At 42.4% G+C, this 140,922-nt stretch overlaps 10 protein-coding genes, 1 long non-coding RNA gene and 1 other non-coding gene across 25 annotated transcripts in view; 4 read left to right on the top strand and 8 right to left on the bottom strand.

Annotated features, from left to right (window-relative positions):
• LOC121175683 overlaps positions 1 to 2,602 on the bottom strand; it is a 19,208-nt gene extending 16,606 nt beyond the window's left edge. The window contains exon 1 of the long non-coding RNA XR_005892762.1: positions 2,559 to 2,602. This is a non-coding gene — a long non-coding RNA (uncharacterized LOC121175683). The remainder of the gene's footprint in view (positions 1 to 2,558) is intronic.
• Positions 2,603 to 6,926: 4,324 nt separating this feature from the next.
• naglu (N-acetylglucosaminidase, alpha) lies at positions 6,927 to 13,134 on the bottom strand. Its single transcript, XM_041067259.1, has 6 exons — positions 12,640 to 13,134; positions 10,499 to 10,646; positions 10,161 to 10,307; positions 9,255 to 9,340; positions 8,623 to 8,879; positions 6,927 to 8,371 (listed from the first exon to the last, which is right to left on the bottom strand). Exons 1-6 carry the CDS (start codon positions 13,050 to 13,052, stop codon positions 7,167 to 7,169), a joined length of 2,256 nt encoding a protein of 751 aa, XP_040923193.1. The 5' UTR covers positions 13,053 to 13,134; the 3' UTR covers positions 6,927 to 7,166.
• Positions 13,135 to 19,602: 6,468 nt separating this feature from the next.
• Positions 19,603 to 34,203, bottom strand: LOC121201113 (signal transducer and activator of transcription 5B-like). Its single transcript, XM_041066760.1, has 19 exons — positions 34,066 to 34,203; positions 32,691 to 32,825; positions 32,250 to 32,406; positions 30,530 to 30,619; positions 30,171 to 30,348; positions 29,922 to 30,052; positions 28,018 to 28,169; positions 27,628 to 27,783; positions 26,968 to 27,147; positions 26,698 to 26,785; positions 25,213 to 25,335; positions 24,861 to 24,953; positions 23,980 to 24,186; positions 23,678 to 23,772; positions 23,315 to 23,457; positions 23,004 to 23,159; positions 22,712 to 22,763; positions 22,391 to 22,498; positions 19,603 to 21,514 (listed from the first exon to the last, which is right to left on the bottom strand). Exons 2-19 carry the CDS (start codon positions 32,816 to 32,818, stop codon positions 21,391 to 21,393), a joined length of 2,361 nt encoding a protein of 786 aa, XP_040922694.1. The 5' UTR covers positions 32,819 to 32,825; positions 34,066 to 34,203; the 3' UTR covers positions 19,603 to 21,390.
• Positions 34,204 to 35,081: 878 nt separating this feature from the next.
• On the bottom strand, positions 35,082 to 56,168 carry cavin1b (caveolae associated protein 1b). The gene is made up of 2 exons (XM_041067220.1): positions 55,316 to 56,168; positions 35,082 to 38,233 (listed from the first exon to the last, which is right to left on the bottom strand). The coding sequence occupies exons 1-2, from the start codon at positions 55,844 to 55,846 to the stop codon at positions 37,355 to 37,357; spliced, it is 1,410 nt and encodes a 469-aa protein (XP_040923154.1). The 5' UTR covers positions 55,847 to 56,168; the 3' UTR covers positions 35,082 to 37,354.
• Positions 56,169 to 60,697: 4,529 nt separating this feature from the next.
• On the bottom strand, positions 60,698 to 60,769 carry trnad-guc. The gene has a single exon. It is a non-coding gene; the product is annotated as a tRNA-Asp (tRNA).
• A 2,827-nt stretch (positions 60,770 to 63,596) lies between these two features.
• atp6v0a1b (ATPase H+ transporting V0 subunit a1b) lies at positions 63,597 to 80,542 on the top strand. Of its 13 annotated transcripts, none has more exons than XM_041067310.1 (21): positions 63,597 to 63,726; positions 64,052 to 64,130; positions 64,211 to 64,308; positions 64,485 to 64,613; positions 64,818 to 64,900; positions 65,114 to 65,240; positions 65,424 to 65,506; positions 65,684 to 65,777; positions 66,769 to 66,981; positions 67,348 to 67,498; positions 67,674 to 67,813; positions 67,914 to 68,077; positions 68,270 to 68,360; positions 68,765 to 68,883; positions 69,029 to 69,245; positions 70,040 to 70,147; positions 71,097 to 71,297; positions 72,175 to 72,192; positions 74,184 to 74,301; positions 74,413 to 74,584; positions 79,523 to 80,542. In XM_041067310.1, exons 1-21 carry the CDS (start codon positions 63,610 to 63,612, stop codon positions 79,614 to 79,616), a joined length of 2,616 nt encoding a protein of 871 aa, XP_040923244.1. In that variant the 5' UTR covers positions 63,597 to 63,609; the 3' UTR covers positions 79,617 to 80,542. The 13 variants fall into 13 exon arrangements, with proteins under 13 accessions (XP_040923244.1, XP_040923245.1, XP_040923247.1 ...); XM_041067311.1 differs by having other exon boundaries at positions 71,190 to 71,297; XM_041067313.1 differs by lacking the exon at positions 64,485 to 64,613 and having other exon boundaries at positions 64,211 to 64,326; positions 71,190 to 71,297.
• Positions 80,543 to 81,479: 937 nt separating this feature from the next.
• On the bottom strand, positions 81,480 to 87,932 carry rfng (RFNG O-fucosylpeptide 3-beta-N-acetylglucosaminyltransferase). Its single transcript, XM_041067324.1, has 9 exons — positions 87,538 to 87,932; positions 85,803 to 86,375; positions 84,096 to 84,144; positions 83,830 to 83,932; positions 83,576 to 83,729; positions 83,329 to 83,414; positions 82,986 to 83,151; positions 82,805 to 82,890; positions 81,480 to 82,602 (listed from the first exon to the last, which is right to left on the bottom strand). Exons 2-9 carry the CDS (start codon positions 86,307 to 86,309, stop codon positions 82,527 to 82,529), a joined length of 1,227 nt encoding a protein of 408 aa, XP_040923258.1. The 5' UTR covers positions 86,310 to 86,375; positions 87,538 to 87,932; the 3' UTR covers positions 81,480 to 82,526.
• Positions 87,933 to 89,112: 1,180 nt separating this feature from the next.
• On the top strand, positions 89,113 to 93,610 carry dcxr (dicarbonyl/L-xylulose reductase). Its single transcript, XM_041067325.1, has 9 exons — positions 89,113 to 89,220; positions 89,436 to 89,555; positions 90,551 to 90,648; positions 91,023 to 91,177; positions 91,321 to 91,363; positions 91,721 to 91,820; positions 91,942 to 92,006; positions 92,382 to 92,499; positions 93,341 to 93,610. Exons 2-9 carry the CDS (start codon positions 89,504 to 89,506, stop codon positions 93,442 to 93,444), a joined length of 735 nt encoding a protein of 244 aa, XP_040923259.1. The 5' UTR covers positions 89,113 to 89,220; positions 89,436 to 89,503; the 3' UTR covers positions 93,445 to 93,610.
• Positions 93,611 to 94,186: 576 nt separating this feature from the next.
• Positions 94,187 to 100,394, bottom strand: rac3b (Rac family small GTPase 3b). Of its 2 annotated transcripts, none has more exons than XM_041067326.1 (6): positions 100,265 to 100,394; positions 99,305 to 99,376; positions 98,421 to 98,538; positions 97,664 to 97,726; positions 96,845 to 97,004; positions 94,187 to 96,467 (listed from the first exon to the last, which is right to left on the bottom strand). In XM_041067326.1, the coding sequence occupies exons 1-6, from the start codon at positions 100,297 to 100,299 to the stop codon at positions 96,337 to 96,339; spliced, it is 579 nt and encodes a 192-aa protein (XP_040923260.1). In that variant the 5' UTR covers positions 100,300 to 100,394; the 3' UTR covers positions 94,187 to 96,336. The 2 variants fall into 2 exon arrangements, with proteins under 2 accessions (XP_040923260.1, XP_040923261.1); XM_041067327.1 differs by having other exon boundaries at positions 99,301 to 99,376.
• A 1,200-nt stretch (positions 100,395 to 101,594) lies between these two features.
• lrrc45 (leucine rich repeat containing 45) lies at positions 101,595 to 113,139 on the bottom strand. Its single transcript, XM_041067323.1, has 18 exons — positions 113,038 to 113,139; positions 111,948 to 112,255; positions 111,674 to 111,735; positions 111,501 to 111,571; positions 110,746 to 110,924; positions 110,056 to 110,184; positions 109,698 to 109,810; positions 109,305 to 109,363; positions 108,966 to 109,043; positions 108,416 to 108,551; positions 107,730 to 107,807; positions 107,077 to 107,188; positions 106,903 to 106,973; positions 106,120 to 106,212; positions 104,754 to 104,846; positions 103,981 to 104,154; positions 103,562 to 103,709; positions 101,595 to 103,209 (listed from the first exon to the last, which is right to left on the bottom strand). The coding sequence occupies exons 2-18, from the start codon at positions 112,174 to 112,176 to the stop codon at positions 103,010 to 103,012; spliced, it is 2,025 nt and encodes a 674-aa protein (XP_040923257.1). The 5' UTR covers positions 112,177 to 112,255; positions 113,038 to 113,139; the 3' UTR covers positions 101,595 to 103,009.
• Positions 113,140 to 113,445: 306 nt separating this feature from the next.
• Positions 113,446 to 118,575, top strand: trub1 (TruB pseudouridine (psi) synthase family member 1). Its single transcript, XM_041066479.1, has 8 exons — positions 113,446 to 113,611; positions 113,697 to 113,795; positions 115,128 to 115,183; positions 116,329 to 116,410; positions 116,558 to 116,630; positions 117,139 to 117,278; positions 117,409 to 117,465; positions 117,583 to 118,575. The coding sequence occupies exons 1-8, from the start codon at positions 113,464 to 113,466 to the stop codon at positions 117,762 to 117,764; spliced, it is 837 nt and encodes a 278-aa protein (XP_040922413.1). The 5' UTR covers positions 113,446 to 113,463; the 3' UTR covers positions 117,765 to 118,575.
• A 3,316-nt stretch (positions 118,576 to 121,891) lies between these two features.
• hhex (hematopoietically expressed homeobox) lies at positions 121,892 to 127,886 on the top strand. The gene is made up of 4 exons (XM_041029590.1): positions 121,892 to 122,559; positions 126,256 to 126,434; positions 127,023 to 127,073; positions 127,195 to 127,886. The coding sequence occupies exons 1-4, from the start codon at positions 122,160 to 122,162 to the stop codon at positions 127,444 to 127,446; spliced, it is 882 nt and encodes a 293-aa protein (XP_040885524.1). The 5' UTR covers positions 121,892 to 122,159; the 3' UTR covers positions 127,447 to 127,886.
• The last annotated feature ends 13,036 nt before the right edge of the window (positions 127,887 to 140,922 follow it).

The raw sequence follows: 140,922 nt of genomic DNA on the forward strand, positions 1-140,922 counted from the left end.
CACCAAACTTTGGCGGGCCACAGAGGCCACGCCCTTTAACTTAGAGAAAACTCTGTGATAACTTTTGATCATCATGGTCTTGAGGTGAGGTCCACCAAATATGAAGTGGATCGGGTGAAATCCCTAGCACGAGTTCGTCCGCATACCAATGGTGTAATTCGCCAAAATGGCCAACTTCCGACCACAATGGCGGACTTCCTGTTGGGTTGAGGTCATGGTGTCAAGAGACTTTTTGGTGTGTCTCGGTATGATCAACATGTGTACCAATCTTCATGCACCTATGACAAACTAAGCCCAATGGGAGGGGGGTTTTGAAAATTTCAAGGGGGCGCTGCGGAGCCGTTTTGCCCCCCCCATTTACAACGACCACAAAATATCAAATTTTTCACCAGACCTGATGACTGTGCAAAATTTCAGGCGTTTTAGAGCATGGGAAGGGGTTGAAAAATGCAGTTGTTTGGGAGGAATAATAATAATAATAATAATAATAATAAACATTAGAATTACAATAGGGCCTTCGCACCACTCGGTGCTCGGGCCCTAATAATAAACATTACAAAAACAATAGGGCCTTCGCACCACTCGGTGCTCGGGCCCTAATTAAAGCTGCAAGCAGCGATGACGGGCCCTCGCACCCCTTGCGACCCGCGGGAGTCGCAGCCGGCACAGCCATGAGTACCAGTGTCCTCCTATGTCCTCTACTCTTCTCCCCAGTACACTTCATAGTACAAACAGGTTATTTCCTGTTACCAGCAGGGGGCGCCACGAGTAAGGCGGGAGTTTGACATATGGAGCTGTTCAGGGCAGAGCCCTCATCATGCTCATAAAGTTTGAAGATGTTTGGATAAAGTATGTGGACGTGAGAGCCATTCAAAATGTCATGGCAAATTCACCAAACGCCACCGAACTTTGGCGAGCCACAGAGGCCACGCCCTTTAACTTAGAGAAAAGTCTGTTATAACTTTTGATCATCATGGTCTTGAGGTGAGGTCCACCAGATATGAAGTTGATCGGGTGAAATCCCTAGCACGAGTTCATCCGCATACCAATGGTGGAAAGCACTCAAATTTGGCCGCCAAAAACAAAATGGCCGACTTCCTGCTGGGTTGAGGTCATGGTGTCAAGAGACTTTTTTGTGCGTCCCGAAGTGTTCTTTATGTGTACTGATTTTCATCTTCGTATTCCAAAAAAACCCATATGGAGAGGGGTATTTTAAATCTTCAAGGGGGCGCCGTTGAGCCATTTTGCCCCGCCCAAATACAAAAACCCGATCAGAGTCTAGGACCAGCCCCCAAGAACGTGTGTATGAATTTTTAGGATCATAGGAGGTGGTTAAGGTCATTACAAATCCAAACGTAATTTCACGGCGAGGGATCGTCAGTTGCCGCGCCGCCACACAGATGCCATTGCACCCAGCTTCACGGCCTTTATAATGTAGCTTCACCAAGTAGTTGGGAAGGTTGTAGAGCAGAAACGAAGCCGATGGTGTCAACTATTAAGGAGCAGTACACTTCAGAGTAAAAATAGGTCATTTCCTGTTACCAGCAGGGGACGCCACGAGTAAGGCGGGAGTTTGACATATGGAGGCGTTCAGGGCAGAGCCTTCATCATGCTCATAAAGTTTGAAGATGTTTGGATAAAGTATGTGGACGTGAGAGCCATTCAAAATGTCATGGCAAATTCACCAAACGCCACCAAACTTTGGCGGGCCGCAGAGGCCACGCCCTTTAACTTAGAGAAAAGTCTGTTATAACTTTTGATCATCATGGTCTTGAGGTGAGGTCCACCAAATATGAAGTGGATCAGGTGAAATCCCTAGCACGAGTTCGTCCGCATACCAATGGTGTAATTCGCCAAAATCGCCAACTTCCGACCACAATGGCGGACTTCCTGTTGGGTTGAGGTCATGGTGTCAAGAGACTTTTTGGTGTGTCTCGGTATGATCAACATGTGTACCAATTTTCATGCACCTATGACAAACTAAGCCCAATGGGAGGGGGGTTTTGAAAATTTCAAGGGGGCGCTGCGGAGCCATTTTGCCCCCCCCATTTACAACGACCACAAAATATCAAATTTTTCACCAGACCTGATGAGTGTGCAAAATTTCAGGCGTTTTAGAGCATGGGAAGGGGTTGAAAAATGCAGTTGTTTGGGAGGACAAATAATAATAATAATAATAATAATAATAATAATAATAATAATAAACATTAGAATTACAATAGGGCCTTCGCACCACTCGGTGCTCGGGCCCTAATAATAATAATAATAATAATAATAATAATAATAATAATAAACACTACAAAAACAATAGGGCCTTCGCACCACTCGGTGCTCGGGCCCTAATAATAATAAACATTAGAATTACAATAGGGCCTTCGCACCACTCGGTGCTCGGGCCCTAATAATAAACATTAGAATTACAATAGGGCCTTCGCACCACTCGGTGCTCGGGCCCTAATAACCCGCTAAACATGAACACACAGACTTCCTCTGTCTACAGGTAACGAGTTCAGTTCGCTCCATTAACCAGAAAAAAGTTGGACAAAGCAGAACGTTACCGAGGCATCCCGTATTCCACGGGAGACTCGAGCCAGCGTCTCCCCGCACCTGCAAATGAAATTCTGCCCTGCTATTGGCTGAGCCCTCTCTTCCTCGGTCACATGGGTTTGACTAGCGCATGGGCAACAGGTGCGACTGATTTTTGGCGCGGCTCAAACTGGACTCTGATTGGACGGGACTAATGGGTGAAGTGGTAGGAGGGACCTGCGGTGACTGCCCTCATAAAGCAGCAGTAACGTCTGAATGGGGGTTCAACACAGAACTAGTGTTTGAAATGAGCACAAATTGCCAGGGGTTCACTTTCATTCTGACTCCATGGCTTTATGCATTAAAGACTTCAATCAGAATCAGTTTTATTGGCCAGATTTATGCATACACACAAGGAATCTGACTTTGGTTTTCCTTTGCTCTCAGGCACTACAGAACAACAACACAACCAACAGAACAACTGCTTTTTTCCCCCACAAATACCAATAGTGCAATGGTGTAATGGGTCAGTCTAAGTCAGTCATAAGGTGTGTTCAAAAGCAAACATAGTCAACCAGTGAATCTGCTGTCAATTATCTTCCAATATGAAGACAATATTAAGACTACAGTATGAAGTTTACCAAAAGTTCCCTACTTCAAACGGGCCACAGTGAATTTCTTTCAAAGGTGTGTGTCACCTGTGGCCTTCCCAGTTAAGAGATATCAAAAGAGGCAATACAGCAGAGTTTATTTGGACTTTTACACACATAGTAAAGAGTTCAAAACAAATCAAAGCTCATTAAAAAACATCAAACATAGGTGACAACAAGCCACCCATAGCAAAGCTAAATTGAGGATGAGATCTCCTTTATGTTACATTTACATCTCCTAGACTTCAATGAGCACTAATCAAGAACAAAGTGGTTTTCTCATTCTTCTCAAATGTTTCTCCTGAGAAATAAGTCTCACAGTGAGCACTGTGCGAGTTCTCTAAATTCTCTCACAAAATGAGACATATTGTGCTGCTCTCAAGTTTGTCTCAATTTAATATCCTTACTTGGAACCCCTATCTCAGTTATGTCTCGGTGAGAAATATACATGGTTCTGTCTCTCACTGCTCACTATTTGAGTTCTCAGATTAGTCTCCTTTCTAGCGTCTCAACAAAAAGAAAAATGAGAGTAGTGCAAGCTCTCAAATGAGTCTCAATATGAAACACGAGATCATACCTCAATCTGATCTCAGTTTATCTCTTGAGAAAATAAGTAATCAATTGAGGCAAATATTCTATAAAATTGAGCTTCTGAAAACCTGGCTTAAGAAACAATGACCTTATTTGAGCCTCAATTGGAACCTCTATGAAGAATGAGGATCTTTCTTCGGACACACTGGTCCCACAAGACAGACATTCTAATTGTTCACCTAATGACACAAAACAATTACTGCAACATTTATGCAATGCAATAGGGGATGATGCAGAGTGGGAGAAAAAAAAAAAAGTCTTTGAACGTCTGTATACTGTTGAAGCAGTCTGTATTCAGACTATCTGGACAAAGCAACTTGAACATTTTAAGCAAATCACTAAGGACCTTAACACTTTATGACAGTTTATGTAAGCCATGAGGCACTCTGCCACAGTTATTGTTGCAATGTCATATAATGGTTTGTCTGTTGTGTCCTTGAAATTTGACTCTTCTGCACACTCCTCACTCAAACACTCTTCAAATCCCTCACTGAATATATGTCCATTATCGTACGCCCAATCGCTTCCTCAAATGATTGAGATGGATCATACTCAGCATTGCCATGTAGTTCATTTGTTAGGCCGTCAGGAGGATCTCTGGAGGATGATGTGGAAGATGGTTCTTCACTGTCTTCGACAGAGTCAACAGTTGAAATACTCCCTTGTGCCACGCTTCCTTGTGCTGGTAATAAAATACAATAAAAATCATTACAGGAAAAAAAAAAAACATCTTGTCACAACGCAAAACTTATATAGTCTCAGCCTGTATATCACATTCTTACACTCAAATGATTTTGTCATATTTTAGCAGGATCTGCTCAGAGACAAAATATAATGAGTCAAATGCCACAGCAGCAAACCAAACATGAGGCTGCAGCCACACGGTGACCTATATGAAAGGATGATGGCCTTATGTTAACAGCCTTAATATTACCGATCAGTCTCCACATTGGTGGCTGCAGGGAGGGATGACTGCAGGGAGGAAAATAAGGTATTAAATATTATATCTGCTGCAAGTTTGCTGCAACACGGCTATGCCAGGCTGCTCACCAATTGTGCAGTCTTTCTTGGTCGTTCCAGGTTTTCGTCTGGTCATTTTGACACTCCAATACTATATAAATACAGACACAAGTTGCTGGAATATACAGTGGAACTTTTTGTAAAAGTAAAACTCTATGTTATGATGAAGCATCAAGTGTTTGTTCATTATAGGGGTTTCCATCTAATCAGCTCTTTAGTAAAAAGAAATACATTTTATAGCAAGCGTCTTATCACTTCCAATTTCACTTGTTTATTCTTTATCCTGCATTAATTTTCTCTCGTACTTGGATAAATTTAACAAATTACTTACTTTTAGTCCTTATTCTTTAGACGCCATGCTGTTTCTTCCAAATCAAGTCAGTTCTGCCCCCCATGACCATGCGCGCAATGCAAACTCATTAGACAAATCTATGGAGAGCTGTTCCAAAATCTCGCGAGAGTGTGTTGTTGCGACAGTGACAGGTCAAAGTTCATTTTCTCCTGGTGTGTCCATCTGAAAATTGCCATTTTCGTGTCAAAATGTTCAGAAGAGGTATGTCTTGTGAAAAATGAGTCCAATATTTACTTAAGTTACTATGGGGCGAAAGAAACGACCAGAATCTGTGTTCACGTTTCTAAACCGTCTGTAGTTTTGCTTTGGCTACGCCGAGACTTAAGAGAGGTAAGAATCATAATCTATATCAGTCAACTTCGTAGCGTTGTGAAGAGGGGAAATATTTAACTTGTGACGACGGAGTGGTCCGTTGGAAGGTGGAGGTGATGTTAATGGCGTCTGTCCATCAAGTAACGTTAGCATAAGTCTTCGAAATGAGCCTCCACAATGCATATTCATTTGGGGGCCTTGACTTTAAAATGTTTGAGAATACTGCTGTAGGTATAGTAACATTCAACAAAGAAACAGTTTGTGAACTGTTCTTACAACAGTGATCTTATGCAGATAATGCTCAGCCCATCTTGGTTCCACGGGTGTTGGGGGGGATTTCTCTCCTGTGGGAGTGTCTCTCAGTTTAAAATCATTAAAGTCTTCTGCTGGAAACCTGACATCTCATCATATAGGTTTCAGGCTGTTGGAAAGGTGATTGATAATGAGTGTTCATTCATTAGATTTGTAAAAAATCTTGCACGTAGATTTAACTGTTTTTGTTCGTCATGATGCACTTGTTCTCGAACCCTTTCAAATGGAGGCTACAAATGTGTATGATCACAGGGGACTATCCTACTCATCCTCACACTGCGAAGATGGAGTACTTCATCATGGATGTCATCACATGTTCCTCCTCACACGTTATCTATATGATCAAATGTCCATGTGGGTTTTTCTATGCTGGCAGAACATCACATCTATTAGAACAAAGAAGAAGTGAACACAAGAGATGCATTAATGATACAGAGAACATTTTAATCATTTCAAACATGACATCTCATCACTAAGGTTCCAAGGCACTGAAGAGGTGATTCTGCCAGAGAGAGGCGGCAACGCTGATGAGATCCTTCACAGAAGAGACATACGTTGTGCTTTTTTTTTTTTTTTTTTTTTTCCCTTTTCCAGTATATGTGCTGTGGAATATGGCAGATCGTACACGTCACAGCTGAGCATTATCGGATAAAAAATAAATCACTGTTGTCAGAACAACAGACAGGCACGATGTGTGTGAGCTACTTCCTGAAGTCTTGAAGCCGGGTTGCTGTAGCCAAAGATGCTGCACGCAAGTACCTGTGCAGATGGATCAACTACGATTCATTAGACACTGTTAAGGCAGCTAACTCCGCCCTTAAAACCACAAACTGTTTCTTCTCTCTGTTTGTAAACAGGTGAAACGCACAGTATTCACTCTGTAAACGACTCAGCTTTAGTCTTGTTATCACTTTGGACTGAACCAGGCTAGCTGCCTCCCTCTGCTTCCAGTCTGTATGCTCAGCTAAGCTAAGCTAAGCTAGCCACATCCTGATTAACACACAGACATGAGACTGTTGTGACAAGAAATCTTACCAAAAATATTTAAAACTAGTTGAATCAAAAAACAGGATCAACAGACATACATGCACGCACGCACGCACACACACACGCACACACTAAATCAACGCCTTCACCTTTACAGTCAGTACCACATCTTAATGTTCTCCTCTTTTATAAGGCATGATTGGATATTTGATTAGTGTGGATATTAGCAGAATGTTTTTTTTTTCCCTCATGTTACTACATGTGCAGAACAGATTGCTGCTGTAAGTTCAGGTGCTCAGATCAACATGTTTTGGGACAGCCATGCAGAACTGGAGGTGGAGGAAGACATTCTTCTCGCTGTAACTTGAGACAAGTTTTTTTTTTTTTTTTTTTCCCCACAGTGTAGTCTCTGCTCACTATAGTCTCTTTAAGGCCTGTGGGTAGTACTTGAGGAAGATCCTGCGGGCAATCTGGTACGTGTCTCCCTGAGGCGTGGTTGGGTACTTCCTACCATTGTAAATGAATCCCCTCTCTACTTGAAACACTGCCTGGTTGAAGGCGTCCTGCTTGAACGGTTGTCCACTGTCCAGACACTCCACTAGCGTGTGGACAAACAGTCCCCAGCGCTGGGCGTAGTAGTCCTCCATGAGGCCTCCCCACTCTTTACTGGCGTAATCCAGGATCTCACCGCTGGGACCCCACAGTGTGAGCTGGTTTCTGGCGTTAATGTCATACAGCTGTGCCTCCTTCTCGTCAAGGCCTAAGGATCTCGCCCGCTCCAGCCACGTCCCCAACAGGAAATTGCGGTTGCTATTCAGCAAACGATTGAGCTCAGGCAAGAGGTCGTAGACCAGCACGCCGCCTACGGTCAGCAGCTCTGGCAGCTTTTGGCGCTGAAAGGCATCTGCGATGTCCTGGTAAAAGGACGTCGTCAGGACTTGTAGGACCTGCCGAGTCATGTCCACGAGGTCGTACTGGAACGTCTCCTTGGACATGAGAGAAGGAGCCGCCTCCATAAACAGCCTCCAGGCTTTGTACAAGTCAGCTGGGTCATACCAAATCCCAGAATTCATGTGAAAGGAGGGCCTGCGCACTAGCGGGCTGTGGTTGTGGTTTCGGTAATGCGGCACGGTGCAGTTGTAGACGCTGGTGAACAGGAGCTGCCATGCGGCGGTCAGGTTCTCTTGTGTGCTGCCATAACGGCGGATCGCATACAGCGACGCCCACTTGGACAGGTTGACTGGCTCCTTGCGCCAAGCCAGCTCGCTCATCAGCTCGTACATCACTGGATTCTGCTCAATGCCCTCAGGTGTCATGCCTATGCCCACCATGGTGGAGTTTGGGAACTGCAAGGCTTTAAAGGGCCCTGAGTTGATGCTCTCCACTGTGCCATAGAAACCACTGTTACCACCGAAGTTGTGTAACATGCACCAGATAAACGGCTGTCCGTAGAAGGACTCGGTGTACGAAAAAATCGGCTCGGTCTCCGCAAACAGGTCCAGTACGATCATTCGTCCAAGGGGCACCCCGTGTAGTAGGGCCTGAATCTGGGGTGGCTTCCAGAACGCTGCAGCACTGAAGAACAGCCAGCCTTGCATCAGCCAAATGGCCTGAGGATCAACTGGGGTGAAAAAATGAGATTTGGATGAGGAACAAGAAGGGGGACAGTTCTCAAACATGGCTGAAACTCAGTGGGTAGCTTGAGGGAGACTATTTGAGTAAGAGAGCGGGACAACAGGTCGTCCACGGGTCACCAAACTAGGGCAATTATTGTAATTGTATCCCAAAATATCAGCATTCAGAGAGCTTACAACGCACTGTCAGGTTTCAAACTTACCATGTGAACAGGATGTTATTCATCCAGACACTCACCTGCTGTCATTGAGGCAAAGACAGAGCGACTGACTGAGGACAGGTAGGCGGGGTCAGAGGAAGGAGGGATCATCTCATTGAAGGTGTCGGTGTTGTAGACGTGATCCGTCCCAAACTGCTTCACCACCTGGGACAGGTAGAGGGTACCGATCTGGAGGAAAAGCGGGTCCCGAGGGTCTAAGATATAGGAGCACGAAAAGCTGCAGTTGAACTGAGCCCAAGGCCCCAGTCTGGTGACATTTGCTGCCGGATACAACCTGAAATACAAGAAACACCTGACTGATTCAAAGGTTCTGAATCTGAACAGACTGGTTATGTGAAATTCAGCAAGGAGCTGAGACACAGAGGTGCAGGAAACAGAATGTACAGAGGCTGGAGAGAAATGACGGTCTGCTGGAGCTCTAACTCTGTCTTCTTAGAAATTCCCTTAATGCCACAGTGTACTTGGACGAACACAGATGTGGTTTTGAATACTTCGGCAGGTGTCTGTCTGTCTGTCAGGCATCTGTCTGTCTGTCTCACCTTGACAGCATCATAACAAGATGAAAGATCACGAAACTTTACAACTTTACAGACAACTTTACACAGAGTTAGACATACTGAAAATATCTTTAGTACAAATTGTGAGTCACCTGAGGATTCCCCTGGGAACGTTCCCGGAGAAGGCTGGCAGCACGGGGATCATCCCAAACGATCTCATTCGCTCCAAGATTTTAAACTGCAAAAAGAGAGGAAATGTTATGTGAGGGGACTCAACCCAAAACAGCCCCTGAGCTGAAATCCATCAGTCGACATTTTAAATAAACACAAATTCAACTACAAAAACTGTGATTTCAAAAAAACAACAACAACCACCAAAAAACAGGAACTTTAAATGATAATTCTGCTGTTGTTGCAGCTTTGGCCACCATTCCTGATCAGGAACAGCTGGAAACACCAGAAGTCAGATGATCTGACCTGCTCATAGCAAATCACCACATCAGCCAAATTTAAGTGGAAGAGAAAACAAAGAGTGGTGTCTGCTGTTTACAAAGCCACTTCCTGCTTCAGTTCTGACCCACTGTGCTTGAGGGACAAACATTTCAGGTGTATTCACTTTAAATTTTACCTTCACATACAGTGTCGTAGGTAATATGGCTGCCCTGGAGACAGAGGTGGAGGAAGTACTGAGATGATTTACTATGAAAAATGCTCCACTCCAAGTTAAAGTCCCATATTCATAACTTTATGAAAGCAGAAGTCCAAAAGCATTAACAGCAAATAAACTGACTAGATAGAAACTACACTTCACCACTGCCTGGAGGTTTCAGTTTTTATGTTGGTGAGAACAATGTTATCAAATGTTATCATCTGACAAAGCACAGATTAGTTTCACTTTTAAATTTCAGATGGTCTGTTCAAATACTTGTAGTTCAACATGAATCCACTGTATACAGGATCCTGATGTGATTATAGGCTCTTTAAATGATTCTGATGGCAGATGTTCCTGTTTATTGAGAAATAATCAAATAGTAGCTTTAAACTGGAGGTTTCAGTACTTGGAGGAGGAGCTGGTTCACGTGCCAGGACTGTGGCAGGGGTCCACCAAACTTGAACATGTTTCCCATACGGTTCCAGGCCAGGAACGCCGGGCCAGAGAAGAACTCTTCAATCTCCGACTCGTTCAACCCAAGGGATCTGTACACCTGAAGACACCAAACATGTTAATAAGCTGACGTTCACGCGCTGCTGCACATAACAAGGTATGTATCATGTACCTACTTATCTAAATCCAACTATAAACAAGCCAGTAATGGAGGAACCATAGATACTAAGAGCTGTTCTTCATTGTGTTCCTGTGGTTTAATCAGTTTCAGGTTAACAGTTCTGCTCTAACCTCTTGCCACAGGGCTTCTTGGCCAGTGAAAGCCAGTGGCAGGTTGATTCCATTGAGTGCCATCCAGTCGATCTCTCTCTCCCATCGCGGCCAGTCCCACCAAACAGAGGAGTAGCTAAAAGTGCAGACGTTCTGGTAATAACGGAATCTAGATTTAAAAAAAAAAAAAAAAAAAATGGTGGCAGCACCATTACACCAATCAGAGGTCACAAAAATTACATGTTGAGCCTCATGTCATCACTGAACCGCTGGCTGTCGCGGTGGTGTCCAGCAAACAACATGGGCTTTGTAGATAACTGGCGGACTTTCTGGGGAGGACCTGGTTTGATTAGTGGAGAAGCCATCCACCCCATTTTGGACGGAGCTGCTCTCAAATCTAGAAGTTTGGCCGAGTTTATTAGCAGTCCAAAACCATGACAACACAGAGTTGAGACCAAGAGGCAGAGTTGCAGTCTTACATGCTTTTCTGCGCTTCCATTACAGAAGTCAACCTCCCAAAAACCCCACAGAGATTGTGTCTGCCCCCCCAATAAATCAAAAGCATACAGAACAGAAGAGGAGTTAGTCATAAAAATTAACAACAAAATAGGAGAATTAAATGTGGACTCTTAAACGTTAGATCTCTGTCATCTAAAGCTGTATTAGTAAATGATTTAATTTCAGATTATCATATTCATTTATTTGGTCTTGATGAAATCTGGCTGTGTCATGATGACGTTAGTTTAAATGAATCCGCTCCTCCCAGTCACCTTAATGTGAAAATGCCTCGGGGCTCCGGCCAAGGAGATGGAGCTGCAGCCATATATTATATTATAACTCTTTTAAAAGCCTGCCTTGTTCTTAGTTTTTCACACCCAACTTACAAAACACTACACCCAGTTCTATTTGTTGTAGTGCACCATCCACATTATTTTCATTCTGAATCCAATGTGCAGGAGCGTGGAGACAACAGAAAACACGTCACTGTACAGATATTTATGGCATGCGCTGTATATTAAAACTAGCAGGGTAGATCCAGTTTGACATAGGTAATTTCCCATAGATTAAAAGTCCCAAACACTTCTAAGTTTACTTGATACACCTATGTGTTATTCAGTGTATTTACAACATGAATATTGCTGAGTAACATGCACGTTAAATGGCACATACTATTGCTGTAGGTACCTGCAGTTCATTAAAGCCTCCAAAGACCTAAGAGTTGCCCTCCACCACTATGTTACAGTGATGGGAAAACCAAACTGTGCCATGTGTGCCATAGCTTTTTCAATCTAACTACTGTGCACATGACATAACTGGGGTGAGCTGATGCGGGTCTAATGCATAACAGATAATTGAAAGGAAGGGTGCTTTAAAGGGCCGAGCCATGGTACACGTCCATAGTGCTCACAGTAAACAATGAAAAATAATGTGCCACAGTGCAGCATTTGTCATGCACCCATGAGTTTTGTTGTGCTGTGTTGAAGAGGAGTGAAGAGGAGGGGCTGGTGGGGGGGGTTATGTGCCCTCCAAATACTGCCATCAGTCTTGTTCATAAAGTTTGTGTCAAGAAAAAAACTTTTTGTCTGAGCACAGAAACTCAGATTTATAGATGTTCTTAGCTGCTGATGAAATACATGAACTATGTCAGCACCTCTATGACTCTCAAGACATCTGATCATTCTATAACTGTGATTTAAGCTGTACTAAGCAATGTTACAATTGTCTAACAGCTAAATCTAATGAACTCGTAGAATAACACTGAAGACATACAAATAATTGATTTGGAAAGCGACAACGTTTTAGCTAGTAGTCGTTTAGCTAGTTGTTTTTAAGCTTCTAGTCATTTAACTTGTAGTCAGTCTTCTAGTTAGCAGTCTTTTAGCTAGTGGTCATTTAGCTAATAGTCATTTAACAAGTAGTCATTAAACAAGCAGACTTTTAGCTAACAGTCATTTAACTGGTATTCACTTAGCTAGTAGTCTTTTAACTGGTAGTCATTTAGCTAGCAGTAATTTAGCTAGTAGTCATTTACGAACTCACAACGCGTCCTGGCGGAATAAACTCTCAGTGAACTGGATACGTGTCGAGTCAACGAGCTGGTGGTAACAGCTCTTTGAACAGTGAATGTCTTTGTCAGTATGCAAACACTGTGTGCCACTGACCTATGCGGGGTGTTGATGCGCAGGATGCCGGTGAGCTTTGGTAGAGGACGCGGCAGATCCAGCTGATCACCAGACCACGAAACATGGCAGTTGCAGAAATATTTCAAATAGTTGTAAATGCCAGAAGCTACGGCCACTCCGGTGCTGCCCGTGGCCACTATCTTGTTGTTTTTAGTGGACCTGAGCTCGCACACATCCAGGCTATCGTTGGAAAGACTTCTGTTGACTGACACTATGAACTCCGTAGATCTGTTCCCGAGCAGGCGTCTCAGCAGTCCGACCACTGCTCTCCCCTGTGCCTTGTCGCTGGCTTTCGTTTTGATGTGGTCAAGAGTAGGAAAGTTACAATGTGCAGTTAAAAAAAGAGAGAAGACGACGACCAGGGCCAGGCTGCTGCCGATTTTGGGAGACATTCTGATCCCTCGTCAACAATGCCAGACTTTCCCACCGTTGAACAGGTTTAAAAACAAGTCTATATCCCCAATTGCAGCTAACCAGGAAGCACTGGTTTACTGAAAGGCTGCGGGCCAATCAGAGAGAGAGGTGCTGCCTCGATTATAACTTGTAGCCAATCAGAGAGAGAGGTGCTACCTCGCTTATAACTTACAGCCAATCAGGGGATCCAGTTTCTGCAGAAATACATTTCTGTGAGAGGGCACTGTTTGTCGTGTGATCAAGCTGTCATGTGATGGTAATAGTGGCGTCCTGATTCCAGGTACATGTCATATGATCATGTGATGAAAAAGCACGAGGTGAAAACCTTTCAACAGGTGAATCTTTCAATGCTCAAGGCGGAAACAAAGCTCAAAGACCGTCAGCATAATTGTGTGCTTATTACCCAGGGCCCCCTTTTCAAATGTGGTCAGAGGTTCCATAAAAGCTGGTGTTTGAGATGTCTTAATAAGCTGTGGAGTGTATAATCACTGTGGCGTACTGGTCAGAGTACACAAGAAGATGCTTCAGAGCTTTCTTGTACTTTACTAAAATGTAGACCTGTACAGGTCTACACTTGGTGTGTATGTTGTTTCTAGTAAGACAGAGAACATCATACATTTACAGTATAACTAACTACAATATAACAACACAAATTCAGTTAGTTACACTGAAAGTCCCGTAAAACTTAATGTATAAAGATACTCTATACTATGAATCTATGAATCAGGAGATGTCTCTTGCATAACAACTGATGACACAGCACACAGGCTGTAATGGCAACTGACCAACCAACCAATAAAAAAAGGAAATAAATAAATAAATATAAATATAAATATAAAATATAAAATATAAAATATTATATATATATATATAAGGTCACAGACTAACACTGCATCTATGTAATGGAGTATGTTTTACACTGTGTTGTTGCTCCTTTATTTAAATAAAGAGGACTTTAATGTAGCGATCTAAATGTGAAGTCAGAGCAGGGACTGCCTTGCAGTGCACTGACCTTGGCTACAACTTTTGGACCCACAGGCGTGTTTACAACACAACCTTTATACTCAAGCCTACTTTAAAAGAACTTCTATCATTTCATCATGTTTAACAGAATAAACCTGAGATTGTGTTGACGCCATGAAAGAGGAAATAACAGTGAAACCATCGTTCTGTCAGAGGTGGGAGGAGAATTCGGAACCTCTGCTGCAGTGTGAGTAGCGATACCACAGAAAAATACTCTATCATCATTTTAAATGTGAAGTATCAGAACATGGAAATACTCAAGTACAGGTACAAGTAACTTACACTTAGTTACATTCCACCACTGACTTGTGTTTAAGATCACTGCCACACTGTGTGCTGACAGTCTGACAACCTACAGCAACACCATCCTCTCCGTGCGCTCAATTATTCATTTATTCTTTCATTCATTCTCTGCCTGCCTTCGCCAAGTATCACTCAACTCTTTCCTCATTTCAGACCAGGCCACACCCTCCCTGCCCTGCAGTCACCCTGGCCTATTCTTCCCGCCCTCCAGTCACCTGACTCCAACCTGCCCACCTACTCACCTGTTCCTCATTCCCCCATTCATTTCCCAGCAGATGCACCGGTCGGTTTCCACCTACACTCTTGACGGATTGTCTGTTACGTCGTCCCAGCTGCAGCTTTCCAGCCCCACCCTCCCTGTTTCTGTCTGCCTGTCTTTGCTTCCTCTTTATCTTTGCCTGCTTTTACCTGCTGAGCATAAACAAAGGTGAAATGACTCATACTTTTAACAAAAAGAAGAAATAAGATTTTATCCTTGGGTTTGGCAAAACAGCTGTCCTGCAATTATCTAAGCAGACTTTTGATACTCTGACTTTCCTCCATTATAATGGCAGACATTGTGATGTAATGCTATATAAATTGCTGCAACAATGAACCAACCCCACTTAAAATACATACACCATCCTGCTGACTAGAGATACTAGAGCAATGGAAAATATTCCATTAGTCAGAGGAGGGAAGTCAGACATGTTGAACACATTGTCGGTTGCCTCCTTATGTTAGGCTCATTCCCCGTGTCCAGCAGCCCATCACAGCTTTGTGCCCCCATGAGATTTTTACCCTTCACAGACCCCGAGCTCCCAGAGCTTCCTGCTCTACAAGCCCTCTGCTGGTGTCAATGGGCTTGCCTGACAACACACGAGTGGACTCTGTGTGCTGGACGTGAGGCTCTACCAACGGCTTGGCGGCATCGGGAAAAGCGCAGTGCTCAAGAGGAGGCTTTGACCACGACCGGTCCCTCTTCGGGGACATGACAGTCTTTGTGTGAAATGAGGATCCACATAGGTGGTAGGTAACACCTTCACTCCTGGAAACCTTTTCAACTGGAAAAACCTCCAGTGCTCCACTGCTGGATCTGTGTTTGTGGAGAAGACTGACTTTGAGAAATGGTCATGTCATGGGAAAAAGCAGACCCCTAAGCTGGTCTAGAGGGAAAGACAACACAAGATGAAAAAAAAAAAAAAACAGTAGTTTTCTGTCATTTATTCTACAAATTGCTGAGGATGGATGTTTTAGTATTTTACAGAAAATCCATGCCAAAATTTTTTTTAATATAGGCAGGTTTCTATAACATGAAATTAAAGACAAAAGTAAAACTAAACCTGTTTAACGACTGAAAAATCAGGGAAACCACTTTGCAGTTCTCCCCTATGATGCTCCCATGCAGGAAGTTAAGATAGCAAAACATTTGGATTCCTGAAGATGAGCAACATCTTCACGAACATCTCACCCATGATCCATCCACCTATGAGCTAAACCCATTTATCCTTCAGAGGGTCATGAAGAGGCTGGAGCCAATCCCAACTAACACACACACACACACACACTTGAAAGTGAGAACTCATGAATTATTTACTAACAATGATAATGATAAATGATGTATACATCATTAGTAAGTAATGTATTACTATTAATAGATGGTTAATAAAGCCATTTTTTACCCCTTTTATAAAGGACGACCTTTTAGAAAGTGGTGTTGGCAATAAACTACAACCTGACCCCAGATAGTGGCAGATGGTCACTAGTTACTACTATCACCAGCCTCATCCTTTAATCAGAAGCAGAGTGGTGTAAAAATGGTTTGCTACTTTGTTTTGTTCATCTCTGTGTCATGTTGTGTGTCAACCCTCCCAACACCACCCCCAGAAAGCAAATATAAAGCCATTATCATCATTATATTTGAACTATACATGGTTAATTCACTCAGCTAACTCTTCTGATTTACTTCAGAGCCTTCAGAAACACTGAATCATGGGTTGGCCTGAAAGTAAATATCCTGTAAAACATCATCATCAGTTTAAACAGTTGCTGTAATGCCATAGTAGCTATGTACACTATGATGATGAAATATCATAAGAGGAAGAGGAGAAAAATACAAATCAGTGACAGTAAAATACAATATAATTCAATTAATTAAAAAAAAAGAAAAAAAAAAGACTTTTATTTCCAATCCAGTCGCCAATCCAAACATAAAACTTTCAGCAAAGCACAAAATAATGCAGAAGGAAATAAGAAATCCCCAAACAGGCCACAGACAGTACAGAAGCCGGCAAACACAGTGCAGCGGCAAGAAAACTGAATTACCCTGAAGACGTACATACGTTGATTTGATTTAAGGACAAACAGCAGAAGTACTGCATGAGTAAAAAAAACAAAAAAAAAAAAAAAAAAAAAAAAAAACATCAAATAAGCTGGTGTTTGTGTGAGCAACAAAGTGCTTGTTCGCTTTTCTTGATGTAGTACACAATCAGAGTTTGCATTTCAGCTTTTATATAACAATCTAACAGTAAGCAGAAAGAGGCAAGAGAGTAACACGTGAGTTAGAAAAGTATCCTGCCTACGCCTACTACATCAGGTACGATTTGGTTGATTTGGACTCGTCCACCTTTATTTCACAGTGACTTTTCCTGAGGTTTCCTATGTCGACTTTCATTCTGGGTGAGTTCTGTTTAAGGGATTTAACATTCCTTGGTTGAGGCTGGTAGTAGTGCAGTGTTAACGACGATGGCTTAAAAACGTCCTGTATGGACAGTGCTGTCCCTTAACTATCCACAAGGCACAGACGGACCTACAGAGCCTCTGTACCTCCACACAAAATCTTCACAGACAAGAAGACTGAGAATATAGAAAAAAAGAGAAGTAAGGCTGCAAAATATGATCAGCGCTGATTTACGAACTGCGGAGCTGTAAGGATTATTTTCATACATAATCAAGAAGAAGATCGACAATAAATCCGTAACTATTCTGATAATTGATGAACTGTTTAAGTCCAATTTCTAGCAAATATAAAAACAAATGTGTGAAACAACGCAAACATGTTAAGGGGGATTCATGTCATAGTAAACTGAAAAAAATGGTGATTTTTTTGTCCCCCGCTATTTTATAATATTTTGTAGACCAAACAATTCAATAAAAACATTTTGAAATGAAAAGAATTGGCAGATTAATTTAGCTGCTGCCTGATTATCCTGCTCGAGGGGAAAAAAAAAAAAAAAACCTTCTGACTGAAAGAAGTATCACAGAGTATGAGGTATGAGCATTTCCCAATGGACACCACTGACAGGTAACTAAGCTTAGCTTGTGAGACTGCGGCGCTTAGCTTGTGAGACTGCGGCATTCAGCTCAGGCTCCATTTAAACAATTAAAAAAAAATTCATAACACAGAACATCTTTAAGATTCCTCGATCTTATAGATGAGAATCTCCCACAAAGCAACACTACATGTTGGAGGTGACTCTTAAAAATATCAGCATGCTTGAGTTTGTCATTTGTGTTTCAGGGTTGTGTTTCAAATATTTTAACCTAAATTCACTGCTGAACATGATGAACAAGTTTTAGCGTTAAGGCTCACAAACTAACCACAAAGTAACCAGGCACCTATTACAGTACATTAGAATGGTGAAACAAAAACGTTGGCTACTTGAAGTTATGCTATGTTGCAGCACAGCCTCGGTGTGTGGAGATGATGCATGCTCACAGATTGTTACAGCGAGCGAACAGATGAATAAACTCTGCATTTAGATTGTTGAATATGTTCATCGGTAAACTCTGAGGGTACATTCTGAACTTCTGTGAGTATGCCACTGTACATTCAGAATAAAAGAGGGGAATTAATAATTCTCCATGTAAACTTTTTCAGGCCATGAAACGTAGTATTTAGTTGTTACATGAGTTAAATGAAGGACTGACTGAAAACTGGCATCAGAAAAAAAAAACTATAAAATCAGCATCTTAGCCATTGTCCCATTCTTCTTCTTGCTAAATCTAAATACATCAGCTGACCTGCTCTTTCTCACATACATACAAATGATGTATTAAATATAGCTGCACAGTTTCTACTCAAGCTGTGACTGGTACTCTATTTTTCTGATAGCCTAATGATTATTCATCTGTGCCACTGTAAAAACTGGGTGTAAATATTAAATTACAAATAACAGACATTTCAGTTCCTCGTATGTCCATCATACATGTGTGGGAATGACAGTAAACCTCAGTTTACTAATCTGTTCTCTTGGTTTAACAATCTGTGCACATGCATTTCCTTTCTTTGACCCCATGGATCACTAATTAATAACAGCCTGTCTTAGTGCAGTCCATTTACTGACTATAAATTAGTTTATAAATTACTAATAAAAAGTATAAATACATGGGTGTACCAGGGAGGGAGAAAATTATGGGAAAAAATAGGATACAGGATTTTTGGAGCATCTTTTTTTTTTTTTTTTTTTTTTTTTTTTTGAGTCTTCCAACTTCCTGAAAATTTTTTAGGGTTAAAAAAAAATCCAATCAATGTACAGAGAGTCAGGGATGGGATTCATTTCCATGTTTCCAGAATCCAGACTTAAAATCTAAATGACCAAACGTCTAAAATGTTGGACGAACATTTACCAAGGTACTGAGCATTTACCAACTACAGACTACAACATCTGTTCTTAGTAAACTAAGGCACAGAAACATGTTCTGACAGATCCCATTTGTACCAACATCTGTATTTAAAACTCTGACAACAGGACTTGTCTAAATGTTCAAATCAATAAGCAGTTATTGACTCTGTGAGACCAAATTTTAGCACCTAAGACCATTTGAACATTTTGCTGCACGACGGTGTCAAAGAACATCAGAGAACGGCTGTAATTAATTAAACATTATAGAAAAAGCACCAAATTATAGCAGTTAGAGATTTTAAATTCCATTTTCAGTACTTAAAGTCGGACTTTGTAACCTTTGAAAGAGGAAATGAACACAAAACATTGTCTCACAAAACATCAAATTCATAAGCAATAAACTCTTGTTTAGGTCAGTACAATCTGGGATTTTGCTGCTACAGTCTTACTTGGTGACTGGGCGGGAGTCGCCCCCGCGACCTGGGCCTGGACCCAGATAAGCGGCAGATGATGGCATGAGTCTTACTTGGTCTGGTCTGACCACTAGCTTATAGTGGCTAATGTTAGCAAACTTCAGATAAATATTCCTGTGCACCTGACATTACAGAGTCCGTTTGCTGAGTTAATGCTGACTTTTTTTTTTTTATGACTTGTGCTACTGTTAAACTTTGTTTCAGCATGTTACAGAAAACAGTAAAACTCAAAGCAAACACACCGAGGCTGTTGCTGCGTCACTTAGCCTCGGACTGCCTTAGCTGAGGTCTGGAACGGGTTCAGCTAAACCAGAACTTGTGGGAGTTTAAAAACCACAGCAGCGTGTTGAGTTGATCCTGATCGCTGTGTCAAACTAATGATGATTAAGAGAAAAGCAGCCTAATACTGCTGATTGCTCATTAGTTTCAGAAAATGCTAATTATTAGGAGTCGGTTTCTATGTCTGCTCACTTCTCCTAACTGCTGAGGAAAGAATTCAGAAATATCACAACGGTTACATCTGTTCTGCTCATCACAAAATAACGTAACACAATATACTTTTAATATAAATGTACATCATATAGATAAACATCTGGCCTGTACAATATTACTTTCCTTAAAATCTCCTGCTCTATCAATAATCAGTAAAATACATTTCTATATTAATATTGAGGAGGGGATTCTTCTTGTAAGACATCTATGATTTTATTGTATTGCCTCAGGTGACTGAACAAATCACCTGGCTTACATGGCACCTTCTGGTGGTGCATTAACTAACACATCATTTCTGTTCAATGTGTCAGATTAACCCACTTTCTACAGAAACTTAAGTTTCACCTGGTTTAAAACCTAGGTTAAACCAGATGTGCTGCAGGTTTGTGGAAAACCTCCCATTCACTCACCGCCAGCGTTGTGTTATTTAGGTGGTTTGCACAGGACACGGCAGCTGGGTTCAGACTAAACCAGGGGTGATGCTGAAACCGCAGCTTCTGAGGGCACGCTGTGGTGGGGGGTTTTAGGAAAGCGCTTCGTTTTGTTTTCGGACAGCTCGTATTTAAAGCTGTCCTAAAGCTTAAGCCTCCGCTCAGCTAATGACAAAGCAGCAGCTCTAGATGCATCTTTTGTTGATTTCTACTTGTTTTCCCACCTAACGAGGACATGTTGACTCCAGAAGAACTTTGAAAAACAAAGGGAAATTCAATTTGCCATCATCCTGTGAATACTTCTAGTCTTCTCAGGGGCTGACGTTCAGCAAAAGTTACATAGTCTTACTTTAAGACCTGCCTTTTTTTTCTGGATTTTCTGGACAAAAAAAAAAAAAAAATCTCCTGTAACAGAGAAGAGATTCAATTTATCAGCATTTAGTCACATTAACCGACAATGACTGTGTATAGAAAGAAAGAAAACCTTTAAAGAGAAGAAAGGGCAGTTTGTCTACTGTGAAATTTTAAGCAGAGGTCTCTCTTGTTGCTAAAAGCTCATCAGGCACATATGAATGCAAAGCTTACATAAAAAAAACTAACTATACGTATCAGTTTTGTATAAAAATCCCATTGAATCAAACCAGCTCCACATCACCGCCCTGAGAAACTATGATAAGTGAGAGAGGACATCAACACCAGCCTTGGTCAAATGCCAGTAACATTGACTCTTGAAAGCAAGTTTGCTACCTGTACAGAGACACTTAGACCACATGACGGGACCTGTTCTCTTCCCAAAACTCCTGTGGGCAGCTAAAACAGAAGATTGATGGTGAGTTGTGACGTCGCTCTGCCAGAACGACCGATGCAAATCAGGACGTTTCTTGTCCTGGTTGCAGTCCAGAGAGAATTACAGGTGTGTGTGTGTGTGTGTGTTTCTGTTGGATAAGATGGTGATGACCTGAAGGTGTGCTGCAGTCTCAGGTTTCGGGTTCAGGACTGCTGGCTGCTCCACTGGTTGGCCATGGGCCTGCGTAGCAGCTCCTCCACGTGACGGGCTACGTCCATCGTGTCTTCCAGGTCAAAGTCTCCATCTGCATCCAACATGGTGTCACTCCTGAGAAGACACGAGCACAGACAGACTTTCACAAAGGAGGTTGCCTGGAAAATTACACTTCTGACAGACCCAATTACCAGACGCAACTACCTTAAGCAACTCAGATATGGTCTCCAGAAACAGAGGGGACTGACCATGAAACATTAAGCCAGGTGATTGTGTCCACCTGATGGATTTAAGTCAGCAGTCACTCTCCTTATGCTCTCTTTGAGGTCTCTAACTCATGAGGGAAATATCTAGCTCTTTAGCAGCTAAACATTCCACCACCACCACAACAACACTATGAAAGCAGTGAGAGTGAAGCGAAAGATCAACACAAAGAAGTGAAACTCAGTTTAGGTTAGGGCAGTGCTTCTCAATTATTTTCTGTTACACCCTCCCTGGGAAGGCGTACATACACTTTGTGATATTTCCTCATCTTAGCTTTCGGGTGACTTTCGTTTGTTTCATTATCTCCGTCTCAGCGCGCCCCACTATTTGAGGAGCACTGGGTTAGGGGAAGCCACAGATTCAGGTGGTAATTTTCTGTAGGTTCATCACTGTGACTCCTTTCATCTTCTCGTACTGTTTCCACTCTGACATTCGATCCATTGCTGATTATAGCCACTTCACACCTGCTTTTGTTTTTGTCTTGACATCTTATGTTGTCCCTGTGTCTGCCTTGCTTAAATGTTAAACCAATGTTCACCACTGGCTGAAATTCCATCCTCACGGTTTACATGTATCTGAGTGGATTGAAAAGGTTCTCTCAGGTCTTCAGTCTTAAAGTGGAAGCATCAGTACCATAACTAATATAATAACTCATGGTGTCTTCCAGTGTAGTGTTCACAGGATGGTATCTTCAATAAATAAGTGAAGTAAAAGGAGAGAGCTTACATATGAGGGTAAACACTGAAGTTGTTGGGGTGGCTCACGGAGGGAGAAGCTGTCTGGTCCATGAATGTAGGAGTAGCTCCACTGGGTTCAGGGTTTGGGGTGGTAAATCTGCCAAAGACATATGCCACACGTTACATCAGCAATTTCAATAAACATAAATAAAGCCATCACAGCCACACCATCTGATCTGATGGGTCTCTATTTGATTCTACTGCAGGACAATGAGTCCAAACACAGTTAGAGTCATGAGGAGCAACCTTCAGTGACAAGAACAAGAAGGAGCCAACAAAAGAGAGAAAAAAAAAAAGAACAACAACTTACTCTGGCACAACTTGTTTGATCTGTGGTTTTACGTATCCATCCACCGCTTTGGCTGCAAGAGAGACATTTCATAGTAAGTTCAGCTTCATAGTGCCATACACATCTTGGGTTGTTCCACTAGTTTTGGCTTTTAAAGCCTGCTACGACGACTCTGAGTTATGTAACGATAAGCTCATGTCTAGGAAGAATTCTTTATTTCATTCATAAAAAGCATCTCCTTTGTAGATGTATGTATTTAGCTCATAGCAGTGATGCACTGACATGAACAGAAGAAAGTATTGTTGATACGTACAGAGTGGAGGGGTGTAGTACTTGGCAAAAACCTCATCTTTGGGCCGGTCGGGGTAGAGAAACAGAAGGTGGTTCAGATCACTGATGCGATCGGCCAGGGAGCGAATGGAGAAGTCCTTGGTGGTATAAGGCAGCAGATTCCAGACCAGCCTCTCACCTAGTCAAAGACAGGAACAACCACAGATTACAATCACTGTCTTTAGCCAGGTTAAATATATTGTTGCAGAGATATAGATCACTGCTGTACTAACTTAACAAGTGTAAAACACTTAAAAAGTGCAAAAAGGCTTTAAAAGCGCTGAACTTTAGTACCTGATTTGTTGGGATTCTCAGCCACCCAGGCAATGGTGATGCCTCCAATCTCAGAGTCACTGAATCGCAGCAGGAAGGTGCCGTTGGGTTTGGACAGGAGCATGTCCTGTGCCTGCTGCTTGTTTACAAAGCCCAGGATGGCCCTGCGAACGGTATACAGACACACATGTTTACACATAAACTCTTTCATGTACAGGTTCAGCATACGGGCTGTCACTCCATCTTCACTGTCAGAGCAGTGTACATTTTTCTAAAATTAGCAGTATGTTAAGTTTAAATACCTTCATCATAAATCCATGTCTTTATAGTGAACATAAAACTGGTTTCTTGCAAAAAAAAAAAAAAGACAGCATTAGTCATTACCCATCATTCCAGTGAGGTTTGAGATGTTTCTTCATGAGCTCCACAACTCCATCAAACCACTGCCAGAAGGTGAAGTTGCGTCCAGGTAAGCTCTCCTGTACAAAGTAAGCATGTTCCATCAGTATGTTTACATGCAAGCAGGAAATCAGGTGAGAAATCATGCTGACCTAGTTACTGTAAAACCACATTAACAGGAAGTAGTATTCTTTAGATGCTGCTGCTGACACCGTAGTGACAGCACAGCTTTCTTCTTACAGTGCAGATATGTCACTGTAGAAGCTGTGGAAACCAGCTGGACTCACCCGGTTGAACTGGGCCCAGGATATGGTCATGTTGTGGTAGTCCTCGGGGTTGTTGCTGCTGCTTGTAAAAGCCTTCTGTGCCAGGAAGACCAGGTTGTCCTCTGACAGGCCACGCGAGCTGTGCATCTCCGCCTTGTACTTCATATCGAGGGCCTCGCACAGCTGGGGCCACATGACTTTGTCTGGCACGATGAACGGCACCCTGCCCTGAGGAGACGAACAAGGGTGCCGTGGGGGAAAAGAAACAGGGGCGTTCAGATTCTGACTCTGTCCTTCATTTGTAAAACTCCTTACCACAAGCACAGTACTCATCACTGTTCTACTGACAAAACATGGGAAAATTAAACCTTTCTGGTATTTTCTAAGATATAAAAATTTCACTGAGGGACCACTGAGGGACATGAGGCATGTGCTTTAACCATCTGCCACTGGACATCCCATTTTAGTCATGCCAAACATTGAGTTATAAAACTAATTTACTAATGTCAAGACTTGATTTTATTCTTACATGCTGGTAAACTAGATATTTTTGTAGTTTTGGACAAACGGTTGGACAAAACAAGACATCTGACCTTAAGCTGGCAGAAATTATGTGCTTTTTAGAACATGGGGACTATTTTCAGAGGCAGGACAGTGTGTATTGGACTGAGTCAAAATAAACTACACTGTGTTTTGTTAGTAGGATGTATTCAGTGTTGTTTTGGATGTACATATGGGGTTTAAAAAAAAAAAAGAATATTACAAAACCTATCGTTTTACAGCTCATGATGCGATGGTGTACCTGTCTAGCTGACACTGTGCGTCGTTATAGGGAAATATATACGGAGAAGGATAAAAAAAGGCTGTTGTGGCAACCGACGGTTAAAGAGCAGCCAACTTACAGGCTCAGCAAAGGCGTTGTCCCAGAGGACTGTTGCTGTGGCATTGTTGTCCTGACTGCCGTGGACGATCACTACCACAGGCAGCGATAAGGTCTGCAAGTTACAAACACAAGAGGCAGTGTAATAGGTTAGAGAGAACAGAAATTCTCCTGGACTCTTTCGAAGTAATGCTAGAAAACAGCAGGTTTAGAGAAAGCTTAGACTTTTAGTGCCATAAACTTGCTGAATACTTGTTGGTGTTTAAAGTCTTCCAAAGGAGACAAACAAGCAGGTGGCAATTATCATTCAAGATAGCCTAACTCATTTAGCTGCTATTCACTGGTTTAAAAGATCAAACGTCTCATCTGATTACTTTGACGTGGAAGACCAGCTCGTTGCCTCCGACACTAAACTGTGATTCGAACAGGACTGTGAACTTCTCCTCCGTCACCGACTCTGCACCTCGACGGTCAGAGCGCTTGATCCGTTTCAGGGACTGGAAACACAAACACAGCAAAGACATGAGGAGACATTAGAGACATATTCCTTCATTACAACTAACACAGCCAGTGTGGAGCACTGTGACAAAATTCTGCAACTGTGCTTTCACAACACACAACACACACACACACACAAAATACTTGTTGATAGGATCAATTCCTTGTTGACTGTCCTGCAATTTGTTGATAAGAACATACAATAACAGGGCTGGATGGGGAAAAAAAAAAATAACAGCACAGTTTTCAGTTTAAGCTCAATTTTGATTTCAATGATCCAATATCGATTCTTAAAATCCCAACATCGATCTTTGAATTAGTGCCGTTTCTCAGTCATTTTCTCAGCAAGCATGTACATCTGCTCTAAATGTGATGAGTCAGGGCTGCAGGATGTGTAAAAATGCCAACTTGGAAATTGGGAAACGGGAGTTATTACAACATGCACAAAAACGTTATTTTGAATTAAAAAGATGACAGCTGCTATAGGAACTGCTTTTAGTCACAACAGTTCCATAAATCGTGACATGGATAATTACAAAGTCTGTGCTGACTGGCTGCAGTTTACAGGGCAGTTTACAGTCTCTGCCCTGTGAATGCTCACAAACTAAATCTCAAACTAGGGCACTGTCAACATTAGTATATACTATAAAGTCCATAGTATCATTCAGCTGTGACACAGCATGTGTTATCATTAAAATTTGCATTAGTGTTGGAGTATGCTGCAAAAAGGGAAGGTGTGTATCAAACATTGTAATGTTATCTATGCTGTGTCACTGTGGTCTGGCACAATAACTTTGTATTTGGTTACTTTAAAATTGAATGTTGTATCAACTGGTAACTGTGTAGTTTGGTTTTTAAAGGGGGATTTAAGGGTTTCCACTTTTTTCATCTACAGAGAACATAATGTTCAGTCTTCCACAATCAATAATAATAATCATAATAATATAAACTTTCCAAAACAAAAGCAACATGTGCTTTACCATATAAAGGTAAAAAAAAAACATTCTGCATTATTGCATGAACACTGAGTAAAATATAGAATAAAAACAGGATAAAGCGCTGACTGAACTAAGTGGATATTAATAAATCATTCCAGAGTTTCAGATTCAGATTTTTCCCATCAAAAACAGCAGGCTGTATGGAAAGGTATAAACTGTGTGTTGTCTGTATGAAGATGAAATAAGATGCCCTGGGGTACACTAAACCTAACCCTGGCTTTGTTATTGTACCAGTAACCACATTTTGGTCAGTTAGCTTTACATCACAAACCTGGTTTCTAAGCATAGATTCATGTAAAAACAATGTTATTTAGGAAAGTCCTATTTTGTATTACTCCTTAAAAGATAACCAATAGAGCTTACCATGTTCCTGAAGTGTGCACTGAGGGTGCCGGTGGCCTGGTGGTACTCCATCACACAGTTGTTGTTGAGGATTTCTCCACTGCTTTCACTACACAGGCAAAAGAAAAGCTGTTTTATCACATTCTCAGTGACTATAGCTGTAGATTACCATCTGCAGTCACACACTGTTTCAGCCTTGTATCAGCCATGAGTCCACAATGTGTTTTACCAATATATTTCACACTGCTTAGGATTTATGGACAAGTATGTATGCGGGCAGGTGCTTCTCACCTGTGTGTGCTCTCATTCTTCAGCAGAGCTTTGGCCTGCTGCTCGCTGACGATGACAGCCTTCACCTGAGGCGGGTTCATGTGGACGTTGAGTTTTCCACCCACTAGAAGGCGCACAGTGGCTGCGAATTTGGTCTGGGTCTTTAACACCTGGGGCGGCTGCTTTTCAATGATGAAGGTGCTGAAGAGAAAAGGAGACAATGACAATGTGACGCCTGTGATTTTCTTGCATGGACATCAGTGCAGAGTGTGGATACAACAGATTAGGATAAAAGATTCAGTCTGTGAAAGCCAGCAGCTGAATCAGTGAGCTGACGAAAGGCTGATGAAATCCTACAGCCACAGAGACTGTGCTTCCTGCCATTAAAAGAGACACGCCTCTAACTCTGGTTACACATCGACAAAACTGGATTGAAATACCGCCCCTGAACACGACACTCCAGCAATTCCCACCAAGGATAAGCCAGCTCCAAGCCCACAAAGCATAAGTGGACGAGATGCACAAACATCCATAATCTCGCCTTGCAATAGTAAGGGCAGACAGTGAAGCATACGGAGAAGAGTGAAATTGAAACCTAACTTTATTTGGTAATAGTGCAATGTAATTCTGGTGTAATTCTATGGTTAAGACAGCAGTGAAGACGTTATGTCTAGTTCTCACCTGGTGACCAGAGCAGAGATGATATCAGTAATGTCGCTGTTGAGTTTGCTCAGCAGCTCTTCCATCGGGCCCGGCAGAGGAAGCTGCTGGGTTAGATGTTCACAGCGCCGGATCTGCTGCCGGTTCTGCCAGATCAAATCAGCCAGCTTCTCACACCTTGTGGACAAGGAGAAGCAGTGGAGATACCACCATAGTGTGGAAGCGAAGGACAGGGGGAGCTGTTAATTGTATATTTTTTGTAATCAATGTTAACATCTCAACTGAAAGAAAACATTTCAACAAACATTCCTTGATGCACATGCTTGAGGTAGGCAAAACTGTTTAATTAAATCTCCACTCTACAATATAATATGCAAGTCAGACTGATTAACAAGCATTTCCAGTATGTACCAGGACTGGAGGACATCCAGGCCCCCCTCATGGGGGCCCCCATTGCCAGCCAGCTGCTGCCTCCTCTTCCACTGGATGAGCTCCTCATCCAGGATTAGAGTCTGCTGCTTCCTCAGCAGGCCCAGGGTCTTCTGGTGTTGTTCTGACAGGTCCTGCAAGTACATCACCAGCCACATACTGAGAAAACTGTGGAAAACTGCGGAACTGTGGACTGTGCATTCATCCTGAAAGAAGAAGGCTGTATCTGAAGAAATGCGAGGGGTGACCGATAAGTTAGTGGCCTAAGGACTTATCATCCAAGAAAGTTCTTGGCCTGATCCGGCCCCTCTAACTACAACCTCTTCCCCAAGATGGAGAAGGAGCTCGGCGGTCACCATTTTAAGAAGGATGGTGACGTCATCTCTGCTCTGGATCACTTTCTGGTGGTCCACAACGGCAGCTTCTACAGAGAAGGGATCTGTTTGCTTTATGACCGCTGGACTAAGTGTGTAAATGTAGGAGGAGACAATGATGAATAATAAATGTGACAGGTTTCCTAAAATCGACTCCTATCTTTGACCTGCCAAATAGCCCTATGGCATCAGTTTAAAAAAAAAAAAAAGTAATAAAAATCAATGTTGGTAAAAACACCTTTGACTAGATTATTAACAGATAAACAAAATACATAACAGGCCTACTAAATACATATTACTGGTCGAATCCATCTTACCACAGTGGATTGCTGCGAGCCATGCTGCGAAAGAAACAGAGTGTAAACTCAGTAATAGGCTGTTGTTACTGTTCTTTCATTTTGTGTTGCTGTGGTGCTGAACAAAGAGATACTGTCAACTAACTTTATAGCGCATCTCTTTATTTGCTGCAGTAATCTTTATTGGAGTCACTTGAGTGTCTGTGAACTGTGTATCCCTGTCTGTGTCTGGTTGAATAAACAGAGGGACTTTCACACTCTAAAAGATGCCTTAAATTTCTCTGTTATTTTTATTTATTAACTGACATGGCTGTGCACAGAGAAGGACGTTTCAGCATTTTCTTCAATGTGGACAAACCATATTACACGGCAGGTATTTCTACCTACTCAATGCGAGGGGACAATGACGTAGGACAGGTAGGTAGGTTTCCCTTGCAAAGGACACCTGACTATGACCTGGAGCACAGTTGTTTTGAATATTAGCTGTATTTCAAAATTGGACCGCTGTCCAGTAAAGATGGCCTCATTCCAACAATGACGTTTACAGAGGTGAAAGCCCAAATTGTTTCTTTACCATGGCTGGATCAGAAAAGATTCTATATCCAAGTGATGGATATTTTCCTCTTTAGATGATATGACTAGAAGATCTGTACATCTCAGGAAAAAAAAAGTAATCCATCTTGAAGAGAAGACGAAGCTTTCTGTCAAAGGTGGTGTGAAATTTTGAATTGTTATATATAGACTTGTCATATCCTATTACAGCTGAAATTTCCCCCATTGAAGGCTACAACTGAAAAACCAGAACACCTTTAAGACAACAACTGAACAAGAAGCTCCTATGAGAGAGGTGTGTGTGTGTGTGTATGTGTGTCATATATATATACACACACACGCACATGTGTATATATATATATATATATATGGGTCAAATCAAGTCAAGGACGTCCTTGGGTGAGTCCTTGAAAAGTCCTTAAGCCTAAAGTAGTGGAAGACGTGGATGACTGCACAAAGGCTGATGTTATCCATTTTCTCAGACAGAGCTGACTCGCAATTTTCAATTACCCAAAACAGACACACCACAAAAGATATTAACTTCAAGCTTTCTGCATAACCACACACTTATCAATCACCCCTCAAATCGTATGTGTCTATGTTGTATGTCAGAACAGCATTTGGTTTGTGTGTTTGTGTGTGTGTGAGTGCAGTGTCTTCATACAAGCCTGTATTTCTGTAGTGTGCTGGCCTCTCTAGTGAGCCAGGCCTCCACAGTGGCCCTCTTGCTTTGTAGGGTGGTCTCCCGCTGGGTGCGCTCGGCCGCAGGCAGTGAAGACAGGCTGCTCAGCTGGGCTAATGAAGCAGGAAACAGACTGAACATTACTAACACCACCACCACTGTTCACTTTTGGATGAAGAAGGTAACTTTTAACCAGCCCTAGCTGCATGCGTGCGTGTGTCTTGTCATCACCCTGGATGCGCAGGTTCTCCTGGTACTGGATGATGAAGTACTCCTGGCTGTGTTGGAGCTTTCTCAGTTCGTTCTCGGTCTCCTGTGTGGCCAAGCGGAGCTCCTCAAAGGCCTGGTTGATCTGCTGGTGGCGCTGTGACAAGGTGTCCATAGCCTGGCCCCCAGCCCCACTGCTGGCCTACACATAAAACTTTTTGTCAGTTCGGTCCTCCCACTATTATGATGCCAACATGTGTAATTTACTGTTCATGAGTAATGGCCTTCAGCATTATTTCATCCTCTCTCTAAATATATGTACACTGGATTCGCAGGATTCCTCCAAATGATGTGACATCAGAAATCCCTGACAACCAACTTACATTTGTAGCTTCCTGAACCAGCCTCTGTTCTGAGTGCAGGATGTGTTTAATGCAGCGCACCAGCTCCAAAGGACAGCGGTCATAAGTGCTCTGCAGAGATACACACACACACATTTAATTTTCTTAACCTGAAAATAATTATTATTGTGGCAATTCCTTTGTTCCCTTACATTACTTATAACAGAGGCTCCAAAACCTGGGACGTGAACCAGTAACAGTCACAGAAAGAAGGAAAAGTATATCTCTTTTCAAATAATAATAAAATAACAAAAAATCCATCAGAAATAATGTAAATGACAACAAACGATTTATGGAATCATTAATTGTAAATCAGCAATGAATTTTCATGGAATGTCTTTGTGGCGTATAAAAGCCCATTTTGAACAAGCAATTAGAACAATTAGAAAGAGAGGTGGTGAACAACTGATCAAGAGGACATCAGAGTCTGTAGTCTGAGAAACCCAGTCTGACAGGTCCTCAACTGGCAGCTTCACTAAAAGCAAAACACCAGACTGAGCTTCGAAAGTGAAGTTACAACTCCAGAATCCTGGCCTTCTAGGCAGAGTTGCAAAGAAAAAGCATTACGGACAGACCAATTTTAGTTTGAAGAGTCTGGACCAAAGAGATCATTTGTGCTTGATGTGCTTGATGCCATCTGGAGGTGCTTCAGTGGTGGTAAAGTGGGAGATCTGCACGCCATGCCATACCCTGTGGATGCCGTTTGACTGGAACTTCCTCCTACAGCAGAACAATGACCCAAAGCACAGCTCCAAACTATTCAAGAACTATTTAGAGGAGAAGCACTGAGCTGGTATTCTGTCTATAATGGAGTGGCCAGCACAGTCACCGGATCTCATCCTGATTGAGTTGTTGTGGGAACTGCAAGTGCAACGTTTGGCACGTGCTTCAGGAAGCATGGCCTGAAATTCTTCCAGACCACCTCAACACACTGACAGCTACAATGCCAAAGGGCTGTGATTGCTGCCAATGGACTAATCTATTATTTCAAGTAAAAAATAGCCACACGTGATTATGTGGAAAGTGCGGCAGCCAGCTAATCAAGGTGGTTTACGGTTTCCAAAACGTATTGCTATGCATTTACCCTGAGGCATCAGGCACACTGGACATTGCCCCTGAGAGAGCTCCCCCATGGCACACTATAGAGCAGTCTGCATCGGCTCCTTTCCCTCTGTTACAGGAAGGAAAGGGCAGCTGAGAAGTAGCGGTGGGTTTCCCGGCGCTCTTGCCAGGTGAACGCCTTGAACAGGGATGAGGATAGAACAACAAGCTGAAATCCCCAGCAGGTGGACAGAACAGGGCTCTGGAGGTGTCTGGAGGTGATAGAGACAGAGCTTTCTTTTTTTCCTATTTCTTTTGCAAAATTGGGTCCAGAGACCTGCAGACAAGGGAGTTTAACAGGGCAGTGTGTCATGCTCTGCTCTGTGCTCTAACTGAGGAGCAGCTCACTGAGACCGCTGGAGGATTTGAGAGCATGGGCTACAGCTATGGAGGGAAGCCATGGAACTGCTGTTTTCAGAGACACCGGATCAGAGGAACCACGATACAGGACTTGTTTGACCATATGTCTGTAACGCGATCTCCGTGGACACAATCCACTTGGCCTGTGCAACAGTGTGGTAAGTTGTTTTTGTAGATGTGACTGGCTCTTGTACTTGTGGACAGGCTGGTTTTCCTTTGTCTTACAGTAACTGACTGGTACCTTGAGCTGGCTGGCATAGTGGCCCAGCTTGATCTTGAGGAGAAAGCCATCCTCTCCTCCCTGAAGCTGGGCTTTCTTCTGCAGCTCAGCCACCAAGTTGTCCAGCAGACGCTTGGCTTTGGCTTCCTCTGCTGGGTTGTCCAACTCTACTGAATCCCTGTGAAACACAATTACAATTTAAGATTCTTAACTAACTAGCTGTACAGGACTAAATAGTGTGCATAAATCTCTCATCAACTCCGACTATTTAACATCTGGTAAGTAAATTCAACTCCTCATGCATAAGAAGGTGATAATTATAAACCTCGCTTATTGTCATGTAAGAGAGCAACTTATAACAACAAACAAATACAACACAAAAGAAGAACACATTAGAACACCATCAAGTAGGACAGGGGAATTACCCGAATAAAAAAATAAAGATACAGATCTATTGCATACCAGAGCTGGCTCTCTATCCACTGTGCCAGGTAGTGTCGCACCTCAATGGGGAAATGCTGGCCGTACAGCGCCTGCATCTGGTGCAAAGCCTCACCCTGCAGCTGCTGGGCCTGGATCCACATTGCCATGGTGCTCCTGTGGAGGCAGGAGGATGGCAACAAAAGAAGCCAGGGACAAGATGAGGGAGAGTGGAAAGGAACAGTGAACAAGAGTAGTAATGAGTAACATTTACCAGAGGGAGGGTTTTTTTTAAAGAAGAGTAAAAGAGAGTACAGTTGAAGAGAAGGTGATGGGGAAGGAGATAAAGAGAGTAGAGTGGCAGGAAAGAGTTATCAAAATGTTTTAATGAAAACAGGAATGGTTGTTAAAAAACAAATACAAACTAGTACCTGCCAAACAGGTGAGTGCTTTCAAAGGGATGCAAGTGTTCTTACTGACCTCTTTATATCACTTTAGACAAAGCCCTACAGCTACAATCCTGACAAAATCCTTACAGGCTTCCAAAACTGTTACTGATTCACCATGGCTGTGCACTTCCCACAAGTCAGCTTCGGATCATTTGTTACAAACTTCCTCTACCATTTGACACACTATGACAATAAGCAGAGGTATTTGTATCAATTTATTTTGTCAACGTTTATAATCAATCCGCCATTTTCTACACTAATCTTTCCCTTTATTGGAAGGCAAAACAAACTTCAGCAGACGCTTAGGGATATCATTCATCAGCATTGTAACATGTATAGATTGGTACTTCCGTTATCTGACTGTGTACTCACCTGCACTAACACCCGCACTACCTTCCTCCTCCAATCCTCACGTTTACTAACACCGAACTGGCTACATGCTAAATTTGGTCAAACTATAGGCTGAATAATATGGTGGCGTGTTTTCTGATAAAAACATGTAGCTTAGCCGTCAAAGGTCATATTAAATGGTGACCTGTAGTAGCACATTTAATCATCTGTATGACTTTTGGTAATGTATTACCTTCTCAGGTTACACAAGAGAGCGAAACGCATCGGTCTGTAGCGAGGAAGCTTGCGCTCCCTCAACTTTGGGAGATAGCTTTGCTTGCTAACATTACTGTACAGGGAGATTGGCTTGTTGGCAAACAAAAATGAACATAAAGAAACTTACAAATAGCGACCTGAGGTTTGGTGAACAAACGGATAAATGCTGAGTGGGAAAGTGGTGAATGTATATTTGTGTTTATTACTTTGGTAGGAGTAGACAGCGTAACGCTAGCTAGCTAGCTAAGGAGAGCCATTCCACTAGCTAGCATAGTAGGAAAGCTCAGTAGCCGAGTACAGCGCTCGACTAAAACTTCACTTTCGTACTCCACAAATAGTAACCAGCTACGTCTTTGACTCACCTTTTAAGAGACTGCAGCACACCTTACAGCAACACCATGGGCAGGCAGTGGACAGCGCGCACACACACACAACTTTTAAACCTCATACAGATTAGTTGACGTACTTGTCACATCGCCAACTTCTTTAACGCCTTCGGGTTTCTGGTAAAGCAGCTGTTGTTGACCAGCATCAAATCAAGAACGAATTTTATAGGCGCTTTCCGGTTTCAAATTTCAAAGTAAAACTCTTGTCAGACTACAGTGATGTCTAATATTAGTTTAATGACAAGTATTTTTTGTTGTAGTTTCTCTGTATATAATAGGCTAAAAAATAGAATGTGTGAACTTTGATGTTGTACTGGCACTGTGATTGTAAAAATAGTTTCACACTTTTAATTGAGGTGCATAAGCCATCCACATCCGGTCGTATTCATGCTAACTTCAGGTAACTTGGGGCAGTCCAGCCAGTTCTCGTATTTCCGCTAAGAGCCCCACCTCCAGCCCGCGCCCAGCTGTGTGTCAAAAACACAGAAATCAGAGTGTGCAATTATAGTAATGTATATAAATACAGCTAATTAGTTTTGGGGAATCTGTGATAATGAATCAGAAGTTAAGAACGCAACAGGTCAGATGAAAAAAATACGGATAAGACAGATGTTAGTATTGTTGATATTATTGTTCATATATTATATATTTTGCACTTTAAAATCTTTTTAACAAAATCTTTTCAGTTGTTGTAACCTGTGTTGTCTTGGGTTGCCTTGGATTATGGCCAGTGGCCCGTAAGACTGGACACCTGTTGCTTATTGGTATCATTGTGAGACATGTAGATAATATGGTGGTTTTTAAAAGATCTATAATTGACCATTTCACAGTGAAACTGAACAAAAATGATTGATGGACTGATTGATTGACTGAAAAACTGATCAGTATTTCAAGTTGTAACTTAGCAGCATTGTAGCAGTGTTTCTATGTGCAAGCATTTTGTGTTCAGTTCTTCACTTTGTCTGCTGGTATTAAATAAAAAACACAGTAACTGTGAACCAAATAGTTTTTTATTAATTAAATCATTAGTGGTTAAGAAATGAACATTAAACAAAATACAGGAATCAGTTAATGACAAAACAAAAGCAAGGGAATAGTTAAGTGTACATTTTAACTACATTTTGTGTTCCATTGACAAAGACCTCAGCATAGCTGCATGTTGTTACTGCTTTGACGGACGTGGCACTCACTGTTAATCTTTGAAAGACTGAGCCTTAAATCACCCAACGTCTCTACCACAACTGTGCATCAAAAAAGCTAGAGTGTTTCATCCTTGCTTGTAAGAGTGCCAGTGTCCTTTGTTGCACTGTGGAATCTGTGCAAACATCAAAAGTATTTGGCCCAAAAAAGCTGTTTATATGCTGAAGAAGTGCAGGCAACAGAAGGCGAGAGGCTCTCTGGTAAAATAAAATCAAAATGCATCATGATCTGCACTGGCAGTGATTCACATTATATACAAAAGAAAGAAAGAAAACTGATTTGTCTGAGCTAGAAATGAAACTTTGACAGTACAGATACTATGGCAACATGGTAAACTTTAGCAACAGTTTTGTAAAACTATATTCTCTTACTTTGGATTCATAAATTTGTCTTGTGTCTGTCTCTGCGTTTGCCCAGGGTATACGCCCCCTGAAGTTTATCTTGATAATGCTAGAAGAAATGCAGTCAGAGCCAAACATTCAAGAATGAAAAACAGTAATTCTTGAAGTCACTCTAGAAAGGCACTGATGAAGATATAAAACACTATTTTTCTTTTTTTTTTTTTTTTTTTTACATCTTGTTAGAAACAAGTAGATGTGGACAGTATGTGGAAACATTTAAATGAAATGCTCATTTGAAAGAGAACTGTATGACGCTCTACTGAAATGCACCTTTAATCTGGAACAGAAAACTGTAGTGAGATGGCTGAACACTAGGGGTCAGTGTCAGACTGCAGCACTTGTTTTGACAAGTAGACAAGTAGTCAAAACAAGCATGTGAATGGACAGGTCCTAAAAAGTATGCAGAGTCTAAACCAGTTCTACCAGAGGTTTGTAAGATTTGTGTGAAGTATTGGTCCTTATGTCAGTTTATTCATCAAACACATTTTTAAAATTATACATAATGGGGCCTATGAATGAGCTGTCTCTATATGTTTTGCAGACCTTCATTTGCATGGGTGCAGGTGGAAGTAAAATGTTATATAAGAGTATTGCATGAAACAAGGTGCGTTGAAAAGACGGTGATGAGGCTACATTCTGTCAGTTATGAGAAGGAGATGACATCAGCCTCATGTTACGTGTGATTACATACAAAATCATACACAAATACTTAACTGTGAGCTCATGAAGACCTAGAAATTCACTTTGCTTCTAAATAATGGGTACGTTAAACAGAGTAAGATAACACCTCTATGTTTAAACAACTGAACAACAAGGGGATGGGGGTGAAAAACTAGTTCTGCATGTGTGACATGAAGTTTTTCTGTATGTAATTGGCCGTTGGAAATCTGTATCTTCACAATCCATGAGAGCTGAACTGAAATTCAATGGACAGGTGATGAGACGTTTCCATATTCTCATTCCACCAACTGTGAGTGGTGTCTTGAAAAATGAAATGGTGACAAATTACACTTTCTCCGAAATGAGTGATGGTCTCCTCTCCTAATGATCAGTTCTACCATTTCCTCTTCTCATTTGCTTCTTCATCTTCTTCTTTCAATTTTAGTCATCATCTACACCATCCAAACACAAATGGACTCTAAACAACCCCTGGAGTGTTTTTGCAAATTATGAGATTTTCATGAAGCTCTTTGAATTATGATTTTTCAGCAAACAGCCTGTAGTCAAATAAAGTAAAACCTACATTGTTAAATGAAATTGTGTTTTTTTTCCCAACTTGAGTCTTATTTTCATAGTATTGGCCATCATTCCTATTGGTAATATTGTTGTGGCCTAGTCCATTGCTCATACCTGGGAATGTGGGTGCAGTTTGCCTCCCTGTAAAGTGGCTTGGATGATCTGAATTAAACCTTGGCTCATTAACCACCTGTCTGATTGTCTGACCAATCCGTTGCACTTCTGGCAATGTCACTATGGAGCAACTGAGTGAGTACAAAGCTATTATAACTCACAGGGATAATGGCCAAAATAATAAAAATAAGACCCAGCTTGTAATCCTTTTTTAGCAATCTCCTCAATCCCCACAATTTATTCAGTTTTTACAGAGCACTCAGGGTCGGTGCAAAGGATTTTGTTAGGATCTTGGCAAATTCCTCATTCTTTATCTAATCGCTGTCTCTATCTCTGTCTTCGTTCTCCTGCAGGGCCTCGTGGCTGTCCTCCTCTTCCTCCTCCTCAGCCTCCTCTTCATCCCCTCCTCCATTCATCATCTCCATCTCAACTTCCACTGCACCCTCCTCTACAGGCCCATCCACATCACCAAAAGGCTCGGCATCCTGGGACACCTCCACCATCTCAGTGCCTTGGACCACCTCAACTGCGCCCTCACGGATTTTCTTGACATGGAAGGTGAAAGGGGGCACCTTGTACACGGCAGTCTTGGACCGGGCATAAACAACATGGTCTGGTGTGAAGGCCTTCTTCACCTTGTCACGGGATGTCTGAATCTTTTGTTTGCGCTCAGGGTTGACGCTCATGCGTGTTCCGAGCTTTCCCATCTTCTTCTCAATGTTATGACGTGTCTTCTCCAGGTTCTCCTTAGTCTTCTGCTTGGTCTTCTCTAAATTCTCCTTGGTTTTCTGCCTGGTCTTTTCAAGGTTCTCTTTTGTCTTCTGCTTTGTCTTCTCCAGATTCTCCTTGGTTTTTTGTCTGGTCTTCTCCAGGTTCTCTTTGGTCTTTGCCCTGGTCTTATCCATCTTTTCCTTTGAGAAGACCGTCTTCAGGGTTTGTACGCGCTGCAGGCTGCTGCGCTTGATGCGTTCAGCACGGGACTCCTCCGCAGTCTCCTCAATCTCCACCCCTTCCTCATCTGATGAGAGGTCTACATGGGGTTTGTCTGCCTTCTCTCCTTCTCCTCCCTCCTCTCCAGGCTCTTCCACAGCTTCCTTAAGCTCTAGCAAGCTGCCTCCTCTACTTCCTGACACAGACTCAGAAACCTTCATGGACTTAGAGATGCTGAGTTTTGAGGGAACCTTCACTTCATCCTGTGGAGAAAAGAACACAAGGATTGTTAATGCATGTTTAATGTGATCGACAGAAGTTTCTTAAATTTGAGAAACCCCTTTTTATTTTGAAAAATTTGCCATGGCCCAGTTGAGTTCATGATTAGAGCAGAGATAATTTTTTGGACACTAAGGAGGTGCAGAACAAGCTGTTAAGTTATACAGTTGATATGGCCAACATTTGTGCATTTACACATCCTTGGTGGGCACAAACCCAGGTTTGTGTCCACCTAGCAAACATAAGCCCAATATTCACACAACTTTCTTTTTTCTCCACCACATCCCAAGAAAAACACAACTTAAACTTCGTCTGTCTGCAGTAGTTTACAGTGGGTTCATCAGAGAGTTTTCAGTGAAAGCAGCTGCTGCTGGAAACAGAGTCTGTGAGAATGGTTGTGAGCTGCCATAAAACCAGCAACAACTGGAAAGATGCTGAAATGCTCTGTAGAGTTGAGGGAAGCTGCAGTCAGGTGGTTCTGTCTGGGCTTGTCACTGTCAATAAAAAACTTTCATGTTATACATGGTGATTTTATCCATAGTTAATCTGAAGTAATCAGTTGGAGCAGTTAGATTTAGGTTTATTTAAAGGTATATATAGTAATTTATGCTAAGCTGAGTTTAAGCAGGAGGGTCAGAATTAGGGTTTGGCTAGTTGAAGGTTAGGAGCTGACATGAACCGTCTTTTTGGGATGGAGGCACTGATTTTCCAATCCATGTGCACACGTACACACAGGCTGACTGAGGCAAAGAGTGTGACTCACCTCTCAGGGTTTACTACACAATAGAAGCATTAGAGGAAACATAGATGGTGGCTGATTACATTTGATGAAAGAAAAAGAAAGACCGAATGGAATCTGTAACAAGACTCTAGGGTTCACTCATTTATGTCACACCGGAGGGAAGGTATGACAGAGAAAAATGTAACTCTCACAGACAAAGTAATGGAAACATGGAATGAAAACAAGTTTTGGTGGTGTGTGTGCGTTGGGGGGTGGTTTGTTATAGCTGTGAGCAAAGTGTTGAAGTGTTGTGTAACACAATCACAGTTAGGGTGCAAAGCTGCACATACCCTGCTGCTCACGTTAATAAGATATGCACATTACAAACACCTAACAGACTGTATACACACACAGACAGAAACACAGGCTGGCTGCAGGAAACTCTTGTCAGGATCGGGATGAGTTGAATTGAGTTTGGTCTAATCATGTTTTTCTCTGCAGGCTGACACATGCTCTGGTTCGCTCTCACCTTAAATTCATCCAGAAACACTGCACCACCTGCTGACCGACATGAGCTACCAAAGCGGGAGAGAGATGGTCTGACAGTCAAACTGTGTGCTCCTGTAGTTCATGGTAGATAACCCAATAACCCAAATACCCTAAGTATGTTGAGGGTGTGTGTATACATACACTTGCCTATGGCTATGCATATTTTTGTACTGATGGAAACCATGGGGGAACAGTTGCTGTTTTGCAAGGTGCAGGTAAGTCTCAGGTAAGTCGCAGGTAAGTCTCTTAAATTCATTTTGTGCCCCTCACTAAGTTCCATGCCAGTTATATAGATTTTAAAAATTGTATTAATGTTTTTGTGACTAATTACTGATTCCTTATGGTCTGTCATCAAACATTTCCACTTGTAAATTTGATCAAGTAAACAGGTTCTCTCACTTCAAGATGGACTCAATCCATTTTGGACTCTCCTTTAGCTTACCTCTAGCAGAACCCACAGGACAGAATATCAGATTTCCACACAAGTTTTCTAAGCAATTTGCTTACGAGATGAACCATTTTGATTCTGGAGGCCACATAACTAGCACCCCCTAAGGGCAAAGTAGCCACATTACAGGCAAGGAACTAAGAGCAGCAGTTCAGTCAATCTGGGTGTAATGAACCTTGCAACTTCCAGGACAGTTCGGTTTGGCTTTTGGTGTTTAATCTTGTTACATAAATGTCTTGCTCAGCACAGTTTTTACACAGTACAGAGCACTGTACACAAGACTCAAGTAAGTATGACCTGACTGTACTTGACCCACCCTGATACAGCATTCCTGCACATCCCCACTTAATACTCCTCCATCATCTGTTCTTCCATTTCCTTGGCCTTTTCATCTCCCACCCACCTCTTTCTCGCCTTTAACCCCTTTGCATTCCAGAAGAGGGAGCCTTTCTTTCCCTTTCTCTCTTGTGTCCCCTTCACCTCGTAAATACAATACTCTGACTTCTTAATGAAGGAATGGGAAGGAGGGGTGAGGGGAGATGGGGTGGGGGGGCTTCCGGTTTCCATCACGGCAAATTGGGCTCCTGAATGTCTGTATTAGGGCCAATACTTGTATGTATTGTCTTTTCCTCTCCCTCTACATGCCTTTATGGTCAAAACAGGAACACAGCCCAGCCAGAACAAAGGACCTCGGGGTGGGAGAATGGAGGGGGGGGGGGGGGGGGGGGGCAGGGGTTGTAAGGTGTGGAAAGGGGAGATACTTTTCTGCTGTCGTATGAACCGAGTAATAGCACAAGTGGGATGATGCTTGAGAGTCTTGGAAAACCATCTGCTCAGCAGGAAGATGATAGCATCAAAGTGTTGGCTGGAAGGTGGAGGTATGAGAGCTGAGGTTGGGTGAGTGCAGGCCTATTGTGTTCTGCTGCTGTTCAGCATGATGGCAGTTTTATGAAGGCATTGTGCTGCAGTATCTCGGGTAAACTTGACCTTGGATGAGGGATCTTGGCTGGAGCAGCTGTGTTGACAGGCAGGGGAGGTGGAAAATACCTGTCTTGCTCAAATTCATTACATCTTGTTTGGACTGTCAAGGACAATGCAGTGCATATTGGAAACTGCTTAAGCAAAGTGTGGTCCAAGTCACAGGCAAGGCCTCACAGTTTCTCACAAGAGCTCTTGTTCAAGTTGGAAAAATCTGGTTTGAATGTTTGCGTGCTTCTTTTTCTTGGGGGACTGTATCAGGAGAATGGGGTTTTTGTATCTTTTAAAGGAATAGTTCAATCAAAAAGTGCTTAGCCAAAATGAAAAGGGTTCGTTCCCTGAAGATTATTAAGGTGTTTAGGAAGCGTCACAAGAAACTTTTGCTTCAATCCTCTGGGGACCATGAAGTTGGACTGTTCCCTTATTTTTGAGGATCCTGCACATACACACAGCGTGTGCCTGGGAAAGCCCAGTCTGTGGGCTCAGGGTGTAGGGGGTCACAGGTTGATGTGTTAGCAGAAGATGGATTTAACAGAAGCTGCAATGCAGGAGGGAATTCTGTGCTGTGTGCATGTGCGTGTGTCCAAAGAACACGGGAAGAGTGTACGGGGAAGTTCAGACATTCACCTTGGTGTGTTGACTTCCTGACCCTCCTAATTTAATAGGACATTGTTCTCCATGAGGCTGCTGTGCCAAAGACCGGAAGGTACACTCAGAGCCATGGAAAATAGACGAATGAGGTATGTAATGGTTCTGTGAGTGAGAGAGAGAGAGAGTGTGTGTGTCTGTGTGTGTGTGTGTTTGTGTGTGTGTTTGGTTTTCTAGCCATGGCAGCGAGAGCACATTTTGCCCTTAGCTCTTGCAAAACACGCACAAGGAGATAATTTCCATATCTGGTTTGCACTTAAATTACAAAATGGCAGTCAGGAGGGAAGTTAGTTGCAAAACAAAGCGAACCACAATGTGCATGAGCGTGTGCATGTGTGTGTGTGTGTGTGTGTGTGTGCGCATGGGAAAGAGAGAGAGAGAGGGCAAGAGACAAAGAGTCATTGTGTCCTGAAGCAATGGGAGTAGTCGTCTCATGATTTGTTTCATCACAATATGAGGCTTCACACTTTGCTCTTTATCTCTTGTTATGTCTTTATAGGTGTGTGTGTGTTGTGTGTGTGTGTGAGTGTGTTTTCACAGTGCAATGAATTTCTGAATTTCACTGAATTTCACACACACACACACACACACGCACACACACACACACATGCTGCATCCCCACGTTATTGACAGCAGTTTTCCTATGCTTTCGTCTTCTTTGTTTCTCTGTTTGTCTTATTTTTCCGTCTGTCGGTGGTGCACAGATCTCTGCAGTGACTCATGGCTGGTGGAAAAGTCATTCATCTGAGAGGCATTTACGGAGCTTTTACTCTGGCTTTCTCCCACCGCTCACTCATGTGTGCGTGCACCAAGGCATGCACGCTCTCACTTTTTTTTTAGCTCTCTGGCATAACACTTTATAAGTTCACTTTTTCACAACACCGCCAACATGTAGCAGACATTATCCTCTGGGACTTGTCCTAACCCGAGGACGCTGTATGCCCAGCATGATCCTTTTACATTGTAACTTGTAACTGAGATCTAGGAACGAAACATTTTCCAGCCGTCATGTAGCTCAGCTAAATACATTACAGAGTGTGGTGACATCATGTTAGTGCGTATGATTTGTACATGATAGTCTCTATTTGTGTCCTGACTGACTTATCTGAACACTTTCTGGCTGCCTGGTATGTGCTGCATGTCATTTACTGACATTTCACTGATATCATTTGTTTTATGTTACAGATTGAAGCTGGACACACACACTGTGCATTTTTTCTTAATCTTGTTCCTTGTTTTAACTCACACTGTGCGTGAGAACCTGAGACTTTTATATTCCAACAATATGGATCTATTGACTGACCACTATGGCGATTGCTAACAACAGAGTCTGTTTTTGCTGCCAATTCAATTTCAGATCACAGCACAGTTTTTTTTTTTTACTACAGGAAATCAGCTCAGACTGCAGACGGACAACAGGAGTGTTCAGGAACTGATCGGTCATTGTGACCTCAAACCCCTCTGGTGGAAATTTGGTCCAATTTTTAAAGTAGTTGGAGGCAACCAAGTCCTCAGAAACCTGGATAAGATCCTATAGGTCACAGTATCACTTTCTAAAAACTAGGACAAGGCCTTATGCGGGTCTCTGGAACTTTATGATGTGGTGCTTATGTGTACAACACATAACCAGGATACTCCAAAAACCTGAGGTCAAGCTGCTATTACTGGTTAAGCTTTTATTTGTTAGTCCATCTAACGGGAACCAGATAGAGATAAACAGTGTTAAATAAGGAAAAGCTGTGCAACAAATATGATGCACGGTGTCTAGCTGAAGCTAATTTGCTGCCTTCATCCCTCATTCATCCTCACATTTGTTTATTTGTTATAAACCTTAAAGAACCACAGATTTTGCAGCAGAGCAACTTTAAACCAGTAAAGAAATAAGAGAAGAGATAACTATAGTCCTTACAAAAGCCTGCTACAGTGTATGTTTGTGTGTGTGTGTGTGTGTGTGTGTGTGTGTGCATGTGTGTGTGTGTGTGTGCGTCAGTTGCTGAGATCAGCTGGCTGTTGCTCTGTGTTGTCAGCACAACGCAGTGTTTCTCTCTCATGATGAGTATGCATGGTGACTTCTGTCCCATCCATCCACTCTGCTGTGGACAGCACAAGCTTTTAGGCCCTGAGCCTTTACGTTTTTTTCATGCTTCAACATTTGGTTTTAACTGATTGTATTTTGGTGTTTCCGAGTACACACATGCTTCCGAAAAAATCCATCCAACAGTTGCTGAAAAATAGTGTCAGGAGCTCACTAAAATCATTATGTGTCACCTGGTTTCCTGCTTGTACCTGTGTGTTCCCTGAAAGTCTCCTACCAAAAATACTGGGGATATTTTGTGTGGACATATTTAGGTTTTCTGGGGCGTAGGAGAGGGGAAACCATGGCAGCAACAACAATGCCAGAGCAGTTGTCTCAGCCAAGTGTGTGTGTGTGTGTGTGTACACTTCCTGCCTCAGACTAAAAACTGTTTAATCATCATCACACCGAGGTGATCAGTAAGACCACTGATCCTGATCTGAAACAACAAATCACTGTTAAATTTGCTTGTTTTGTTGCTGCTGCTACGTCATAACGCTTACAAAAATGTGCGCCTATGTCATAACTGATCTCAAAACAGTTGTCAAGGGCAGCTTGACAAGCACACCTGTCTGTAGCTAGCTTTGGCGAGTACTCATCAAAGATCCCAGATTTTCAAATTTCCAAAAACTGCTTCTCCCACCTCTGCTTGACAAACCTCAGCCTTCGTCGACGGGACACGGCCACGCCCACTAAAATGACAGAAAGAATAGATACAACGACTGGTAGTGCCACCTAGCTTCCCGTGACAACAGCCTACTGCAGCCACAAGAGGGCAGTAAATTGAAAGATGAGTGCAGACAGGTGATATCTGATCCTTTACGGGACAGAACACTGTTCTGAGATGTAAGGAGAGACATCATCAGCATAAGTGACGTCTGTTTTTAGTTTGGACCGGTCAGGCACTGTTTGCCTTGCTCGTCGTGACGGCACGCCACCGATCGCTGATGACTGTTCCATATATCTACAAATAAAAATGATGCCAGAACTAACCCTTTGCAATTTTACTGCCTCCGTTTGCCAGTAAACAACAGTTAGTTGTACTTGTATCTCCATGGTAACAGTGGTGAGCCTGACTGGAGCTATAATGCCTCCAGATGAAAGGAAAAAAGATTTCTCACAAGAAAACAGTTGAGTCAGAGCACAAGCCTACTGCTGCTGGATGTGTGTGTGTGTGTGTGTGCGTGTGTGTGTGTGTGTGTGTGCGTGTGTGTGTGTGCATGATTGTCTGTGTCTGAGGAAGAACGCAGATGTGTTTCTGTGCTTATACAAATGTGTGAATGTGTGACTTTTTGACTTTATGAGTGGGTGTCCGTGTCTGTGTGTATGCATATGTGTGTGTGTCTGTGGGATATGAAGCACACCATGGAAGCTTTCCACTCTCAGCCCACACTGCAACCACTCATCAGCCCAAGGTAACACACCCCTCTCTGTTTCTGTTTTCCTGTTTAAACTCAAACCACCAAGAACTCCCCTACTGCTGTGGAAAAGTCAGATGCATGTGTGTGTGTGTGTGTACTGTACCTGTGTGAGTAATACGCGTACTGTACTGTGTGAGCTGTATAAGCGTGCAATCCATTACACACACAGACACACACACACAATAAGGGGATGTTCCAGTAAATCGAGGAAAATGGCAAACGAGCGTGATACGACAGCTGATCTGATCAGGAACTGAGAGCCGTCTGAGAAGCAAATGAGGACAGTTTTTCTTTTTCGTGCTTTGAAAAGCTTTGAAATTGCAAAACCATCTAAGATAAATAGAGAAAAGAATTTAGTGGCTGTTCTGCAGCTTTTCATCGTATTAGTCGTCATGGAAATGGAGATGCTGCTTTATTTTGTAACGACTTCAAAAACTGATGAAGACTACGTTGTGCGACCGACCTTGTGGTATTTTCTCAACTGCCTTTTTCAAGGTCAAGATTGAACTTTGAATCTCAGGCAACTTAAGTCCTGCACTTTATAGCTCATGTTTGGTTTCCACACAGTTCACACACACACGCACACATTAAAGGAAAAAGGGTAATTAAAGCTCTTCCACAGGCTCTGGTACACTTCTTAAAAACAACTGGATACACACAATACAAGCTGAGCCAGGACCAGGTGAGTAAACTGGACCAGGGAAAAAGGAAGAGGGGGATTTATATAGTGGCATGCAATGGTAATCATTTTTAAGGGAGAGTTGTAATATATTCGTTATATATTATTAAATTGTCCAACCAAACTTTCAAGTTTATTTTTGATCAATCAACCACAAATTAAAGGTCTAAACAATTAATTTCTTGCTTAAAAAATCTCCATGTTATTGGCTAAATATGGGCGATAGTAATATGTTGAATTTGGACACGACTTAGGTCACGACTGACGATCTTTCACAAGCCCAAAACACAAATACAGGCAAAATAAAAATAAAAAAAATGCAGACTGAGAAAGGCCTAATATCAATCAAAAGTTATGGATCAGTCTAATCGTAAAGCCCACCCTGTCACACTGGGTCCTTTGGGTGATGGAGGTGAAGGAATACATTGATCTAACTGGTCAAAAGACTCTGTGTGTGTTTGAGTTAGTGAGTACATTTCCATGGGAAAGAGTGTAATGGTCACACACAGCATTAAAACTCTGGGGAGAGAACTCCCTACTCTCCTCCTGTTTTCCACTCGTCCCCTTTAATCAGAGACATGGGACCGGAGAGAGAGAGAGAGAGGGAGGGAGAAAGAGAAGGAGACAGAGAGAGAGAGAGAGAGAGAGAGAGAGAGAGAGAGAGAGATATTGCTATATAAAGTGATGGCATGCTGTAGGTCCCTGAGGGGGGAGAGAGGGATGAGTCACCAGGCCTGTTGTTGCACTGAAGCAGCCTACTTTTTCTCCTTTCCTTTCTCTTCTTCTTTCTTTCTTACTTTTTGTCTGTCTTTCGCTCCTTTCACCCCTTTCTTTGTTTCTTTCTACCTTTCTCGGTTTCTACCTTCCACCGAGCCCTTACAGCCAGTGGTAGGAGAATAAACTGGGATCGGATTCTCGGATCACTGAGGAACGAAAGAGATCAGCGTTCACGGCTCCATGGCAACAGAATAAATATTCCTGTGCCAGATGTGTGCCAGACAATCTCACTTGTTTTTGATTCAGTTCCTCTTGATTCATGGTCCTTACCCATTGGCATGAGACAAGACAAGTTAGGCAGACTACCCCAGCAGTGTTTCTTTAACTTAACTTCTTGAAGGAAACTGATTTGCATAGAAACAAGTGAAACCATCGTACTCCACAGACTGCTATCTGCTGTCCCAATTGTGCATCATATTTTTGCTTGGAACTTCATTTTCCTTCATTTCCTTCCTGCTGGCATTTTCTGCAAGTTCGATACAAATCAAGTTTATCCTGGTTTGTACTTCCTCAAGGAAACAGCTACATACTCACTCTCTGACATGACATAAGCACTTGCCTTCTCCCACCTACTTGGTGTGGTACCAAACTAAATGCCAGCCAACAACATGTAAATGATGGCAGGAAGCATCTCTAGGATACCACATACACAGGAGTTGGAAAAGTTTATTCACCATGTGCTGACCATGCATGCAGCTGCTTGCAGTTGCCCCTGCTTTTTTTCTTATTTTTCCAACTTTTACCTTTCCTCTTTTGTCATACTTGTCTAAATTTTTACCAGTAGCTTATTTAAGTTGCGCCTTCTCTAAACATGTAAGGAAAGAGAGTTCTGATCAGGAGGAGGACGCACAGAGGAGGAACGAAGAGACAAGGGACGAGAGCTGAGTCCAGACCACAGAGACTGAGAGGCTGGACAGTGAGATAGATGAGCTAGCACCATTTCCATGAGTGTAGTGTTATGTGTTTCACAGAGACGTGGAGACAGGAAGATGCTCTGGATCCCATCACCACCAGAGACATAGAGATAGACCACAGACATGAGATTAACATCAAACTGAACATCTGACTCTCAGACATAAAGCAAATAAGTATATTTCCTGAAAAGCTCATTCACATCCATTGTTAATATATTTTCATACTCTACATCCTATCCTCTCCTCTTCTGGCCAGATGTGTCTTCTTGTTGTGTTGTTTTGTCGCCAACATGTGATGACAATATTCCCTACAGTACTTGAAGGCAGTACAATACATTTCTTTGTGTATTCAGGAGGTGGACCTTCAGACCACAAAGAGTTGACATAAACCATCCACTTACACATAGGAGTTTTGTAAGGAAGCATACATGAATGAGGTACAAATAAGGATTTCTTGAAGGGTTTCCAAGGCTGCAGACACGTGTGTGTCAGGCAGCTCTGCACTGCTTTCATCCTCACTCCTTTCAGCTCTTACTGCAAGACACAGCTTGCCATTGTCAAACTATCGTTGGAGGCTGTTTTTGCGACACACTTCGCTTCGTGGGCATTCTGATCATGTACTTTCATGTAGCATCCCAAAGAAACACATATACACGCACACTCATGCAAATGTAGTCCCCATAGACACACACAATCCCTTGTAATCACAGCCTTTAGACTGAATAAAGAGATCTAATTATTATTATGATGGGGACAAGCAGCTGAAGCTTGGCAGCCCTGACCCCCCTCCTGCCCTCCACCCACCCCCCCGGCCCCTCTATGTCTATGAAAACTTCCCCATGCTAAGAGGGACTCGGACAGCTAGGGATGACAGCGGTCGTTCCCATGGCCACCCGGTGTTACTCTTTCCAATAACAATGGAGGAGGTTGGTGTTTATGGAGGGATTTATGGAGCTGCAGAAGAAGTGGCTTCTTCCTCTTCTGTTTGCTCCTCCTGTCCTGGTCGACAGGAATGTCAGGCGCAGTCATTTACACTGTGTGAAGGCCACACATTTTTAAAAGAGTGGGGGGGGTGATACAATGAACTCTCCCTGGCTCTTTGAGGAAAATGCAACACCTCCAGAAACTAGACAAATTGAATGTATTGCACGTGAAACCAGTTAAAAACCTGAAAGTCCTGCAAGGCAAAAACCCTGCAGTCGCACGTGACTGTACACACAATAATATTCCTCAGTGTCCACTGCATCAGTAAGAAGAGGATACATCCCAGGTGATATGGTCACTTATCACAAATGTTCCTCTGTTCAGGGCCAATAAATGTAACAAGCCATGAAGGGATTCAAAGCTGGAATCATATGACGGAGCGGATCATATGAGGAAACAAACCAATTTCAGTTTTCAGTGACCACAGCATTTGACTGTGAGTCATCGATGCCTGACTCATGTGGAAAAGCTTCTACTCAGACATTAAAAAAATGATTTGGATGTGAAAGATCATTTCTGAATTGATGTCAAGTGAGCAGCATTAGAGCAGATTCCTCATGCATTTCGCCACAGCTGAAAAATTACAATGGTATTTTTAAACAGCCAGGTTTTAAACATTATACTGAATATGTAACTATGAGATATATTTGCTTCTCATTTTTTTCCCCTTTTTTTTCAGGATTTGAATATTGAATGGCGAAGATGAGCTTTACTCAACTGTACATGGCCCTGAAGCGCCTGAAGAGGGGTGGGTGTGACATGGTCTGAGTTCTGACAGCTCAGTAGCACTCCTTCCTCTAGTTCGGGGCATAAACCTTTTGTGCACCTAGAATCTTTGGTGGGCCGTCATCAGTCAGGAGGGGTCAGCTTTGAAGCAGTAGATTCTCCATACACAGCACACAGGCCCATAAATGTAGTAATGTGGAAGGTATCAACTAACTGGAACAAACATGCCCTAAACTCAATTTTCTCTGAGCTGGAGTCTAATGGCCAATAAAGGACCTGCAGGTTAGAACACATGCACTTTGGCGTTCAGCCACGGTGATTGCAGCTTGATGGAGAGGCATGAACAAAGTCGGTCTTGCTCATCACCTGGGTGAGTTTGCCTGGAGTGAGAAAATAATCCAAAGCAAATCCCGGAAAGGACCTCGAAGCGCAAGGGTTTGTGGGTATAAGGGAGGACAAATACTGACAAACAGGAACACAATCTCCAAAAGACCCTTTCCCTTCTCACAATCAAACGCGTATGCGATAATTTCTATTTTTAGACGGCTCTCCCCCTCTCGTTCTGCCTCCATAAGCCCTCTGTTACCTCCCTCTGTTTCCTTTATTGTCTCTCCCCCCGCCTCTCTCTTTCCCTTCCTCCCCAGTTTGTCAGCAGTCTCTCATCAGTGTCTTGACCATGTTGCCAGACATGCACACCACCCATACTACATTCTGTGTCCAAGAAGAAAAAAAAAAAAACACTCCACCAAAGAGCATTGCTCCCAGCTGAAACAATGTTAGACACAAGCATGGCCCGTAAACTGAGCTGGGAACATTTCTGGCTCACATGTCCTTATATGGACCTGGATCGACCTGTGTGAGAAGAAGGGGTTCAGTCTTGACGAATTCACAACCAAAACTTTATTGGGAGACTGATCGCTCCCAGGCTGTCTTTTGAAATGTGCACTTTACAGTGCTGCAGATCTGGTTTAATTTTTTTTAGGGCAAGACATCCAGAATAGCTCATTTGTAAAAATAATACATTTTTTTTTTCTGGATGAAAGGGCAATCACAGTAATATCAGATGGCAGTTTGACAATGTGGTGTTGATTGAAATGTAGGGAGTGTGGAGGCAACAGGTATTTCGGGTGGAGGTGGTGGAAAGTACAAGATAGAAGAAAAGGATGAGCAAAATCTGTTCTGACAGATTGTTTGGGAGATTTTCTTTGCACTGTCCAAGATCCTGATTCATTTGAAGGTCAGGAGAAGTAGAAGAAAGCAGCTGTGAAAGAAAAAGAAAGAAAAGAAATACAGATTTACATTTGAACTTTTGCTTTACGCCTCAGCCATTCCAGAAAGAGGCACTGTGAGCTTTAGCAACTTGGTAAAAAGGTCGGTGACAGATGATGAAAATATCAAGGCAATGTTAAAGACTCTCTGAGTCTTCCTTCCTTCAGAGGTCAGCACTACTAAGACCAAGTTTGCATTCAGTCAGTGGCGCAAATGTTCAGGTCAAAGGTTAAACAAAGTTTTACTCCGCACAGAAAACTCAGTGCGGCTTTACTTGACCTCTGTCAGTGGACCTGCAGTGACTGAACTTAAGTGAACTGACTTTGCTCTAAAATGTTGTTGTGTTAAAGACTGGCTGCACAACAAGAAGCAACAGTAGAGCAAGAACTATTCGCCTAGATCAACAAGAGATGAGAGAGATGCCAGTCTCCTGGTGACCTGGTTCATCAAGAGGAATGATATAACCAACTCCGAAACAACCAAACAAACTAAATAAATAAATAAAAATGAAATGAGAGGAGAGAGAGAGGAAAATGATGGAGTGGTAAGGGAGTTGGGAGTTGGGTGGTGCGTAGCTGGTAAAAGGGAGGAACAGGGCTGTGACTGGTTCCACATGAGGAGGCGGAGGCAAGAGGAGGTTAGCGCGGAGAGCAGGGGGATGCCTGCGCTATGAATCAGCTGTCTAAATATGGTCCCTGCTCTTCATCGCAACACACCCATCCACTCCCTGTACAAAGTGGATGGACATCTCCTCTCCCTCCAGTTTATCTTTCGCTCTTACTCTCCCACACATATTATTCTACCCTCCGCACGATGATGGAGGTATCACCTTGGGTCACGCTGTCAGCTTATCAGAGTGTGTACATCCCTGGGTCTTCACAGTCATTCACAGTACAGCAAAAAGCACATGCTATCGCCTTTTAAAGCAGTCATGGTGAGCAGTAATATTTGTGTCCACCAGATGAATCTAAGTCCAACCTAAGTCCCTCACACACACTGTAGCATAGAATTGATCCTCAGTAAGAGTAGTAAGCTCTGGTCTCTGACACCATATGGACTCAGCTGTCAAAGAACTGAACACAGATGTACAGGAGGCCTCAAGGAGCCAAAGACACATACACACACCCCGACAAGACAAAAACACCCCCTCATGCACACACACACACACACACACATACACACACTTGCTCCCAGAGGAGAACAGCTGTTCATGCTAACAGGAGGATGGTGTTGCAGCTGAAGTGCTGACAGAGCTGCCACTGATTAGTTTCCACTTAACCATCTCACAGTAGCCACAGGTCATTTCGGTTTGGGTTTGACTGATATTAGTCTTTGACCGACAGTGATGTTTTGTGCCAGAATGAAATATAATGTAGTCTTACTTATGCCAAAAAAAATCCAGGATCAGATCTGAGATCAGTGACATTGCTCTTTCATGAGGAACCAAGATGAACAAAGTCATGAATCCCATCAATCTGAGTCTAGTTAGGACCACCTCTGTGAAGGGGGCCCAGGAAGGAGTAGAGCAAAGACTGGTGGCTCACTAATACAGCAGGGATTAAACACCCTACGCTCCACTACAAAGCCCTCGTGCTGTGGCCCCCCTTTGGTGTGTGAACTGACCTTATGTTACAGTAAATACACTCAGTAACAGTGTGTTTTGATTATCAGCTGAGCCCCGGGGCAGGGCTTTTCCTCAGGGCATAAACAGCGTAGGTAGAAAACAGGGGTGTCTACATCTAAACCCCCACCTCACACAGACTGAAATGCTAGGAGCAATTTGGCAAAATGTCTGGAATAGATCAGGAAACTGTGTCTGTTGCTAGGTTACATGTTTCACAAACCAACAAATAGACACGCATTGTGTCACAACCCCCTCAGCGGAAAAGATTATTACCTAGAAACTTCTATGATGAGGGAGCGTTCATTTGGTGACGAGTGACACTGTTTTGAGTAGCTGTTCTTATACATTCTACAAGATACCACATGAATTAAGACCCTGTCAACTTAGAGCTGAGAACTAATATTGTGGCAAATGAAGAAAATGACCTTGATCTCATCAAAACTAATGTTAAGGTGTGTGTTTAAATTTGCTGATGAAATGTGAGAAAGCTACAGATGCTCTAACCATATTGTTTTGAAAGGAAAACTCAGCATGAATGAACCTTGTAAACCTTAGTATCATCCACATAATAATACCCTCAGCAAAGATGGATGACACAACTCAAAGTGATGCTGGCGCTGCAGGTCCCATTTGTTAGCATGATGATGCTGGTGGAACCCAAAGAAAAGTATTTTCGACAAACATGTTGTCATGTTGAATTATGCTGATTAAGTTTCAGTGTGTTGTTGAGGGGCACTTCAGCACTTTAAACAGATTCACAGCAGTATGGAAACTGCAGCCTGGTTTGTTTTGTTTGTCTTTCTATGATGGTCTGTAGAGACGACTGCTTCTACCACTGCTACTGCTACAACTCTGCACACCCCCACAGTGTTTAAATTGCTGTCCTGAGTGGATGTGTGATTGAGCGTGGAGGAATAAGTCATCAGTACTAAAGAGGCCAAGTATTTATGTGCTGATGCACTGTCCTTAGTAGCCAAATAAACAGAGTGACAGTTCATGGGGGTGGGGAGGGGTGGGGGGGTGCTGCTGGAGTCTCTCTATGTCTGTTTTGAAAGAATCTGCCCTTGAAGGGCAACAGAGTAGCACAGAAAATTGAAAGCAGAACACATTGTGGTTTGCTTTTTTTTTTTTTTTTTTTAATGAAGATGAATCTGAGGTTATGTCATAGTTGGCAACTGTAAACAAAGCCAGTGTTCTGAGTTAGCGAGAGAGCCAGAGATAGGCATTTTTCAGGGGGAGCTTCTCTTGCCAAAGGGCCCAAGCGGCTGGCTAATGCTAGCAAAATCCCAGCCCTTCTGTTTTTCACTGTGTGCTATTTCAGGTAGATTGTATGAGAAAACCTCAGCTTCATGACTTTATTATATTCTGATTAAAACGCTGATTTATAATCCATTCAGATTGAGAAACAGTTCAGTCATTGCATTCTCTGACAGTTCTGTCCCGCTCATCTGCGGATCATTATATATAAAATCTTGCACTGGTATGCCAAGACAAGGAAGCCAAATATATTGTGTAAGTATGTTAGAATAGCACAAATCCACTGCCATTCACAGTCAGACAGTCTGGGTTGCCTAAGATGGAGCTCTTATATGACTTTTGCCCAGCCCCTGGATCAAGACTGAGAGAGAGAGTGAGAGAGGGAGGTCAGTCCGAGCCACGATGTCTGAGTCAAGGGTGGAAATTCTGAATGTTCTCACACCACTGTGCAAAAAGCTGCAAGCTATTATACATCACACTGCAGCCTCAAAGGCTAAAAAAAGAAACAGGGCTCCCCTCAAAAAAAAAAAAAAAAGCTAAAAAACTTTCTCTCTGTCTTCAAATGAAACACGTCTCGGCCTCTGCCTTGAGCTCACTTGTGGTATTTTCCATCTTTTTTTCAAAACAAAAAAAGGGGGAACGAAGTGAAATGACTTTCCGTGTGACTTGGGCAGCGAGAAAGTTCATCTCACATGTGAAGGCTTGTGCTCTTTAGTCCTATACATCTGCTGTGAAAAGGGAAAATATCTGGGAGCCACATGTAGTGGATAGTAATCATTGATTCAATGCACAGTCGATCTGGGGTGGGGCAGGGGTGGAGTAGAACCACATCTGGGAGCACAACAATCACAGACACACACTGCACCCATGATCACAGCTTCTGTACATTGTCTAAGAACAATATAAATTGTGCTTCTCCAGCAGCAACAGTAGAATGAAGAAGATTTTAAAAATTGCTGAAACAAATGTTTGCACTTTGATCATAGACTCACTAGCAGACTATGTTGCTCATAGATTGATATTATTTGCATTTAGGTACAATTTTATGACAGCTTGGTTTTGAATACTTGGAAAAAGTGGCACATACCAAGCTGAAAAAAATGACTGGAAGCTGTGTCTTTTGGCAAATACGTTTGAGTAATGAATCCGGTTATTGTTTCCACAGGTGTGGATGTGGTTAAGTGTTTTTTGACAAGTTACAGTGAATTATATTTTTGGTTATTAAGCATGAAAAACCTAATGTAACATCTCAGTACATTTCTTATTGCTTTTTATTCTCTTGGTGCATTCATTCATCTGATCATATATCTACATGCATTTGCTAATTTTTGCACTTTATAGTCAGAGGCTAAACTGTTCTGCATTATGGTAATACTTAACCTGTCTCGTAGAAATTATACTTGTGTACCACTAATTAGTTTAGCTAAAAACTAATGGACTGTGATCACAGGTAAGGTTTTCTTCCAGCTGACAAACTGAGGAAAGGTTCTTCTGTCGTAGAGGAGTTGTAGGGAGGTGGTCGGGGTGGATGCCTGGCAAGAGTTTGATACTGGAAACTGGGAGTCATGTCCCCAACCTGTTTGTGGTCAGGTTTGTACTATGAAACACTTCAGTTGAGCCTTAAGGTTGGGTTAAATGCAGGGTTAGCACTGGGGGGGAAAGCATTATGTTCTGAGTGGAGATAGTGCAGCATTTCACTTCTGCACTGGCAAGCAATACTTCAAGGTAACCTTTAACCTATCCCTGAGAAACAACTCACACATTCCTGTTCACTTGCATTAAACCACCACTGAATCATTTTCAGCAGCATTTCTCGGAAAGTGATGTGACAGTGAGATGATTTTCACTCCCATTCAAAAACTTAATGCTTCACCCATGGGCCACACCCATCCCCAAACCAATAAGGTGTCACGTATTTTACCAAAACAATCATAACCTCAAACACACAAACCACAGCCACACACTAATACATGCATTTAAACAGACACTCTACCCACCTGGTAGATCATGACTTTAAAGTTGCGTCTCTTAAGCAGCTCGGCCTCGTTGGTCTCCAGCTTCTTGATCTGGCCTCCTTGCTTCTCCAGGGTGGCCCGCACCGTCTTGACATTGACGCTCACCTTGCGCACCTTCTCCATCATCTTGTTAACACTGTTGGATGTGGTACTGTGGCTCTTGGATAGTTTGGTCAGCTCGCCCTGGATGCTGGTCACCGAACGCTCCATCTCTTGCTGCCTGGCCTCCAGCCCGCTCTGGGTCTGCTGGATCTGGTCCACTGCCCCGATGATCTTGTCAAGCAACGACAGCACCATGACCCCATTGGCCTGCAAGTCCGACTTCGCCGCCTCGTCCTTGTCTTCAGCAGCGTCCCCCTCTGTGCCCATGGTGGACAGCTCTTTCTTGGCTGCAGCAAGGGCATCGTCTTCATCATCTGAGGGTGGGAGGTTGACCTCGTCGTCTGAGATCTCAGTGAGGGTTTGCGGCTCTGGCTGGACATGTAGGGATTCCAGTGCTTCCATGGCTGCCATATTGATGGATCTGTAGTGTCAGCTAATCAACCTTTCTTCACCACTGGTTGTTCTGGATCCCTTTTTCAACTGCTGTCTGTCTCACCTGCTTTTTCTTTTCTTCCCTTTCTCCAGACCTCTGCTCTTTTTCCCTCCTATTTCTAAACTCACTTATCTCTCACCAGCATACATGCACTCTGTCTCTCTTTCTCTCTGTCTGTCCTGTCTGCTTCAAATCCCTGGACTCAGGCCAGTGTGCAGGGGAAGCCAAGCAATGCTGGATGTTGCCACATGAGCGTTAGAAAGCGAATGCCACACCAGGGAGAGAAAACCCTCCAGTCAAGCTAAAGCCGGCAGGGTTGTTTCTCTCCCCACCTTTTTTCCACTGGAGTCCCACCCGCCCCCCCTCTTCAAACCCCTCCCTTATCTCCTCCCTAAATGCACACACACACATCAGCACAACTCCACTGCAAAGTCCGGCCCCTTGATGATTCAGTGACACACCCCCTTGGTCTAGCCTTGTCCCATCAGCATGGTTGGAAAAGTTAAAGCATAGCTGTTCTGATCTGCTTGCATACAAGCTCGGGCACAGCAGAAGGAGGAATGTCAGGCAGGATCTGTTCCTGTTTCCACTCATTTCCTACCCTCTGTGTAGACCATGTTCATTACATGGAAAAATGGATGACACCAGGAGGGGAAACAAGCCCTCCTTGGTGTAAAAGGACACAAACAAACTAGGATTGGGAACAAAGTGAGCTTTTGAAGAATTCTAGCCACAATGTAGCTGTAAAAGTTAATGTTTTTTGCTAATACAGTGATGTATTTGGGTATTTTGCTGAAAGGAAATTGTTACCTTTTGTTCATCACAAAGTAATAACTGAAGATCTATCATCATCTGGGAACCGCAAATGAGAAAAATCTGGACAGTGATGACCTTGTGTGCAGGAATGGCAATATATTTATGATTGTTATAAACTGTTGTAAACAGTGATCCTGGTAAAACATTTTCTTTTTCACATGGCAAAACTTTTCTTCCCCACCTGTTCCATAAATAATTTTATAATAATAATTTAGGTGAGAAAATAATTTAGATCAGCCTAAGAAAATGTGTCACCAGACTTTTTTTTTTTCTCACTTGCCTCTCAAGTTTCCCCACAACACAGGCTAATATCTGTTCTATCTGCAGGATGTTGCTTGTTTATTTTTACAATTTCTGTGTCATGTAATCCACAGGAATCTATCTGGTAAAGTAGTAAAAACATAACTGTGACCTAATCATCCAGACGAGTCTTATGAATGAAGCCAAGATCCTCTTGGAGTTGACAAGACCTTGTTTAGGCTCAAGCTCAAGTCCGGACAGTTTCAAAAGGGGCTGAGACAAAGGCAAGACTGAGGTTTAATGGAGTATTCCAGACATTTAGTGAGGCAAGTTCTAGGTTAAAACATCCACACAAAGAACCATATCTACTCTAATGGAAACACCCTCACCAGATCCAGATTTTATTCTTAGTGTGGCGAGGGGGGCACTAAGAGGAGGATTGCAATCCTGCCAACAACACCAGAATGTGGCGAGGGGGGGCACTAAGGGGAGGATTGCAATCACCGACAACGCCACCTGGGGACTTACACCCCAGGAAATTCCTAGCATAAACTTCTTAGTAAATGTACAAGACACACAGGTACATTACTGAGGCAGAGACGTGAGTTAAAAGATTTATAAATGTATTTAATAATCACAAAAAAAACAAACAAAGACTGGAACGGATGAAAAGTACCGGCAACTGAATGAAATAGTTAAAATGTATTTTTATTATATTCTAGATACTAAAAACAGAAGGAAAGCCTCAACAATGAGTTAAAAGAACAATATATTTAAGATTTTAAAATTCAAGTTAAAACACTAGGCAGAGGCCACATGCAGAGAGGCAGACTACACAGAGGAGTGCCAGGAGTGCTACCACTACTCACCCTTGGTGCAGCAAATCAAGCAAATCACACTCACGGCAACCTCACGGCAAATGGTGCAGTCTACAGTGTCCCTGTGTATTAACGCACATGCAATAAAGTGAAGGGCCCTCACCACCGGTGCCTAGCCTCTCCTCAGTAGCATCCCGCCTAGAAAGAAAAGGATCTCAAAACAGAATTAAGCCACAAGCAAATGAACAATGATTGTAAAGCAAATATAACTCGATCAACAATAACCAGCTAATCAAAATACAAAATAACCCAGTTGGCCAGGAGCAAATTCAAACAAAAGAAATCAATAAGAAAATAACTAAAGGAACTGAAGCCTAAACTCGAGGCAAAAGTCAAAAACAAAAGGTCAAACTAAATGTACCAGCCAAAACTAAATGTAAAAGATAAATCTAAACAAGTAGACAAAGGCTAAGATCCAACAAAGGCAAACTAAGGGCAAAACAAAGGACGAAACAAAGGGGCAAAACATCATTAACCAAGTTCACACTGCTTATTTAAAGTAGAGTATTTAAAAAAGAACAGTCACAGGCCAACTCACCACAGGATGTTAAAAACTATTATCAAACCCCTGACAAGCAATGCAGCACTTGGACAGCCACAGCAGGAACAGAGCAGGAGGCAAAGAGAGGGACAAAAGGTCACAGGTGTCTTATATAACTTGTTCCTGATTAGGAGGAATTAGGAGGGACTGGCTCAAGGCTTGCACTCAGCAGCTCCACCTAGAGTAGGGGAGGGTTCCCCACCACATTAGAACAGTTAGAAAACCACCACTTGATGACCTGAGAGGCCTAACCAGACTGTTGTCCAGCAACACTGGACAAATCTGCCCTAGATCATTTTCAAGGACATTTCCCTCCCAAATCCTTACTTTATGTCTCACCACATAAAGGACCCACTACTTCCTCTATAGACATTGTATTGTGGTACAGGGTGGAAATAGCGAGGTGCAGAATCATCCAATCCAATAGGGATTTCTACAGGTACTGGGCTGAGTCAATGAGCAGAAATGTGCCCAAACCATGAGGTGCTTTAAAGTCTATCTAGAATCTTGAAGTGGATTGTGTTACACTGGGCCAGTGAAGAGATTTGAATTTTGGAGTAAGATGTTTGGCTTTGCTTGCAAGTGTAATGATTCTGGCTGCATGATTTTGAATTAGACAGAGCCCTTTGTCTAATGTGGTTGAGATCAAATGAATAGGAACAGCCAGTAGATACATATGAGGGCCCTGTTTTTATGGTCCTCTGCATCTACATGTTTAGATCCATCTGGAGAATCACTGCGCTGTCAAATTAAAGGTTTAGGAAACATATTGTGGCTGCAGGAATGGAGTACACAAACTTGAGATAATGTACAATACGCCAACAACATAGGAACTACAGCCCTGACTAGAAACATGCTTCATCACTGAGGTCTGGAAGAGGAAGAAAGGCTTGTTTTACTGGGTGTTAGACTGACTTCTCCATAACTACCTGATTATGTCTTTAAACTATAACGAGGTACTTTTAAGCTAACACTTAAACAAGCCTATAGTTGGACACCTCATCCATTTAGCCGCCGAGCCATGGCACTGATTCAGAAAGTACAGTCAGCAGATGCAGGTACATAGTGAAAATTGTTTTCTTAAACGATTGCCCAGGATCAAGGTCATCAACAGCTGCAACATGATCTCAAAGAGCCATTTTCCAGTGAAAACCATTTTCCAAAGTGCACCTTCCAGTCATCACGTTCACATTTTATTCCATATGCATCTCAGAGGTACTCCCTGCTCCATGGGCTTCTGCACATGCAGTGAGCAAACACTTGGAAAAAACATACTAATGCATACGAGTTATGAAAACCACATGGTACCCTGGAATGAGGCAGAAAACTATAAGCTGTTTCTCGTAGAAGTCTGCCGCAGTAATTTATGTACATTACGGGAGTTCCATGTTTCCAAAAACGCTCACTGGCAGTTAGCCAGTGTCCTGGTTTAAACCCTGAATCATGTGGAACTGGGGGGGGGGGGGGGGGGGGCGGGTGAAACTCTGCTGTGGCTGTTTGCAAGAGGAAAATTTCTACAGGATCTCATTAGGACTGACTCAACACTTGGCCAGTTGTGGAGTGTTCCACCACATCTGGTAGACCTTATTCTCAGGACGTTTAGAGAAGGGCTTTTGGTAGCACTTTACTTTAGTGGCACTCACAAGGAATTAGGTTTCAAAAGCATCTAATCGGCACATTAATTCATGATAACTGATACAGTACAGAAAAAGGGCATAAATTACATGACTGAATATTGGCAGAATATTAAAGCTGCTGTTATCAGTTTTTTGGGAGCAAATCAAATGATGACATGTAGTGTGAAAGGTGTTGTTTGCAGTAATGAATACTAACAATCACTGCTTTGGTTTTCTGGCAGCATAATAAGGTACTACGAGCTCCCTGAGATATAATGATTGACCATCGAGGGCTTTGTAAGTGAGAAGCAGGATTTTAAATTCGGTTCTGGATTTTACAGGGAGCCAATGCAGAGAAGCTAATACAGGATCTCGTTTCCTGGTTCCTGTTAGTATTCGTGCAGTCTCTAGGGACTTGCTGGGGCCACCTGATAATGAGGAAATGCAATAGCCCAGCCTAGAAGTAATGGTAGTATGGGCTAGTTTTTCTGCATCATTACGAGACAGGATGTAATATTATGAGGGTGAAAAAAAGGCAATTCTTGAAGTTTCAGATGGGGCACTCCATTGATGGTCTTTAGCTGATGTGAGGCATCCATATTTCTTTAGTTTTCAGAATCAGAATCAGATTTATTGGCCAAGTTTGTACATACAAACAAGGAATTTGACTCCGGTTTTTCTTCCTCTCCTGCGGTACAACAACAACACACAACACTAATGGCGCAAAACATAGAAACACTCCCCGTCGGGGAATCGAACCCCGGTCTTCCGCGTGACAGGCGGAGATACTGTCCACTATACTAACGAGGACTGCTGCAAAATGTATGTGTCAGAAGTGGGATTTCAGGCCCTTTTGTATCAAGTGCCAAATTAGATGTACATTTCCCAGTTTCCCGGTTGTAATTATAATTTGGATGTCATTACTGTAACTCTGCTTTGATATGAGCACAGTACTGATCTCCTAGGCTACCACACCTATGTCATTCTTATGGAGTCCATTGACCTCCCTCACATATAGCCCCTCCCACTCTGAACGTGAGTAGAAGTCTAGCCAGACAGAAGGACTAAAAACCCCTTTCTGGGTGTGTGAAGAGTTTTAAACGTATTTCCTTAAGTTAAAGACCCCACAGAGGTGTTTTTACTCATTATGTGTGATTACTCCTGTGCTCAGACTGAAGCTGGGAATAAAGGTAGAGTCACACAAAGCCTCCAAAAAAGAATGTGAGGTCCTGACCCTAATGTGGACGATAAACAAATATTAAACAGAGCATTAACAAACTGGAACTGTATATTGTGAAAGTGATGGGACAGACTGTAGTCTGGTAGTGTGAGGGCATTCTAAATATAGTGATGAACCACACTAGAATAAGGATGTACAAAGGCCTGCTACAGTGAAAATGTCATCACGCTAAAGTTGAGGTGGTCTGTTTCCCATTGACACTGATGATTGAGTAAATAAAAGCCTGAATTTGCACTGTATTGCTTGTGCCTCATTTTCTGGGTCCATCACAACCACACAGTCCTTTGACAGTGTTTTGTGCCTGTGGTTTTTATGACATATATTTTATAATAAATAAATAAATTACTTATTTTTTCACCTTTTAAACAAAAAGAGACAGGATTGCTCTCTGTTCTCATTACTCATAGTTCTTATTATATAATAGCCTCTCATACTATTTGTGAGTGTCTGTGTGTAGCTGGTGATCTTAAACATCATCCTGATTGAACCGTGTGAAGTTAACGGAATGTTTAAAATGTACATCCGGTTGGCATTTTCAAAATAAATCCACCATGACAACTCCATGAGCACGTCCTTGTGCAGCGGGAAGCAAAAAGGTGGGCGCTTTACTATATGACATCTCTGAAATACATTGGTATCCTTATCAATTTTAGCGGTCCGTTATAAAAAAACACATAATGTCCGCCATGGAATGACACCATGCTTTAATTTTGAAATTATTTATTTTTGGTTCATATTTTCGGCCGACTGTTTCTAACTTGATGCATCACTCTGGACCACAGCACCCAGCATCCAGGAGGATTTGACAGGCCAGAGAGAAGTGACCGGCCGCAGGATACACGATGTAAGTAAAATGATATCTTTAAAAAATGTTTCATTCATATGAATATGAAATGAGATAAATTTAAGTGTTTTAGGCTCAGTGTTAATGACGGTATCATGAACCATAGTTCTACGAATCATGGTTTTTTTAACGTGTGGGCTGTGAGGACGGTGATAATTTCTTTCGAGGGCGCCTCACGGTCGCAAATGATTTTTTTTTTTTTTAATATTGTAGTGTAGGTTAATGTAGGTTTGTCACATTTACCGAGTTGTTCCTAAAATTTCTAAAATACCACTACAGCGTCATAACGTTATAGACTAGTACTCCCATACTAAACCAGTCAACCTGAACCATTCTCTGGTCTTGGGCCTGAAATGTGCGCGCTACGACTGTGTATAACGAGAGAAAAAAAAAAGCATTAAGATAACAGCATTTATCGTTAAATGTCGTGACTGGTGTGTCATGTATGAAGGTGGACACATTCAGCGTGTGAGAGGAGGTGACAGATGCTCACACTGAGCTGTAGGCCGGACTCCAGCAGCATCATGGCGTCCTTGAGCGGTGAAGGACAGAGATGCAGCAGGAGGGATGCTGCGACATCAGGGACGCTCTGCTCCTCATGCTAGCTTAGAGCTTTGAAGACGCGCTTTGTTTAATATCGTTCTTTTAAAAAATAATAATAATAATGATAATAATTTTAGTCGTCATGACTGGCAATTTAGCAGTCTAATATTAAGGCTACGTCACTGCGTTTATAATAGAGGCTAGCATCCTTGATTGATAAGCGCCATTCCCTTCCGTATTTAGCGTTAGCATCTTCTTGTATTTACCTCTAGCAGCCTACGTGGATGGAAATTAAACCTAAACTTATCTTTGTTACTGTGCGACTGTACTGTAGGACGATATTTCTGTTGTACAGCGATGCTGTCAGAGCTGGAATAACCCGGTAGTAGACTCATCCTAGGACTGTTAATGAGTAGTAATTTGATTAAATTAGGGTTACAACTAACGATTATTTTCATTGTGGATTGATCAGGTCAGTTTACATTGTGTTTTAGTGCACATTTTCATTACAAAATTGCAATTAATCAAATACGGGGCTTTGAGGCCTGTGCAGGTCTGGAGCACTGGAGATATCTAGAAATGAAAGGACCCATTTGTCAATCAGAACAAAATAAATAAACCATTTGGATAAACAATAAATCCTTTAAGTCTGTATAGGTTTATTGTACAGCAGAAGGGCTTTGTATAGTATGGTACTGTAGTATTAAAGAGCAGTATGAGTAGTAAATATATACTATATACTATATATACTATATATATACTATATACTATATACACAGGTATAGTTTAGAGTGTGAAACAGTATAGAATATTGTGTTGTTGATCTACAAAACATTATAATACAGCACAGAATATTGTTCTAATTCATATTAAAGATTTACATCAGTATATATCTTTTGACTTGTTCTCTGTGTAAAAAAATGAAACATATTTCAAACATCTTGAAATCTAATAGTTTGTGTATCTTCCTGTCCTGTGCGCAGCTTTTCTTCATTCTAGCGGAGGTGGAGTTTGGTGGTCAAAATGGGAGAGCTGTTCAGAAGTGAGGAGATGACCCTGGCCCAGCTCTTTCTCCAGTCAGAGGCAGCCTACTGCTGTGTCAGCGAGCTGGGAGAACTGGGCATGGTCCAGTTTAGAGATGTAAGTACAAATGTTCTCAAGTTCTCAAGTACAAATGTCTTGGTTGTAGAACGTCTTTGAAAGCAGAAATAATTTCATGCATGAAATTGAAAGCCAGTGAAAAAAAGTCAGAGGTCATGTGGGGCTGTCTTGCTCTGACATTTGACATCACACATGTACTGTATAGGTAATAACTGAAATCATATATGGAAGTTTTCAGTTAGTTTCTTAGGTAGTGACTGCTACCTAAGGAATTAACTGAAAACTTCCACTTTTGTTTTAGCCAAATACTATAATAATTAATGTGTCAAAAAAAAGAATTCCCCTCGTTTTCTTCCACTCGCAGCTGAACCCAGACGTAAACGTGTTCCAGCGCAAGTTTGTGAATGAAGTGAGGAGATGTGAGGAGATGGACAGGAAACTGAGTAAGTAATGAGACAAGTTAACACTCAGGCCCAGACAAGCCTGATGATTGGTTGAAACATGGATGTTCTGCACTGAACAGGGTTTGTGGAGAAGGAGATCAAGAAAGCCAACATCCCAACTGTGGACACTGGAGAGAATCCAGAGGTGCCTTTTCCCAGAGACATGATCGATTTAGAGGTAATCAATCATCTGCCAGTTCAGTTCAGACTATTGTTGTCCCACAAAATCATGAGTGCAACAAACATAAATATAAAATTTGTCTTGTTGATATGCAGTTTTGATGCCTATCAGTGATGATATATGATCATTTTCACAGTCCATTCCTGTGAGCATCTGTTGTTTGTGATTTGCAGGCCACCTTTGAGAAGCTGGAGAATGAACTGAAGGAGATCAACACCAACCAGGAGGCCCTGAAGAAGAACTTCCTGGAACTGACGGAGCTCAAACACATCCTACGTCGAACCCAGCAGTTCTTTGATGAGGTTTGCTGATTTCACCCTCTCAGACTCACACACCAATTTTCTGCCTCTATACCATCAGTGAACCTGGTTTATTGAACGTTATATATCAGGGTTTTTTTTCTAGATGCTAATGCTGCAAGCTTTGAGTCAAAAGAACATAATCAGTGTACAGTATATGCTTTAAGAAAGTAATTTAAAGAGGTTTTTCATTTCTTTCTTTGGCAGATGGAGGATCCCAACCTGCTGGAGGAGTCATCAGCCCTGATGGAGGGCAGTGAAGGGGGCCGCGGGGCCCCACTCAGACTGGGGTAAAGCACGAGAGCTGCGTCATATTCTCTAATAAACACAGCTCAGTTGTTTCAGCAGATGAAACATGTCCTTTACTAAAGAAACAGTCACTGCTATTTTCACATATATACATTTTATCAAATTTATTTTTGCCATTCAAAAGGCATGCTCAGTAGGTGCTGTATTTATTATGTACTCTCTGCTCTGAGCTATTGCATGTTCCTTCTGCACAGGTTTGTGGCTGGAGTGATCAGCAGGGAGAGGATTCCCACCTTTGAGAGGATGCTGTGGAGGGTGTGTCGTGGTAACGTCTTCTTAAGGAAGGCAGAGATCGAGGATCCCCTGGAGGACCCCACCACGGTCAGTGCACACATAACATGGATGGAGTCATGGAGAGCAGGAAAGAGAAAAGAATTGCCAACACCTTACAGTCATGTTAAAGTACAAAGCAGCATTTGGCTGATTTGAATAGTTAGATATTGGAACGTATAACACTCATCTGTATATTGGTATATAAGTCTTTTCACCTTGTCTTTCAAACAGGGAGACCAAGTCCATAAATCAGTGTTCATCATCTTCTTCCAAGGTGACCAGCTGAAGAACAGGGTGAAGAAGATCTGTGAGGGGTGGGTGTCATATACAGTACAGAGCACTCCACAGACATTTTGAGTTGACCAGTGGAATCTCTGTTATGCAGCTCCCCTGCCTGTGTCAGTTTAAGTGCTGTCTTACATCTGTTTGAATAGACGTTTGAATGCGTGAGATGCTGTGAGTTGACTCTGTTGGTGGGTGTATTTTTCCAGGTTCCGTGCTTCTCTCTACCCGTGTCCAGAGACCCCACAGGAGAGGAAGGAGATGCTGGCAGGAGTCAACAGCCGCATCGACGACCTCCAGATGGTACGTTCGTCACTGTGATGGATGTTTACCTCCCATTATTGGCACCACTGTTTCAAACAAATCAAAACAAATAAGTGTTACATTAGATGGGTTAGAGTCACATAAATAAACTGAAAAATAAACAGAAATGACCTCAGGGCACTTTTCATGTACATGTGGTCCAGACTATACTCTCATAATGTTACTTACAGAGAACATTTCTCCAAGGTTTTTGAAAATGTAAATAAAGTAGTTTCAGAGTAGTTGACCTTGGAGTAAAGCCTGCTTATTGTTTCAGTCACATAACCACGGGCCGTGCAGTTCATTTTCTAATTCGATCATTCTTTCAAAGCGTCTTTGTAGTCTTTGTTACAGTGCAACCTACTCAACAACAAGAAATTAATTTAACTTTGCACAGCAGGATGTCTGTGTTCAGGGTCCTGCTCCTTGATAAAAATTTATTTCCAATCAAATGACAAAAGCCCCGATAGTGTAGGCGGGTCTTTCCATGTGCATGAGTTCTTATCTGTGAAAGACCTTCGTCCTGTCTCATAGTGTTGTGGATCCTCAAAGTTTGCCCTTATTAAGCCTGGAAAAAAAAAAAAAAAAGCTTTGGTTCTGCCTGAGAGGTCTGCTCTAGACTGAGGCTGCCAACTACATACCATATATTACACTCTACTACAATAGAGCATTTTACTCAGGTTTGCATAGAAAATTGAATTCTGTGCATGGCCTAAGTCTGGGAGCCAGCGCAGTGAGATCATTCCAGTTGGATCGTTTTCTGATTCGTTGTACATTGTAAACAGGTCAAAGGTTAGTGCCAAAGAATGATGAGAAAAGATGCAGTTGGTATTTCTTTGTCCTGAAATAACCATGTGAAGTCTACAGAAGTCCAGAGGGACCATAGGTGTACTTACGACCCATACCGTGAAGACTGTCAGGCCTAACACCGTCCAAACATCCAGTGCTGGCTGGACTGGATCTACAATCTAAAACAAATCTGCCACTGTAGGTGCTGAACCAAACAGAGGACCACCGTCAGCGGGTGCTGCAGGCCGCCTCCAAGACCATGCGGGTGTGGTTCATCAAGGTGAGGAAGATGAAGGCCATCTACCACACTCTCAACCTCTGCAACATCGATGTCACCCAGAAGTGTCTGATTGCGGAGGTGTGGTGTCCCGTCTCGGACCTGGATTCCATCCAGTTCGCTCTGCGCAGGGGGACGGTGAGTTTATTTTAGCTCTCCGTGGCTCTTCCTCCTGTTGTTGTGAGCTGTCGCACACACACATTTTATGCTACTTAGTGTTCTGTTCTGACTTTGGCTTCTGTCATTCTGTGATGAAACAAAGAAAAAAAGTTATTGATTGTACAGTGTACAGTGCAGTGTACACAGTACTGTGTAACTCTGTTACTATAGCTGTGCTGTTGAAAAGAGGATAAAACTGAATTGCACATATTTATAGGAGGCTGCTGTGTGCTGATAACCTCCATCGTCGGAGTTGCCGCTGTATTCTCCAGTATAAGCTTGTTAGCCTGTCTCGCTGATCTTAGCACCAGATGTCATGGTGATGTGTGAGGTTTCGTTTGCCAGGAGAGGAGTGGCTCGACGGTGCCATCCATCCTCAACAGGATGCAGACCAAGCAGACTCCACCCACCTTCAACAAGACCAACAAGTTCACGTCAGGCTTCCAGAACATCGTTGACGCCTATGGCATCGGGAACTACCGAGAGATCAATCCAGGTTACACACAGCAGTTCATTTGTCTATATTTGAATGGTTCATATTTGAATTACCTATGTTAAAACCTGTAATAGTGAAATTCGACCATTCAAATTCAACAAAGATTCAGCACATGAAAAGATGTTTCCTGAGCCCTGATGTGTGACCGCCCCTTCCCGTGTGTCGCCTATTGCAGCTCCCTACACCATCATTACTTTCCCCTTTCTGTTTGCGGTGATGTTTGGTGACATGGGTCACGGCGTGCTGATGACCTGTGCTGCCCTCTACCTGGTCATCCGAGAGAGTCGCCTCCTTGCCCAGAAGAGCGACAATGAGGTACGGTAAGACATGAATGAGTAAAGAGCCTCAGTTCTCCATCTCCCAGTGTACACAGTGAGCTCTAAAACATATGAAATGTTGCTTTGTGCCTCCCCAGATGTTTAACATGGTGTTTGCTGGACGCTACATCATCCTCCTGATGGGGATCTTCTCCGTCTATACCGGCATCATTTACAACGACTGCTTCTCCAAATCCCTGAACATGTTCGGCTCTGGATGGAGCGTCAGGCCCATGTTTGGCTCCAAAGGAGCTAACTGGTCGTAAGTCAGCCAACTCTGCTTGGACCGATGCTGCCTGAGCTGGTCCACATGCTAGTTTCTATTCTTCATGTTAATCTAGGGATATATTTTACAGTTTCTGTACAACTAGTAAATAGTTCAGTTCATCCACAGCATGTGAATAATCTGCTTTATTTCTATTATGTTCATTCCTCTCCTCCTTATCTGTCCTAGATCTGAGACACTTGAAGGAAATGCAGTCCTACAGTTAGACCCAGCAATTCCTGGTGTATTCAGCGGGCCTTATCCACTTGGAATCGACCCGGTAAAACCTGCACACTCACTGCAACAATGAACATAAATAGCTGGCTTCAGTTTTCTCTGGTTAGAGCCACAGTGCAAATATTATCTCTGGCTTATAAACTCAAGAGATAAAAGGCTAATAATGTTTTGTGTTTTATTTTTCCATATCTTATTGTCAGCAAGTTTCAGTAAAAGACCCAAACCAGCAATGAATGTGTCCTACTAACATGTATTGAACCAATGGGCATGTGTCAGAGAGGACAACATGACAAACATCAAGCAAAAAAATAGTCCACAATTTAAGTAAAAATGTTTCCAGCATGGCTAGTGGATTTATTAGTGCACCCCAAGAGAAATAAAGATGAAGAGGAACAGATATCTGTTGTTGGGTTTCAAACACGTGACCCTGTTGTGTGGTCTGTGCAGATCTGGAATGTTGCCACCAACAAGCTGACTTTCCTCAACTCCTTCAAGATGAAGATGTCTGTGATCCTGGGTGTCATCCACATGCTGTTTGGAGTGACTCTCAGTCTCTTCAACCACCTGTACGTTACACACCCAAGGCTAATGCTGAATGTTGACACATTACAATAATTTCCTACATTTTTTTTTTACACCGTTGATCTGATAGAGTGATGAAACATTTACCTGAATTAACTAACTCTCCATATTGTGATATTTTCCCTGCAGGTACTTCAAGAAGCCACTCAACATCTTTCTGGGCTTCATCCCAGAGATTGTCTTCATGGCCAGCCTGTTCGGCTACCTCGTCCTGCTGGTCTTCTACAAGTGGACAGCTTATGACGCCAACACGTCCAAGGACGCTCCCAGCCTGCTCATCCACTTCATCAACATGTGTCTCTTCAACTACAATGACCCCACCAACAAGCCCCTCTACAGGGGACAGGTGCCCCCCCCCTCACCCTCCCTTCATCCACCCCTCTGCTTCTCCCAGCTCCCTGCCCCTCCTTGCTTCACTAATATAATTAAACACTGGTAGAGAGGGACAGTAGCTCATAGCAAACAAACTCACAATAATAGTTAAATATAGTTTATTTTCTTGTGGCTTAAACTTCTTCCAGAGAGGTCAGAGGTCAGCTCTGTGTATTGATACTTTAGGATACTCCTGTGAAGGTTATTCTTGCTCACTGTTTTTGGACAGCCTTATCCAAAGTGGGCTTAGATCGAGCTGTTAACAGATTAAATATCACCTTACTACCAGTAGCATATTACTGTGTTTATCCACAACAGCTCGTAACGTTGAAGGTTGTTGGGTCACTCTTTGTGCTGACAGTCCATGTGCTCATCTCTTCCGTATTTTTGGCTTGTGATGAGCTAACTCAGCTAACTCAGCCTGCCCTGCTCTGCCTACATTGGAAAGTGAGCTTTCTGTTCTTAATATGATTGGTTAGAAACAGTGTTGTGTCTGTACTGTAACTGGCTGTTGGTACATCACCAAGCAATGGACCCAATCAACAGTATATCTATATATATATATATATATATAAGCTTCTCATTATAATATCAAGAGAATATTTTCTCTCACTCTCTTACTATTTATATTGGTCGACGAGTTTCATGTAACACCCGGCTCAAAGACAAAGGCAAAGGACAGAGCTATTGTTCAGGGACTTAGCACTCTGCTGATCACTGCTACACATCGCCAACACCTTGTTAACCTCTCTCTGTTTGAATCTGTAGATGGGGATCCAGGTTTTGTTGGTGCTGATTGCCCTTGCATGTGTACCCTGTATGCTGATTGTGAAAACTATGGTGCTTCGGCGTCAGCACCTGTGGAAAAAGCACCTGGTATGTGGATCTGACCCCACCTATAACCTTACTGCCAACTTTGATGAATAACAAGTATAACCTTTGATATAACCTTTGTTTTTCCACTCCTATTCTGCCATTCATTTCAATGCACATTGTATTGTGTAATGTGGTTGGTTGTGTTGCCATGAAAAAAATGCTTAAAGCCTGCCTTGGAAACGCTGATATTTTGGTGGGAAATTTTGAATTAAAAAAATACTTTACAGACTGAGGGCACCCTAACAGTGTATGATCAGCAGATCTATTTAATTCTGTCCAAACACTACAGTATGTATCCAAACAAATATTTGTTACCTGAATTTTAACCATGGAGTAGAAATGAAATGTAGCAGCCTGGAGCTCAGGTTGCTCTCACTAGTTGTGTTAAACCTCAAAGAAATGCAGTCCCAGTTGATTTTGGATTTGTTTTGTTAGTCTTTTTGCAATACTATATTAGCTTGAATCACATTAGCTTTAGGTCATTGAATTTTTAATGTCAATAAATGCTTTAGTAATGCAGTATTAACGTTAAGTGACCAAAATTAGCTAGTTATTATGATTTCCAGAACTAGCTAGCCTCCTGAAAAGCATGTAACCAAGGTACACAAGTAACAAAAGTACCAGACTAGATCAGGATGTTTGCTTACAGGACGTAATGAGTTCAGTCATATTTAGACCTATGTTTCTTCTTTGCCATTTAAAGTTTACAGTTACAAGTTGTACGAAATCAAGTCTTCAACCGCTTATTGAGGTTTAACTCAAGCAGTGAGATTATTTCGTGCTCCAGTAAATGATGCTCTTAAAGTTAACGGTTTAGTCTCTAAAAGCCTTGACACGCTGTGCCGGGTGCCCTGTTTTACTTGGAAAATGGAAAGCAAATTGAGAAGAAAAGCGTTCAACCTAAGGCTTGCTTTAAGCTAGACACAGCTCTTGTGGCTTTTGTATCTAGTCCCAGAAGAGGGAAGAAACCCCTGCAGAGAATCTAGAGCAGTCTTTAGAGCAAACAGGCGTGTCCTCATCATGCACCGGACTCACCCAACAGGGCACGCAGAAGTTCGGAGGTGTGCGGGTGGGTAACGGGCCCACGGAGGACGAGGCTGGCATCATGGACCACGACCAGCTCTCCCAGCACTCAGAGGAAGGAGATGAGGTGAGCCCGTTAAACAACACAAGATTCCACCCTCTTCCACACCTTCAGTTTGACTAGTTTTAAAATAGGATTATGATGCTAACTCTGCTCTTTCTATTTAGACTCACTAAATTGTCTCAGACTATTGTCTGTGCTCTCTGCATGTTAGAGATGGGGTCACTGAAATATTTACTTTAAGTTCTGAAAATAAACGCATACGTTTTCTGGATTTTCCAGACCTAGAAACCTCAGTCTTAAGAAAAATAAATTACTTGTAAGTCTATGATGTGGGCCCAACAGCGTGCACAGAGAAAGGGACGGCTGGAACGGACTAGAGCCGATAAGAGATGGATTTTCCATTTGAGAAACATAAACAGAAAGGTGGTTTTCATGAGAACCAGCAAGTGGAATGTCTGAAATCTGAAGTCTCAGTTTTTTGTTTTTTTTTTCTCTCTGTGACTCAGAGGTTTGGTGTCTCCCAGTTATCTGCCTAATAAATCTCTGGGTGTTTATGTTTGGATAACATATTGCGTAACTGTAATATAATAAAGCTGCGTTTTCTCATCATTATTCCAAGCATATGAAATTCCATTTAGGCACGGCTTATCAACAAGGTTATGGAATTTAATATTGCATAATACTGAGAGCTGCAAGTGACTGTAAAGAGTACCAGGGTAGTACCAGATATTACATTTGAAAATAACTGAAAGACAGCCCGGCCTCAGCCCAGCCTCAGTTATACCCAAACAAATCCGACAAAATCCGACGTGAAATCTAAGAACTTGTGTCAGGACCTGTTCGGCTACCAAATAAACTGCAAAAACAATGATGGAAACCTCTGGGCCGATGCAGTTCCTGAATTTTGCCACTAACCTTTTGACTTTTGTTTACTTTCAAGCACTCAGAGGAAGAGCCGGTAAGAGCCTTGGAGTTTGGTATCTTCTTAGCATGTCTGGATGCTGTCTTGCTGATCTATCTGTTTTTGCCTTTAGAAGCATGTGGTGCTGTTTCTTTGTTTGAACACTGGTTGATGTATCTTAGGGGTGGCAGCACGGTGGTGCATCACAGATCCAAAGTCTTCCCTCTGGTACATTGTAAATGTACGCTGTGAAATGGCCTCGCCTCCATGTGTTTTGCCATTACGGCATGTTAGCCAGTGTTGTTTTCATTAGCAACTTGTGTCAGAGACCCTTTCAATGGGAACAATGAGCACTGCTTCCGCGAACTCTTATTTCATGAGTGCAAGGACAAAAGAGAAGCATGGAAAGAGGAAACCAGATCAGTGCCAAGCCAAAACCAACAAGAGCCACGTAGAGCGATAGTCTCCCGTGTTCCCCCAGCCCACATCATACAGGAAAGGCTAGTCTTGCTTCAGGATGGAGAGAACGGAGGAACTCTGTTGGCTTTATAATACACAAACAAGTTCCCTGCGCTGTGGGCCTGCTGAGGGAAAAAAAGAAGAAAGAAACAAACTCAAACAAGTCAAACACCTTGGCTCTGTGTTTTCTGCCTGACAAGAGCTAAAGCCGGGGGTCAAAGGTCAAAGCAGGGGCTCATTAAGATGATAACAGAATTTCCATTTCCACCGTTCATGCCATTGGACCGTTGTTATTTTTGGCCACGTTTCAAATATCAGAGCTGGGTGGTCATCACATGTCAGTGTGGAAGTAGAAGCTTTCAGTGTTTGTTTCACACATTATAAAATATATTCTTGAAACATGCTGTTTGATCTATACTTTCACTTTTCTATTTACACAACTGATACATAGATTCAGATGAAACCCACATACAGTGGCTACAGGGAGTATTCAGACCCTAAATCCAGTATTTTGTTAAAGACCCTATGGCAGCAGGTACAGCTCTGGGTCTTCTTGGTTAAGTCTCTACAGGCTTTGCACACCTGGATTTGGACAGTGTATCTCATTGTTCCTGGCAGATCCTCCCAAACCTTGTCAGATTGGATGGAAAGCATCTGTGAACATCTTCTGGTCTCTCCACAGATGTTCTGTTGAGTTTAAGCTCGGGCTGTGGCTGGTCCACTCAAGGACAGTCAGAGACTTAATGGGTTTTCTTCAAGAACCTTGGCTGCATTCATCATTCCCTCGTTTCTGACCAGTCTCCCTTTACCCTGCTGCTGAGAAAGCCTCCCCCCTCCCATAGCAGGATCCTGCCCCCACCATGTCTCACTTTAGTGATGGTATTAGCCATGTAATGAGCAGTGCCTGGTGTTTTTTACAAGACATAGTGTTTAGAGTCCTGCTCAAAGAATATTTTTCATCCTACTCTCAGAGTCCTTTAAATGATGTTTGGTAATAAGCGGGCTCTCATAAAGGCCTGAATGATGGAGGGCTACTGAGATGGTCGTCCTTCTAGCAGGTTCACCCATCACTGCAAGGGACCTCTGAAGCTCTGTGAGAGAGACTCTTGAGTTCTTGGTCACCTCTCTGACCAATGATTTTGTAAATGAAAGATGCCAGTTTGTCATTTCTAATTCTTTGTCATTCATGGTTATTGAGTGTATATTGATGAGCAAAAAGTCAATTCATTCTATCCATAACCATTAAAATCAAATCTACAATACAACACAATAAAGTGTCCAAAAAGTGAAGGGGTCTGAATACTTTCCGAAGCCTCTGTACACACACACACACACACACACACAACTGTCATCTTAGTAAAAGCTAAACTAGGCAGAAACCTTTACAGAGATACTGTAGTGTTTGGAGAAAAATTGTATCAACATCATTTTAGTACCTCAGTAATGCTCTGTTATGATCATGGTGAATACAGGTATAGCATTTACCACTAAAAGCTGCAGAGCAAAAACAGTGTTACCAAAAAACACAGACAAAAGTGTGTTGCTGTCGCCGTGGTGTGTGTTCTAATCATCTTGTCTTTCCACAACAGTTTAACTTTGGTGACGTAGCTGTCCACCAGGCCATCCATACCATAGAGTACTGTCTGGGATGCATCTCCAACACAGCCTCCTACCTGCGCCTCTGGGCCCTCAGCCTGGCTCACGCACGTGAGTACAAGAACGCATACACACAGGCATCCATGTTTATACATAAACAATCTACATATTCTGTAAAATGTTATTTAGATAATGTTATTGTCATTGTGTGTGTGTGTGCAGAGCTGTCAGAGGTGCTGTGGTCCATGGTGATGCACCTGGGTCTGTCCTCCCGGAGCGGGGGCGGGTTCTTCGGCCTGTCCATCATCTTCTCGGCCTTTGCCACCCTCACTGTCGCCATCCTGCTCGTCATGGAGGGGCTGTCAGCCTTCCTGCATGCCCTGCGTCTGCACTGGTTAGACACACACACACACACACCTACACAATGAATCCCACATTGATAGAAGACATACACACAGGGAGCCGTTCTCCAGTTTTACATGTTCGTGAAGAATGCTAGCAGCATGAAACATTCCTGACCCACAGTGGTTTACCAAACTGTGAGCGTACAGGACTCCAGATAACCTAACACACCCTCAGCATCATCGCCTCCTAGCACCACCTACCTCCACCCTGCTGATCCATCCTGCACCACTGCACAAACTGCACTGACACACAAGGAAGCCAAACAGTGCGGAAAAAGAGAACATCCAGGGTAGAGAAGTCATGGATTACCCTGGAAGGGGGTGAAATATCTGCACTAACAGGTCGTGGATGCACTTTGTCAGGAGCTAACAGCTATAATCATGAATCATATTAATGGATAGATTTTAATAGATGGGATTCTCAGTAATAGCAGTCTGAGCACACAGATGGTGTACTGTAGAGGACTATGAGGAGGAGGTGTTGTGAAAGTGATGGATGATAAAAGTTTCAGTATCCCAAGAGGGAAACATCCCTTTCAACACAGATTGCATAGTTATATGCAGCCAGTGATTTATGAGCACACAGGGACTGTTTCATATACACCCTGGGCTTCTCCGTCAGATCTGTGTGTATCAATCAGGTTAAAGAAAGTAAAGTAGCAACAAACTGTGAGGGAGAGAGAGTGAAAGAGTCCATCCATTTAAAAAAATGATTTATTTATATTGTCACTCTTACCAGATCAACATGATCGTACTTAGTTCCTACTGGACAATAACTAATAAATCAAACACCTGTAATGTCTCATACATCTGAACATTTGTTTGTGGTAGTAATTATTGTGTTGGAGTTATAACTTATTTATGACAAGCAGGTTGGAATCACTGTAATAATGATCAGAAAATACAGCTACTATACCTTTAAAGCTTCTCGTGTGATAAAACATAAAAGGCAATTAAAGGAAAAGTTCAACAATTCACTATCTTGTTCACCAGAGCTGGATTCAGGATGTTTTTAGCCTAGCTTAGCATAAAGACTGGAAGCAGGGGGAAACAGCTAGCCTGACCCCATCCAAAGTTTAAAACAACCAACATGTCTTAAGTTTAATAATTAACACATTGCATCTTGTTGGTTTAATCTGTATATGAACTTAATTTACACTGAGCAACGTTTTGGAGTACCTACTGACAAGCTACAGTGTGTACATCTTATCCAACACCTCAGTGCAGAATCTCTAACCATAGCACGATTAGCAAAGGTTTTGTTTTCGGTCTCGAAACACCAGGGTACCAAACCTCGCTGTGATGACAAGACTACAGGAAGCTCACAAAGTCACTGCACCCAACTGTTGTTCTACAAGAAGGACAGATCAAGATAGATTCAAGGTGTAACCTCACCTTAAAACCTGACTAATTTGGCAGGGTTATTTTGATGTTTGGACGGATCTTTAGCCAAACTAGCACTTTCTAAGCTAGGCTACCATGTCCTGATGTGAGACAGGCTGAAGCAGGGCTGGGTGCTGGTTAATCAGTGTAGAAAAAATATTAAACTGATGCATTGGGTTGAACTAAAGGAATGATGTGGGAATGATGACATGAAACTTTGCTGGATTCGTGTTTGACAGACCGTTCCTTTTTAAATAACAAGTTCCTTTTCTTTAATCCGGCTGTTCTGGTTCCTGCTCTTAACACGGAGCTTTATGGCACAGATCTGAGATGGAAAATGAAGCGAGGATTATCCTGTGTTGTTGTTGTTGGACTCAGGTATGCTGTTAATGCTTAACCGCTGCTCTCACGGCTGGTTGTCATAAGTAGGTTTAAGTGGAAGCTGCCTGTCTGTCTTCTGTCCGTCTGTCATTCCTGTAAACCAGTGGAAAGTGATCTGACCACTTTTAAAAGACCAGCACGGCTGTCTTATATCCAGACTGCGTTGTTCTTCCGACGCTGTATTGCATTGTATGGTCCTACTATCAGCCTTTTACACATTGTTGCAGACTGGAGGTCGTACTGTACTGAACTTTCTTACAGAGCAGGCTGTTATAGAAGCAGGAGGGATCGGCTGAGTTGAGCCAGAAACTTGAGATTGACAAGCTAAAGATTGATTCCAGGTCAAACAACACGTGTTTGCCTGCATATCAGAAGCTGCAGAACTTTTATTTATAATAGATCAGAGCTCTCAGCTCCCTTTTATAAACTGCATGCATGAGATCATAGCAAACATCAGGATCATGCAGATATTATTGAAAATATAACTTGCTGCTGGATAATGTGTAAAGTCATGTTTTGAGTTAAGGTCTGTGGATGGAACACATGCCTGTACATACTTTGTTTAAAAAAAACAAAAAAACAAAACCCTTGTTCTTACAAACTTGGCACTTCAGGAAAGCTCACGGCTCCTCAAACCAAAACAGGAAATGTTCGGTGTATGCTAACATGTGGCTATATCAGGATTACACAGTACACACACAACAATAGGAGGTGTGGGACACATGTTACATTCTGATATAATCCCATAAATATGATTTCAGCAACCATGTGTTACCTAGTTACCTATTAGTAACAAGATAAGTGACAAAAAATGGTGAGACTAAAATTCTAAAGCGATGATCTTAACAACATGTCCATAGAGGACCAGAGGACAGATTTGGCCTGACAGCTAACAGAGATCCTGACAGGCTTATGTAAATTTTGATGGACATGTGTGAGAACCAAACCATCCAGTGGACATAATCTGCATGTCCATCTAAGGACGAGCGTTTGCTGGGTTTTGCTAATATTTCATTAATTTATTTTTTGTTAATAAATCCCATGAACAGATCAAAACGAACAATGAAAGTATCCTCCCACCTAGGAGTGTGTGTGTGTGTGTGTGTATCCAGATCCTGATGTATCTTCTTCCTCTGAGCCATAGAGCTCCATTGTTGCCCAGAAACTATTAAAAACACATCAGTGACTCACACTGTTGCTCTGGGAGACATGTTCCTTCATTACGCACACACACACACACACACTCTGCAGTTTATTTTGACTCAGTCCCACACACACACACCACCCTGTTCTCCTAAATACTCACTATTAATCCGTCGCTGAAAATAGTCCCCAGCAAATACACTATTACGGAGCCTTTTTAAAAAACTATACAGTAGATCAACTATACATCTGTGTATATATAGATATAGAAACCAGCTGCAAAATGGACCCCCAGTAAGAGGCTGTGGTTATACTGGGCAGCTCTCAGGCTCCAGAATGAATGTGAGGCACCTCGTTAATGAAGCGGGAGCGTGACGGCTCGACAGGTGTCTGCTAAGGTTAAAAAGAGTAGCGGAGTATTTTTCACGGAGGTGAGTGAATGGAAATAGTTCTGTTAAAAGTAAACAGCAGCTCACTCTTCACACACACACGCTGATGAGTTATCTACACACACACACACACACACACACCCCGGAGTGAGTCTCGTTGTAGTGTGTGTGAGGTACAAGCATTTTTTTTTCCACCCCTGCAGCTGTGCGGAGAGGCAGATGAGAAGATCTCTCATTTCTTTCCTCTTTTTTAAGTGTTGCCCTCTCACAGCTCCGGCAGGCCAAATATTTGCCACGGCCGGGAGACATTCCTGGGCACTCCCCTCGCTCGCTGAGGCCAGGAACCAGCAGGAACTAAAAACCCACTCCTAGTTCTTTCCTCCTAAATGAAGACGTCAGAGGTTGTCAGGAGCTGAGGATTACAGTATCCTAACAGTGGAAGAGAGTGAAGTTAGACTGCTGAGGAAAAGGTAGAAACACTGACAGGTACAGAGTGAGGTGATCTGTGGATCAGTAAATGAAGCTGAGCTCACTCCTATTAATAAGAAAGAAAACTTCCTATCAAATCTCCCATTTAAAATATGAATTATCCAAAAGCCCTCATTTATGTCTTTTAAAGTCCTGTAAACCTGGAACAGAACCCGGCTCATGGTGGACGTCCATCTGCCTCGACCTGCTGGGCTGAGAGATGGAGAGGGTGGGGGAGAGAGAGGAGGGAGACAGAGGGGGGGGGGGGGGGGGGGTAATCCCTGTCTCTGTTCTGACATGGTCTGTGGTGTCAGATGGGAATGTCCTCCTTGATCTCTTTACAGTCGTCCACTGACTCCTAGTTGTTGACCTTTGACCTCTTCCCAGGCCTGATGCGAGTGGTTTTGGTCCAGTGGCTTTTTTCCGGTGCTCATTCAGTCTTTTTCAGGATCTTGGGACTTGGGAAGTTCTGAATCCGTTTCCAGTTTGTGAGCCCCTGTGGAGAACTGATGTGCTGGATCACACAGGAGCAGGCAGCACATCAGAGTCGAGTTTTATGGGTTGGTGATGTGAGTGGAGGTGTCACTGACAGATTGGCCCGACTCTCGGCAGCCATATTTGGTCAAGTATCAGTCTGAAGCTGTGCAGACCCTGAGACTCTGTGTGTGTGTGTGTGTCTCAGTTCATTTCTGCTCACCGCTGTCTTCTCTGCATGTTGAACATGAAGCTTAGCTTAGCGTGAAGCTAAGCTGAAGGCTTCGATTGCTGCTAGCTAACTGCTGAGCAGCTGCTCTGTTCACCGTGAAGCAGCGGAGCTTGTTAGAGCCAGAACAGAGCATGTTGTTCTCTGGCCCGCACTTTCAGCTAGATCTACATGCAGCTCAGTTTGCTGTGAGGGAGGATTTCCCTCTGACTGAGCGGAATGGAACGCACCCCGCCTTAAAAACATGAATTCTATCACCCTAACTGCGGCGCTGCTCCTCCGTCCTCGGGTCATACGTGATAACGCTCCTGGTTTCTCGTGTACTTTACCGCCATCTGCTGGCGTGACTGGAAAAGTCAGCTAAGATAAAAGATACCTTGATAAAAAAAAAATAATATTCAATAATAAACCAGAAGATATAATAGACCACTAATTTCTTCCTCTGTGGTGTTTCCCCTCAGGGTGGAGTTCCAGAACAAGTTCTACTCCGGCCAGGGCTTCAAGTTCGTCCCCTTCTCGTTTGAGAGCATCCTGGAGGGACGATTTGACGAGTGATCAGGCCTCAGCTCCTCCAGCATGAGTCCCCCGGCCTCCTCCGTCCCCCCTCTCTCTCTCTCTCTCTCCTCAATTTATGGGCCCATGTGCAACCCTCTGTCTCCCCCTAGTGGCCATTTGTGGAACCTTAGTAGTGTGTAATCGCTGTAATGTAAATCCTTCAAAGAGGCTTTTTCTTCCACTGCACCATCACTGTACTGAGGAAGTCAGCACGGTCACCACCACTGTCATAGCATCTCCTCTACCTATAAATCTGTTCAGGAGATCATGTGATACCAATTATATTTACTGAGCAGGGTCATCAGATGCTTTTAAAATAAAGGCCATAATCTACAAAACATAAACTAAAGATCAGTGAAACAACAAAAACGAAGGACTAAGCTGTAATAAGCTGAGTTTATATTATTTAATGGGCTGTTAATGCAGCGTGGTGAACCCTCAGTATGGACCATGAAATAATAGAATCAGAGTATGGACTAAAACAGATGTGCTGATTTGTTACTGTAAGAAACATAAAGCAGTGTTATAGTGAGAAGAGAAGATCTCTGTCCTCGACAAGATGGAGACATGATGTCCTTTGTGCTGTGACCTCTAGCTTCCTCGAGCTCATTCTGTTGTAAATCATGCTTTTTTTTTTTCCAAAACATCTTTCTTTGAGATCACAGTGTTTTTTTTTTCATTGTCAGTATTTCTTTGGCCATGCAGTGTTTCCAACAGATGACTCCATTAAGGTGTGTGTGTGTGTCCTCTCAAGCTCTAAACATCTCTTCCATTCAGACTGAGACACAGTCACAATCACGTTTGTCTGATAATCAAAGTTATTGATATTGAATGTTTTTTTTTTTTGTTTTGATTCAGTAAACATGTTTTCAGTGTTGCTGTGTTGTATTTACGTATTGATACTAAATGGCTGAAGAAAGCGTCAAATGAACAACAAATGCAGCTGATGTTGGTCAGTGACTGGTGACATGAAAGTGAATGTGTTTGTGGTCAAAAATAAACAGAGATGTGGGGATTTAACTGGTGTCCTGTTTTTATCTTTTTTCCCTCTCTCTCTGTCTCTGGGCAAAAGCGGGCATATACTCTGGGCCCTCAAACCCTCTGGGGCCCCAAAGACCATAGGTTTGCTGTGTGGTAATACGTTTATGTTAACAGGCATTTTTCAAAGCAAATAAATGTCAGCCTGACAGGGTTAGCAATTTTTTTCCCCACCATAAATCATATTTATCCTCCATATCTTTCCCCTGTTCATCAACAACCCCTCCTGAGACAGACACAAATATGAACGCACACACGCCCCAGTTTATGAAACAGGAAGTGCTAAGTCCCACAGCACTAAATCACTGTTATCCTCCACCAGCCTCATTAAATCACATGTATCCCAGTGTTTCGGCTCAGTGAGCCCATCATTCTGTCAAACGGAGGTTTAACTGATTACACAAGCATGAAATGATTTGCTATAAATCTGACAGCGATTACACATGATGTCATTAACTTTGTAATGACCACAGTTCTTCCCGAAGCAAAGTCTTAGTAACACAGTGTCGAGAAAACGCTTGAGAATGCAGAAAAGTTTTATTTGTGAAACAACATAATACGTCGGCGGTAAAACTTTACAAAAGCACTTCTCTCCCTCAGCCTCGTCCACTGACCTGCAGTGAGACGCAGGCTCTGGATTTTGGATTTAAGTCTCGAGTGCAAAAAAAAAAAAAAAAAAAAAGGTTGACACAGAAAGGTGTCACAGAAATACTGACACTGGTTTGTGTGACCTGAGTGTGTGGAGCCCAAAGAATCAGTTTATCAGAGTGCAAGACTTCAGCACCTGTATTATAAGATGGAAGTGTCACTCAGCAGGAACTTCTGGGCTCCACCCACTGAAGTCAAATGGTGAAGTCAGACCAAAATTCACTTCCTGTTCATGTCTACGAGGAACGGACCGGGACGCGTCCATGTCTGGACAGCTGTTAGCCTGCTAGCCACGTTAGCTCCTACAGGTTCTGTTAAAACTGCTTCCTATCCCCTCCTGCTTTAGGCCACATCACACAAACTATAATTATTTTGGTCTGACTGCATCATAACTCCAACAAACAACAACAACAACAAAAAAAAAACAACAACATATGTCCACGACACTGTAACATGTAGGTACAGTCAGTAACGTACAGGAAATGATACAATCAAAGCAGTGCAAAACCATAAAACAGAAGAAGAAGAAGAAGGTATTTGGCTGAGAATATGAGGGAGTCAGGACACTGACAGCACACACACCTTCCACACAGGTTCTGTGCACTGAGCAAACATCAGATCATTTCTGATCGTAGCAAACTTCGGTTCAATTCATGTCTCAGACAAAAAGAAAAGAAAATTCAACACGTCTTCCTCAGACTCTTTAAAAGTACCTCATCCATTTTTCACATGCATCTGCTTTCCATTTGCTGGTGAGCAGACGGCTCAGGGTAATGATAATACTGTGGGCTCCTTCACGTACTGTCAACCTTTGATTTAAGTTTAAAGTCAAGCTTTACAACTAAATCTCATAAAACTACACAGGATCTGACTGTTTGAGCCAAAAGACCCATCACAGCTCAGAGCACTGGACAGCTGTCAGCCATAACCACAGCACAGCATCAGAAATATTTAGGCCAGTAACCCAGCCCAGTTCGCGGTTTAACCGCTGGTAAAGTTAAAACCACAGTGGATGGAGCCAAAGCATTAGGCTGAGCTTTCCTACTTCCTGCCTTCACCTTAGCTTCAATGATAAAGGCAGGATTTTTTTCTGTACATATAAAAAGGCTGCTTTAGATAAAGTACTCCCAGCTACGCGTAGCTTGACCTGACCTCAGAGGAGTGAGGCGGTGGGGTAAAGGTTCAGCGGAGTCAGTGCTGTGGAAAAAAAGACATGGCGGGCTTTCAGTTTCTGTGGCGAGGCTTCAGCTTTGGACACCAGTCGGTGTCTGGGTACAGAAGACAGTGGACTGTCTTAAACCTGCAGGGTGAAAAGAGACAGGGGTCAGCGTTCAGTTGTCCTGACCCGCCCTGAAGCTTACATTTTTCCCCCCACAGTACCAACACTATGTAGACACATCCCTTTGAGTACTTCTGGGTCTGGGTTGTGGTTTGCTCTAGACCCCCTGTGGCTCCAATGCTTCACAGCAGCCAGGACTAACCAGATCCATCTGTGTGTTTACCTCGTGGGGTCTTCAGCCAGCGAAAAACCTCCAACGACGCTGACCACATTCCTCCTGTTCTCAAAGCCTCCGTAGCTGAGAGTCACCTGTTGACAATCAGACAATCAATAATTATATTTCACAGTTAGCACTGCACTGTAGATGAAACAACAACAACACACACACACAGGTACATACTGACCTGCTCCAGCACTGAGTCAGTGGGCAGCTTCTGCAGGTTCTCCAGGTGAGAATGGAAGAGCTGCGTCTGAGTCAGGGTGACCTCCAGCAGGGCCTCGATGATGTAGCCGATGGTGCAGTCGTCCGGGAGGCGGATCTTCTCCGCCGTGCTGATGAAATTCCCCAAACTGAAACCACAAGACAAGGAGTTTTCAGCCAGCAGGGTTTATCAGAGTGTGTTTTCACACCCACAGGCCAGACCCCCGTTCTCCCTGAGGGCCCGGCTGGTTTCTTGTTCTACCAAAGTTCACATGAATTCACCAAATCCTGACCTCGGCTACAGACCTGGAGAATCCCTGACCTACCTGGCCCACGGGCTCATTTTCAGTGCCAGACCCCTGCTGATACAGAAACCTGCTCCACCTGTGGCGAACCAGAACTTCACAGACACCTGGAATGAGACACAAAGAGCCGGATCAGCCAGCTGTGAGGTGTGTAAAGAAAAAAAAAAAAGAGTAATAACTTTATCAGTGTTTATCAGAGGTAGAGCTCTCTGCTGTATTTATCAAGTCCTGGAGCCAGAAACTCTTAATAAGCTGTGAGTGAACTGACGGATCCATCGCTCTTGACTCTCTCTGCAGCCTCTATGGGGTGATCCAGACTGGGCCGGCCCAGGTACACGTCCTGGCTGTGGTGGTAGGAGGAGAGCAGCCGCAGCAAGCTGGGCAGAATCACATAGTTATCATCATCCATGTGGCAGAACCACCTGTAACACACACACACACAGACACACACACACGCACAGTCAGCATCGTGCTGCAGTGTGTAGGTAGCGAACTGGTTTCTTCAGACCAGGCTTCACTCACTTCCTCTGAGACTCGATGAACTTGTCGTACTCCACAGACATCTTGCAGCACAGAGCCTGTCGGGTGTGAGCCGCCGAGCAGTTAGTGTTGATGATGTTAGCTCCTGTGGCAGAGACAGCACAGCTCAATTCCACGCTGTTGTGTACACTATATGACTGCACCTACACTTGTATACTTGTTGTGTGGATCACAGTACATATATCTGTATTTACATGAATGAATACACACACAAAGAGTAAGGACACACTGTCTGTCCCATGTCTCACCTGTTCTCATCTGCAGCTCCCTGTCCTCACCATCTGTGAACATGTAGGTCTGAAACACACAGACACACACTGTTAAGATCTGTCTGAGGAAGAGCAAAGACACACATGAAAAAATAACACACACAGACACACAACAACAACACAGTTTTATAAACCTCTGTGAAGTGTTTTAGTACTCGAACAGAGCTCTGTAGGCTAGAGTTTGTGATGCACAGTGAACAGCAGGGCCTCCTCAAAGCCCCGCAGGCAGGCTGGAACTTTCACACACCATCAAATACGAGCCACAGAGGGGTCAGAGGGGTCGTCTGAGCTGCCCTCGGCCTTCTAATAAATAAAACCATCTCCTGCTTCTTTATGGGTACATATCTTCTCCTGATCGCATGGACTACTACGGTGGAAGAGCTGCACTGACATGTTTACATTAAATACAAATTAGTGAGAGCAGCTTTTAATTTTACAGGCAGTTGTAAACATGGTGTGTGTGTGTGTGTCGGGGGTGGGGGGGGGGGGTGACTTTACTGACATGAGAGCAGTAAAATAAAACGGCAGCAGGTCTGTAGTGCCTTCCAGTCTCTGGGAGTAAATGGCTGGTTAAGGCTGACAGCACAGCGCAGACCAGACTCACAGCAGATCTGAACTCAAGAGTCCGTATCGCTTTGCCTTTTTGCCATCTGGTCCATTTTTTGTGTTGTCAACAGGACATTCATTTGTGTAACACTTCCTCCCGGCAAGTGTTTTCAGAAAAATCTTCCCCATCCTACAAGTCTAGTCAAAGGTATATATCAAATTATATCAAAAAGAGACAGCGGTACACATCTACTATGTGGAATGGAGATTTATTTTCTTATCAACGCCCCTGTGGTTCCACTGAATGTCAGCTAGGACAGACTCTAACCACACTGTGTGGAATCTCTGGTGGTGATAAGGCAACACCCTGAAAATCACCCTGATGACAGACACAGGGTGTCTGCAGGCGAGAGCCAAATCCATGAGCGCTGACATCAACGCTGTATCTACATCCACATAAAACCTGGTGGATCCACATGTGCTCTGAATGCTATGTCCCGGTGTGAGTATGCAGCTGACAGCTTCACCGATCACAACACATCGATTATTATTACAGACAGCTTTTAGTTCATGTACCACACCCCTCACAGCCATCATGGATGGTTCAGCTCTTAGGTAATAAGGGTAATAAGGGTTTCTTCCCTTGCGATCATGATGCCTTGGCTCTTCTGTTGGAAAACGTGGAATAAAAAGTCTGGGCCTGTCTCCTTCAGCAGGCCTAACTCTCAAAGCTCTGTATGCTCTGCCCATTTCAGTGATAAGCATTGACATTGATTAAATAACTCACTGAAGTTGCATGAGGTCACAGTTTTGTTACTTGTAGGATTTTTCTGTGTAGATATACAGAATCGTGCTCAGAGCTCTCCCCTAGTGTGTCGACATATTGGAAGTCAGTGTTTTCAAACTTTAGGGCAGTAGTATATTCTGAAGCTAACATGGTTAGTTTAGGTGGTGTTGTGGACTGGGACCTGCATATTGAAAAAGCATTACAACAGTCAGAGACACATCGATCCTGAGTGTGTGAGTGTTTGTCTTAAAGCAATTGACTTCTTGAAAAAAACTTTTTCTTCCACTGCCTGAAATTCATTTGCAGTCTGCTAAACATGCAGCAGGATGACAGACCCCCAGAGCTCTCCTCACCTGTTCTTTAGCTTGGGAAACCCAGGTCTGAATCAGCAGCTCCAGTCTGGACTTGTGGTACTTCCTGGTAGTCTTCACAGCAATAAAAATGTCCTTCAGCTCTAATGGCTCATTGGACCTAGACCCTGAAAGTCCACCACCGTTTCTTCCAGGAAGAGCCCCTCTTTCTAGGATATGTTCAGAGTCCCTTCCCCTCTCGTCATTTCTGGTAAGTTCAGTGTCCATGGATCCCCCCTGCCCCGCTGAGCTCCCATTTAGCCCCGCGGCTGAGTCCGTTTCCCCAGCATGGACAGGCACCGCTGGAGCACTGGTATGGTGCGATGGGCCCGTCTGCGTAGGTCTGATTTGGGGTCTGGGCTGAGGTAGGTCCACCTGGCGAGCTGGGGGCTGGAGGGTTGGGATGAGCAGAAGCAGGAGGCCGCAGAACGCAATGGAAAACAGGAAGCAGAACTTGCTGACACCCACCGAAGCTATGTGCATCCTGACCGGCCGATGGAGCGCGTTCATCAGCCTCCAGGGCTGCAGTCACCTCCAGCACCACTCTGTCCCATCCTCACACCATCACATGGAGTCCTGCACAGAAAAAGAGACGATGTAGGGACATAATTAGAGGCGGGTTCATTCTTGAGGTTCCTGAGGAGCATACTCAGCATGGCAAGTGTTTCTTAACTGCAGCTCTTCATCTGCCTCTCAGTGGTAAGCATGTGGAAAGATGTAATGTGACGCAGCCAATATTTACCAATAACTATCTCTATTATCCCTTTAATTCTCATATAATTAAAAGTAAATTAAGTAGTTATGTTCAGTAAACATCAAAGAAATTATTAGAAAATTACATACATGTACTTTAAAGTGTTACTATTATTTGTCTTGTCCTTGCTTCAGGGTTTGCTAAAGTATTACAATGCTCCATACCCCCTTCATTTAAACTACAATACTACAGACAGACATGGATAAAAGCCCATATCTCACATTATAAATAAAGATATACTTGAAAGACCCCATCAAGGTGATTAAGAATAAAAACTATTCTGTGGAGATCAAGGCTGGACAAGATTATTAGAAGAGTTATTATCTACTTATTCTATTTTAATTTACCACAGTTAGCATCGGTCTTTTCTAAAATGATAGCAAACAATTCACTGTGAAAACTTTGTAAAAATCCCCTCATGTTGAAGGAAGGAGGCCTGGTAGTTAAACAATACAGTCTCCTAACCTGATGCTCTACTGGCAGCCAGTGCCTTTAATTGTTTAAAGGCAGCAGTTGAGCTCACTCTGCTAGCTTACCTACCGAACCGCTATGCTACTTCGATTTTAAAAAAATAATTGGGAGATGGGCTTGTTTTTAAGGTTGCGTTACATATGATTTACTTGTGCAACTTGACTCTAGGTGAGACACAGATAAATTCGGCATATGTGTAATTTACCAAGCACTTCTTATTTTAAATACATTTACACATTTTCATTTACTTAACCGTACTCCTTACAAATGAGTATAAAGTTAATTGGTGGGGTAAATGTGTGAATCCAAAAATAGCTTTTGAGTACAAACATATGCTGACTTAAAAGTTAGAACAATCTGAAGAGCATTTTGTACCAATTCCTGTGGGATTTACTCCCGTGTCCTACGAGACACGAGAAAGTCAGTGTAGAAATGGAAATATTTCCAAGTGGAGTTTGGCGTGGAGACACAGCTGTCGAAAGAATAGCTTTGCAGCTTCTATGCGGCACTTACCATGAAATATCAGAGGACACATTTAACTTCTTTTTTTTCCAGTATAACGCCTTTAAGTCGGTCGGGAAATAGCAGGGGAACATACAGCTTTTACTCAACACACAACTTAGCTAACAGGGAAACCTCAGTTTCGACGGTGTTGAATGATAAATTCCACCGGATCCACTGCTTGACTCGTTGTCTTCCTTTTTTTTTGTTCCGACGTCTTTAAATTCATAGCAGTCTTACGAGTTCCTGTTCTGCCCTCACGGACCGGATAACTGCTCTTATTCTGCGTTCAGGGAGTTTTTCAGAGGACTATCCAAGCACAAAGCTGCTTCCACGTCCAAGAGCGTCCGCGTCTAGTTCACAAAACATTCCACAAACCGCTGAACTCAGCTCGGACAGCCGAGCCAAGTCAGCCATGACTATAACACTTCTTTTCCGGTCAACTCTTTCAAAGTAAAACATGGAAAGGCGCGATTTCTCCTCAGTGATCAGGTAAAGCAAGACGACCTGAGTGGACACTCGCCTAATTGTCAGTAAAGAAACATAAAAACTATAGTAACTCTGGCATTATTGGGTTCATACAAGTAAGGACATGTAGTTTTATTAAACATCTGCAATGAACCCACATTGTATCCACAGTTCTTTACCATTTATTCCCATTGGTTTCAGTCAGTTACATTTCCCACTTATTTGACAACAAGCTCATTTCTGTGCAAAACTGGTAACATTATGCAATTATTTACGAATTAAATGTCAGACTTCTTAGAATGGTAATGCTTTACAGTGTTGTTAAAATGTAAAGCTTTTATTTTTTTTAAAAGTGTACCTCTGGTATCGCTTTGGCTAAACTCCATCAAACTTGACGCAGCTCTCAGTCGCTGCTCTGCTCTGTGATTGTTTGTTTCTAAGGTCGAAACTCTTTCGGCTGCAGCTCAGCGCCCTCTGCCGGTCATTCGTAACGCGGCGCTTCCCCTGCAGCGCCGATCGACACCTGTATTTTCATGCAATTATACAGTCAGCCAATCATGTGGCAGCAGTGTGATGCATAACATAGGTCAGGAACTTCAGTTAATGTTCACATCAGAATGAGAAAAAAATGCATGTGTGGCATGATTGTTGGTGTCAGACTTGGCTGGTTTGAGTATTTGGAGACAAAATGAATCGTTATAATTTATACATAAGAATTAACTGAAAACAAATCTTGTGATAGTGAAGAAGAGTTATTAGCAGGTCCACTACAGTGATTTTCATCTCTAAACCTATCAGTTTCATTCCAACAAATGATCCAATATCTCACCAAAACCTGAAAACGGATTTGTGTATTCTTTGTAATAATGCTGCAGGGTTTTTCATGCAGTAAGTAAAGGATCTGAATGCTGCAGATATATGAAAACCTGGACCCATTAAAAACCAAACTGCAACATGGATACATCTGTGCAAATACTGTTAATAAGTTTTTCTAGTTATCTGGATGAAGGGACCCTCGTGGACCGTGGTGGTTTCTGCCTGTTCACAGTGACTGTGCAGGACAAACATGCAGACATGTTTTTGACCATTAACTGCGTGGAAGTTTAATCTTTGTGCTCAGCGGAACACAGAGCACACACAGCTTCCTGCAGCCTGGAGCCTGGGGCCAGCCCGCCCCCATCTCCGCCCCCATCACTCCCCGCCGCCGCTCTACCTGCTTCGCCGCTGGTGAGTATGTCCGCGCTGTGATCAAACACACACACACACACACACACACACACACACACACACACACACACACACACACACACCATGAATTAGCAGCGTCTGGGTGCAGGGTTAATGGTTTGATGTTTAGAGGCAGCTCAGTTTAGCTCGATTAGTCAGTTATGAACCAGTCACGTGACTGATTCCCCCCATACACACTCTCTCTCTCTCTTTAGGCTGTAACAGTGTCCGTCCTCCTGTAAGTCGAACCTGCAGCTGATCCTCCTGCGGACAGGGACCGACCATGGAGATTTCATTTGCGGGTAAACGAGCTCTGGTCACTGGAGCTGGGAAAGGTAAGACTGAAGACAACAACTTACGCAACTGAACACACACACACACAACGTGTTTGCAGTGCCTACACTGACACCATGAGGCTGCTTTTAAAAAATCACAGTCCTGCAGGACACACACACCCACAGACACACACACACACACACAGGGACTGAGACTTTACAAATAAATGGGTCCACTTCCCATAGTAGGATTTAATATTCTAATAAGTGTAATTTTGCAAATATTGCATTTATTAAAAAAAACTGTTGGGTTTCTCTGTGTTTTACCTCCCTACATCCGACCAAGCAAACAACATCAGGCCACATTCTGGTTTTTGATTGTCATGCCACAGCTGTCCTGTTTCTGGTGAAGCAGGAAAGCTGTATTAAAGGTTTCCAGTCATGAGCCAGAAAATCCCCCCCTTTTTTTTTTTGATGGAGTGCATCAGCACGTTGATGGTGATGGTGGTGTTAGAGTCCAAGGTTTGGGTGCAGAGATGTGTTTCATCTTCCCTTTACCTGCACCCTACCTTATCCCTGCTCCTGACCGGTCATCTCTCATGATGCTTACCTGACACCAGCCTGACTTGGCTACATCCTGCCTTGTGCTGCTGACTGGCTACAATGAAAAAGTCCAGAATAAGATAAACCACAAAAGAAGCTGTTTAATAAACACTGTGTCACATGTTAAACACCACATATGAAACGTTTGCACACTCTGCTTATAGATGTGAACAATGATTTTCACATACCCTCAAAAACTCTTGTTAGTTCCATCACAGAGAGAAAATGGGATTTTAAAAAAGGAAAAAAAAAAGCTTTTGTTCATGGATGGCAGTGTGGCCCAGCCTGAGACATGTGTGGAATGTGTGTGTGTGTGTGTGTGTGTGTGTGTGTGTGTGTGTGTGTGTGTGTGTGTGTGTGTGTGTGTGTGTGTGTGCGTGTCAGCTCTGGTGTCACAGCAGCAGCTCCGCTCTGTAATAAGTCTTTGTGTTTATGGATGTTTTGTGTCTTAGGGATCGGCAGGGCCACGGCTCTGGCTCTGGCACGCTGTGGGGCAGAGGTCACGGCGGTCACGCGCACGCAGGCTGACCTGAACAGTCTGATACAGGAGGTACTGCACCCCCACATCCCCACCCCACCCTCACCAGGACAAACACACTCTGTCACCCATCTGAGGGGCCTCTGCCCCTGACCTCTGACCCCCCCCTTATACATACTCTTCTGTTTTGTTTTATCTGTCCCACTGAGCCAAATTCCATCTCTCTGCTCATTATCATTTAAGGTGTCTGCTTTTCTCTCCAACACTCTGCTCTGTTCATCTTCTTCTTCTATGGTCTTAAATCTTGTAAGCTGAATCTAATTTTAGCCTCTTTCTGGACTGAACACTCAGGGTAAATGATCTTACTCCAGAGTGATTTGGATTCATTTCTTTCTTCTTCATCTACTTCTTCTATTATCCTCACCGACTTCGGTTTCCTCCTGCAGTGTGCATCCATCACCCCGGTGTGCGTGGACCTGGCAGACTGGGGGGCCACGGAGGCGGCCCTGCAAAACGTAGGCCCCATCGATCTGCTGGTGAACAATGCCGCCTATGCCAACCTGCAGTCGTTTCTGGAGGTCACCCCCGACCAGTTTGACCAGTAAGGCGAATACGAGCTACTCGATGATCCCCAATCTAAGACGCTGCAGCAGTAAACGATCGCAGGATACAGCTCAATGTCAAACATGAGTCAGAATTTACATCTTCATCCTGTGATACCTGTTGTGTATCTTTTGTCTCCAGGTCTTTCAATGTGAATGTGAAAGCTGTGCTGCATGTATCCCAGGTAAATGAATGGCTTCTTTATTTCTAGTGGTGTGCCTCAAGGTTCAGTCCTGGGATGCAGTTCTTTTCTGTTTTGTACATGCTGCTATTACAGTCTTGCATCTGTAAATATGTTCACTTCTAAGAAGATGACACGTTGCTCTCTATCTCAGCTTTACCACGATGAACTTACCCCTGTCGCAAATCTCGAAAATGGACTGTAAACTCAGACTTAGGTGTAAGGGAACATGTGGAATAGATGAGCTCTAAGTGGATAAGAGTATGTGATGGTGCTATTTGTTCTTAAAAAAAAAACACCATCAGTTTAAATTCAAACTGCTTCTACGTAACCAAACCAAACCTCTGTCTCTGTGGGTAGATTGTGGCTCGTGGTATGAAGGCTAGAGGATCCGGAGGCTCCATTGTCAACGTGTCCAGCCAGGCCTCACAGTGTGCCCTCAGAGACCATGCTGTCTACTGTGAGTAAGAGAGGACCAGCCATTGTGCCGGATTGTTTCAGCACTGAGCCAGAACCTTGCTGTGGTATCCTGTCCTCAAGCACACTTTGTTTCTGTCTCTGTGTCCCTGATACTGTTTCAGGTGCCACTAAAGGAGCCCTGGACATGCTGACTAAAGTGATGGCTCTGGAGCTCGGACCCCACCAGGTACCATCACTCTTTACGCCCCTTTTTGACCCAGAGTCCCAGAAACTTATGTCCAACTTAAATCTGACTATGAAAACTTATGAGGGCTGGTTTTGTCCACCATTCGCTGGTTTATGACAACCTTCAGTTGCTGCTCTGCTGCAACACATCCAAACAACTGAACCTCTAGCTGGTTTCTCTGGTTGGAGCCACTTGTACTGTTGTGGTTTGGGGTTTTCAAATTCCCACAGGATTTTGTTCTCTACAAAATATGAGTAATGTAACAACAGGCTACACAGCTGTATTTCTCTGCCCTCTCTACCAGAAAGTTTTAGTCTACTAAAGGAGGAGGTGCCACCATGTTGAAGTGCCAGTATTGTGTTGTTTTCTGCTCAGATCCGCGTGAACAGCGTGAACCCCACAGTGGTGATGACTGAGATGGGACGCCTGGGCTGGAGTGACCCGGAGAAAGCCAAGGTTATGACGTCTCGCATCCCCTTGGGCCGATTCGCAGGTCAGACACAGCAAGCTGCGTTTACATAGTGTTGGCTTCCAGTACAGCAGGACGCTGTAGGACGATGGTGGTTATCTGGGGCAAATGCGTGAATTCAGTTCTGTAGTACAGTGACATGTAGATATGTGAGCTGAGAGCAGTGTGTAAAGTAAAGCTGTTCTCCTGTACAGGATCGCAGAGACCATCCCAGCATGCTGAGCTCTGGTTCATATCTGCACACCTTTATGGAACAGTTCAACATTTTTGGAAATATACTTCCATATTGAGAGCTAGATGCTAACTCGTTAGCCACAACAACTTCATATGGTGATGATATGTCAGTGTAGAGGCCACAGCTTCTTTCTGCTGTCCGAGAGATGGACAAAGAAATGCAGACATGAGACTGGGATCGATTTCCTTATAATGAAGGCAAATGAACTTTGAACTTTGTCTTGACATTTAGGTGGTCCACTTCAGGAAAAAAAAAAAAAAGTGGGGGACCTGGTGGGTGTGTTCCCACCGCTCAGACTCATTCAGCCTCCTCACAGAGTTCACACCAGGGAGCTGAAAAGAAGCCCGATAGTTGATTCAGATTCAGGAATGTGGATTCATTCCTGGTCTGTAGAACAATGGAGCAGCTGTTCAGCCGTCCTTGCCGATGCAGTCTACATGTGTCTTGTGAAATTGGAAAGTCCTTTTATATATACATGTATATATCTCATCATCATGATTCCTGGTATTCAAAGTCAGGATCTTGAGGTGCAACAAACGAGTGGAACCTAATATTTGTGTGTACACGCACACTTTGATAACCCTGTGTTAACTGAGCTCGTCTTGCGTGTGTGTGTGTGTGTGTGTGCAGAGGTGGAGGACGTGGTGAACAGCATTTTGTTCCTGCTGAGCGATAAGAGCAACATGACTAATGGCGTCACTCTGCCTGTGGACGGAGGATTTCTGGCCTGCTGACCAACATGAGCCACATCAGCATCAGCGTCAGCTTCAGAATGTCGACCCCTTAAACTCAGAGGAAGAACAACAGCAACCTGCCTCACTGCCTTATACACACACAGAGGTCAATCTTATGTACTAAATAAAAGCACCCACTATACAACCAACAGATTTCCTGTGTTGTGGCTCAGTATGTTTGCAGATGAGATTAGAAACAATCTGAGTAATGACAATTAAGAGATGAATTTTAGATCATATGCATTGTTTTATGTGGACGATACAGTCGTAATGCCTCAGATGCTGTGTACTCTTATTGCTATATGTTTTTGGTGTAAATCGTCAACACCTCCAACCTTGAGGTGGATGGACTACAGCAGCAGAGACCACATCAGGTTCCAAAAACGTAGCCTGGTCTGATGGATCTGGATTTCTGCTGAGGCTGCAGCCAGTCCAGGCTGGTGGTGGTGGTGTGATGGTGTGGGGAATGTTTTCTTGGTTCACTTTGGGCCTTAACACCAATCAATCATGGTCTGAATGTTACAGTGTGTCTGAGTATTGTTTCTGACCATGTTCATCCCTTCATGGCCACAGTTCACCATCTTCTAATGGCTGCTTCCAGTAGGATCATGCTCCATGTCACAAAGCTATAGTCATCTCAAGCCTCTCCCAGTCTCCAGACCTGAATCCAGCAGAACCAAGCAGGATCTCAGAGGAAGGTTTCTAATATCTTGTGGAATCAATGAGAGCAAAGGGAGGAACTGCCCGGTATCAGTGTGGAATAAAGTGCTTAGTGAATGTATATACATATAAAAATCTAGAGAAACAGATTCACTGATTCATGACAGAAGGCAGAGTACTTTACATATACATTTGTATTTAGTATACAAAAAATTGAAATATTTCACCACACAAACATGAAGTAATAAAAAATAAGACAAACAGTTAAAACAAGTATACAAGTCATCTTACATTACATACGTACATGGCCAATGCATTTCATCATACAACCTCTCCTCTAAGAATTACAGTGGGTCAAATAACCAGAGAACTTCCATGCAAAATAGTAGATTAGAATTTTTTTTTTTCCTTTTCTTTTTTTTTTTTTTTTTGCTGCATTTCTCAGCTACATGTTCGACACCTCAGCTAGGCAGGACCACGCGACATGATTCGACCACACAATTTGCTATGCCAACCAAAGACAGCGTGACAGAGCGGACTGCAGCGCCGCGCCTCGCCACACCGCACACACGAGGGGGAGAGGGATGAGACGGACGCGCTGCAGGCCTGCGACCACACAGAAATGCATGTCATAAAGGTGCAATCTGCGCCGTTTGCCCCAGACGACAAACACCGCAAAGATTGGCCCCCTTTATTGTACACTGTTAGCAACACTTCTAACTTCAACATGAGCAACTATAATCCCTTTAGTTTGAATTTTAAAGAGCTAAATATTCAGGTACATGTAGATAGATATTCATAACGCATTCCTTTTCTAAGGATTATTCTGTACATCACTAGATGTCATTGATACCCATTTTTTTTTCTTTCTTTATGTCCACAGAGTGTTTGAAAAGTCTTGTGTATTCCTACAATACAATATGAAATAGTACCAAAAACTGGACACTAAAAACTCGGCTTAAAACAATACTGTCTTTTAAGCGCTATCCCAAGCTGTCCAACAACACTGTCTCACTGATCACCGACACATGCTCGTCCAAACGCACAAACACCGGCGTTCATATGCACGCCCTCAAACACACACACACACGCACACACTCAAACACACACACAGGAACGGAGACACGATCTAAACAATGGGATAAATTAAGACAGAATATTTTAAGACCCATGCAAGCTCCTCCACCCCCAGAGGCAGAACTCAGGCAGCAAGGTTGTACGGCCCCCATGTTTGGCATGCTCGTCTGTCACGTGTTCACAGTTAGATAAAGTTACCCAAAGACACTTGGCTAAGATCAGAATGAACCTTCATGAATTTGTGCAAGGCTAAAATAGAAAATCTAAAAACGAGGAAAAGGTGGGAAAGTTTCTGCTCTTACTTTTGGTTGCTGTTTAAATAATAATAATCGCTAAGTCTCTTCGATTGTAATCCCTTCAGACATAAATGTGTTTAGTCTTGTCCATCATTCCTATTGTATTCATCAGAAGTATTTGCTGAGATGTTGGAGCAGTCACACCACTGTTACATCTAGCCACGGCCAAGCTTAACCTTCTAAGTTAAAGTGAGCTGCTGAAGGCCAGAACCTTCACAAAGATCTCAGCAGTACATCAGTGAGCACAAGGCTGTCATAACCAATAGAAATGATGGCTGAAACTACCTGAGGCTTTGTTGGAATAAACCAGAATTTACTTTCAACATATCGTTCTCGTTTCTTTTAAAGGAGGAACACTATCTTTATGTTAGACTCATCTTCAATATGTGAAATTTCACAAGCACAGGCAGTAGTATTTTGGTTCCAAATGCTGATCTTAGATCAGAGGCTAAGGGTAACTTCCGATCCTGAAGGCTTATTCATAGTTCACTTTCTATCTAGTCAACACTGCATTAATTCAAGCAAGCATGGCTGAGAAAGAAGAGATGTTACAGTATGAAGACGAGTAATAGAAACCTTTATCAGCCCTCATGGCAACTTGATGTGGTTCTATGAGTACAAAGTAGGTGGACAGTCAATGTCTTTCAGAACCTATGAACTATTCAGTAATGGTAAAAAAAAAAAATCGGATTAAATATTGGTCTTGTCGTCAATATCGCTCTGAAAAAACATCAATATAAAGAAAGCAATCTCAGCAGTGCACGCTCACTCTCGCTAGTTTCCTCTCTCATCCTCTCAGGGAAGTAGTGGTTGTTGTTCATGGTGATGTGGTGTGGTGGTTAGAGTAGTGTTTTGCTCCTCAGAACATGGTGCACCTTTTCCCCCTCTTCTTCACGGGCGGAGGGCAGAGCACGGCTCGGATGGCCTCGTCGAATACCGTCTTCAGGCCTCGCTGGGTCAGCGCGGAGCACTCCAGGTACTTCACAGCCCCTGGGGACCAGGAACAGGGCATGATGGGAAACACAGTTCTCAGTGACGCCGCTTAAGTCTCAGGAAGATTCAAAAACAAAGAGATGAGTGTGTAACCTTTGTTGACATTGTTGCTGATGGCTATCTAGAAGGTTAGCAGTATGCTAGTAGGGTTTGCACAAAGAGGTGATCATGAAGGGTTTAAGTTAGCGATTTTATTTTATGTTCTGTTTTAGTCTAGTTCAATATTTCTGATAATAACTTGACCTCACTTATCAGAAGGCTAGATATGCCGTACATCACTCACCATTTGAAGCTACATAAATGGTAATAAATGACTGAATCTTCATGCAAAGCACATCCAGCCACAGTTGAGCACATGCCACACGCAGCCTTACCAATCTCTCTTGCCATGGCCAGGCCCTGCGGGTAGGTGATGGGGGAGAGCTTCTTGTCTCGCAGCCTCTCAATGGTGTCCTTGTCATCTCGCAAATCCAGCTTAGTGCCCACCAGGATGATGGGTGTGTTGGGGCAATGGTGTCTCACCTCAGGGTACCACTGAGGCACCGCGCGCACACACACGCACGCACACACACACACACACAAGCGTACATATGCATATACAAAGGACAAAGTCAGTGAGAGAGGAGAAAGAGAAGAGTTAGCTGGATGCAGAGGGAGAGCGACGAGCGCCTTTCCACGATGATATTCAACAGAATCTGTGCGAAATAGAAAGTGTGTCTTTAATAGATCGGTCTGAAAGAAAGCATAGTTGTATGAACAGAAAAAAAAAACCACCCTCAGGCAAAGCAACCTCCTCAGTCACATCACATCACATGATAAGAGAATCCTGACAAGACCAGGAGCACAGAGACTCCACAGAGGGAGGCTTGACCATAAGCAAAGTGTGATTTCATATGAGAGCGTCTCATGACGCTCAGCAGACCAAACCACAGCCGGCCATCACGCTCCCTCTGTGGAGAGAGAGTTCGGACTTGTTCAGACCTCGTCTTACAACATGTCCCTGTAACCACATCCCCCTTTACTCCAGGGAGAATGAGTTCAAATCCGAACCGTTCTAAGCCAAGGTCTGTAACAGGTGTTGTGGCAGCTGTGTGATAAGCCAGGTGGAGCCATAGATGTGCCTCCTTGTGGTCAGACTCGGCATGGAGGGGACAAGGGGGTGGGAAGGAGGGGGGGTCAGTCAGCGTACTGACCTTAGCTCGGACGTTCTCAAAGGAGGCCGGACTGACCAGGGAGAAGCATATCAAGAACACATCCTGGGAGAGAACCAGAGAGATGGCTAGTTGAGAGTAAGATCTGTTGTGTGTGTGTGTCTGAGTCTGCGTGCATGAAGCCACAAAAATAATCCTGACAGAAGTTTATTTTTAAGTCCTGAGAGTGACTTATTAATCAGCTGCTTTAATTAAAAACATGCAGAAAGCGCTCACATTATGTCAAGATATTAATATAACAACATGTCATGTTTATTTAATGTATTTTTTTATTTCCGGTTTCTTACCTAGATACCTAAATCATCTTAATTAGGGTTATTTTTGATACTGATCACATTATATGTCTATCTGTCCACCATAATCCATTCCATGTCTTTTACTCCTCAGTCTAAGCAGGTCATACTTGGCAGTTGGTAACAATTCATTGCTAAGTAAGAACTGGTTTGCTTGGTGCAGCACATGTAGTCAGCACAAGTACTGACGCGTAAATCTCCACTTTGTAATGACTCAACTTTTACGTACATTTGAACTTACACAGCTGGTGCAAACCGCTCCATCCTTTACAGGCTTCTGACAGAGCACTTTCAGAGCTGAGCATGTATGTATAAGGGTGCATGAGTCTCTCTTTGTGTGTGTGTACTTCTATCTTTGTGCGGACCAATCTGAGTTATAGACCTTTAGTGTGTGTGTGTGTGTTTTCGTGTGTTGGGGGGAGGGTGGGGGGAAGGAGTTTGAATACCGTCTGTGGGTAAGACAGTGGTCTGAGCCTATCGTAGTCCTCCTGTCCTGCTGTATCCCAAAGGCCCAGATTCACTGGTTTCCCATCCACCATCACATTAGCAGAGTAGTTGTCAAAGCTGCAGGAAGGACACTACACTGAGTAACATGCAGTTAAATGCAGGAAATCAAGTACCTAGTACAAAGAGATAAAGCAAATTCAGAACTTCTGAGTTCTGTAAGAAAACCTGAATCTAAACCACAATGACACAAATGAAGCTGGGGTTGGTTTCATATTTGCTGTACAGATAAAGAAAAAAACACCAAAGCCTCTGTGATACACTAAAATCACTTTCTTGAATTAACATTTATATAGTGATATAGTATATTTTCAATGACATCTCACTACTGAGGGGGGGTTTGCTAAGTCTACATGGAGTTGACTCGCGTTGTAAATGACGTGATCGCAGGTTCATCCTTAGGTCAACAACTGAACTATCTGAGTGACAGCTTATCTGATGAAGACCATAATATGTAGTGGAAATTTCTGGGAAAAAGCTAGCAAGTCAACACCGAGCAGTTTCTGAACTTCATAACTCAGTGTTTGTAGATAAAAATGACCAGGCAGGACAGTCTGTTTTTTGTCAAAGCATTGATGCAAAATTCTTATTTGAAAAAAAAAAAAAATTACCATAAATCAATCATATTCATTGATTGGTCTAATAAATCCAGAGATACTGAGTGCCAGTACAGTGCACCAGAAATGCAAACTCTCACTCAGCTGTGACATATTTATATATTGTCAGAGCACTTCACCCTAAATGATGCTATGTTCCTATAAGCTAAAGCCGCTGCTTACAGCAAATAATAGTGAGAGTGTTCATGTGCAGCGTGTGGCTTACTCACACAGTGGGGATGTATTCACCAGGGAAGGCATTGGTGGTGTAGCTAATCAGCAGACAGGTCTTACCCACAGCCCTGAGGAAGAGGGACAACAGAGAGAGTACATGAGTGCACATTTCTAATTCAGCTCCACGCTCCACGCTGTACTATGTACAGAAAGTAAATCTGTATGGACTGTATGTGTTCACGCAAAGGCAGGCTGCTGCTCCGACCTTTCAATGTGTGCCACACAGACACTGGCCTACATTCATACTGCCTGAGGGAACACAGTAGCTCTCTATGAAATAGAGGATGAGTAAATAACAAGAGGGAAGGAGTGAAAATTACTGACAATAGTATAAGGAATCAATCAATCAACCATTAAGTTGTGGTCTTCCTGTCATTAAAGGGGTACTCTGCTGGTTTAGCTTATGTAAGAGGACAATTTTCCTGGCCTTCATTTACAAGTAGCAATGATACTGAGATTTTAGAAACAGCAGTGAAGAAAATCCTACTCCAATTGTCAGTGCATGCAGCTGAATGGGCAGTGGATGCAGTAAGAAAAGGCACACTGTGAGCAGAATTAGGGCAGCGGGGCCTGTTTGCCACTGACAGGGCCACAAATTCCTTAGCGTGCATCAGCACTTCAGCCTGCCTCCAGTGGCCTGCGAGGCGTGTAGGTGTTCCCGCATAGCATCCCGAGGCGCTCCGCTCCTACCATTACAATGAACCCGGGGTGGCACGATGCGAGCAAACCGAACGCAGCCACAAAGCACATAACTGGGGAGATGTGTCGAACATCGCGGAGCAGACCACAGAAAACCGGGGCGACCGACAGATCGGTGAGCCCCCCGCTCCTTTTCCCTACATAGCATCCTCCCATCATCCATCCATCCGTGGACGCATCACTGAATCACACATGAGAAAACGTGCTGCTGTTCTGGGGTTTTTTCTTTATTTGTAATTTGAAAGCATCGCTCTTACCCGTCGCCGACCACCACACATTTGATAGCTTGCATTTGTACGCGAGCCGAAGGCTTTCAGGGACCGGCGATGGCGGTTTAATAGATCCGACCGTATGCGCTGAGGTCTCGGATGAGAGCAAGCGGGCCAGTCCGCTCGGCGATGGAGCCGCAGTGAAAAAGGGGGACGATGACGATGGTGTTTTCCGAGCGAGTCCGGAAAGGACCGAGTGTGTTTAAAGGGACAGAGAGCGGCGTAGGAGAATCCTAGCAAAAGAGGAGAGGACTCACTTCCATTACTTCCGTCTTCGCTTAAAACCGTTTACTGAGCATTATTACTATTGATAGCAGCAGTTAGACACTGGCTTTCAATTGGGAATAGAATAAAAGAGATGCTGCTAATAAATTACTTGAATACAGAGTAAAAATACACGAGCATGAAAGCCCATTTCAGGAAAGGAAAAAAATTATTATCTTTTATGTTTGGCTATCAGTGAGTCTTGAAGCCTGTGAACCCTCTTAAATGGTCAAACATCCTTAAAATCCTTAAATCCTCTCTGACTGAAGCTACTTTCAAATGTAAGTCAATGTCTGTCGTTTTTCTCTGCCTTTTTCATGCATTTTCTTTACTGTCCCTTTATCCCCTTAATTAAATCAGGGCCTGAACCAGCATTCCTCGCTCTTATTTCATCTTACTCAGACTGATTTTATTTTCCTCCTAGCTGTGTAATTAAATTTGTCCTGATGTACGATCAAGCGTGTCTCTGTGTTTGAGAGGTGCTGTGCGAGTCAAACATCTGTGAAGGGGCCTGCTGAAAAAAGGCAGGGCCTCATCTGTTTGACTTTGAGCCCTTTCAGACAGCTCTGTAAGGGCAGCATATTTAGAATGTGTGAACCATTGTTTCCTTTTATTTTCAGCACAAATGTACTCTGAGCTATTTAAGGGACTTCACTGGAAAATCTTTGAAAGGGAAATGTTCAAATCCACTGGAATTTGTGTGGTTCCATTCATTCAAGATATTGAAAATCGGTATTTTAAATATCAGCCACCACTAATTTCAATCCAATCACACTGTACCTGCAGTGATTTGCAGTCTTAAACAGTCCAGGAACTACAGAACAACAGACAAAGGTTTGATGGGACTGAAATGTGTGTGAACTATCTTGACAGTTAAGGATCTTTGGCAGTAATTTCAAGACCCAGTGACCTCATACATCCCCACCCCAACAACACACTACACTCAGCACTGTCACATTACCTGTTAAATAGAATAATAGAATAATTCGAGTCATCCAGTAAAAAACACATTAAGAAAAAGCACCAGACATTATACTCTTATAAAAACACATGTAATCAAAAATAAAGCAAAAATGGTGAAGCACCAACATACAAATAAAATATCCATCACATCTGAAAACATATCAAGATATAAAAACAGCACATTGTTTTATAAAAGAAAATATCATTTGTAAAAACAGCAATTGCAATTTTGTGAATCAGTTTCCTGCTCTCTGCATCTGAACTACGGGTAAAGGGGGATGGGTTGGTTGGGGGACAGCTGCCTGGTCTGACAGATACAATATTAAGGCATATTTGAACCAAATCTCATTTTGGATGTAAACGAGCAACGCAACATTGCCTTTAACTCACCGGGAGTGGAGGGATGGCTTCAGCAGAATGGAGCTGGACCGTAACAACAGTAATGACCACTTGCAGTTCATTGACATTTTTCGGAGCTTAGCGTGTTAGAGACAAATTCCACTGATTCATGTTTTTACCCCTTTTCTTCTTTTTCGATGTTTCTAGCACTTTGTGGCACCTTTGAAACTGATAATAATCTCATGCAGCTGGCAAAGGCTTTGTTAAAACAAACCAAAAAAAAGGGTTAAAATCTAATGTGCTGGTAGCAAACCCCGAACTATTTAGTAATTCACTAGTAGTGGGGGTAAAATGTCCATTATGCCCATTGGGTGGCGATAGGTAAAAGATTCATAGACTCAAGAGCATGAAAGTGCTAAATTGCTAAACTCAGATTGAAGATTTAAAAATGTAAAGGGGACCATGAATGTCTACAGGATGTCAGTCTGTTGTTCAGTCCACCATTTTGGTCCAGACAGAAATATGTCAACAGCTATTGGATGGATGAACATGAAATTTGCTACACACAGTCACGTCTCCCTGAAGATTCACTGTAGTCACTGTGGTAATCTCTGACTTTTCATCTAGGACCATCACCAGGTCAAAGTTCCAATTTATCCATTACTTTGGTTTATGATCAGATACCTGCAAAACTGATGACGTTCCCATCAGCCTCAGCTCTACTTGCTAGCAAAAATTAGCATGCTAACATACTAAACAGAGATGGTGAACATTGTATGGAAATTATATACGTTTAATATCAGGAGGTTAGTATTATCACTGTGAGCATGTTAGCATGTTAATGTTAGCATTAGGTTAAAGCACAGCCTCACGGTGCTACTAGCATGGCTGTAAACTCTAGGTAAGCTAAGTGAAGGACTAGGAACTATAGGATTGATTGAATAGATGGATGGATGGACAGACTAGCAAAGATAGTTGCAAACATCAGTAAATCTAATACAGCCTTTGATGTAGGAAGATGTTCCCATTCTAGTCGACTGTTTCCTTAATTTTAAAAAAATTCAAGTCTAGAAAATCATGTTTTGGTTCCTTCTGCAGACTCTCCTGATCTGTGCAGGTTCTCTGTGAGGGCTCAGAGGTCACAGCTAAGGTTCTGAACTCTCTGGGTCATTTCTTGGGGCTGCTGTACTGACCCAGAGGAGACCCCTGAACGTAGGTGAGGATGGCGTTCTGCAGGTAGCTGGCTCTGTTTGCCTCGTCCTCCCTCATCCTCTGGATCTCCGCCTCCTTCAGCCGCAGCTTCTCCAGCAAGGAAGACATCTCACTCTCTTTGTCCAGGAGCGCCTCTCTGTGGTTACTGCTCAGTACTGCAGGACAGCAAACCACCGAGAGAGGAAGGTACAAACGACAGCAGTGCAGAAAACAATTCACATTTCAAAAGTTATGGATTTGAAATCTACAATGTCTGACCTGGTTATATGGTAAAAAATATTACATTCTGACCAAATCAGTTAAATGTTCAAATGACTTTTATTACTGGTTGATGTGACATATACTGATATACTGCAGTAGGGCATCTTATGCTACTGATATCAATTCATTTCTTTAGACAAATTCATTTGAAATGGAACAAGTGACACAAATAAAAACACAAGAGGAAACTAACTGACTTCTTGAAATGCACTTTTTTTAAATAAAAGGTAAAAAAAGAGCCTGTACCTTTAATCTCTCTCTCCAGAGCATTGATCTTCTCTTTGAGTCCTCCCTGTGCCGTCCTCTCTGCCTGTAAATGTCCAATCTGCTCCTGCAGCTCCACCCTGACCCGGCTCACCTCGGCCACCCTCTCCTGGTCCTTACCCGACAGCTCCTGCAACAACATACCACCCGTTAAACACCCAAAGCATGTGGATGCAAACAGACAAACACCCAAGAGACAAGATGGACAAGGCCACAGGACAGCAGGCAGCAACAGTAAGTGATAACCCTCATCCCTGAAGTATTGGTTTAGTTCCTGTTAACCTAAATGAACTGAAACCAAGCTCACTGTACCCATGGATGCACATGTGGAATATAATGATGCCTATACATTGCGAGTCTGGAATGTTCTGTGTGTAACAGGCAATCTGGTGGGTCCTGACCTGCTGGAGCTCCTCTATCCTGCGCCGCAGCCCATCCACCTCTACGCTCTGCTGGCTGTTCTTGGCCTGCAGCACGGAGATGGTCTGCTTCTGCTGGGAGCAGTGGAGCTGGACCTCCTGCAGGGAGGTTCGCACCGAGCGGAGCTTCTCCTCTAAGGATGAGACGTGCTCCTGCTGCTCAGAGGAAACCAGAGGAAGGAAGGTGATGCACATGGAAGGGAAGCCATTCTGATAGAGAATTGTTTTGGCTACCCATAACTGCATCTGAAGTGTCTGCAAACATATCTTTTCCTTTCATTTTTTCAGATTCTTTAATGATAACTGTAACTTCTAAATCCTGCATCATTTCTTTTTGTTGGCAAATAAAGCATCCAGTATATGCTGTGGCCTGTAAGTAGATGGTATAGCTGCAACTTAGTGGTAAATAGTAAAGTCAAGTAATCATTGTAATCATGCTTCTGGAATCCTGTTTACATACTTGTTAAAAAGATAATTCCTTTTTTCTAAATCAAATTGTTGCTAATACATTGTAAGATTACTAATTTCCATATCTGTGGTCTGATGGTGGAGCTACAGAAAAGTTCAGGAGGCGGCAATATTTTTTATTTAGGGACCATAAAAATCAAGAGCTCAAGTTTAATGGCACTTCAGTTGGATTACGGTTTTTTGAGGTACCTCACTCTTCATTCACTGGACGGCTGGATTCACTAGACGGCTGGATGGAAACAATGTCACCTCAATAACCGATGAGAGATGCAGATTTTATAACCCACCTCTTCCAGACGCACTTGAGCTCGCACTCTTCCCAGTTCCTCCTCTGCCTGGGCCCTCTCTGTCACACACATTGCTTTAGCTTTACTCAGCTCCTACAACAGGAGGAGGAACATTACATTAGAACAACATTACGTTTACAGCAGAGATGTACTGTATTTTACTGTGTCCACAAACTGCACCTCTTCACTAACAGTGTTATAAATCATCACTCCAACAACTATTGTGTTCCCATGCTCTACGTTGACTTCCAGTTTGACCCGAGACAGGGGGAAATTCCCAGCTTTCAAAGAGAAGCCAACATGTTGGATTTGAATAACTGAACCGTCTGGAAAAATACAGTTAGGGAAAGTAATAACCTCCCACGTTCAATAAATATAGTATCCACACGGTCTCTGGAATTGAACCTTAGCTGCTCGAGGAAGAACTGTGTGATGGTGGATTATAGAATATAGAAGGTGGAATATAGAGATAATGCTGTGGATGCCTCTGACAGGAGAACTGATATATAGCTTAGTGTCTGATTTCACCTGTTGATAGTGTCACCATAAAACTAGACATGTACTGTACATTATTAGGGCATATCTTGCTGTAATAATATATCCCATAGTAATGTGTTTGCACTCTTTCACTGACTATGACAGAGGGTGCTGACAGTGGTGAGTAGGTTTGCCATTGTTAGATGTGTGCTCACCAGTCTTGGATATATGGGTAAAGGGATAGAGTAAAGCCTTCAAGTCTCTGAGGGGCAATTAGATAGCGGCCAACAATAGTAAATACAAAAAGAATACAATATAAAGCAAGTGAAGAGGAGGCAGAAGCTACAGGCCACAGTTTTACACCCACAGCTTGTAACAGGTTGAACCACATTTAGTTTAAAAAGCCAGTAGCTGGTGGAAGAAAAGATCTTATGTTTGCGTCACCTCTGCAGCACATGATTCAATTTTTTTTTTTCCCCCCAGCAAGTTTTTCCACACTGGGATTGTAAAACCAACAGATGTTAGTGCAAATGTTAGTAAATGACTCAACACTAGAACACTTTGAACAGAGACCTGTCAACAGTAAATCCCATGTATTTGTACTGCACTGCTGGACGGTAGCTACAGGTTTCCCTTTAATGATGGCAGGAGCTCGAGACGTAGGTGTCTTGCTCACACCAGCTGACAAATGCATTGTGCAGAAGGCTGGCTGTAACACACTGAAAGTCTGCTGCTGATTTTATTCTTTTGTTTCTATAGAGGTCATTGCATATTTAAGTTATATTTTAGTATATTATTATATATAATATTTAAGTTATTCATATGTACATCAGTGGTATTCAGCTACTAGGCTGACTTTCTTTTAAACACAGGTACTCTGAGCTCTGACCTCTTCCAGCTGTATTCGCTGTCCCTCCAGTTTGAAGATGCGCTCTTGCAGAGCTCTCTCACTCTCTTCTAGATGACGATTCACATGCTCCACCTGTACAGAAATATGAATGTTTTTTTTTTTTTTAGCGCTTTATCTTTTTTAAAAAGTCTACATCTTTTAGAATATTGAGTTTTAGGAGATAATACAGAAAAACAAACAGTCCAATGGACTTTAATAACAACAACTTTGGTCTTATTTACAGTGGTTAGTCCGTTATTTGTTTGTTATGTAACACGGTAGTCACTAGGTTAATCACTGAGACCATGTCGCCATAACTAAGAACTAAGAAGTCTGACAGTTGAAGAAACGTCAGCAGTCAGACAGGATCCAACAGGCTGGAAAGAAAACAAGAGATTATGCAGATCTGTTATCTAACCCACTGTATTTGGATGTCAAACTGAAATTGAGCACAACTGAATTCATCAAATTGCATGAAAAAAAAACTGTTTGGATGTTTGTAAACTGTGATGGATGTTCATAACAGACAGTTTGGTTAATAATTTGACCTTACTCCTTCATTTTTTCTTCCTAATACGTTTTGACTAAGCTGTCTGATCTGCCTGTGTTTCTTGACCCATCAGTCTTCTTTTCAGTGATGTCTTCATGTTCCTAAAGACTGGCGCTACCAAATGATGGACAAACCTACACAAATAAGACCAAAGTTGTCATAAATGGTCCTCTGAGGTAAAAGAAATAGTCTCTCCGTCCTGTTACAACTGGCTCAGAATTTCAAGAGAGCACCTCTTTCTGTCGGAGACTGTCCATGTCCTCCAGGGCTTGCTTGGACCTTCGTTTCTCTGCTTCCAGACGGTCTGTCAGAGGGTGACACACAGGAAATCTCTGCAGGGGTTTTTTTTGTGAAAAAGACTGTGTGTTTGCGTGTGTGTGTGTGTGTGTTCTGTATGTGTGTGTTACCTTCTGCCTGTGCTAGTCGCAGCTTGAGCTCCGTTGTACTGTTCGTCAGTTCTTGCTTCAGCTCAAAGATCTGCTGCTGCTGAGACTTACACCTGCTCTCCATTTCCTCCACCTAACACACACACATACACAAAACATTCAGGCTCACAAAACTGCCACAACAGGCGCAGATGTGTCAGTAACACCTGATTTATATTTAGACCACTTCTCTCCTACAGATCTAACTTCAGACCTTTCTGCATCTAAAAGATGAACCTTTAATTAACACTTCCATATTAGATCTGATCAGTGTATCTTTATGAACATACCACAGGCTTTACAGCTTGCAGTAATTAAGACTAAGCCGACTTTTGATCCATATGTTTTAGCCAACTATAGATTATATTCATCTATATTCAACCTCCCCTGTATTTCTAAAATCCTCCAAAAAGCTGTTGCAAACCAAATTCAGGATTTTGTTTGAAGATTTTCCGTCAGGATTTAGAGTAGATCATAGCACAGAAACAGCACTGTGGAAAGTTACCAACAACCTTCTCAAAGACTCAGACAATGGACTCATCTCCCCGCTCTCGTCCTGCAAGATCTTAGAGCTGTATTTGACACCATTTATCACAAGATGGCTCCGTGTTCTGTTGAACAGACATTCATTTGACCTTATTCCTGAGTTGGATGTTGGTTTCAGTCAGGTTTTGGTTCTCTCTGAGGAGTCTGCCCTCTCTGAGCGCACAGTCCTACAGGATGGAAAACAAGGAGATGAACACAGAACACAAATTTATAAGTTATGTCTCATATGTGTAAATAATTTGGATTTTGTGCATGTCAGTTTGTCACGATGTGATATTTTTTTTTTGTGCATGTCAGTTTGTCACGATGTGATATTGTTTTGCAGAATTTCCGAGTTATACGACATATGAAATTACTATTTTTTTTGCTAAGAAGCAAGATGGCAGCAGTTAACAATAATGATTCAGGAGATAAAAGTTAATAGGTTAAATGCTAAACACAGCACTAGAACATAAAAAGCAGCAGTAGGAAATAATACGGTAACTAAATGATAAAAGCAGTGTGTTAAAAATTAGCTTCGATATATTTTATAGGCTTTAATACTTAACTGGCCTGGAATGGGAAAACAATAGGGAAGAGGAATGGCAACAGGTGCTCCTGATCCACTGATAGGCAATAAATGTCCACAAGAGAGGACAATGGGTTCACCTATGTATGTACTAAGATTAGCTTGTTTTTTTTTTTAAAAGAAAAGTCGAAGAATAAGACAGTCATGTTGTTTGTGTCGTTTTTTTTTTTTTTTTACCAGGTTCTCTCACCTCCCATCTAACCTCACCTCTTGGTCTTTCTTCCTCTCTCTGCTCTGTCGCTCCCTCTGTTCTTCTTTCTCAGCCTTCACTCGAGCCAGCAGTTCTCCCATGTTGTGGTTCTTCTGCTCAGAGAGGGCGAGGGCAGCCTCTGTCATCTGCAGTCTGAACATCAAATCACGTGATCAGAGTTATAGACAAGAGCTGTAATGATTAGTCAAGTAACAAATCAAATGACAAATCAAGTAAAAAAAAATTTGCCAGATTAATCAGTAACAGCTTTCAGGAATACCTGTCACATTGATTTGAAGGTGAAAAGACACCTTAGAACTCAAAAAAAGACTCTCAAGAGACATTTGACATCAGCAGAAGTGTTCATGTATTCATAACATAACAGGTGATGGGAAATAAAAACAAGCTTCAGGCTGGGATCATACTGGGTTATACTGTTGTCCTTTATAAAACTTTGTGCTTGGCTGAAAACGTCTTATAGTCTCTTATATTGCACACTATAACCAGACACAGACTGTGCTGTTCTTTATATTGTGAACATGGAATGAAAGAGGATGAAATGCTTACTTGGCAGTGAGAGAGTTGACAGCTGACTTCCTCTCATTCAGAGCTTCCTGGAGTTGGCCTATCTGAATGGTAGTGGACCTAATGACACAGAGAGGAGGCAGTGAGGTCATTGCCAAGAAATCATGGATATAAAACCTGATTTTCTTACAAATATGATTGTTTTATCATCTCATCTAGAGTTACTATTATACCACTGTTAAGGCAGTTAAAGAATGTGCTATTTATAAAAGGGCTGCATCTATCTTATTTCCTTTCCAGTGCAAATATAAGGGGTTAAAAACTGACGTGGACCTTGTGCCACAGTTATACAACTATGATTATGGCAAATGATGCTATCACCTGTTGGTGCGTCCTATCTCTTCCCTCTGCCTGTCTATGGTTTCCATCAGGCTTAGGACCTGAAAGAGAAGAGAAACAACAAGGAGTTATGACCATAAACTTTATCCTAAATCTGTATCTGTGTTGTATAGATAATTTAAAGTGATATTTCACCCATAATCTTGTGTATACCAAAAAAAAAAAAGGCCCAAAAAGCCTTTACAGTATCAAGCACACTGCCTGCAGTCTTGAAAGGTGACTGCAAAAAGTCTGTCACCTCCTCCTCCTCCCCTGCTGGCAGTGATTTGAGTTTAAGTTTCTCTGGTCGTTTCTCTGGACCACGTAAATCAAATCACAGGTGTGAAAGCACCTTAAGAGTATCAAGAGTATTTCATGGTTTAGTTTTAGGGTTACCTGGCGGCCCTTCTTGTCCTTCAGTTTCTGAATCTCCATGCTGAGGACCTGGGTCCTGCTGCGGCTCTCTCTCAGGGTGGACTGCCTGTCTGAGTTGTGCTCTATGGTCTGCTCTGAAAGGGTTTAACCAACAAGAGCAAATGGTAATGAATGAGGACGGATAATTATGGGTCCAGAGGGGACAGCATGCATGGTAAGAGGTATCACCGGGTGATAAACTGCACATCAGTCCACATCATACTTATGTTATTACTTTCCCAGGAACGAGAGGCGTCATAAATTATTATTTAAACTGAAGCCACACAGTTACATTCACAGATGTAATTTAATTATTACTCCCTTTGAATAAAACACTTACCAAGTGCTCTGAGCGTATCGCTGGGAATATTGTTCCCTGCCATCTCCAGCTGCACTATGCTCTTGTTTTTCTGCAAAGCCTCCAGCAGGGACCTACCACCCAGCAGACCAATGCTGTTCCACCTCAGATCTGTGAAAAGACAGTAACAGTCATAAAGGGGAGCAAGAGTGGACCATCATTCAGTCATAAACATTCATGTATATCAGAAACATTGACTGCAAAAGACCAAAAAAAAAAGAATATCTTTGAAGATATAAATTTAAAGTGGGATTATTTCACACTGTGAGGAGATAATTATTTAAAAAGAAAATATACAAGTCAACAGCAGGTGAAGTAGATTCGCCTCCTTACACCGTGAAGATGAATCATCATCCTTACAATCCTCATGACGTGTTAAAGTTATAATGTAGTCACCAGTTAACCTAACCCGCATGCATTTCAACTGTGGGAGTCACTGGAGGAAATCCATGCAGGCAAGAGGAGAACATGCAAACTCCCCCAGAAAGGCCTGAGCTGCAAGCTGGCAGCTTCAGAGCCAGAACCTTCTCACTGTGAGGAAGCAGCGTTCAGAAACAGTTCTGACAAATTAAAAAAAAAATAATAGTAAAACAGAAAAAACGTAACATTGAACAGTCTCTTACACAGTACAGAAAAACCCAAAGGGTCATATCTTATTCCATTATGAATCACCTAGCACTTCCAGGGTGGTGTTGCGTTTGAGTGCCAGAGCGAGCTCAGATGCTCCGTGGTGGTTGATCTGATTGTTGCGCAGGTCCAGCTGCGTCAGCACAGTGTTGGAGGCCAAACCCTCACAAAAGAGGGAGAAGGCCTCATCCCACACCCCCAAAGCATTCCACTCCAACACCAGCCTGCAAACACCATTCAGAAGCTTTAAGCATCATAAGTTAATGAATGGGGACTGGACATTAGCCACTGTTGCAGCACTGTGGAGGTATTTTGGTTTCAAAAATGTGTGAATATGTGAAAATATGTGAATGCAAATGTCTGAATCAGTTAAACCGGACATTAAAAGGACTTTACTCTGCCAATTTCCTAGTATAAACTGCATGTAATGGCTAATTGAGCTAGTGTGTGAATAGAATCGGTCATTAGCTGTGTTTCCATCAGTGTATCTTTATCTTCATTTTGAAGTATGGCATTAGAAAAGGTTGATGGAAGCGACAAAATCCTCAATTGCACAAAGTTTGTATCCAGAGCTTAATCAGGCGGATTAAAAGTGACCACACCATCAGAAGATCGACACATAGAGCTTAGTTCACTGAGAAACAGAAAAGCAACTTCATCGTCTCAGAGGAAGAGTAGCACTCAGAGTCTGCAGATACCAGAGGCAGTTTTCGCTGTCAAATGAGGCAGTTATTAAATTCAAAGCTTCACTTACTTTTTCCAACAGTAAGTATGAATGTTTTTGTGTGCATCATTCTCACCTACGCAGAGCCTTGTTGCATGCCAACAACTTTCCCAACACCTCAGCCCCTGCTGATCTCAGGTTATTTCCCTGTGAACGATATTTTGCATCAGCCGAATATCAATACACACCTCATGAAATAAAATCCACTAGTGTCTGAAAGTCTCGACAGCGTAATTTGGCAGGAAGTACCTTCAGATCGAGGATTTTCACAGTTGTGTTGCCAAACAGTCCAGTCAGGAGTACTTTGGCACCTGAGAGTCACACATAAGCATGAAATCAGAAACTGTTACACATCATTTTATACTATATTTTTTTATTTTTATTTTTTTATAGTATAAAAAAACTATACACTATATACTATACATAAAAATATAGTATAAAATTTATACTATATTTTTATGTATAGTAGCTGGCACCCGCTTTTACACTAAGCAACTAACAATAGTCTTAAAACCTCACACACCTTCCTCGCTGAGCATGCAGTCACTGAGCACCACCTCTGTAAAGATGATGTCTTTTTGGAAGGTCCTGGCCAGCACAGAGCAGGTGTCCACAGACAGGCTCTGTCCACTCAGATCCAATCTGGAGCCCTGAGCAGCCCGGTTCTCCTGGAGCTGAGCCACGACACCCTCCTGAGGCTCCACACCTCCTTCCTTACACAGGCGCAGGTACGTCTGCCTGAAATCCTCCATTCTGGGTCACCACGGTATCCTTTTCATCTGAGATGCAAATGTAGTCTTCACTTCCTCCTTCTTTCTTCTGGGACTTGAGCTGTTGACAAACAAGAGCTGACTTCATTAACTGATAGAAAATTGATCTGCAATTACTTTTATAACAGATTAAAATTCAAATTATTTTTAAAGCAAAAAAAAGTCTAATATTCCATTGTTGTGGCTTTTAAAATGTGAGGATGCTCCTTGCTTTTTTCCCTCTCATGATTGTAAACTTGATTTTAGACTGTTGATTGGACAAATTAAACAATTTGATGACAATAGGCTTTGGAAAATCATTATGCATATTTCTCACTTTTTTTAAGGACCAAAAAAAAATGAACAGATGAATTGATAATGAAAAGAGTAATTAGCAGCAGCCACAGGGTTTAGTGAAACCATGGATCTTACTGAATGGGTCTTACAGCTGCACCCTAAAGGGGATTCCCTCTGCTAGATGTATTTAATCATGTAAACGTATGTGTATATGTATGAAATGTATATCATGCTAACATGTCTAGCATCAACATCCATTCTAAGAAGCACCATACAATTATAACTTTAAGAACTGATTTGCAAGTAATTTTAGCTGGCGGAAGGAAGCGGTGTTTGCCGAATTATTCAGAAACGGCATTGCCTTATAATTTACAGTACATGTAGCTTGGTGATAAGTTAAGCTAAAATTATGCTACATATTTGAATTAGAGTGTCGCGTGACGTTAGCGTTAAGGCTCCTGCGCGCGTTTCAAATGGTTAACCAACGTAAAAATCAAGTAAGTATTTAAAGAAGTTTCCCTGAACAATAGCAATGTTGCCTTCAGACAAAAAAAAATGCACACAAACCTCGGTGACTACAGCACAAATACATTCCTGGCGGTTGTTGTTTTGGACAGCACAGCTGACATAGGCATAGAAAGCCAAACGACAAAGTAACTAGGAAGTGCATTTCCGCACAAAGCATCTTGGTCAACGTAGTTTCGAAAACGTAAGAATTTTTTTTAGCCATCTACTTCTACCCTCGTCCAGGGGTAGTATAACTTAAAGCTAGCTAAAACTGCACTTAATCAGTCGAGAAGTCAAATGGGTCGTAATGTCTTTACTGTCATGTCATATAATGTAATTTTATATTGGGTTGTTGGGGTCCAAAACATTATTAACTCGTTGAACCAGTAGATGGCGATGGTAGAACAACGGTTCGCTATGGCGCAGTTGGCATCTAAGCAAATAGAAGAAGAAGAAGAATATAGGGCGAAGAAGACTGAAACGAGCATGGCCGGGAACATGAGTAACACTGCGGTTCCGATAAGTAGTTCTCTGTCTAAACTACAGTCTTTAAATGGGTTGTTTGCGATATACAAAAAAGAGGGGCCCACATCTGCAGACGTGTTAAATGCGCTCAAAGAAGCTTTACTCAAGGGTAATACGACAGGACAGAATCAAAGAAACAAGCCTGTTGGTAACTGTTTAAAGTGACTAATGTTTTTGTGTCGCGTATGTTTCAGAAGCTGGCGTACAAAACCCAAATCCGCGAAAGAGAAAGAAGCAGAGCCTGAAGATGGGGCACGGAGGGACTCTGGACAGTGGTGCCAGCGGGGTGTTAGGTAAGCGGACTGTACCATTTCCACCCAGGTGCTGGTGCACGTGCAGCTGTTGTCACTCCTGCTTTGGGCTGTGATGGGACAGCTATTAAAGGAGAGTTCCACCCAAATACTTAACTAATAACTTAGTAATGTGTCTCCATTGCATTTCTGGGCCAAGAGCTTGGGTTTGGTTATAAGGTTAGAAGGGGTATTAGTTTGGGGGTTGAATATGCATAGGTCCTGGTAAATTTTGTAAACAATGTACATTTGCAAAACCTGCCACCAGGCCCTTCATAAAGGAAAGATTTATTGAAAAATACACCAACCTCAAGAGGAAGTTACCGAGAAGAGTCTGGACATTCAATACTAAATATTATATCAGTTGCATTAGTAAGATGACAAAAGCAGAGGTGCACTGGTAGCTCACCTGTTTGCACCTGAGGTCTTGCCGCAGCAGCCTGTGTGAGATCCAGAGCCAGGGTTTGTATCAGTGTTGTCATGCCCTCTGCCCTGCCTTTCCAATCAGAAACATGGCAACCTCATGGTGGCAGTAGAGGAAGTACGATTCATCCACTGGGGGCCACGTATGTCATAACATCACTGCAATCCTTCTAGTAGTTGTTGAGATATTTCGACTGGGACCAAAGTTGCAGACAGGCTGACACTAATGCATTTTTTTTTAGCCATGCTACAAACATACAGAGCAGGATATGGTTTTAAACTAAAGGTTAAAACCTGTACTTTTACAATACCGTTACCCTCTGATACAACAGAGGAAATACACTGAAATGGAACATTACAAATAAGTATGAGTGAACACCTAGTGTCCACCTTATCAGATACACCTGTACTGTCAGATACAGTTCAGCTATGCCATAAATACTACATTTATGAAGCTAACAATGTTTCTTTTTTTATTGATTCTGTCAGAGAGATGTTAATTCAATTACACGTTTTTTATTACTTCTGCCAAGCATCTCTTTTATGACTTTCCTTAACATTGTGAGATAGGACATTTTTATTTTCCAACATTTTCATAAATATACATCCTCGGCAGAGGTAGGCTCTGTACTCAGTGGTGGTTTTGACTGCATTTATTGAACTGTGGGAACGACATGAACTGTACAGGACAATGCCTGATCCCTAGATTGGCTCTGTGTGGTCTCGCATACACTTCTTCTTCACTACACTTCTCCTGTGCTTGTGTATGGCACATTACATTACATTATATTACACCACAGTGGATGGGATTAAACCAGCATCACATTCTACTCCAGCCTTGTGTTTACAAGCCAAAATGGCCACATCTAAACTTCAGGCATTAGACTCTAACGCTGTCACTGTTTCTTTCAGTTGTTGGTGTTGGGAATGGCACGAAAATGCTCAGTACCATGTTAGCTGGGTCAAAGGTGAGTTTGTTTCCACTTAATGCCAAAGAGTTAAAAAAAAAAAAAAAAAAGATCTTTAAACAATTTCAGTGCAAGAAAACATATGTGAACCCTTTGGATGATCTTGGTTTCTGTATTAACTGGTTGTAAAATTTGCAGGACTATGTTTGTAAGTAGCTCTAACCCACCCCCTCTCTCCAACTCCAGGTTTGCTGATTCCTGATTTCAGTTAGCTTTTGTGGATGTCACTAACCTCTTTCTTTTTCCCAACCTACACCCTTTTCCTCCGTTCAAGATGGACAAGAACAGTACACTGATTTGTGGTGTTAGTTAAATCGATTGTGTTTAACAGCGTCATTTGCCAAAAAGTCCAACTGACATATATCAGGCGTTTATGTGACTGTCATGCGTCAGTTTTCATGACCTGGTGCTGGTAGTTGGAAAAGTGGAGGACAGCTGTGATGGAGGTTTCCAGCAGAGGGACAGAGAGAGATCTGAGAATGCAGAAGTTATTTGTTGTGTTCGTTTCCTGAGGTGATGTAATCAGTGCATGTTTGACTATATACTAGACTCCATACTAGATTTTTAACAGCAATACTAATAGGAAAAAAATGTGATAACAAAGCTTCATACGGTTATTAATTTTTGTTAAAATCCCTTACAAAAAAAGAATTGTGATCAATGAGTTATTGCTGACACCATTTCTTAACAACCTCCTGAGATACAGATACAGTGACCGATACAGTGACAAAGGGTAAACCTAATAAATGAGTAGAGAAACAACATGGCAGTGTCTCCATCCACAGAGCAGGAGAGGTCACTGAACAGTGTCACATGCTGTGGCCTTCGCAGTCACCAGATCTCAGCCCAGCTCAGCACTTATGGCAGATTTTGGTGTTCAACAGTTCTCTCCACCACCACTATCAAAACACCAAATCTTATTATTATCTTCTGAACAGTGGTGTTGATCCATCCAGTATAGTCCAGAGACTCGGAGAATCAAAACCATGTTGGTCCTTTCTTTAGTTTGTCAGCTGTCCACATATTGTGTCTCTGTACTGACATTTTTTGTTACTTAATTGTCTCAGTAACAGTATCAGTAACAGTATGTTTATAGGTTAGGATCTACGCAAGACCAAACCAAAGTGTGAGTGTTTATTTTTCAGAAATATGTTGCTGTGGGCGAACTGGGAAAAGCCACTGACACTCTCGACGCCACTGGCAGTGTGATCCTGGAGAAGGACTTTGGTAAATACCCTTATCATTTCATCTGAACAGCTCACCCCCTTCTGCAGTCTATGATCTGTTCATTCAAACCATTGGAACATCTTGCTTCTGTTTCTCAGCATGTTCAGGTTGTTTTTTTTGTTTTGTGTTTTTTTTTACACCCCACAGGACACATAACCAGGATAGACTTTGAGGAGAAGCTGAAATCCTTTACTGGTGACATCATGCAAGTCCCTCCACTGTGAGTAAAACCTCCGATCAGAGGACATGTTTTCAGGACTGGAAGACTTAAACTGTGCAAAGGTTTCACTTACAGATCATTTCTAACACCATCAGGTGGAAGAACTTTGCAGTCTGGTGATTCTGAAACCTGTGTCCTTGTTTTTCAGATGGTAAAAAAAAGTGACAGATAAAAGTAAAAAACCTTCACTTATAGAAAATATAAGAATGAAAGCCATCAGATTTTTGTTCGCCTTGTTTTGGTGATGAAATAATTGTCAAGCATTTAGTCAAGCGAGTTTGAACTGTTAATAATAATGGTTAGTTGCTGCCCTGCTGAGCTTATCACAGACAAAAACAGGAGCCTCTAGTGGTCTCTAGATTTTACTTCTGCCAGTTCCCCTGTGAAGAAGCTTTCCTGCCAGTGTCTCTGTATGAAGGAAGACAACCTAAGGTTTCAGTATGGTGTGATTTCTTCATTTATTTTAAATGTTGTTTTATTTATGTATTTATTTATTTATTTATTTTAGCTACTCTGCCCTGAAAAAAGACGGCCAGCGTCTGTCTGTGCTGCTGAAGAAAGGTCACAAGGTTGAGGCCAAGCCTGCCAGACCAGTCACTGTGTACAACCTGACCCTGCAGGAGTTCAAGCCTCCTCTCTTCACTCTGGGTTAGCACACGTTGCACAATGAAGTATCTCTCTTTCTTCCTCCACAACACTCATCCTGCTGTTTCCGTATTCTGTTAATGTCACAATGCGCATTCAGAAAAGAGTCACAGCAGTTGTGTTTCCCTGACAGATATTGAGTGTGGAGGTGGGTTTTATGTCAGGAGTTTGGTGGATGACCTGGGAAAAGGTGAGATCAGTTCATTGTAATCGGTGCACAGAACCGACAGATCAGAAATCAGCCTGCTAACATTTAGTTATATGAATAATCTGTGTCTGTGTGTGTGTGTGTGTGTGTTCGTCACAGCTCTGTCATCATGTGCTCACGTGAAGGAGCTGATCCGGACCAAGCAGGGTCAGTTCACCCTAGAGGAGCACGCCTTACAGGAGGGGCAGTGGACGCTGGAGCATATCCTGTGCGCTCTGCAGCCCTGCAAGGAGTCGGATCAGGGTGTGGACTGTTCAAATTTGTCAGAAGCTGACACCTGAGGGGGGGGGGCGGGTGGGGGGGGGGGGGAGACACACACACTCTGACCAGGACCCGGTCTATCTGCCTGTCTGTCTGTCTGACAGTCGGTCACAACTTACCTGCTTGTCTTTTTGAAGGAGAGGACATCAGGTCTCAGCGTGTCTGGATATTTCAAGGTGTGTTTGTCAGCAAGTGAAGCGGAACACATCGGAACTGACTGGCTCAGTGTCATTATTTGATTTCCAGTCCACGTTTCTGTGGTTTCTATTTCGTCTCTGTCTCACCTGCAGTTTTAGTTCAGTTAAATTTTGTAAATAATTCTGGATTTGAAATTTGCCTCCCCACTCCAACCTCAGCCTCTGTCTTTACCCACTCAGCTCTCTTCTTACAGAGCTGGGTAACAGAAACCAAATAAAGCGTGTATACTTATCACAATAAAAATAAAATAAAAAAACTTTCCCTCTATATGAAAGTGAGAAAGGTTGGGCTGAGTGTGAGACAGAGAGTGCGGGTTAAACAAAAATTGGAGAAAAACATTTCACACCACAGGATTTTGCGCTGAAAGGATTTAAAATAGAACTTTATTTTGGTAGAATTTCAGTATTAGAATAGATTTCCTGTAAACTTTAAGATCAGCAGAAATACGGACTACAGTGATATTATGACATAATGCTGGTTGGTCTAAACAATGCTCCCACAAAAAAAAAAAAAAGTTAACTCAGCATGAAGCTGCTCCACATCTGGAAGGGCTGCTGCATCAGCACTATTGTATATACGTCATGCCTGATTTCATTTGTTCTGTATTTGCAGATTAAATAAACGTTCAAGTGAAACTAATTACATTTAGATTTGATTCCTTACTGTGCCTGGTGAATAATCCCTGACACTTATTTTTATCATTTTGATTTGGACAAATACTTCAGATTTAAATCAGAAATTTGCATCATAAATTTTGTTGTACTAAGTCAAAGCTTCTGTTTATGTTCTTACGAGTTTTAACTTTCTGTCTGAAAATCGGGACTTAAGTCAAAAACCTGAAACACTAAGTAAAAAAAAAGTTTTCAGAAGTCCAAATTCAGATCTAAGTCAAAATCGGAATTTCTAGTCTCACAACCTGAACACAGAAGCTTATGTCATGATGGTGTCTTTGTCTGTGACAGCAGACACTTGGACAGATCAGAGCAGGAACAGCACAGGTTTAATCAGTAACATTAACAACAGCTGAATTCCATTTATGTGAGCCATTCCCAGGCTGCTGGTACTGAATGCCGGTGAAATGAAACTTAATGGAACTGGGCCGTTGTTAATGTAATGAACCAGACCTGTACTTTTCCTGCTGTGATTATAGTCAGAATGTCATTTGTCCTGGAAAGTGAGAGAGCTGTCAATCAAGCCGTGAAAGTCTCATTAACAGTGTGCAAAACAAACATATATGTCTTGCCAAAAAAATGTGACAGTCCAAAAATCATTCATCACCAGACACAGAGGTGTAAAAAAAAATCTTTGATTCTGAGCCAGTTTAGGATCAATGTGTAACACAGTTAATCATTTTTAAAGAGCTGTAATGAGCAGAAGTAATAAGGCAGCGTAAGTGAGAAGTGAACCGACCTGTGTGGCTTTTATAGCAGCTTTAAAAAAAAAAACAAAAAACATATACATCTTAATATTGACCTAACACCAACGCCATGATTATGATTTAGGAAAATGACACTAATCAGAAGTTTAAATTGTGATTTGGTTGTAAATCAGAAGTCAGAAATTGCGCCTGTTTATTTCTCTCTCCCCCCCTGTTTAGATGACTTCCACCATGAATGGGAGGCGATGGGGTTGAGGGAGGGGTTAATGGAAGCCTCCAAACATTATATGGCGCCAGGTGCCAAGGAGCGGCAGCAGCAGCAGCGGCGGCGGCGGTGGCAGCGCCTCCGCGGCCAAGTTATCAATCGTGTGTTTTCGGACAGGGGCCTGACGCCACGGGGGAGCTGGCCGGATCAATGAGCTGTAATGATTGCCTCGCTCCCAAACATTAGCCGCTCGGTGATTTCTTTCATGTCTTCAAGGCTGTTCATATCCCTGTTTGCTCTCCGAGTCCACTTTATCTAAATGACGGCCGTTAGAAAGTTGGCAGTCGGCGGTGCGCGCTTTTAAGCACGCGAGGCGCTGGATTGTATTTGTGCGCGCGCCGCTTATCAGCAAGAGGCAACGGGCTCGTGAGCGTCTCTTTAATGAACTCAAGGTGGTAATAAAAATAAATAAATAAGTAAATATCCAGATGACCGTAACACGTGCAGCCCGATTCCCAAATAGAAGGCGGGGGAGGCGACGCTTTGTGTCCGTGCTGTAACTCTGGAACAGAGAAGTCATCGGTTATTGTTTAACGTTTTGCGGAAACGTGCGTGTGTGTGTGTGCGCGCGTGTGTGTGTGTGGACGGGGTGAACGTGCGCTCAATGGGCAATTAAAATCCATTTGCATGTATAGTCATTGCCGTAAATGTATCACCTCAACCGCGCTGATAGACGGAGTTCACAGGAAAACTCCAAACATTCAAATCATGAGTTAATCACTCGCCATTCAGCTGCACCGTTAGGGATGTGGATTGCAGCTGATTTGTATTATATATAGTCAGATAACACTCCAAGATGTTTGATTACTCAAAGACCTATTTAAAACTGTAGGTTAAGGACTGAGGGGGGCACTAGGTTGACCCCAGTCATCTCTTATTTTTGTTTTGTTTTTTGTTTTGTTCGCAAATATGGACTTTAAGTTCTTAACTAACATTAATGGTAAAGTGAAATAATGAAATCCATTCGTGTTTTATTGAAGTATTTAATTAGTGTCAAACAGTAAGAGAATAAAAAGGTCACTAAATAGAAATAAACCCATTTAATGTCAAGTCAGGATACGATTCATTAGATGTTTCATTCTTGTGTCTGTGTGTTATGATGGCCCGTGAGTCAGAGCCCCCAGAGGAAGTGACAGTTTTCATTAAAAAGCCAAACAACTCAATCAAGCGTACAGGCGTCCCCATAATATTTTATTATCTCTGAATCCTTGAGTATCTGCTATTTGATTTTTTCCCCCCCTAATACAGCTGCACCCTGCATCACAGGTTTCCTCTTTTCTATTAATGTTTACTACATTCTGATGTAGGATTTTTTTTTTGTCAGAAAGCTTCATCTCCAGCGTGAAACAAAACCGTTTCAAACAACAACAGGACTTAAGAGGAAACTGGCAAAATTCCAGGGAGGAAGATGCAAAACGATCTGGTTGTTAGGAGGGGGGGTCATTTTATTTGTCTTTGTCCATGGGACCAATGTCTCATAATCCACCTAAAGGTTAAAAAGGAGGCAGAGGAACAGATACAGGCTGCACACATTAATACATCAGTGTTGCTATTAGAGGAACTCAATACATATTACTACACAAATAAAATAAGCTAAAAAGAAAAGTAAACCCGCTTTGATTTTAGCAGAAGCTTATAACCACGTGATAAAATACATGAATGTGTGATTATTTAAAAATGTATGTGTAATGTATACATGTATGCTTTTTTTTAATGCATATTAAGTGTCTACATTTAACTACTACTGTGTATTTTTGCAGGTTGAGATTTTACATATGAAAGATACATGATCATCTGATGACACTGATACACGAACTGTCCAACTGAATGATCTTCACCTTAATCAGATATTATATTAAAAACGCTGCTTATACATAAATGCACCAGGAACAATCACATAACCCAGTAATTTAAAAGGATTCCGTTTATTAAGTGTCATTTGGCTGATGATGTGTTTTGCTTAGCGCTTAAAGTGGAATTTAAATGCAGGACTTTTACTTGCAATGCAGTATTTTTTTTTTTTATTGCGATCTTGCATACTTAAATAAAAGTATGTGACTATTTCTCCTTCCACGGATGCTATTAATGCACAGTGACCTGTAAAACTGCATGAGGAGTATGAAGAACAATTCATGATTACTGTGGCTTACAGGTCTACTCCAAATTAGTCAAAAACAATTTCTCTTCTCTCCTGTCATCTGATCACTGTGTGGCTCGACTTGGGAGCTGCGAACGAGCCAATCAGAGATGGGCCCTGGCCACCTGCAGGAAGTTTGCAGTCCACTTATCTCCTCCCTCCCTCCGCCTGCAGCCAGATAACAGCCCCAACAGTTGGATCAAGTACCAGCTCGTTCACCGCCGCAACCCGAATGGACACCAAAACACTCTAACGGTCTCCTCCGCGACTCCTTCAGACTGAAGTTTGCGCTGAAAGTTAGTAACAGCAGATGGTTGGTAGTATGTAAAAGCTTCTCGTGAGAGACTGTCGCTAAAGAGGAAGGCTGTAGGGAGACAAGGGAGGGACGCAGCTTTCCGTTAATTCACTTCCAGCGCACAACGGCTGTAAACGGCACCATGAGCGTCCCGCTTTACGCACCGACTCCCATCCAGCCTGCTCACCCGACTCCCTTCTACATCGAGGACATTCTCGGGAGGACTGCCTCCGCCACCTTCTCTCCCTCCTCTTCCTCCTCCTCCGCCTCTTCATCCTCCTCCTGCTCCACGCCGGTCATCCCCACGCCGACTCTCGCATCGCCCAACTCTTCCTTCACGAGTCTCATCTCGCCTTATCGGACGCCCATTTACGAACCCACGCCGATCCACCCGGCGCTGTCGCACCATGCCGCGGCGACGTTGACCGCTACGTACGCCACCGCCGGGGCTTTCGCCGGCCCCATCTACCCGTTCCACCACCACCAGCACCACCGCTCAATGGGGGAGTACGCACAGGCGCTGCTGAGGCGCGACCCTCTCGGTGAGTTGGGCGACTTCGGCGTGCGTAAAACTGTTGGATAATTTTTTAAATCATACTTTTCTCCTTTGCAGTGAATTTAGAGAATCATCCAGGGCACCTTAGAGTCATGTCTTCTGTGTCCTGGGTGGAAAAAGCCCAGAAAAAGCACAGTTCCACAAGTCTAGGCTGTTTCCCTTATGACACTGTCAGTCTCATGACATAATCTTTTCATACATGCGCTTTTTTTTCATCTTGCATTTTTATCATGCCTGAGATTTTTTTTTTTGTTGTGTGCTTTATTCTATGTGAATATAAACAAATAAATGAACAAATGAAGTCAATTTCAGCGCAAAAGAAAGTAGTGAAGCTTGCATGGATGATGTGGCACATCAGAGCACTTTTTACCCTGTGCATGAGACTTTTTTTTTTTATCTTCACAAGCTTCGTTTCAGTGCCAACGAAACTATTTTTGCATAAGTATATCACGCTTGGTCATGCATGCATATCGAGCTCAAGACCGTCTGCAGCTCCATGTAGGCTACATGAAATAGATTTTTAGAGCAAGAGACAGCGTCTCTGGGCTTGTTGCTCTCTCAAGTCTCCAGCTCGTTTCACGTCTAAAGAACATTTCGGAGTGGTGCCTGGCTACGCACACATGAGTCACACTGTTGTTGTAACAGATGTATTTTTTGTTGGGGGGGGGGGGGGGGGCACAATAGCAGCAGGCTTATCCAATTCCATTTAGTCTGTTGGCGAGGGGGTGGGTGGTGGTGGTGTTGGGGGGAGTGCATGGCAACCTTGACTCGTTTTCCTGACTCCCATTGTTCTGAAACATCAGAGGATCAAGTCAGACGGTGACTAAAACATATCTGGGCTCTAAATCACTTGTTATTTTACCGCTGTGCCTGTATATATATTCTGTATGTTCTTCTAAATACACGTCTTGTATTATAGGTTCTTGCTCCTCTGGGAATGAATTAAGATTAGGATTTGAGATGAGGCCCCTTCAGTCCTTCAGTTTTCTCAGATGTTCCACCACCGGCGGCTCCATCTTTACGCACGCCTGTTGCACTGCCAGGCCTGTTCAGACCCCATTAAGATTTTTTTGAAAGTCAGCTGAACATCATAAAGATGTCAAAGTATAATATGTCAGGTTGATTTTTAAAAGACACACATATATATACACACACACACACACACACACACACACACACACACAAATCACGTTTAAATGTGTGCCACAATAAAATACAGCAACAATCATGTGGCCTAACATAAAGGAAAAAAACGGAGTCAGGGTGTAGGTGTAGGTGTAGGGTTGTGTTTAGATCTGGTTTAGATCTATTTGTGTCCCCACTACACTGTGGTCCTCTTAAGTATAGTGTGACAAGCGGACCGTCTGACTTTGTGTTGCGCTGGCTGAACAAGCCGGGTTTTTTTTTCCGTTCATAGCGGAAGCCGTGAGCCTGTCGATAGGAGTAAATCTGGTTTCAGAAGCTGTTAAATGTTTTCCTGGCTCACCCCGGCCAGCCGCTTCCTCGGGAGCCCGCTGCACGCTGCTGATTATTTTATCGACATCCTCAATACAGACATATTCAGGAAACACTCGGCCTCTGATAGCCCGGGATCCGTTTTTCACATATTGTTACACTTCCTCTGCCTGGTCAGCGAGGATGTGGCTGACTTTTTGTTTATGGTTGGCGGGCGAGAAGAAAATAAAAAGCAAACAGAGCAGCGCGTCGAACTTAATGGGATCTTAGGAGAGAGAGAGAGAGAGAGAGAGAGAGAGAGAGAGAGAGAGAAAGATAAAGGCTCGTTTAACAAGAGTTTAAAATTGACAACAATTCATAAAATAATTTTGTTTTTAAAAAGGAGGGGTCTGGGTGACGTATGGGCCTCGTGTTGAGTAAAAACAAACCGAGCGTCATTCGTCTCCTGCGACAGGCGGAGGGGAAAAAGCGCACATTGAAAAGACTTTCAGAAAACAATGTGAAGTGAATCCAGTCTAAATGTGAATTGATAAAATAATACAATGGCCGATAAATATAGATAAGTACAACCTAGGTTAATTCCCCTCTCCCTGTTATAAGTAGTCTTTTTAGACACCCACATTTTCTCACATCTCATATTTCGTTATTTTTATTCATTCTGTATATCTATAATAAGGTTTAGGGCTACTCCATTTATATTAAAGAGAAGCTAATCATGATTCAAAACTACCAGCGGGTTGGACAGAACTATGAAGGCCATTGCTATGACTTTTTTTTTTTTTTAAGGCTAAATCTTTCATTAACTTACAGGCTTTAACAGCCTTAACAGAAATGGAAGTGCCTGCTAGTAGTAGCGTGCTGTAGCAGTAGGCTAACATCTTAAAACTCCGAAGAACATTTTCTTTCAAAAACAAACTTCATCACCTATAACCTAAATATCAACTTGTCTGTTTAAAGGACTTGAAAATGTTTCATGTTAGCATAAAAATTTAGGCTATTCCTTTAATAAGCTTAGTTCCATTGTAACCTACTATAGGCTAAATATTTTTAATTTTTGATTGTAATAATTAGCCGCAACACAAGCTACCTAGCTTAATTAGCTAAGATGTAATGTTAGCCGAAAGAGAGCTCGTTAACACTGAGAGGCATTGGTGTCTGTGTTATAGCAGAAATATTCAAATAAATGATAAATGAGAACAACAAGTTTCTTCATAATTATTTTTATATCTATTTTTGTACTAAATCTTTCACTTCATACCATTTTTGCTTTTGAGAAATGTATCTCATGGGACTGGATTAGCTAACTTCCTTTGGAAAAGCGCAGCAGTAAGAAGGTCCCTGACAGCAGTTTCAACCGCAAGAGATTTACTCTGTGTCAGTGCTAGAGGAGGAGGACACGGGCTGTCTGTTGGTGTGGATGCCATCGGCCTCTAATCACAACCACAAAGCAGGAAGCACATGAAGCGGATATTTGGCCATAGTTTTCACTCCGTCACGACCTTCCTTAAAAGACAGCGAGCAGCAGGCCCCGGGTGGCGGCCGCTGCCTCTGCCATTGTTTGCTCCCGGCCATTAACTGGAGAGGAAACCAGACAAGACAAAAACACTCCTGATTAGACTGCTGGGTCCTTTCTCCCTCTAAATCTGTTCAGACAACACGCACGGCCATTTAAAGGCTCAACAATGAATTCACTTTTCCTCATTTGTTTAAACTCCAATTGTTTGACTGAATATCCCAATATCCTGTTTCTGACAGCTAATGAAGTTTTATTGGAAAGATTCAGGCTATGTCAGAGTGATTGTCAGTGTATTATCAAGTCAGATGTTTAAATGAATTGTATTAGAGATGTGGATGACTTCCAGGTGCTTTTATTTCCCCCGCATGTCATTTCCTTTCCATTTTCTTCTATTTTTTCCGCTTAATTATTATTATTAAAATACGTTTACCCTACTTTTTATTTAAATGTGATTTGCCTCTATAAAAAAACGTCCAGAATGACACAAGAACAAAAAAAAGAAAGAAAGAAAAAGTTTATTCAACCTTAAGGTCGATTCACAAGCTTTTTTGCCCCCGGAGCTTTCAAGGTTCGCTTTTCTTCGGATGGTGCTTTTTTTTTTTTTTTTTTTTTTTTTTAAAGATTTTAATAACACACACTCAAAAAATAACTGTTCATTCCATTCCCGGCTTTAAATCTGAACTCTCTCCCTCTCTGCCCCCCGTCCAAAAGGAAAGCCTCTGCTGTGGACTCCCTTCATCCAGCGGCCACTGCACAAACGAAAAGGCGGTCAGGTCCGGTTCTCCAACGACCAGACCATAGAGCTGGAGAAGAAGTTTGAGACACAGAAATACCTGTCTCCTCCGGAGAGGAAACGGCTGGCCAAGATGCTGCAGCTCAGCGAGAGACAGGTGAGCGGGCTGAGCCCAGTGCGTACCTCTATCAACCAAATGACCTGTTTTATTATCTGAATCTATGTTTAATTACTTTTTATTATCGTACAAATTGACTGAGGGAGGTAATGCATATCACTTCTTCTGATTATTATTATTATTATTATTATTATTATTATTATTATTATTATTATTATTATACCATGGCACAACGAAATTAATTTGATTTATTCACATAATTAATTAGTCAATCTGCAGTTCTTCCCCTGCAAAGCTGCTTTTCCATCCTCCATCTTTCCATCCTATTGCCTTATTAACTGAAGCTGTGATTGAAACATTATTTGTTTCCAGGTCCTATACAAGTTGCATTTGATTAGAATCAGTAATTAATCACGCAGCTCATGACTGAGGAATGTTCGAACTGATAATAAACGAAATCTATTGATTTCATTTCATATTTATTGTTTTCTAATTCGCATCCATTTTCGGCTGCCTGTACACAGTGTTTAGTGCAGTTGTCATTTTAATAGCACTTGTGTATTTTCCGTTGTCTCATCAGCTTTAATGTCTAACAGTCATTTTTATTAATTTCATTTGGTCTCTCAGGTAAAAACCTGGTTCCAGAATCGACGGGCGAAGTGGCGGAGACTGAAACAGGTGAGAGGTTTTGATACGCGTCACCTGAAATGGTTTATTTTAAGCAGTGATATACGGTGATGACATTAAAACACAGGTGCACGGTCCTAATCAGAAAACGATCTGTCTCCGTCTTCATCAGGAGAATCCCCAGGGAGGTAAGAGGGAGGCGGAAGACGACGGCTCCGCCGGAAGGAGTAACGGTAAAGGGGACGAGGCGAGCGAGTCGACCGGGATCCAGAGCCCGGAGCACAGACAGACAGTTCGCGTGAGGTCCGCGTCCCCGCAGCAGCTCCACACAGAGCTGGACTCTGACGTGTCAGACGACACGGACCGGGAGCTGGACATAGAGGACGACGACGACGACGAATTCACACGGAACACGCAGTTTTGAACCGCAGGCCCCGCACCCGAACTGAGACTGGATCCGCTCGGACAGTTGGGGCCTTCATTCAGACAGGCCGGTAGCTCCTGGTGTGTTGTATATAAAGCATCTTATTCTGCTGTATTTGTGCTGATGGTTCTGACTGTAAATGAAGAGTAGGCTCATAGATTAGTTTCTCTGTTTTTATCCTTTTAGATGATGAAGCTCTTACTGGCCTTAAAATGTGACATTCCCTACTACAATCAACATAGAGCTAATTAATGATTTGATTGGTGGCATCTAATAAACTATTTTTGTGATAAGAGCTGGAATTTAATTGAGATTTATTATCTTATATTTGGTGGGGAAATAAAGGAAATCAATTAATAAAAAAGAAAACAAAAATTAGGCCTTTTATAGGAATTAAACTAACAGAATGAGAACAAATCAATGAAATGAAATAAACTGAATTATTAAAACTAATAAATTGTGTTTTACCCTAAAAGCACATACAAGTCTAATCACAGTCAGAGTCAGTTAATATAAGGAGTTAAATACATGGTGATGGCATTGAAATGGCAGCAACATGACTGAAACAGAGGCTTTGTAATGACCAGCTGTGAGAAAGACATGGACACACACTGAGTGAAAGCAGGCTGCTTGTGTAACAGGTTACTACTCATAATATGACAGTTGTTAATGTTAATTATATTCAAACCCATTTAAAAGGCCATATTTGTATGGTGTCCTGCCTTTACAGGAGACTGAAATATGTTTTGTGTTCTCTTGTATTCACATCTCCTCAGAATTCAGCCTGATGAATCTGGCTTGATGTATATTTTTTTGGGGGGGGGGGGGGGGGGGGGGGTAAAGATTTTTGTAGTGTTACTTGTATGACTTTCCTAATTAATTCTACATAATCATAAAATCATTTGACTTTTTTTTTTTTTTTTTTTTAATTTTGCTTTAATTCAGTAAAAAAAAAGGATTTCTCACATGTTGGCTGTATGTTTTTTTTTTCCAGTCCACCCTTTAACTGAAGGAAATTTTACATTTACTTTAGTATGAAAATCAATTTATAAAGACGTGATGGAGAAGTCATTTCACTCTTTCCTTAAAAAAAAAAACAATAAAACATTGTAAAAATGAATTAAAATGAACAAAGTGCTATATTCAATTACTTCATTTTACTTAAACAAGGGTGCAATGGCATTACCAGCAAACCGTACTTAAATTATAAGCAAACTGGCCCCTTTCAGAGTGTTATATTAGCGTATAATTTATGGTGTTGGGTTAATATTACTGTTGCATTAATCATTTCTCTGTATAGCTGCTCTAATGTTAACTATTTAATGTCTTACTCAGTTAAAACCTATAAAAATGCATCAAAGTTTTTCAGAGCTCATCGTCTGCTTGGGGTGAATTTTATTTTTTATTTTTAATTTTTTTGAACTGGAAAAGAATCAGCAGCACTGATGCACAGACAACATGGAACATGAAACATGGAACTTGCTCGAGTTCAGTAATTCACCACAACAGCCTGTGGACGTGGGTTTGTGGATCCTGGGTCCCGATCAGCCTGCAGACCCTGTATGTCTTATATGTCTCCGAACAGGATCAGCCAAGGACAAAGACTTAGTGAACTAAGTGTGATGATATTTAAACAAATCAAATACATAATAAAGCTTTACTTGCGGTGCTTGTTACACCACGTTACATGTTGCTGTGAAACTGCTGCTGCTTTAAATCACTGCTCTTCACTCTGCTGTTTCACTGGCTCCCGATTTCCCCCTGCGGAACCAGAGGCAGCCACAGATTAGCAAACAATTTAGTCCATGTCAATCGTTGTCCCATCATCACCTTCATCTTCAAATAGCTTATCACTGAGCTCTCATGCACACACTGTGAGTGGGAGTTTTTCAGTAAGTAGATTAGGTTAATGATTGAGTGAACCCTCACAACAGCAGGGACAGCAGACAGATAGATAGGAGGGGGACTGATTGATAGTCATACAATATGTCCACAGGACTTTTTAATACAAGAGACGATGATAGTTGTTGAGACTGACTGTTAAAATGTGAACATAGGGCTGATTTAGAAATTTAAAGAAAGCAAATGTCGTTTTCTTTTTTCTTTTGTTTTTAACCGTGTGTGATGTTTTGAAGGATTAAAGCTCATCGCTCCCATAACCTTGTTTGAGTTGCATTGCTGAGGTTCAATGGCCTCACACGTACGAGACCATTCCAAAACCAACAGTATGCACATTGATCTCAGCCTCTGTATTGTGTAATGGTTCACAAATTGTGCAGGGTAAAGTCAACACTGGGAGGAATAGCACACACAGTTGGTGGGTAAAATGTTCAGCAGATAGCTGGCTGGTTCCAGAGTGCCTGTCTGATCTTGTCAATTCACACACACACCACACACACACACACACACACACACACACACACACACACACACACACACACACACACACACACACACAACACTGACTGCAAAAGGGCTCCTTTGATTGAGGAATTCATGTATATATGGAAACAGTGATTCATAAAATTACTGTGTCAGTTTTGGCATCAAATGACATGAAAGGATTTATTTTTTCTAGGTGACCAGTTTAAGTTAAAATGCTTCCATCAGTAATATTTTAAAATGACAGGTTGTTTTATAGTGGTAAGTGAAATGGAAGGAGTTTGCTGTTTCAGAAAGGAACTTTAATTCTCTTTATCCGGAGCCTTTTAAAATCCTCTCCCATATTCTACCGATCTGTCACAGTAAATGTGTTTTCAGAGAAAAATGATGCTACATGAATCACCATGAGGAAATGTTTGTCACGGCTGTATCTGCAAAGTTGCAAAAAAGTTCCTACTGAATGCATCTGACGTCGGCTTTCATTTGTTTTCCTATAATATCCGCTAATATCAATGAAAGCTTGGTTAATGGGTTTATGGCTCTGCACAGTGCGTGAACCTGTGATTTCTGTCACACTTCCTGGACTGGAAAAGAAAAAAGACAAAATGACAAAACCATTTAGTAGCATATAAACCTCATCTTCTTCCAGGTTTAGTGACTTTTATGCTTCTAGATATTGTCTCAGATAAAAAAAAAAATTTCAAAGGTGATTCTGTGTTTTTCTTATTAACAATAAATCCCAAGCAAAGACCAAAACCAGAAGGGTCTTAGTCCATCTTCGGACATGCTCTGACTTCTGTGGCTCTGCAGCTCTGAGTCTTTTGACGCCTGATTGAAGATGTCCATATTTTAAAACAGCTCACAAATACATTGTTTCTTTTTTTTTTTTTTTTTTTTTTAAAAAGGGTTCAGTAGTTTTCCTAAAAATATCTGACTGCTAACAAACCACGTCTACACGTGGATGTTGATGTGGATGATGGTTTTTTTTTTTTATTAACTATTTAAAAAAATCAGCTCAGAAACAGGTGCAGCTGTAATGAATCATCCAGGTACTGATTGTGTAAAGGACTGTGTGTGTGTAGCTGTTATCTGAAGTTAACCATTCTGATATTCAGCTGATTTTCTGATCAGGGTTCAGAGTATTACCTCTTTAATAGGATGAAACCCTCATAGACAAAACAGTGCTACCACAATCTATTAGCACTGTGTGTGTGTGTGTGTGTGTGTGTGTGTGTGTGTGCAAGTGCTCTTGTGCTTTTCAGTGCACACAAGTTAATGTGTGGTTATATTTGAACGACTGAGGAATGTGTTGACTGTTGACCTTGGCCAAATGGAAGCCATTATCTCTACCCCACCGAGGCCTCCCTCCTCCGCTGAGCTGATAAATTAATGAGAGAAAACATGGCTTCCCATCGATACTGGTGTCGCCAGCAGCCACACAGACACAGAGAGGAGGAGGAGGAGGAGGAGAAGGAGGAGGAAGCGGAGAGACGGACATGGATAGAGATAAATATCATTGGTGATGAAAAAAAAAAAAAAAAAACAGGAGATATTTTATTTTTGTTTATTTGTTCCAGCAACAATTTCTAAATTTGTGTTTCTATAAAAGAAAGAAACAGGGGAAATACTGATTAAAGAGATTATATGATTAATAGAAGTGAAAATGCAGAAGTGTTTGGTTCCATTTCAGGTGAGCTACCTGTTACCTGACTGGAGCTGGACTGGAAAGTTTAATGTGATGAGAGTTTTGCAGACAGCTGAAGCAGCTAAAACCGTGTTTGATGCCAGGAGTCCAGCTGCAGGCTGTGATTGGTAGTTCAAACCAGACTTCACTGGGGGTCATGTCTGTGTAACTTCCCTCTCTCTGCTGCAGCCCTTGTAGTTTATCTCTGCATTTTACCCTCACAATACACACACACAAGCATGCACATGCACTAGAGTCAAAGGGGAGCCTTGCTCAGGGGCACCACGGCAAAAGTCAGTCCTCCCTTCATTAGTGAGGTTCCAGTCTTTTATTTTGTATGTCTGCCTTTATTTTTGATGACAGATCTGATCTTCCTGTTCATGGATGATAGCAGTCTAACACTAATCTGTGGAGAGATGTTCTGATTCTTCTTCCTCTTCTTCTTCTTCTTCTTCTTCTTCTTCTTCATGATTCTTTTCCTCTACCTCCCACTTTAAAATGCTTCACACAGTGTCCTTCACTCGGTCTGACCAGTCGCTGAAACATTTTCGAGGACGTCCACTGTTTGGCTCTTCCTGTACGTCCTGACCACTGCTGCAAATGTGTTTCAGCTCATGTTCAGTCGCCTGCTGATGCTCTTGTTACTAATGTTCCTCCTCTTCCATCTTCATGAAGACCCACAATCTGGTTTCTTACTTGTTCAGGCAGCTCCTCACCACGTGGAGCCATGCTGCATTAGACACTGCTTATTTTACAACCTTGTTCATGCATATATCTTTAATTAGAAATCATAGGTATTATACATTTTGTTGCAGTGATCAGAGGTGTACTCTCGTTTGCTCCGTTGATGTTTTGTACTTCAGGGCCTGTATTTTCAGTGTAGTCTGTTGTTTTTATTTTTATTTTTTTTGTCCTACATCAGATCTAATATGACACTACTACACTTTTACTTGAAAATATTACAAATAAAATGATTGTACATTGACACAATTTTGAATCACTTAACATTTTAGTGATCAGTTTTGTTATAAATATTCATCTCTACTATACATTTTGACAGATACAATAGGTGGATACACACATTAAACATGTTTTACTTACAGAAGTGAGATCACTTCAGCACATTCACACACTGTAAAAAATAATGGGATACAATAGACACTATGGACCCAAGCACCGCTGCCTGTTCGGATTCCCTAATCAGAACTCAGTCATCACTTTGTTCCCAATGAATTTCTCATTTTCTAAAACCCTCTTCACGTTCACTTCGTGCGTTGAGTGTATCCGCCCGCCTTTGTTCAGCGGCTCCCCCCCCGCCCCCCCCCCCCCCCAGCCCCCATATGGTGAGTCAACACTGAGGACTTGAGTTGTCCCAGAAACCACTTACTGTCCGTGTGTGAAAAAGGATCCACATCGAGACATTAATCCCCCAAAACAATGTTCCAATAGATAATGCGTGAGGGAGCCCGTTTTGAAGCAACGGAAAAACAGGAGAGGGGGGACGAGGGAGTCCGGCAGGAGAGATTCATTCCTCCGGCAGCTAAGGAGATATCACTCACCGATTCATGGGTGCGCTCAAGTGTACTATTTGCTTTTCAATTAGGCCATATCCAAATGGAAGATAGCGAGGTTTTAAAAGTATTCACATGCTAGTCAAAAGAGTACAGGATTTTCTGCCTCACCATCCAATTTAGATAGGGTCCATCTGAACAATTAGCTGCTCAAACAAGCCGCCCCTGGCAGGACACACACACTGATAATAAATAGCTATGGCCAAATGTGGCAAACATCCGACTGAATTAAGGTGCTATTAGGGCACGAGTGACATTTTAGGAACAATATGAAAGGATATCTCCTAACGTGGGTGAGTGAGAGCTGGAAAGTAGAGACTTGCTGAATTTTCCACTGTGATGAAATCATTAAAAAAAAAATCAGGCTTTTTAACAAGGTGTCTGACACATATGTATATGTTTTAAATACAAATCCTGTCACTGTTTGCACATTGTATCAATTCACTAACTGTGAAAAAGGAAAGGTTTCAGTTAAATAAAACAGACAGTGTATATAATGCAATAATATAATGCTTTTTTCCCCCGATTTTCTCAAACAGAAACAGAGACCTGAAATTCATATTATAAACTTATGTTACTAAAATGTCAGAAACTAATCTTGGTTCACACTAAGCCATGACCAGATAAACATGTCAAGGGGCCAAGGGCCAAAATCTTTCTATTGGGCCCTGAATGAACCTTCCAGAATAAACCTGGCCCCAGGTTTGATGTGTTTTATTCAGGAATATGATACATATTATTCAGACGTTCCTAATATTCAACATTTCTGTTCATTTGTTTGTCATTACCTTCGGAAGGTTTGAGGACATCATTAATTCTACATTTGCCCACTACAGCTTTCAAGTGATGTACACATTAATCAGTAATTAAAATCTGGAAATATGGCATAGATCTTAATAATTCTGGACTTATGTCAAATTTTTACCGCAGGAAAAGCTTCATTTCTACACTGTGGTATTGATACTTTTACTTATATTCAAATAAATTGGAGTGCTTTTACCCCCACTGACCAGTGCCTCGCTCAGGCTCAGGCAAATAAAACTACCTGGTTTGGGATACAGAACGATTGTAGTCAAGGTTGCAAGCACCCAAAGTTGGTCCCACCACACAAACACCATCCTCCTCTACTACACTGAAGTCCAGATTAGACTGGACCAGTTAAAAAAATCTGCAGGAGAAAGCAACAGAATTCAGCACACTGACGTGTGAATAGCTGCTCTAGGAAGACAGGGCGCATCAAGCTTCAAGTCCTTTACCAGACCTCCTACTTCAAACAACACACACACACACACACACACACACACACACACGAATCACCGCTGGCCTTTGCTCATTAATGTGGGATTTCAGGAAACTATTGCCGTGCTGATGTTTCCAGCTATAATGCAACTGGCAGAACAATGCAGCGTTAATTTGTTTGGTTTCCGACAAAGGGCTGTGAAAACAGCGATTGCCACAGAGACAGGAAAGGACATTAATAGATGAAGGAATGTTGGGGTGGGAAGGTGGGGGGGCTCCAGGCAATGTCCAGCATGCTGCAGGATGTTTGGACAGAGAAATAGAAGGTTAGAAGACAGTATGTTAAGCAACAGCTGGGTACTACAGTGATCGTGTCTCCGCCGCAGGAGGACAGTCACTGCCGTGGTCCTCTAAATTAAAAGGGCTCAAAAGAAAGTACAGAAGAAAGTTCATCTGTGTAGAAAGCGGAGTTATGAAGCTTGGTGAAGGGTTCAAGTGCAAATTTCTGCCTCCAGACCAGCCAGTCAGTGGATTCTCCATCTCTTTGCTAGCATTTAGCTCATTGTTCTCTGGTGCACTGTGACAGCGAGTCAGAACAGCACCAGGAGCCCAAAACTGAAACAGCCATCTTTCTTGTCAGTATATGCACCTGTGCTTTTCCTACACATATCACACGTCAAGATGTTTACTGTGAAAAAGGTGTATTTAAGGTTCATCCCAATCTCTCCTTGCTCCTCTGTCCTTGCTTGACCGGGAAAACCCTTCTGGTCTACCATCTTGATGACTGTTGGAAAGCTCTTGCTTCTGCTCTGAGGATCGAGCAGTGAGGAGGGATCTCTAAAACAGGAAGTCTTTCACCGGACAGACACACACACGTACTTTCTTAAAAACCTATTAGAGACCGGACACTGCAGCTGATTGGACTGCTCTGAAACCACATCGCAAGTGGATAAACAACGGAACCAGCTCAAGACGACTGATGCCGAGATTTCGATTTTATTTGTTGTGTCTGATGGACGAAAAGAGACATGAATAATTTTCTTAATTCGTTAGAAAGATTTTTCTCTGCATGTTATTTCTCCCTTTTATTTCTGTCATGAATCATGTTGTATTCAGTCTGAAATTTTTCAGCAATACAATACACACGTTTTAATTAATTTTCTGTCGTCATTTCCCTTCAGTCATACATGAGGCTGAAAATCCCTGTGTGTTAGTTAGAAATAAAGTTTGTCTAAAACAGGGGTTCTCAAAGTATGGGTCACAGCCCCCCAGTGGGCCATGGAGGTACTGCAGGTGTGCTCCGAGAGGTCATTTACAATAAATAAATAAAAAGTTTTTTAATTTTTTTCTAATCTAATCTAATCTAACAAGCCCATGGTATTTAAATTACGTTAATATTCACGTCATTCATTGTCTGACTCCAGAAAGTACTGAGACTGGAGTCAGTGCATCAAGAGCCACCGTGTTACCTGGGCTAAGGAGAAAAAGAACTGGTCTGTTGCTTAAATTTTGCATTTCATTTGGAAATCAAGGTCACAGAGTCTCGAGGAAGACTGGAGAAGTCCAGTGTAAAGTTTCCACAGGCAGTAATGATTTTGGGAGCCATATCATCTGCTGGTGCTGGTCCACTTTATCAAGTCCAAAGGGAACGCAGCCATCTACCAGGAAATGTTAGAGCAATTCATGCTTCCTTCTGCTTACAAGCTCTATGGAAATGCTAATTTCCTTTTCCAGCAGGACTTGGCGCCTGCCCACACTACCAAAAGTACCAATACCTGGTTTAACGACTGTGTTTGATTGGTCAGCAAAACTCGCCTGACCTGAACCCCATAGAGAATTTATGTGGTATTGTCAAGAGGAAGATAAAAGATGCAAGACCCAACGATGTAGGCAAGAGGAAGGCCACTATTGAAGCAACCTGGGCTTCCATAACACCTCAGCAGTGCCCCAACCAACTACTGAGTGGATATACATAAAAATACTTTTCAGAAGGCATTTCTGTGTTAAAAATCATACACAATATCATCAATACACACACACACATATATATATAAAAGAGATTTGATCTAATCTCCTTTGCTCTCAAATAATCAAGACAAGTTTTTTTTTCTTTCCGAGTTTCCCTCTTCACTTTTCCCTCTCCTTTGACCTCTGTCTCTGTGTGTGTGTGTGTGTCTCCGTGTCTGTTGAGTCATGTGGAAGTTCTTTCTTCACAGTCCGCAGCAGTCTGAAGTCAGCGGTGGCTCAGCCGAGGATTTGCCTATCAGTAACAGCACATGTTCTCCTGCTCAGAAACAACAAGCTATCTAAGACCACACATGTGTCTGCAGGGCGTAGGACTGCACTGCTTTGCTGAGCACCTTGCGTATGTGTGTACATATATATATGTGTGTGTGTGCGTGTGTACGTATCGGTGCCTGTCTTTCACTTCCCCATTCTGAGTGAACGCTGAGCCAATTTCACAACAATGACAGACGGGATTAGCGTGCACACATTGTCAGACACACACATGTGATGAGGTTAAGATCACACACACACACACATATTTAACTCTTGTGTGGTGTTCGTATTTTTGTTATGCAGCCAGTGTTCCTGTGTCTGATGGACCCGCTGCATTTTGGGGTTTTCAAATCAACACAAACAATTTTATGTGAACGTACTCAACAGATGTTTCCTTCATCCCAATTACAAACCAAACACCATACAAGGGTTAAAGGGAAAATGTGTGTATGTGCGTGTGCTGAGATTGCCGGCTGTCACCGTTTACATGTTTATATTTGGCTCACAGACTGACAATAGAGATGACAAATGATCTCATACATCAGATGATTTCAGTTATATTTACTACCAGTGTCCAATCATTTCAGAGTCCTGCAATCCAGAGAACGTAGGACTGATCCAATGCTTTGCTTCACCTTAGGTCTAAGAAAAGGAACAAGAGTGGAAGAGGGAAAAATAAAGAAAAAAGAAAAGGAGAAACAGCACTAAAAGGGTGAAGTGACTCTTATATATAAACTGTTGCACTGGGTTTGTTCCCTTTGAAAGATGCTCTTCATTATGAGTTTATAAAAGTCGAACATAATCTTATATAGAGCTTTTCTAGTCTTATTCATACAGTGTTTTTAACTAACACACACACCGATGGACACAGGCAGAGTGGGGTTCAGTATCTTCCCCCCCAGGACACACGGCCTGGAGGAGCCGGGGGTCGAACCACTGAGACCTTCTGATGAGTGGATGGACGACCTGCTCCACCTCCTGAGCCTCTGTGCAAAGCAGTGATCAAAACAGATCTGATTTCAGTATTATATCCAGTGAAAAACACTGCTATCTGTATCTGACAGATCAACACATTTTCACTCCCAGATTTATTCTCTGAAACTGTGCCCAAACATTCAGTTTCAAAGTTCATCATTCACTCCATCATCAGCTGATGAAAACAATGTGATATGATCAAAAGCTATGTAACGGCTACTAAACGGACTTTGAGGTAACTTCATCTATTCACACTCTGTTTATTTCTTAACATCTTTGAGTAACCTTGAAATAACTAACATTGTTGCAGAATTGGTGCCCATTGCTTCCTCTGAATGCTTCTCTAACTGTAAATAAAAAAAGATTTTACAAACAGCGAGACACTACAATATTTTAGATGCTGTCTTGAGCCTCGGAGGAAGACGGAGGAAGACCAGTGTCTTTTTGTTTGACTTCCTCTTGTTGGTGTTTGGTAAACCTGCTGTGGCAGGATGAGGTTGACCTCCTCTTTCAAAAAAAAAAAGAGCGTGCAGACAGAGAGACTGCACTGCAAACAATCACAAACCCGACCAGGTTCTGTGATTCACAAAAATCACAGACCCAGGTGAAAAAAATCAACTACTGGAACTTTGAGATAACGTCCCTTAAACCTTATACATCTCTGGACCTGTGTGTGGAAAGAAAACAATGGGAAAGAAAGGAAGAAAGATTGAGAGAGAGATGGATGAAGGGAGAAGAAGTGTGTGTACATATGTTAACATTCCTCCTCGTCCTCCATAAAACCTACCCACTTGAGGGAGACAGGAGGGGGAGCTGACAGCCTCTGAGAGGTTTGTGTCTACTGAGCAATAATCATGCATGTCTGATGTCCAAGTGTGTGTGCACACACACACACACACACACAAACTGTGAGTGGTGCGAACGTAGCTGAGTAAACCAGACTCTGAGAGAGACACTCAAACACCCATCAGAGCTTTTCTGTCCTGCTGACAAGAGCTCTCCGCAGAGACAGGTCCACCTACGACCACCTTCTCAAAGCCAGGCCCACTGTGCATGAATGACAGCTGCTTTCACAACAATCTGCATCTGCATAAATACACGGAAGCTGTGGGGATTAAATTTAATTATATTTTTTTAAAAACTCTACAGATCAAATGTCGTGTAACGGGTTGAAATTTCTAATATTTTCTTTCAGTGAGAAACTTCGAACAGTTGACTAGTTAACTAGTTTATCTGCTACAACTTCATTATAGTCCAAAGAACTTGTCTCTTAAAGCATGTGTGTGTGTCTATATGTGGGACAAATTTACAAAACACATCTGACTACAGGTGAGACAGATGAGGACAGTTTATGGAACAGTATAGTATTACCAGGCCACTGGGGTCTACATGTTCTCTATGGCTCCCTCTGCAGGTCAACATCAGTCATCTGAACTGAGCTGCTTTATCAGGGTGTTGGACCATGAGTTAGCCCAGTCTGAACACTGTGACCTAAGGAGCCTTTTGCTATGGTTGGCTGAGGTTTAGAACTGATTCATCATCACAAAAATCAGTTTTAATGAGTCTGTACAAATGCACTGCAGAGCATTATGTCTGCTTCTTGCAGGCACTGAAGAGGTGCTGCTGTGAACTGACATCCTCAGTCAGTTCGTCGATCAGATCTGCCCTGATGCTCACCTCTATGACCTCAGTTCAACCAGGTGTTCCCAGTGATGGAGAAGCAGGACTTTTTCCAGTGGATCACTACACAAAACATCAGAGACAGACAAAGAAAGAGAAAGAGAGAGCGAGAGAGGGAAGGAACAGGAGAATTCAAATAGTTGCATATTTAGCACAGCTCCCACTGAATCCAGTACAAACTAGGGCCTGGACGTCTAAGTGTGTTATTCCCTCTGTATAAACCGAGTGCAGACCTCTAAATTTATTAAGTATTTCAAGTGTTTCGGGTTTTTTAGTATTGAGTATTGTGTGCCTTTAAGGCCACAAGAATGCAGGGCACACTAATATGATATGTGGGTGATGAAGCTGATAACTTATGAAATCGTTTTTAACGTAACGTACTGTGAGACGTGTAGCAGTGAGGATCTCCAAAGTTTGCAGGCAGCAGGAATAAGGAGTAATATCCACAGGCTAACAAGCTAACAGGATAACAAGAACTGACTCTCCTGTCCACTAAAATTTATCAACATGAATCCCAATTAGTAATACGTGAAAATAACTGATAAATAATATTATATTGTAATAACGTGTTAGGCCTATAAATCTAACAGTGTACATGTCATCGTTCTTTCAAACACGCTGAGTTCAAAACATCATCTGGCTGAAAATGTCTCGGATCCCTTTTCCCTGACTGACAGAAAGACAGACCTCTGTGTTACAGTTAATATGCTGATTCTGATCTGATTCTAGGTCTGTGCTTATCATAAGGCTGTGGATGTGTTGTGTGACAAAATGATATTGCTATCAGATAATCATTGGCCCAACTCTACTGCACTCAGTGAATGACCTATAACCCATCTAACCAGCTGAGTAGTGTGTTTCCCATTGAGCCTGGGAAGGATCAGAGTGATGGAGCCAAACTGGAGATTTGAAGCTCATTGCTGATGATGATGATGATGATGATGATGATGATGATGATGATTAGTATATGGATTGATGCATCACCACCGCCAACTGGTGTGGATCAGTATGTCTAGTATTCATGATAAAAGAAACCCTCATATCTTCTCAATCAAATTAGTCTAAGATACTGAAACAGGGTTTGGTAACAGTTGCCTCTTGACTTCTTGAGAACTTGACTCATAGTGTTCCTTCGTCTCTCTGAGGTTTTGAATCAGATGCCTTCTTTCTGCATCATTTCTCTCACAGTGGAGCAGAACGTGCTCGGCTGTTTCCTCTTGCCTGCAGCAGTCACTTCTGCCTGTATTACAGTCTATTACAGACCTTTTTTTAAATAGCGCACTGTTCAGGTCAGTGTGTCCAAATTGAAGTCTTGATATTCTGGTCTCATCTCTCCTGCTCTTTTTCTCTTTTCCTCCTCCTGCGATTCTTGGTTGGATCGGTGACGTGACTCAATATAGTCTAACAAATAACATGTAGTCTTGTTAGAAGATGTTCTTAACCATGCTAGACTAACATTTCCCTCTGCATTCAGTCCTTATTGCTAAGCTAGGTTTGTTGGAAAAGTACTGTATTTCCCCGATATGTCGCAGACTGAGACTTAAAATGAGATCCAGTGGGCCCCTGGCCTTGCCTGAAACATCTGGACAACCTCTCTGGCTTTAGCGGTGGACTGTCCCCATCCCATTCCCGGATGTCCTTCGGTGCTATTTGTTTAGAGTGTGG

The sequence above is a fragment of the Toxotes jaculatrix genome, chromosome 21 (assembly GCF_017976425.1).
Source record: "Toxotes jaculatrix isolate fToxJac2 chromosome 21, fToxJac2.pri, whole genome shotgun sequence".
Lineage (NCBI taxonomy): Eukaryota > Metazoa > Chordata > Actinopteri > Toxotidae > Toxotes > Toxotes jaculatrix.

Bases quoted from the DNA above. Each gene is read 5' to 3' on its own strand.
- naglu (XM_041067259.1), bottom strand. From the start codon at position 13,052: ATGTCTCCCAAAATCGGCAGCAGCCTGGCCCTGGTCGTCGTCTTCTCT. The intron at 8,880-9,254 runs GTGACTCACAAT...CTTGTATTTCAG, and splicing joins GTTCCCAGGGGAATCCTCAG to GTTGTATCCGGCAGCAAATG. The intron at 8,372-8,622 runs GTGAGTGTCTGG...TTTTCACCCCAG, and splicing joins CTTTGCCTCAATGACAGCAG to TTGATCCTCAGGCCATTTGG.
- LOC121201113 (XM_041066760.1), bottom strand. From the start codon at position 32,818: ATGGCAATGTGGATCCAGGCCCAGCAGCTGCAGGGTGAGGCTTTGCAC. The intron at 25,336-26,697 runs GTAAGCTCTATT...TTGTGTTTCCAG, and splicing joins GTGCACACTTCAGGAACATG to TCCCTGAAACGGATCAAGCG. The intron at 24,954-25,212 runs GTAATCAGATGA...TGTAACTTGCAG, and splicing joins AGCTGGTCTTCCACGTCAAA to ACCTTATCGCTGCCTGTGGT.
- cavin1b (XM_041067220.1), bottom strand. From the start codon at position 55,846: ATGGCAGCCATGGAAGCACTGGAATCCCTACATGTCCAGCCAGAGCCG. The intron at 38,234-55,315 runs GTGGGTAGAGTG...TTTTCTCCACAG, and splicing joins TTAAAGTCATGATCTACCAG to GATGAAGTGAAGGTTCCCTC.
- atp6v0a1b (XM_041067310.1), top strand. From the start codon at position 63,610: ATGGGAGAGCTGTTCAGAAGTGAGGAGATGACCCTGGCCCAGCTCTTT. The intron at 64,131-64,210 runs GTAAGTAATGAG...TGCACTGAACAG, and splicing joins GGAGATGGACAGGAAACTGA to GGTTTGTGGAGAAGGAGATC. The intron at 64,901-65,113 runs GTAAAGCACGAG...CCTTCTGCACAG, and splicing joins GGGGCCCCACTCAGACTGGG to GTTTGTGGCTGGAGTGATCA.
- rfng (XM_041067324.1), bottom strand. From the start codon at position 86,309: ATGAACGCGCTCCATCGGCCGGTCAGGATGCACATAGCTTCGGTGGGT. The intron at 83,415-83,575 runs GTCAGTTCACTC...GTCTCATTCCAG, and splicing joins GAGTCAAGAGCGATGGATCC to GTGTCTGTGAAGTTCTGGTT. The intron at 82,603-82,804 runs GTAAACACACAG...TTCACCCTGCAG, and splicing joins CTGGCTGAAGACCCCACGAG to GTTTAAGACAGTCCACTGTC.
- dcxr (XM_041067325.1), top strand. From the start codon at position 89,504: ATGGAGATTTCATTTGCGGGTAAACGAGCTCTGGTCACTGGAGCTGGG. The intron at 91,178-91,320 runs GTAAGGCGAATA...TTTTGTCTCCAG, and splicing joins ACCCCCGACCAGTTTGACCA to GTCTTTCAATGTGAATGTGA. The intron at 92,007-92,381 runs GTACCATCACTC...TTTTCTGCTCAG, and splicing joins TGGAGCTCGGACCCCACCAG to ATCCGCGTGAACAGCGTGAA.
- rac3b (XM_041067326.1), bottom strand. From the start codon at position 100,299: ATGCAAGCTATCAAATGTGTGGTGGTCGGCGACGG. The intron at 99,377-100,264 runs GTAAGAGCGATG...CCTCTTCCTCAG, and splicing joins TGTGTGGTGGTCGGCGACGG to GGCTGTGGGTAAGACCTGTC. The intron at 96,468-96,844 runs GTAAGGCTGCGT...CCTGGTCCCCAG, and splicing joins GGCCATGGCAAGAGAGATTG to GGGCTGTGAAGTACCTGGAG.
- lrrc45 (XM_041067323.1), bottom strand. From the start codon at position 112,176: ATGGAGGATTTCAGGCAGACGTACCTGCGCCTGTGTAAGGAAGGAGGT. The intron at 110,925-111,500 runs GTGAGAATGATG...TGGTGTTTGCAG, and splicing joins TGCAACAAGGCTCTGCGTAG to GCTGGTGTTGGAGTGGAATG. The intron at 103,210-103,561 runs GTACAGGCTCTT...GCTGTCCTGCAG, and splicing joins TCTGGAGAGAGAGATTAAAG to TACTGAGCAGTAACCACAGA.
- trub1 (XM_041066479.1), top strand. From the start codon at position 113,464: ATGGCCGGGAACATGAGTAACACTGCGGTTCCGATAAGTAGTTCTCTG. The intron at 116,411-116,557 runs GTAAATACCCTT...TACACCCCACAG, and splicing joins GATCCTGGAGAAGGACTTTG to GACACATAACCAGGATAGAC. The intron at 116,631-117,138 runs GTGAGTAAAACC...TATTTATTTTAG, and splicing joins ATCATGCAAGTCCCTCCACT to CTACTCTGCCCTGAAAAAAG.
- hhex (XM_041029590.1), top strand. From the start codon at position 122,160: ATGAGCGTCCCGCTTTACGCACCGACTCCCATCCAGCCTGCTCACCCG. The intron at 122,560-126,255 runs GTGAGTTGGGCG...CCCGTCCAAAAG, and splicing joins GCTGAGGCGCGACCCTCTCG to GAAAGCCTCTGCTGTGGACT. The intron at 126,435-127,022 runs GTGAGCGGGCTG...TTGGTCTCTCAG, and splicing joins TGCAGCTCAGCGAGAGACAG to GTAAAAACCTGGTTCCAGAA.